This window comes from Stegostoma tigrinum, chromosome 2 (genome assembly GCF_030684315.1).
Source record: "Stegostoma tigrinum isolate sSteTig4 chromosome 2, sSteTig4.hap1, whole genome shotgun sequence".
NCBI classification, from domain to species: Eukaryota; Metazoa; Chordata; class Chondrichthyes; order Orectolobiformes; family Stegostomatidae; genus Stegostoma; species Stegostoma tigrinum.
Genome location: NC_081355.1, coordinates 38,957,036 through 39,069,483, shown reverse-complemented (window position 1 = coordinate 39,069,483; position 112,448 = coordinate 38,957,036). Strand labels below are relative to the sequence as shown.

At 41.2% G+C, this 112,448-nt stretch overlaps 1 protein-coding gene across 3 annotated transcripts; it reads right to left on the bottom strand.

The window, feature by feature from the left end:
* Positions 1-1,228: 1,228 nt before the first annotated feature.
* ranbp9 (RAN binding protein 9) lies at positions 1,229-104,027 on the bottom strand. Of its 3 annotated transcripts, none has more exons than XM_048521525.2 (15): positions 103,937-104,027; positions 103,469-103,668; positions 84,295-84,406; positions 68,732-68,784; positions 60,916-61,083; positions 52,543-52,565; positions 34,286-34,470; positions 32,868-32,980; positions 30,969-31,077; positions 30,243-30,439; positions 22,884-23,034; positions 18,743-18,864; positions 13,698-13,849; positions 6,822-6,933; positions 1,229-2,479 (listed from the first exon to the last, which is right to left on the bottom strand). In XM_048521525.2, the coding sequence occupies exons 2-15, from the start codon at positions 103,656-103,658 to the stop codon at positions 2,349-2,351; spliced, it is 1,818 nt and encodes a 605-aa protein (XP_048377482.1). In that variant the 5' UTR covers positions 103,659-103,668; positions 103,937-104,027; the 3' UTR covers positions 1,229-2,348. The 3 variants fall into 3 exon arrangements, with proteins under 3 accessions (XP_048377482.1, XP_048377491.1, XP_059509559.1); XM_048521534.2 differs by lacking the exon at positions 103,937-104,027 and adding an exon at positions 98,644-98,686 and having other exon boundaries at positions 103,469-103,550; XM_059653576.1 differs by lacking the exons at positions 1,229-2,479; positions 6,822-6,933; positions 13,698-13,849 and adding an exon at positions 14,880-14,950 and having other exon boundaries at positions 103,469-104,022.
* Positions 104,028-112,448: the final 8,421 nt, after the last annotated feature.

Genomic DNA, 112,448 nt, shown 5'->3' with positions numbered 1-112,448 from the left:
TTGTTTTCCATGGTGGTGTTTTCTGAAACATTAAGCAAATGTCCCTCAACTAAATGTGAACTTCTGACATGTCATCAAAACACTGTTCTAGAACTACAGTAGTTTATATCTTTATTACAGGTAATAACATGAAGGTGACTTTTATTTTATATTGGAGTCTACAATGGCAAATGGATCTTTCATTTAACTTCATAAGCCTTAGCAATACATTGAAGAGCCAGCCTACATTACCTTGTTCTGTAGTGTGCCTTGGATCTACAATCTTAAACCAAAGATTTAATTCCGTGCCAAATTATCATTACCATCTTCAAAATCCAGTCATACTTTTAAGAAAGTACCCAAAATCACTTTGAAGGTACAGACGGTTACTTTCCAGATGAGGTGCTGAAAAGCCGTGTTTCGTTTTGTTCCCTTTCCGAACCTACAAATGAACATTTTTGGGGACCACACAATTTTATATCCAGTAAAATATTTATGTAATAAGTTATTACTGCAAATTTTCCTGGTTTAAAAATAATGATAATCACCACAATTTTTACAATTGGTCATCAGGAATAAAGGTTCATGGAACCAGTCAAATATCATGAATTAATATACACATTACAAATAAACTTGGCATTTTTCAGAATCTCAGGATGTCCCAAAGCGTTTCACAACTAAATTATTTTGAAGTTACTTTCCTTACAAAGCAAAGTCCACAAACAGCACTGATAAATGACCAGACAATCAACTTTCAGTGGAGTTGGCTGGGCTGTAACTACAATTCTTCAATGTTGGCCAATAAAGAATTTACAATTGCACAAAGCGCTACTGGACGTAAACTGTTCCGATTGTCACCACAACATCAAAAGCAACTTCAATTGATTTGTTATGGATTAAGGCAATGTAAAAACACAAATCCTTCAAAAGGCAAATGATTTGGGAATAACAGATGGTAGGCTACAAAGCAGCCTGACCTGCTACGTACAGCTGATTTTAATAGAATGTTTAAAATGCTTGAATACTGTATTAAAGTACTTGTTTCAAAGAATATACGTTACAATAAGAAATGAAGTCTGTGATGATTGCTAAGTGAAATCAACACCTAGCCTCAAAAGGTTTTCAGCAACTTACAACTTTCTGGATGATATAGTGATGTGGTTTGCTGTGCACAATTTTTAGTAGTTTTCATTTTCAGCACGTAGACAATGCTATTCAACAAGTAAATAAACGGTACCCATTTTGATAGATTTAAATCTTTAATAGCTGATTAATTATGATTCATACATTTGTTTATTGCAGTATAGTACTCACTCAAGCACTGCTTAAAAATGCAGAGTGTACAAAGTTTAAATTAAGACATTGCAGATTTTCACTAAGTATTTGGTTTATTATAAATAATGTCATTATCACAATGTGTTGACAAGTACTTAACACTGTTATTTTACAATGGTTGAAATGATGGGTGTAGAATGTATTTCTCTGCATTTAAACAATGTTTGGAGAGAGGGCAGGGGAAACATGGAGAGCATGTGCACACAGACAACCTTGGTGAAATTAAAAGAACACTGGGACCAACACGCTGCAATCAATCACAAGCATTGAGACTGTCCATTCAACTCCTGAGTGATGAAGATTTACAATACTCATATGAAGGAAAAGAATTCACTCTCCCTCCATCCATCTATACTTAAAAGGTCTACCAAATTACTCAAGCATTTAACTTTTTTGACGTACATCAGAGGGATGGAAAACATTTTTAACCATTTTGTATTAGACATGCTCACCATTGGGGATCCACTCACACAACAGCAAATTTAAATTTTGGTTTATCACAAAAGATACATTTTAATAAAGTACAAAAAACCTAGTTTTTTGGTTTAATCTGTAACTAAATAGTTTTATTCACACATTTTCACTTTAATTTTGATTAAATCACTAACATTTTTTAGCCAATTAGTTTTTCTCCAAATATTTAAGATTGAATGACATTGTCCCATATGATAGATCGTTTATTTTAGCTGAAATCTCCTTCAGCCCATTTCAGATGAAAATCTTTTGACATGTTTGGAGGAATTAATAAGGAAGCACAGTTATGTTCCACTGAAACAAATATACATACTACACTGTTACAACTCCTCTGAACATTGCTATAAAAAAATGCAAACCATGTCAATGAACTGTGCATATAAGTTAGAAAACAGCTGGACCATGCTGTAAACTAGGAAGCAGAAGTAGAATGACATTTACAATCTGTCCCTAAAAGATCAATGGAAATTAAAAGTCAGTTTCCCTTGAGCAGACCTGGTTCTGAAAATGGTCACAATAATATTAAAGGTGCCTCTGGGAAGAGCATTACAAATGCATAGCTAGTGCAAATATTCTTCCACTGTGGCAAATGCACAAGAACCAATTCCTAATCGGGCCATCAGCTCCAAACACTTTGAAGCCTGCCCAATGGCGAGAGCAAGTGGAGGTTGCTTTGGCAGATTGTGAGACTCTGTAATAAGAAAAACAGAGTAAGTAAAATCCGAAAGAACTGCGGATGCTGTAAATCAGGAACAAAAACAAAGTTGCTGGAAAAGCTCAGCAGGTCTGACAGCATCCGTGAAGGAGAAAACAGAGTTAATGTTTCGTGTCCGGTGACCCTCGCTCAGAACTGACGGTGGCTGGGAAAATAGTTCATATGCAGAAAACAGGGAGTTGGGTGGGGTAGGTAGTAAACAATAGGATAAAGCCCAAAGAGAGAAAAAGCAACCCTTTTATCTGTCCAACTGTCTAATGATCAGACTAGAAGGGTGAATAGTTCTTTAGTGGGGACTGTCAGTGACTGTCCCCATGAACAGCTATTCACCCTTCCAGCCTGATCATTAGCAACTCCTTTGTCCAAATGTCTCTCTCTGGGCTCTATCCTATGGTTTAGTCCCTACCTCACCCACCTCCTTATTTTATGCATATAAACTGACATTTTCCCAACCACCATCAGTTCTGAGGAAGGGTCACTGGACCCGAAACGTTAAGACAAAGTGTTGTTGTGGCTTCAATATATTGTCAATTTATGGATTGGTTCTGTACATTGAAATGACCAAATACCCGTGAACGGACACTATTACACAAAATTAACATCCTGCATATAACAATTGATAAAAACTGGTTATTGTTCTTCTGATCATATAAAAAACCATTGGCCATAACATCTTATTTGTTTAAGCAATAGTCTCACTGAATGCTTTTGCATGCTTTTCCAAATGGAAGTTTATGTGACATGACCTCAATCTGCATTAGAAGCTCCAGATTCGACACCTACTCCAAGACATGACAGCAAAGTGAAAACTTAAGACCAACAGGACTTAAGTCTTCTCTAGGCTGTGTCTTCTGGTTGTAAAGCAAGAATTTTTCCAAACTGCTAACTTGACAATTAGGCACAAGTGTTTAAAGCCACTTCGCATTTCCACCCTCCTCCAATTAGCATGTTAATATTCCTCCCACAGTTTTTAAATTTCATTCAAATAATTAACATTTTTGTACAGCATTACTGTAAATTAAAGAATTCAGTGCAGGATGTTCAAAACTGGGATTTTGACAACCATGTTCATTTGGACAGATTTTCTTTTAAAGATTCAGGTCAATTTTGGAGGTTAGAACTTTTGTTTTTAAAAATGGGACTTCAACCACAGGATGGCAGCTCCATTGTTTCAGCTCTATTTCAAGATTTTCAGGATTTGAGAGGCATGATCATCCCTTTTTTCCCCCCTCCCCAAAATTGATTTCTGCATTTAGATAAATTTGTAGGTACAAGATCTGACCCACAATAACTGCAAGGTCAGGGATAATCTTTTAAAGGGTTCTAAACATACCATTAACATATAGATCGTGGAACAATACCAAAATAAATGCAAGTGTTGTTCTTACAATTATTCCAATTGGATGATCTCAGTTGATCTCAATTTACAGCATACAGCAATCAAAATGTATCTCCATTCCTATCTCAATATACAATGGACCAAATCTGTCTGGAAGTATATGTTTACCTCTAGTACTGCTACAGCATATTTGAGTCCCACAATAATTCTAATGTTGATTTTGCTGGTGCAGAATGGCAAGGGTGGTCTACAGTACTACTGAAATATTTTCTATTAACTTTCGCTGGGAAGACCAATGTTAGGAGAAAGTTCCTATAATCTTCCAGTCCCTCCACTTCATTTAACATTAATCTCTTGTATAATAAAGGAGTTGTGGGAGTTTGGAGGAAGGCAGAGGAAAGACAGTTTAAGATTATTTTGCTCAAATTTGGAACATTTGTTACTAAAGGTTCAAGATCTACAATCTGGAAACATAGGTGTTATCTCCCAGGATCAAATTTTTATTGAACCTAAATATGGATCATTGACTGAGTGCAATCCTGGTGAGGCACCTGTGGCAGTGTCTCAGCCCAGTGTCTCAGCAGTGTCCCACCCTGGCATGGTGGTATCTTCGCATGTGAGGGTCCTGCCCTGGCAATGGCCTGGTGGTACCTTGGAGAGGCAGCAGCGATGACAACACAGCCCAACCCGGGGGAGCGAACAGTGAGGGAGGTCCATCTGGTATCTGGTGACAGCAGCTAAGGTCTGAGAGGGAGACAAGCTTAGGACTCAACGACTGCTGAACGTTTAACTTAATTATTTTATTTTTCTTGTTTAAATTAAGGACTTTAATGTTAACTTATTTATTTTTCTACTTATTCTATGAAGATGATGCTTAACATTTTAACTCTTCCTTCCTACTACTTTGTACCTAAATTTTTTTTATATCTCGGTACCTTTGTACTTAAGATGGCACCATGTGTGACAATATTACACGCTCTACTTCTGTACATAAGTACACATGACAATAGCAGTTTGTGTAGCAAATCAAATCGTCAAGGACAAATATGGAATCATACTAAATAAAGACAGTACTAGGAAGAAATGTTATGCACAGTGGAAAAATCTATTTGGAATAATGTGCCTGAGTAGCAAAAGAAAGCAAACTGTTCTCAATGCTACAACGTGAAGTCGATAGACAGGTATCCATTGGCCAAATGATCTTTCCTCAACCTCAATACCCCACAGATGAAGGAAAATCAAAATTGGAAAGCTAGTGCTGGTACAGTTGGTAAGCATGGAGGTCATCTGGTTTCAACAATTTGTCTTTAGTGCAACTGGAACAAATTTCAAATCAGCACCTTAAAAGGGAAGAGGTTACAGAAGGATGGTATTTCTAACTGTGAAATGATGCAGGTATGTTGAGAAGGATGACAAGTGATAACCTTTGGCACAGTTACATTGACTGTCATTTACGACTGACAAGAGAGGTTTCAGTGGTGCAGTAGAAACAGAAACCAGGTTAGAGGAATTTAAACATTCTACAAAAGATAGGATCAGATTTGGAAGGCAACAAATACAATCGAGGACTCTGTCAAGAAAAGTGTACTTAGTTTTCAAAGACCATCTGATTGAGAGTTGGTTTCTGAAGACAGAGGTAATAGCAGATTTGAAAAGGAGGGAGAACAGCCAAAGAGAGAGTTAATCAGAAGGGAAAGTTGGCCGGTCAGACATTTAGTGGGAATGAGGTTTGGGTGGGGGGGTGGGGGGGGGGGGGGGGTGGAAATCGGTTTCACAAACAAGGGGTCAGAGTAAAAATAAAGAACAATAAAGAGAAAGACACGAGTTCAAGGCTAAAGTAACGACTGTCAACGAGAAAGTTGGTTTAGTGGGCTGGTGGAGACGACAAATGTATCAGGGTACTTAACAGGTCATTAAGATAGAACCCATCCGAAAAAGTCCCTTAATTCCTTACGAGCGCCGCTAAAAGAATTGTAGAAACAGTGGAGATTAATTTAAGATGATGGCTTCTAATAGGGAAATGATGCTTTGAATTTCAGGAGCATTCTGGAATTTATGGTTTTTGTGAACAAGAGCAGAACTAAAAATTGTGCTTTTAAGGTTCAGCCAGATCTGTAAGTGAATGGCTAAATGAGACATTTACCACATCTTTAAAAGTCTGTGTCCCTTAAGGAATGGAGAAGATGATCATGTATGGGAGGTGAGGGTCAGTGAAAACAACTAACAACTTTACTGAGAAACAGAGTATCTAAAGTTGAAGTGTGACCTCAATTCAGCAAAAGCAGTTTGTGTAGCAAATCAAAAATTTAAAATCATACTGAAATTTTATGGCACGATTTGCGACAGTATTTGTGCTCAGTATTGTAACACAAGCCTGTTAAGTATCCGATTCTGCAGTTCAAGTAATATCCGGTGCTTGAGAAGTGAGAAAAGAAAATAGAACAGGAAAGGTGTCCCAAATAGATGGTGGGAATTGCAAGTGCACATGAAGTGATCATGAATGTGTGTTTATGTGGAGAGAAAAATTTAAATAAACTAAGAGGGCAGTGAAAAGAGAACAGAGCATGAAGAGATGAAATAAAGATTGAACTCACACAGAGATATTCCCAAAAAACCTTACCTGGTTTATATGGAGTGAATCAGAAAATGAAGGATAGGGAGAGAAGTACATGGATTGGAGCCTTTGTAGATAATTGGATGTTGCTTTGTTAGGCAGCAAGTTCCAGTGAAGCCTTGGGTTGATATTTTATTCATTAACATTTGATTACAGAACTCCAGAATTTTACCACATCCAATGAACCTTGAGATTATGTCCACTTTTAGTTTGCTCAATCACTGCCTGTAGGCAGTAAACAATTCCCTCCATTTAATCACATTTTATGGACAATAGAAAAAAAAGTTAACACAAAGTACAGTTTTAGAAATGGTCACAACAAATAATTATTTAAAGTGACTTGCAAATAAACCACTTGTACTCACCTAATATAGCACTATTCAATGCAGAACACACAGGTTCTCTTTGCACTATGTCAAGTTGATATCCTACTGGACTGTTCCATGGATCAGAATAAGCAAGCAAGCTAAATGCATCCTAAAGTGTGCAAAGATATTAAAAATGTAAATAACTAAAAAATTATTTCAAATGGAAGGCATTTCAAAAGAAATTTGTCCAATTACGTTAGATTTATTTTGAAAATTATAAGCCTGAAAACAAAAATCACACTTGAGCAACACAAGCAAAAAAGGCACAAACTATGATCTTAAACTTAATACTTATGAATAATCATAACTTTTGGAATTATAAACTGTATTAATTCTGAATTCTTGGATCTGACACCATCAATATTATGGAAGCCAAGTTGACAAATGCATGATTCAAACTGTTAAAACATATGTAAAGCACTAACTGGCATAGTTCTTACACACTAAGCCTTCAATTCCAAACCCCAACAACTAAAGCTGGACACAAACTGGAACTTCTAACTGCAACAGGTGCCGAGTTTTCAGAAATAGAGATTAATTCATTTGTACATCATAAAGGCAGGACAAAGTCTTAATCCCGCACCGTACAAAGATACTTTCCTCAGGACAACAGTATAAAAGCATTGTGTTCAGTTCCTTCAGATGTCTTCACAGCTGAAAGCATACCAGCAGGCTAAGATGCAGAGATTCCAAGGTCAGGGTAAACAGTCTGTTCCAGACAGTTTTTTTGTTGTTTCGGCATTTAATAGTAAAGTTGTGCTTAAATTCAGATACTGGCTAACTGACTTAGGTTTACTCCTGCTTTTAATGGTGTGCTCTGTAGGGTTGTAGGTTTAAAATTATGTGAAACACACTGGTTATTGCATAGCTACAACATAATTAAACATTACTCAGAAGTTTCCAATTAGTTCATCTCATAGATCTTTGTAAGCCTGATCAAATTGCTACATCACAGAAGACTTCAGTTTCATCATCATCTCAGTCATCTACTTGCGTAGCTATCTGCAGAGAAAACAAAGTGCTGGATGCAGTAAAACAGGGCTATATACTGAACAAAACAGACTGAAAATACCAGAAAGAGCCCCTGTAACCAAACACATGAAAAGACCCTGCAACAACATTCAAATGCAAATGAGGACTTCATTGTTTCATTCCTTCAATTTACTGGTGGTCTTTCTAAAACGATCTTACAAGTTTTGGAAACCTCATTTTCAGGTAGCTTGCACAGCATTTTGTGCTGTCACAAATTTTCCTCTGTACAGGGTCTACTGGTGCATTTAGTTAACAATGGTTACCATATGAACCAATCAGGGAGTCTTAAAGAGACTTATCAAAATCTAGCTTATTACATGATTGTAACTTGTACAAGTTACATTGGTAATTAAGTGGACTTGATGCAATCTCTAACCTTGATATTTTTAGAATTATTACCTTACACTTCATTACCACAGCCTACTACCTGCCTCCCCAAAAAAACATTTTCTTCCTACATTTAGTATTTGTACATGTGATCTCCTAATTCTTTCAGAACACAATCTTCAGACTTGGAAAACTGCTAAGTCTTTGTTTGGAAGATAGTTGGCCCCAGTTCTGGTCTTGACCTTTGTCAGTCTGATTACTCCATCCACATCTACCTACTGATGACACTCAAGGAAGGTGCTGTTTCTTCTAAACTTGGTTGCTGATCTATTATTTCTCTGACAACGAGTGCCACAGATTCACCATCCTCTGGCTGAAGAAATTCCTTCTCATCCCAGTTCTAGATGATCATCCCTTCACCAACGTTGTGGCCTCAGTTCCTAGTCTCTTCAACTAGTGGAAACATCTTCTCCATATCCACTCTATTCAGGCCTCTTAGTGTTCTCTAAGTTTCAGTAAGAACTGCCCTCAACCATTTAAACTTCACTGTATATAGACCTAGTTTCCTCAACCACTCCTCATATGACAAGCCCTTCATCCCCTGGATCATCATAGTGAGCCTCTTTTGGATCCCCTCAAAAGGACAGCATGCCCTTCTTTGGATACGGGATTCAAAACTGCTCACAACATTCCAAAACCTCAGCAATACATCTCTGGACTTGTATTCTTGTCTTCTTGAAATGGCATACATTAGCATTCATTTCAAGAAGACTAACCCTGCATTTCCTTCCTAACTGCCAACATAACCTGCATATTAACCTTAAGAGAATCCTGAACTAGGACTCTCAAGTACGTTTGTGCTTCAGATTTCTGAAGTTTTTCCCAATTTAGAAAACAGTCTACACCTCTATTCTTCCTACAGAAGTGTATAACTTTGCACAGTATTCATTTCCAACTTCTTTGCCCATTCTCTGAGCCTCTAAGTCCTTATGCAGCATCCCTGCTTTCTCAGCATTATCTGTCACCCCAACTATGTGTCATTTCTTTTACGCTTTCATAGGTGATCTCAATAGATTCTTTGCTCTTTCTGGGTTCTGCCATGAGTTTGGAAAGCTCACAGAAAGCATCTATCAATTGCCTCATGACCAGCTGCACAACGGTTGCAAAAACAAAGTTGCTGGAAAAGCTCAGGAGGTCTGGCAGCATCTGTGAAGGAAAAAACAGAGTTAACGTTTCAGGTCCGGTGACCCTTCTTCAGCACAACGGTTGGGTGTTCTAGATCAGTCACTGCCTTGGAACTGTCTCAAGCTAAGATGGGGTGAAGATGTATGTATGCTCAAATGTGAGAAGTAATTATTGTGAATTGTGCATGAACTCTCAACAATCGTATGTCCTGTTTTACATTGTTGCTTGTAATAAAGATATTTCCTAATCAACCTGAATGGACACATTATCTCAACTTCTACAGCGAGTGAGACTTGAACCTGAGTCTCCTGGGCCAGAGGCCACAGTCATTACTACTGCACCCGAGCCCATTCCTTGTAGTATGCTTTTGACATTAAGAACTGTTCTACCTGGACCACAGTTTCAGATCTGTAGGCTGTAGCTTTATTTCTTTTAGCCACGGTACATTATCTGATAAGACAGGGTCACTTGCCTGTATCAAGCTTAAAATTAATAAGATGCCTGTTGATAAATATGTTTTGTCAAATTTCAGTCAGCTAAATCAACAAATTCTCGCAGGAATGCATGATATCTTTGCTAATGGTGGTTTGTACAAGTAGGCAAATGATATTGTGTTGCTCTGAAATTATTTCTGCACACCTTCTACTGGTGTCCTGCAGTTTTAGGATGCAGGTTTCTTTTGTCACAGCATTGCCTGTGGAGCATTTTTTTAAATTGTCATAACACTGGAGAGACTGTTAGTATCAGCTGTTTGGTTTATTGCTTGTATTGGCATGTTACAAGAGACTTTAGTGTGTTTATAATTTATAGAATGTATGGGTTCTGCTGCTGTCCTGTGGTAGAGCTGTTCTTCAGGATAGGACTGCGATTCTTCTTGGTTTCTGTTTCTAGCACAATTTCAATAGTTTCCTCCAAAAATCAAGTTCTCTTTGCACTGTAATAAATCTGAAACTTTTCAACAATTCTGTCCCAAGTGAATTCTGATTTGATAGCTTCATTGTTAATAAAATTATCCATGGATTGCTCTGGATAATGAATTCTTTAGTTAAACCTTAGTCTTTCAGGAATTTTGTTTCTTCTAAGATTAAGTAATTGTTGAAAGTTTGAAGTTCTTCAAACATGGCCATACCTCCTTTCAGATTTGGGGTGACTAATAAACTCATTAGCTGTTGGTCCTATTGAATTCAAGGGAGCGTTTATTTGTTCAGCTTATAATTTCATATTTAACTTTGAAGCAATTTATCATGTGTCAGATACATTAGGGACATTTAAGCAACTCTTGGATAGGCACATGGATGATAGTGAAATGTAGAGTATGCAGTTAAGTTTGATCTGAGAATAGGATAATAGGTTGGCACAATGCTATGGACTGAAGGGCCTGTAGTGTGCTGTACCGTTCTATGTTCTATAAGAATTACTTCCTCCAAGTCGTCCAATTTTGTGTTCAGTTTGGCTTTCTCTGATGTTGAATCTTTATGGGGTCTCTACTTATTCTGCCATGTCTTCCAATAAAGCTACTGTAAATTTCACAATGTCTAAATGCTGCTACATATCAAGTTTTAAAGCTTTTAATACTGCAGCACCCTAGCCCCAAATCATCTTCAGAGGCTAAGAATTCAGCAAATATAAACTTACTTCCTGACTCACTAAAGCCTGTCCACCATCTAAAAATCACAAAAATCAGGAATGTGATGAAATATACTCCATTTGCCTAAATAAGTGCAGCTCCAAAAACAGTCAACAAGCTTGACACCATCCACAACAAGGCAGCCCGCTTGACTGACACCATATCCATACCCTCCATCACGAATACTCAGTAGCAGCAGTGCATACTATTAATGAGGTACACTGCAGAAATTCACCAAGACCTCTCAGATGGCACTTTCCAGACCGCATGATTACTTTCAATTAGAAGGACAAGGGCAGCAAACTATGGGAATACCACCACTTGCAAGTTCCCCTCCAAGTTACTCACCATCCCAACTTTGAAATATATCACCGTTCCTTCAGTGTTGCTGGGTCAAAATCCTGGAACTTCCACGCTTGTGGATGTAGTGGTTCAAGAAGGCACCTTACTGTTACCTTCTCAAGGGCAACTAAGGATGGGCAAAATATTCTGCCCAAGCTAGTGGCATTCTCATTGCAGGAATTAAATTTTAAAAATCTCAAAAGCAGTTTTAAGCTTTCTTGAGAAGATTTCTGCTTCTGTAAAATATCAATGCTACTGTTACTTTCTTCATTTTACAAGCTTTTACACTGCAATATAGTAATGCTACATTACTTTTCTTCTTTTAGAGAGTTAAGTTCTGAATTACATTACTGCAGTTTATCATCTTTGAATAAAGGTTCCAATTCTACATTGGAGAAATGCTGCATTGCAAAGCTTTCATTTCTGCTAAATAACAATATTGTATCTTTGCTCTGTTTATTGGGGGTCTTCCTGTTTGCAATTAAAACACTGGTTTCCTGTCTTCTAAAGCCAGGGTGAGGATTTCCTGCCTTTCTACAAACAAAAGAGTTTGCCCACCTGCCACAGTCTAAAACACAATGCACACCCCACTCCATTTTTTTATTAAACATTCTGGTCACTGCTTTAGTGACTCTTCCTTCCAAAATAGTGGTTAAAATGATCAATGCCATTCTCACATTCTTAGAAGTCTTCTGTTTTCTGCTGCCAGACTATCATCTTTATCCTACAAATTGCCTTGTTTTATATTATATCTGCTTCACAACATTGGCATAGAAAGAGCACACCAAGAAGCATGGGAACATTGCCAATGATGCTCATTGCGAATGGTGAATTCTCCTTTAACTTTTAGCTTTTGTAGTTTATTACATGATAGCAACAGGGGCAATTTACTTTAGTATTTAAGTTGAAATAGCCAAAGATTAGCAGGAGACAACAATGACACTTCTGCCTCCATCAAGATGTCATGCCTGATCCTATTTTCTCCATCCATAACTATGAGAATAGATTAAGCTTAATGCAGTTGCCAACATTAATTCTTTCAGAACCATTACCTTGTCCAACAATGGTGTGAAACAATACAGGATTGCCAAATAATAAGTGAAACAGACCTGAATCCTATGCCTGCACACAGAAGCCTGTGCGCATAGTTGGACATCAAGAAACCAAAATTAATTTCGGTTCACAATGATATCAGAGAGCCCAAGCACGATTGAGAGGGTCTCAGAATGTGAGCAATACAAAAGATTCCATGCAGAAGTCTACCAAAGAACTGATTTGAAGGAGTCTAATAAAAATGCAGATAGCACAGAGGTAGCAATTCTGTTTCTCCTAATAGTGTAGTACAGATAGAATGTATGGAAAAGGATCCCAAAAAAGTAAATCAGACATGCCTCGGAGGCATTTTCAAACTGGGAAAAAAATGTCAATGGGAAGGTAAACAGATAATTGCAGTTTACTTAAATGACTTATCAAGATCTTGAAGCCATTGTTATCGAAATGGCCTGGTGTCCACCGTTTTAAAAGATTGAGTGATTCATATTAACAACATTCAGCAGTAAAATTGTTTTCCCAATTAAGTGATGAAGAAAACATCATTACTAACAATTAGCTATGTGTATGCTTCCTGAAACAATACAGATCATGCAAACTTAAAAGACGATTCTTAGTTGGTGGTGAGCAAGTGAGGGAAAGGAGAGGCAGAAAGAATTTCCATTTCAGTTATCAAGGACATTAAAAAGAAAGATTATTCAGATCATTCTGGTTGTGACAATTCTCTGGAATAGCTAATGATTTGTTCTATTTTGTTTACAATATTTATCCAGTTTCTTTAAAGCACTATGGATTATACATTCACCACTCTTTTGTCGAGGACATTCCAGTTTTCAGTAACCCTCCCCATAAAACTTTTTCTAAATCCTGTCTTTGCTCTTAATAGTTAAAAATTATGTTACGCCTTCCAGCAACTAATGATATTTGCGACCCCTACAGACAGATACGACCAAGATAATGGAATGTTTACAAATTTACATTCCTCTTGTCCAAGAAACATTTGCTGAACACTACTCATCATTTTCTGTCTTTTAGCTAACTTCCTATGGATGTTACCACATTCCCTTTAATGTTCTATGCCTTAAGAGCACAAGCAGGCATCCTACGTAGCACTGACACGTCAGCCTAGGTTAAATACTTAAATCCTGGAACACCGTTTGCATTACATTACCTAAAATGTCCGAGGAGATAAGGTTACTGCTGGAGTCAAACTGATTTGTGCTTTGCCTTCTACGAGATGAGTTCTTAAAATTAAATTTTCATTAATGTACAAATTCTATGCTAAGCCCAAATGTGTATTACTTTAGTACCTGTAACATTTTTTTATTGGCTGTGTTTTTGCCACATTCTCTTCTCAGCTGCTCACTCACGGTTTGTAGTTCACGCCCAAAATGAATCATACGTTCGATTGCTGCCTGGCTGCCACCACAAAGTTGCCGTCGCGATTGAGTCAAGTCTATTTCTGTCAAGAATCCATGAAAAAAACAAACTAATTTGTTACATTAAAACAGGATAGCAGTCAGATGAGGTATACAGTTAAAAGCAACCAGCGCACCTGAATCAGGGATTAGAGTTCTAAATTTTACTAAGCACATCAGGAACATTTGGTTGTAAAGTCTAACCATGTAAACTAAAAGCTGAAATCTTATCTATATTTGTTCTTTTACTAAATAAAAAAGTGGCAGGTTAAAAATGTAGATATCTTTTAACTTTGATCCATGTAAACTGCAGCTAATCATATGGACTTCCCTTACACACAACCTACAAAAATTGTGTCTTGGATTTTGCTTGCCATTGAATTGATAATAGGAACAGGAGTGGACCAAGATCAGGCACCCAATTAGATCATGCCGGACATGTATTTTAGCTCCACTTATCAACATTGTTAGATAGCTATGATGAAACAAAAGATCTTGGATTTGTTCTTGTCATTTTGTTTCATAATTTTAAAAAAAGATACTGTAATGAATTCTCCCTTCTACATTACTTTCATCATATTTCATTATACACAAGAGAACCAGTGTTCAAACTATTAAGCCAGAAAACACTTGTCGAGAAAAATTAAAAAGTAATGGTTTAAAAATGGAGTCTAGAATAATAAATATCATGGCTCATTTGCAGCCAAACAGAAAATTAATAAGAGTCACTGATTTATCATAGGTGATATAATTATTACAAACTAGTGAATATTTAAATAGGAATTGTAACAACTTCAAAATAAACAGATAACCAGTTCCAAATATTTAATAAACTGAAACAGCAAAGTGAAACCCCTGAAAAGCAAGAATGGACATGCATCAATACACATGTTCTTATGTACAGCATGGAACATGTAGGGACTCCAACAGATAACAGTACATTTCTTGTTTAACAGACATACAGTACCAGAGAAAACATGTTTGGCCTGAGATTGTGTACGGGGTAGGGTAGGTTAGGTTAGGTTGGGGTGGGGATCAAGACTTGAAGTGCAAGAACAAGTGGAGAGAACGGCTCGCTTCCTCTCTTCCCTACCTTATCTGTTCTTGGGTGGCCTTTTGATGCATGTAACTTCGCACAGCTGTTGCTGCCATTACAAACAAAGGCACAAATAAAGATTCTGAATGAAAAGGGGACCTAGCCATTTCAAAAAGTCAAAAACAAAAAGTGTTTGTGTAAATCAATACAAGGTCTAATATGAATTGATCTGACAACTCACAGGCAAAGGTCATAGAAATGTCTTAGATAAGCTGCAGAGCTGGGCTGAGAGGTGGCAAATTGAGTTTAATGCAGACGAGTGTGAGGTGATGCACTTTGGTAGGAGTAACCGGAAGGCAAAGTACTGGGCTAATGGTAAGATTCTTGCTAGTGTAGATGAACAGAGAGATCTCAGTGTCCATGTACACAGATCCTTGAAAGTTGCCACCCAAGTTGACAGGGCTGTTAAGAAGGCATACAGTGTTTTAGCTTTTATTAATAGAGGGATCGGAACCAAGAGGTTATACGGCAGCTGTACAAAACTCTGGTGCGGCCGCACTTGGTGTATTGTGTACAGTTCCGGTCACCGCAGTATAAGGAGGATGTGGAAGCTTTGGAAAGGGTGCAGAGGAGATTTACTAGGATGTTGCCTGGTATGGAGGGAAGGTCTTACGAGGAAAGGCTGAGGGACTTGAGGCTGTTTTCGTCAGAGAGAAGGCGGCTGAGAGGTGACTTAATTGAGACATAAGATAATCAGAGGGTTAGATAGGGTGGATAGGGAGAGCCTTTTTCCTAGGATGGTGATGGCGAGCACGAGGGGGCATAGCATTAAATTGAGGGGTGAAAGATACAGGACAGATGTCAGAGGTAGTTTCTTTACTCAGAGTAGCAAGGGTTTGGAACGCTTTGCTTGCAACGGTAGTAGATTCGCCAACTTTAAGTACATTTAAGTCGTCATTGGACAAGCATATGGACGTACATGGAAGAGTGTAGGTTAGATGGGCTTCAGATTGGTATGACAGGTCGGCACAACATCGAGGGCTGAAGGGCTTGTACTGTGCTGTAATGTTCTATGTTCTATGTCATATGACATACTGGAGAACCGGTCACGTTACTGGGGATGAGTGCATACAGCTTCAAACCAAATATGAAAACTGCCTAGTGAAGAGTTTGTGGATACAGACCACATATGTGCAAATCTTAAAGACTTGAAATACATTTCTTTTAAAAAAAAGAACTGTATCCCAGCATAAATCAACTGAGGACACATCACAACTGCCACAAATATGGCAGAGCATCAGATGATAAAACTTCAGGGATACTTTTAACCAAAAAAATGACAACGCTGCTCCACCACATCAGGTATCAATGCAGTAACAGCCTCCTATCCATATGCAAGCATTTTAAACATCAGCAGAGGTTAGTATTTTTGGAGAGAGGTGGTTCAGGCCCAGTCTACAGAACACTCCACAATCATCCCAAAACCATCCTGATTTATAAAACACTCAGCTGGAACACTGCATTGTAGGAAGACTAGGGTAACACGGTGGCTTAATAGTTAGCACTGCCGTCTCAGTGCCAGGAACCTAGGTTCGATTCCATCCTCGGGCAACTGTCTGTGTTGAGTTTGCACATTTTCCCCGTATCTGTGTGGGTTTCCTCCAGGTGCTCTGGTTTCTGCCCAAAGATGTGCAGGTTAGATGGATTGGCCATGCTAAATTGCTTGTATTCAGGGATGTGTAGATTAGGTGGGTTATTAGGGGGATACGTCTGTGTGGGATACTCTCAGGATCAGGGTGGACTTGTTGGGACGAAGAGCCTGTTTCCACGCTGTAGGGATTCTATGATCTGTGATGCGAAGGCATTAGGGATGGTGCAGAAAAAAATTCAGGAGAATTATTACAGGTATGAGGAACTTTGGTTATAAAGATAGATTCAACTGGCTGGGACTATTCTACTCTGAGAAGAAAAGGCTGAATTTGATAGAGTGAACTGGATAGAGAAAGAGAAATTATTTCCATTGGTGCAAGACCAAGAATCAGAACCCACAGATTCAAGATAAATTGATAAAAGAATCAGTGGCAATAGGAGGGGGAAAAAAACTTCCACGGATCAAATGGCAAGGATCTGGCATATGCTGAGAGAGTTTGGAGGAGGTAAATTCATTCAGTTTTCAAATTGATATTGAAAAAGGGAAATGACAGTAGATAAAATAGTCTTGCAAAGAGCCAGCACAGTCAACTGTGATTGATCTTTGCCTGCACTATTACCATTCTGTGATTCTATTCTAATGATTTGGCTAGAAATTACCTGGTACTGTGACCTTGCAGCAACCACCCTGTCCAATATAGGAAAATAACAAAATAGAGATTTCTGGATATTCCTCTCTCAACAGAAGAGAACCTTGGGAACAGTAGTGATGTAGGGAACTAACTAAACAGGAAACCAACTAATTACAAGATAATAAAATGTGAGGCTGGATGAACACAGCAGGCCAAGCAGCATCTCAGGAGCACAAAAGCTGACGTTTCGGGCTCTCTGATGAAGGGTCTAGGCCCGAAACGTCAGCTTTTGTGCTCCTGAGATGCTGCTTGGCCTGCTGTGTTCATCCAGCCTCACATTTTATTATCTTTGAATTCTCCAGCATCTGCAGTTCCCATTATCTCTGATACTATTTTAACCAACTAATTACATCCTGTTCTCAGCACCCTGGAAATAGACATACGAGCAATAAGAGGAAAAAAAAACTTTTCAGGAGATACAGGGGTAAGCAAAGACCACAGATGCTGGAAGTCAGTCGACATAATGTGGAGCTGGAGGAGCACTGCAGGTCAGACAACATCCAAGGAGCACGAAAGTTGATGTTTCAGGTAGGGACCCTTCATCAGGGCATTGGTTGATTTTCCTGCTTTTGGATGCTGTCTGATCTGCTGCGCTCCTCCAGCTCCACATTTTATCAACTCTTCAGGAGATATATCCAGGATCTCAAGTGTACTACGTGTACGGGATCACTCCGAGATAAGGAGACTTTAGAAAATTCCCTGAATGCCCAAGTTCTCAGTTTCATCATATTTCAGTAAAGTGATCGAGATACTGAAACCAAATTCAGCAATCGATTGAAACACAACCCTTTAAGAGTCCTTTTTGCGTTGATAGTGTAAGTTGTAAAACAGACTAAAGTTAAACCTTCTCCATAAAAACCAGAAGAGCTGCAGATGATGTACATCACAAACTGCTGGTAAATCTCAGTAGGTCTGACAGCGTGTGGAGAGAAATCAGAGTTAAATGTTTCTGGTCAGGTGATCCTTCCACAGTTGAAAGGAAGGGTCATCAGCCAGAAATGTTAACTCTGATTTGTCTCCAGATGGTGCCAGGTCTGCTGAGCTTTTCCTGCAATTTTTGTTTCTGTTAAACCCTCTCAAACTGGCTGCTTAGTGGTTGCTAATCCACCTCACCAAAAAACTTAAGATTGACAGTCACAGTAGCAGGGTAAAGTAGTGTGTAAAACGAAGGACAAAAGAAAACAAGCCGAGAGACTGAGGTAAAACATGTCTTTTTCTGTAAATGATATATATTTTATTGACAGAGACACGATAAGTGAAAGCATTTTACTGGCCATCTATTTCAATTTTAAAAAGTGATTTATGCTTACTCCCATCCTTGCTAGCATGTTCAGTCAGCAGTGCATTACGTGATACACAATTCATCAATGACTTCAAACAGCAAATTCAAAATAAGACAAAAAGTGCTACAATGTACAGATCAGTTAATTTGTGACAAGGGAAGGCAAACGTAACTTTCTGGATGCAACCATTATTCAGGAGAGTGTGTTCAGGCACAATATCGGCAGTCAAAATCAACAAACTGCCTTTTCTAATTTGTAGAGTTAAAGTATTCATACCCATATCAGTATCATTTTCATCCATTTCATGGTCATGCTTCGAACTGCCATTAAGGAGGCCATTGGGTGATGAGTCTGCCACCCCATTGGTGTAGTGCTCAGTCTCCATATCTACGTCGGTGCTACATAAGATTAAAAAAAAATGACAGAGTCATCATATGTACAAAGAAAATTGTGCTTGGCTTTTTAAAATATCCCCACAAACCAGTGTGAGAAGTAATCTTAAACAACATTGAAGTAACCAAACTATACTGAATTCTGTAAACTGGTTACTTCCCCACTATCCCTTTGCGGATATTTTTAGCCCCATTCTTTTATCTTCCCAACATTTGGGGACAAACAACGACAATGTTTTCATCCAGGAGCTAAAAAAAAAAAACCAACACCCAGAAAAACAACTGATTTATTCAGATTTCACTCCTTCAGGGATTCCAGCTCACACTGGAAACACACCGCACATGGCAGATACTGCTAATCTATCATGCAATATAATGGAAGGTTTGTCTTGAAAGAAAAAACAAATCTCTTCATTCGCCTCCTCCATGCACAAGGCGGCAGAAAATAATCTTTGGCATTTTAAAAATTCATTCTTATGAATATATTGCCTACCCCCAAGCAAGTTTGAGGAGCTCTATCCTGAAATGTAATCCACGTGGTCTAGATATACCCACGGCTAAGGGAGGAAGATCCAAGATTTTAATTCAACATGGGTGAAGCAATGGCAATATTGTTCAAAGTCAGGGCCCTGCAGGAGAACACAAGGGTGGTGGTGCTCCCTTGCACTTAACTGTCTCTGACCTATATGATAAGAGATCCTGGGTTCGAAAGGTGATATTAAGGAAAACGGAAATGAGTGCTGCAATGTATCTTGCAGATGGTACACATTCTGCACCACAGGTGCACAAAGTTGGTATTTCGATCACCAGTGGTGTTGTTTTGACTTGCATATCATGTTTCTTGGCTGAATTCAGAGTGCAATCAGCTAGGGATGGAGTGCCTTCCATCACATTCCTAACTTAAGACCATAAGACATAGGAGTGGAAGTAAGGCCAATCAGCCCATCAAGTCTACTCCGCCATTTAAATCATGGCTGATGGGCATTTCAACTCCACTTCCCTGCACTCTCCCCGTAGCCCTTGATTCCTTCAGAGATCAAGAATTTGTCGATCTCTGCCTTGAAGGCATCCAACGTCCCGGCTCCACTGCACTCTGTGGCAATGGCTCCACAAGCCCACCACACTCTGGCTGAAGAAATGTTGTCTCATTTCAGTTTTAAATTTACCCCCTCTAATTTTAAGGCTGTGCCCACAGGTCCTAGTCTCCCCACCTAACGGAAACAACTTCCTAGCATCCACCCCCTCTAAACCATACATTATCTGGTAAGTTTCTATTAGATCTCCCCTCAACCCTCTAAACTCTAATGAGTACAATCCCAGGATCCTTAGCTGTTCAACATACGTTAAAGCTACCATTAATGCTACCAAGGGATCATCTGTGTGAATCTCTGCTGGACACGCTCCAGGGCTAGTATGTCCTTCCTGAGGTGTGGGGCCCAAAATTGGACACAGTATTCTAAAACGGGGCCTAACTAGAGCTTTATAAAGTCGCAGAAGCACATCACTGCTTTTATATTCCAACCCTCTTGAGATAAACAACACTACATTCGCTTTCTTAATCACGGACTCTACCTGCAAGTTAACCTTTAGAGAATCCTGGACCAACACTCCCAGATCCCTTTGTACTTCTGCATTACCAATTTTCTCACCATTTCGAAAATAGTCCATGCCTGTATTCTTTTTTCCAAAAGTGCAAAAACTTACATTTACTCACATTGAATTTCATCAGCCATTTCCTGGACCACCTAAACTGTCTAACATTTCCTAAACTGTCTAAATCTTTTTGCAGCTTCCCCACCTCCCCAGTACTACCTGCCTGTCCACCTATCTCTGTATCATGGGCAAACTTCGCCAGAATGCCCCCAGTCCCTTCATCCAGATCATTAATATATAAGGTGAACAGCTGCAGCCCCAACACTGAACCCTGCGGGACACCACTCGTCACCGGTTGCCATTCCGAAAAAGAGCCTTTTATCCCAACTCTCTGCCTTCTGTCAGACAGCCAATCCTCAATCCAAGCCAGTAGCTCACCTTGCTCAGCAGCCTCCCGTGAGGCACCGTATCAAAGGCCTTTTGGAAGTCTAGATAGATAACATCTACTGGGTTTCCCTGGTCTAACATACTTGTTACCTCTTCAAAGAATTCTAACAGGTTTATCAGGCACGACCTCCCCTTACTAAATCCATGCTGACTTGTTCTAATCTGACCCTGCACTTCCAGGAATTTAGAAATCTCATCCTTGACAATGGATTCTAGAATTTTACCAACTACCGAGGTTAGGCTAATCGGCCTATAATTTTCCATCTTTTGCCTTGATCCTTTCTTAAACAAGGGGGTTACAACAGCAATTTTCCAATCATCTGGGACTTTCCCTGACTTCAGTGACTTTTGAAAGATCACGACCAAAGCCTCCGCTATTTCCTCAGCCACCTCCCTCAGAACTCTAGGATGTAGCCCATCAGGCTTTTGCCATGTACATGCAGGCAACCTTCAAGGAATCAAGAGATGACAGATTTTCTATCCTGTTTTTGTCACTAGAGTAGGCATATGGCTGGATCAGTTCAGCTTCTGGTAAATGCTAACTCCAGAATGTTGATGGTAGGGATTTCGTGGTTGTGAATGTTACTTGTCACACATCAACCCAAGCCTGATATTGCCCAGGTCTTGCTCCATGCAAACACAGAATGATTTAAAGTTTGGGTAGATGTAAATATTGAACATTGAAATCACGAGTGAACAACCCATATCTGATCTCACATTGGAGGGAAGGTCATTAACAAAGCAACTGAAGATGACTGGACCCACAATACCGCCCTGAGGAACTCCTATAGCAATGAGCGTAGACGACTGGCTGACGACAACAACCTCCTTTGTGCTCTTAAAGATTTACCAGTGGTAGTACATTCCCTTCACCCGCCACAGGGGTGAGCTGCAACTAGAATAGATGCTTGTGATGTAGCTGTATTGAAACAACTCAGCCATGGGATTAGCTAGGTCAAGAGCACATGTCTTCTGCAGTATAGCAGACATTGTCAGGGCCCACAGCCTTTACTGTATGCAATGTCTTCGGCTGGTTCTCAAAGATATGCAAACTGAATTGAACTGGCTGAACCTTGGCCTTAATGTGGGGGCCACAGGATGGATCAGCTACTCGGCACTTTGCTTTTCACTTTTTCACTTCAGCTTTTCCACTCAGCCTTGTCTTCTGCAATGATATACTAAACTCCAATATCATAGAGGCTCTGGATTTCTTTAGAGCTCCTTCCTTCATCAACTTTCAAGACTGAACATCGTAGGGCTGCAGAACTTTAATCTGACCCACTGGTCATGGGATTGCTTAGCTCTATTCACTGTTAAGCATTAATGCAGTCCTGTGTTGTAGCTTCAGTAGGTTGCCACCTCATTTTCAGCTATCCCTAGTACAATTCCTAGCTTCGCTCTGACACTCCAAACCAAATCAAGGTTTAGTCTTGGTGATACTGGAAGAGTGAGGAGTGTGCTGGACCCAAAAGTTACAGCTTGTGTACAATTCTGCTGCTGTGTTCCACAGCCTCTCAGAAAACTAGTTTTGAACTGCTAGATCTGTTCCAAATATATTTCATTTGGTGCTGTGGGAGTGCAACACAACAGGATAAGACAGTGTGTTATTAACTTTAGGATGTCTTACAGCACTAACAAAACTAACCATTAGGTACTCTACGAGAGATCATTTTCAAGTATGATTATCACCTTTGTAAGGCATTTTGTCATCCAGATGAGTTCGAAGTGCTGACATGTTTTAACAATAATCTTCAGTACTGTAACTATTAGGAAATAGTCATGTTTTAACTATGCACACCTGCCAGTAGTGATTCTAAATTATTAGAAAATATAAATGTGCTCAGAAGTAAAATATTTTGAGACTAGGGCAAGATGGAGTATGAAAAGTGTGAGCAGTTGAAGTCAACATGCTAGATTTAATACCAGGACAGCAAATATACAAGAAAAACAAATTGAAGAAAATAAAATTAAACTAAACCACTTACTTGTCTCTGCTACAGCTGTTTGATTGCTGAGATCTTGCAGCATTTAAACTATTTAGTTCGGATGTATTTAAACATGAGGCTGGGTGCTTGTGACTGCTAGATTGATGCCCTTTATTTGATATTATACCATTGCTACAATTATTTTCATAACCTGCCAAAATATGAAACATATTAACCTATAATGTGTCAGCTCAATTACTTTAATACAGAAGTATAAAAGTTGTAAAACACAATAAATGGGGAAGGCACAAGAGAAGGGCTATGCATAATTGAAAACAGCTTGAGTGACTAATTACCTTAATACCTTAGATATCTTAATACTTTAGACAAATAAAAACCACAGTATTATTTTTACACAAACACATTGTCAAAGCTTTCAAGAAATGCTTGAAAAAGCTGATGAGCAACAAAAGTTTTGATGCTTTACCGAAATCCACCATGAAATATCTTCTAGATTCTTAGAATTTAGAAGTTTTAATTTAAAGCAGATTTCAGTATGGAAACCTTCAAGTAATTGATATTATGCAAGTAACTGCCTAACTGTACAGAAGCAAAAAAAATGTTCTAGATGCTGAAAATTGGAATTAAAAGCAAAAGATGCCAGAAACACTGAACAAGTCTGACAGCATTTATGGAGACAGAAACAGGGGCACTGTTCAGATTAATGACCATCCACTGGTCCACTTGTAACATAATGAAGGAATGGCCATCCATTTGTAGAGAGAGTGCAATTTAATTGCTTTGGTGAGGGTACCCTGAACAAAAGTTGATTTCTCTAATACACAGGATTTGGTGACATTGTTGTTACATCACTGGACAGTAAACAAGCAAATCAGACTAAATGATACACACACCTGACTTCAAATCCAATCATGGTGGTCTGCAAATTTAATTTAAATAAAATAAATCTGGACTAAAAGACTAGCATGAGTACTAGTGACCATGCACCACCTCATCTGTGACAAAAATGCATCTCGTTCAGCAATGTCCTCACCTGGTCTGGCCTACATGAACTTCACATTCACACTTACATATCGCTGACTCTTAATTATCTTTTAAATTGACTACCGAGCACTGAAGAATCTCATTACCTTGTCAAGGATATTTACAGACGGGAAATAAATACTGGCTTTGGCAACAATGCCCATATTACATGACCAAATGTAATTCTAATTATTCAAATGCAGCAAACATTTTATTAACCGGCACCTATGGGAGCAAGAGTGTACTGGTTGATTAAATATTCCGGTTGATAATGTGGACCTCTTGATCAATGTAAAAACACACACCAAGTACTAGATATATAATGCAGGGGTATACTCTTAACTGTCATACTTTACTTGCAGCATAAATCACTCAAATAATGCAATACTGCCTTCAATAAAAATTTGATTTGTCAGTTAGGGAACACGTGACTGGTGAGACATGGTGGAGATCATGATGATACAATGAGCTTCTCGTGTTTCAGGTATATACTTTTTGCCCGTTTATTGAAAATGCCTCTTCACAAGGTGCCAATTAAAACAAAATTTGCTGTAGTGGTGATTTGCTGAAGGACACAGTATCAACACTGTGCATCACACGAATACCATACAACTCCAAGAACCACAAAATGTTTCAAATCAATAGGATATTGGATTAAAGTATCTCAAATTATTGGGTACAACAGACATTTAGTGTTAAAATTTCAGATTCAGGTATGCAACAGGGGCTCAAAGAATGCAAGGCCAGTAGTAAATTAGGTTTAAAAAAGATTCATACAGACTTTTAGAACATTCAGAAGATATGGCAGAAATTGTAACACTAACCCACCCATAAAATCAGCTAAAGGTGCTGCTCATGTACACTCTACAGCAATATTAAGAAAACATATGAGGTTGCTTCACATGATAACATTACATTTGTTATCCAAATGGAACCTAATGGAGAGATAACTAAGATGGCTGTGAACAGCTGGGATAATACTGAACCTGCTTTTAAAAAGACATAAGCAAGCATTTGCAATATACATAAATCCAAACATTTTCAACCCCTTGAGTTAACACATCAGCCAATGAAATGGAATTGTACAGTAGCAATAAGTAATTCTCTTGAGAGTTGTGCCCTTTTAACATATGTTCTTCTTACTATAGTTCCCTGTTACCTCACCTTTGCAAGTGGGTTTTCCTCATCCCATAATAAGACTGGAATTCCCACTGGCTGCACAAAGTTCAACGCAGAACAATTATTTTAACAGAGAACTATGGCTGTAATTAGCATTTGGCACCTCAAAAAAGGTCAAGGAAGCAAAATGAGGTGGTGGTGGTGCGAAGCAGATTCAGTGTAAAGAATGCCACTGAATTGCTAATATTAAGACAGATTTACAATTAGAGCTCTAACCATGGAAAACCATCAAAATTGCCTGAACTGCTTTGTACAAGACTTTAAGAACTCAGAGCGTGTATTTGCACAATGGGAAAAGAAGAAAGTTTCTTGGTCCATGCACATAAAACAAAGATTAAAACAAAGTACTAGAGAAACTAAGGTCTACTTATTTCTCCATAGTAGTCGCCAGTCCTGCTGAGATGTCACAACACTATTTATATTTCAGATCTCCAGCAAAAGAACATTTTTCTGAATCAAATTAAAACACAAGGTATAATTTCAAGCGAATCCCAAGCTCAAGCCTCAATCACTGAGCAAAAGCAAAATGTGAAACCGTTGGCAAACTTGTGCGAACTTGTGAAGTATTAAGTTCTGAATTAAGAACTAGGGTGTCAGCTATGGCTCAGAGATAATAGCATCATCTTGGAATCAAAGACTGCAGGCTCAAATCCATTCTATTCTGGAGTGCAAAATTTAAACCATTTTTCTAGTACAGCACAAAGGGTACACTATACCATCAGTGGTATGATTTCTCAGATGAGACATTATAAAAGGAATAAAAGTCCTACCTGTCCTCACAGACAAATATTAGTGACTTCATAACGCCTATTTCCCTAGTGTCTTGGTCAATATTTACTTCTTGTGAAACAACTAAGAACAGATCAGCTGTTTTTAAGGCCTTGCTGTGGAAAAATTAGAACAATCTTCCATTGGCTGTAAAGTGCTTTGGTGTGTCCCTTGGTTGTGAAGATGCAAAGCTATTTTTTCCTCCAACAGGAACCAATTGAGGGCTACACTCATTTTAATTTTGAAATAGCTTACAAGAAGTCAGTCATGCAATGAGCATGTGATTCTTTGATTTTTAAACTAGTGTTGAACAAAAACTGGACATACATAAAATACAGTAAATCCTCAATTCAAGTTGTGCTATTTTAAGCCTTTCCACGATAACATTGCTTATTGGGGGGGGGGGGGGGGGGGGCAGTACTGTCTGCTGTGATTTCTGTGTTTTATCATGCTTGGCTGATGTAGAGTGATGTGGATTGATCTGGGCTATTTTTGGAGAGGCCTTTCTTGCTCACTCTTTCTCTGACCCTCTTACTCACAATTCTGCTCACTTCCTTACTTAGTCTCATCACTTCTCAGCCGAGAACAGTTTAACATTAGTAATATTTGGAAAAAATCTGATACAACTTTGAGTCAAACAACGTTAAGTGTATGCATCAAGAATGTAATATTAAACCAGGAATTACTGTATGATACTTGTAACAACTGGTTGAGCAAAGTACCAAAACAAAAATGAGCAACTGTATTAATGTATATCCAGCAAGAAAGCAGAAATCCCTTTTCATATATAAATCTGTATATAGATGAACAAACAATCCAAACTGCTTTACAACCAATGAATTACTTTGGAAATGCAGTAAATTTTAGAAGAGCAGCCAAACATGAACAAGGTCTAAAAATTTGTGACCAAGAATCATGTAATTGTAGCACTTAATCAGATGTTGTGAAGTGCAAATGTTTCCAGGCCACTTCAAATAGATGGAATAAAGGCATCAGGTGTACAGAGACATTGGTTTTCACTGTTTATTTTCCATTACTGTCAAGACAGTGGGACATGCTTTGCGTAAAAACAATTACAGACCTCAACATTTCAATATTCAATTGAGTTAATATGTACAATACAGGATAAAGTTATTTACATGCAAATCAAAGGACTATAACAATGTTTCTAAGATATCTTCAGATGTGACCCCATTTTAACACCACCACCTTCTTACAGATAGGCTATTAGGAACAGGCAACAAAGGCTAGGCTTCCCACAGATGCCCGTGCACGTGGGGTGCGTTAACGGTTAGCACTACTGCCTCATGGTGCCAGGGACCCAGGTTCCATTCCACCCTCAGGCGATTGTCCGTGTAGAGTTTGAGCATCCTCCCTTTGTCTGTTTGGATTTCTGCTGGGTGCTCCAGTTTGGATCCACTGTTCAGAGATTTGCAATTTAGATGGATTGGCCATGTTAAATTGCCTATAGTGTCAGGCATGTGCAGGGTAAGTGAGCTAGCCATGAGAAACGCTGGATTACAGGGATAGAGTAGGGGGATGGGTCTGGCGGGGATCCTGTTTGAAGGGTTAATATGGACCCATTGGGCTGAATGACCCATTTCCGTTCTGTAGGGATTCTATGAGTGTCTTATAGTGAAACCATTTTTTATATATAAATATATTATATATTAAAAAAACTCAATGTGAACCCAAATGCCAGGAAAAAAAGCAAAAACAAAATTTAAAAAAAAACTTATATTTTGTTTATATATTCATTCATGGGCATCACTGACAAGCCTGTGTTTCTAGCTTTCAAACGCTCCATAATCCATAATGACAGAAGAGTCAGCCAAGATCCTCCCGCTCCACACTTGCACATTGTAGACAGCTTCTCTCTGCCACCACACAGCCCTCTTCCCAACCATCATCACCAACTTGCCCCCCCGACCATCTCTTGCATCAACCCTTCCCTCCCTTAACTCTCACCCTCCAGGCATGCATTACTTAGTTCCCCCCCGCCCCTCACTCACTCATGTCCCCTTACCCCTACCTTCAGCCTCCACTCTGATCTTCGCGCCTATCTTACTCAGTCCCCTGTCATTCATGCCATCCCTTTCTATCTGCTGATACACTCTCCTCCAATATCCCTCTGCCTAAATTTCTGTGTCTTGGCTGGAATGGAAAGCAGCAATAAATGATAATGAATCCCCAGTACCCATGCATCAATTCTTATTCTGCAATTCCACCTGGCATCCCAGCTACCAGACTGCTCATTCCAGAATTTAAATATGCCAATGTAACTGGGTCTAATAATTTTCCGGGACTAAGTGACTAATGACTCCCCAGAGACCAAAGATTCAACATCACTGACTGCCATTGAACTCTTATAATATTTGATTCAGCAGGGCAGTCTGAACTTACTGTACTGAACATAATAAAATAATCCAAAGGTACAGTTTGGGCTCCCAGTAAAAAGTTTTCCAGTCCCAGTATTTCATTTGAATTACATGCATTTCAACTGAACTATTTCAGATCATCACAAACAGATATGGACCATCAAAAAATCAGTTTTCATTGAAAATTCAGTATTTGAATTTCTGTGTTTGAATTTAGTGTTTAAGATCAAGAAGAATCAGGAAGGATGAACTTTCATATTTCTTAAGGTTAACCAGTTGTTAAATAAGGGGATTGTTGAGACAATTCGTGTTTTGGCACTTCATATACAAACAATCCTAAGTCACATCATCTTCACATATTCATAAGATGACCATCAGCAGGCCACATGGGTGTTACCAAAAAAATAAGTTCTAGGCAGTTTCAAACTAGCTCTATTAAAGCAATGGTCAGGAATATTTAATGATAGTTTCAGTTAGACACGACAGGATTGTGATTATAGCAGGGAATGCTTTTCTAAAATTAGTCAATAGAAGTATTTTGAATTGAGAATTTTCTTACGTCTGGCCTTCCTAGATGTGACAGACGTGGCTGTAAAATTTGAAATGGTTCTCAATACACAAGCTTAAGAGAGACAAAATGGCAAATGAAAAGCTACCTCAGGAAATGTTTAATATTTTGAATGCGAAGTGCCTATCAAAATTCATTAGGAATTATCAATGGAAAAGACACGATTAGGTAAAGTGGCAAAGCTGCATTGAATGTGCTGGCTAACACCCTGATCAGTGAACTCAAAGTGCTATCACTTCTCTTTGTTATAGTTTTTGTTAAATTAAAACTGCCCCTCTCGCCCCTCCCACGGATTTACCCTATGCCGCTGCTTCTTTCAGAGATGTATCTCTTATGAATGCTTTTGCAGCAGAACTGCTATGGAGTCCGCTCAGAAAACATTTAGCTGCTCTTCTGTATTCCTCTGTAGTAAGCAGAGATCTGCAAGGTAGTTTTACAGAATATATTTCATTTGCTACACTGTTTGAAGAGGAGATTCAAAATGAATAGCAGTAAATGACAGAAGAGTTCACAGTAAAAGATAGTGAACACTTTGGGGAGGGAGGGGAAAAACACCTCACTTTCAGTGGAATGAATAATAAAGTGATAAAAATCACACCTGGATAATGAAGTGCTTTCTCATAAGGCAAGGATTCACTCACTTTCCTGCAGCTTTTGCAATACAAATAATTCAAATTGTGCATAGACACAGACTCATAAGAAGCAATGACTTGAGAGTTTACAAAAATGAACTATTACTACCATGATGGAGCTCAAATATAATAACCTGGTCTGATATTCAAATATTGTTCATAAATCACAAGAAAATCTGCAATGTTCCTGTGAGTGGCTCAATAAACTATGATAGTTAATTTTCTCTGGGTTATTCAGAAAGACAGTTCATGATTCATAATCAACATTTCATTAAAACAATTTCAGTCCTTGGATTTCAAGCTTATTTCCCTTCATAACCAACACTGCTGATGCATCTTGCTGTGTATAACACATTTAACTGTTGCAGTTCTGAGAAAGAATGCTGATGAACAATTCACTTTGGTTTTAAACAAAATCCTGATTGTGTAATTGATCACACCATTTTTCATTTACTTCCAGGAAATTTGAGCTATGCCCAATACTTAGTGTCTTTCAACCTCAAAAAAAACCCATAAAGCTAGTTTTTGCATTCAACCTTTACAAAAGGTACAAAGCTCCCAAAGTACTACAAAAAGGAAGAAATTGATACATTTAATTATTTTGAGTAAATAAGTTATTTACAATTTCCATAGCACAGATTAAACAATTTATGTAAATTCTACCAGGGTCTAAGCTCCCATCTGCTACAATGTCAAGGCTAAACATAAATGGAGAGCACAATCACATGACTAGAACGTAACATGGCCTTATTTCAATCTTTATCAAGAAAACACTGCAATATTTGTTTTGTAATAGCGAATAATATAGAAAAATTTACCACTGCATGCTAATTCCCTCCAAGCCATTTACCTGTAAAGTGACTGTGTGCACCATTTCCTTTACATGCTGCTAGAACATGGATATTGCTCCCATGGTTGGGACTCATGCTGGGACTGCTGAAGGTTCTAGGGCTGGCTGGGTAGCTGTCTTGTGACTTTGGACTTCGGCCTCCTAAACATCGCACTTCACTATCTGTCCCATTTACCATTTCTATAAATTGGCGGACTCTGGATAAATTACAAAACAAACATTTCTCATTCTCCATTCTCTAAAAGCTCCAATCTATAGTTTACCAGAATGGTTCAAACAATAGCTTTGGTTGAGTTGATATAGTAAGCTTGGCACCTGAAATACATTGTTTTTAGGGATAAAATGGAACATATACAACATGTTAAGTTTTAGCATTTACCTCTTTAACACTCATCTTTAACCCAGATTCCAGTAACTAATAAAAACTGACACAAAATTGGTCATATGCAGCAATCCTTATCAAAAAAGCCACATTGGAAAAAAAAAGCAGAATGAAAATTTCATGCAGTACAAATAAACAAACACAGTCATGTTACAAGATAACAAAGTGTGGAGCTGGATGAACACAGCAGAGCTCTCTGATGAAGGGTCTAGGCCTGAAACGTCAGCTTTTGTGCTCCTGAGATGCTGCTTGGCCTGCTGTGTTCATCCAGCTCCACACTGTTATCTTGGATTCTCCAGTATCTGCAGTTCCCATTATCACAGTCATGTTACAATGTTGCTTACTTTAACATAAAAAGGAGGTTAGTTTTTCTTTCAAGTAGACCTGGATAGAGTTGCTGTGTTGTTTCAATTGCTTCTCCCATTCTTCCAGCTAGTACCAGTTTCTGAATTCCTAAAACAGTAAAAAAGGTACATTCACTGTAGCTACTCTCAGCAAGAGAGTGGAATATAGAATAAATAATCTATAAAAACTTTTCAGACCTGCATATTATGGTTCTGTTGGTAATAATTAAGAGAAACATCAAACCTGAAATCAGATTGTGTTAGAAAATCAGATCAGCATCAACCACTTATTATTTTTGTGTAACTTAATATTTCAGGTTTCCTTCCCCTTATCAAGTCATGGGTTTGATACATGGTAAAACAAGGTGGAGTTAATATATTTTCTATCCTCATGAACATAGCTGATACCTTTCCACAGCTGTGTTTCCTCATATTATATCACAAGACTAAGATCTTGAACTCAATTAATATTTTGCAAATTCATGTTTCTACGCTAACATATTGCTACTGAAAGCATGGACACAATTTTAGATTCACAAGTGTTTCATTCAGACATTTCAGTCTTTAGACTTCAAACTTATTATCCTTCAAGCAACATTCATGACTAAGTGCTGATGTATCCGAGGTCTGTACTACAGTCAAACGTTTCCTGTTGCAGTTCTAAGCAAGAATGTCATTGACTAATTTGCTTCAGTCTTCAACAAAACATGATTCTGTAACTGATCCAACTTTAGAACTTTGGAAATGTATTTCCTGCACACTTTAGCTATGTCTAATATTTATAATCTTTCATTCTCAAGGAAACTACATGCCTATCAACAAGCTTGAAATTTTACACAAGGAGAATGTGCCCAAGTAGTGCAGCAGGAAGAAACAGTGCAGTAACTACATTGATCTACATGAGCCATTTGCAACAGAAGTTTAAAAAAAAACTTATGTTTGTAAATTGCACTCGGGTCTGAGTTCCAATTTCTCCCATTTGCTACTGGCTTGGCTGCACAAAACATTTTGAAACAATATTACGTGAAAATTATTGCTCTAATTCTTTCTTGAAGTATCAAATATACCATTGAAACAGTATACAACAAACCAAATATACTCATGCTCTAAGTTAACTTGCTTCAGCATCAAGACAAATATCTCCAATTGGATTACAACTTGAATTATGACAAGGTCAACTGGTGATTTTCAGCGATGGTCAGCAAGAACTAAAATCTGCTGTTCCTAAATATACACCCATTTAAGGTTTCATCATATATAACTATGTTTGTATCAATAAAAATCTATCCATCATTTCTCAGAACATCTGCTAAGCTACCTGACAGTTATCTGTATGTTTTCACTCTCTCACATGCTCATCACCAAGCCACAAAACTTGGCATTGTCATAGAATCATTGATCATAGAATCCCTTGAGTGTGGTAACAGGCCTTCAGCCCAACTAGTCCACACCATCCCTTCGAACAGCATCCCACCCCGACTCATTCCCCTACCCCTGCATTTCCACATGGCTAACCCACCCTACCTAAACATCCCTGGACACTACGGGCAATTTAGCATGGCCAATCCACCTAGCCTGTACATCTTTAGAATGTGGGAGGAAACTGGAGCACCCGGAGGAAACGCACACAGACACTGGGAGAATATGCAAACTCCACACAGCCGTTCAAGGGTGGAATCAAATCCAGGTCCCCAGTACTGTGAGGCAGCAGTGCTAACCACCGATCCACCATGCCGCCCTTCTTCTGCGAACATTATTTTTTAAAATGTACCACCTTTATCTTTTGGGGATTAATATGTATAAATTCAGAAAGGAATAGGAGATTTCTTAAAAAAAAACCATTTTTTTGAAAAAAAATGTCACCGAATAGAATCAAGCTACTGTTCAATTTACACTCACTCTGTCTATTTTTAATGGATGCTAGTTCCTCCTGGAAAGCTTGCCCTGTGGACCTGGCAAAGGCTTCAGCTGTGGCACAGTAACCATGATGCACTAAGTAAGATGAAACCATTCTAGAAATTGAATTTTAAAAAAAAGTTACACGGTCAGCAGTATTTCACAATGACGTACTGTAATTTCTAGAAAAACTCTTTTGTAAATACGATTACACCAGGCTGCATATAGGCAACAACATGAAATGCTTACCAAACTCAATGGAAACAGTTTTGCAAATATGAACACTGTTTTCCCCATTAATTTCAACACTCAGGTGACATGTTTTGCAGTGTTATGACATTTGTAAATATATTTGCAGGCACAGTATTTACATCCAAGCATACTTATGCACAAACATGTCCCACAGAACAAGATGTTTGTCTTCAAAATTGCATTAAATATACACATCAATAAACTGGTACTTAATTCATTAAATTGATGGGTTATTTACATCAAAAATGTGTCCTGTTATGTTCTTCTTCCTGTTCAAGCACTTGGTTAAAAAAAAAATGCACAAGTTAAATCAGAAAAACATCTAATCAACCAAATAATATGTGGTTGGCCTTAGACGTGTGTGGGGGAGGGGGGGGGGTCTGAGACAGTCCACATGTACTGGATACAGACAGTAGGAGTGATGGTGCGATATGAGACAAAAAAATGGGTACATGTGCGAGAAACAAAAAGGGCACTCAAGGGGAAAATGGAGGAAGGGAGCTTGAGTAGACTATGGGAAGAAAATTTATTACATTAAAACAACAAGAAATACATGTAAAGTGAACTAGAGGCTAAATAGGTAACTAAGACCATCCTTTAATGAAACTTGCACGCCAAACTTTTGAGCCCATGCAACAGCAAAGCACTGAGCTATTCTTAGTTGAAATCAAAACAATCTTTGAGGCTTGGAAAACCTTGGAGTGGGAAGAGAGAAAGAAAACAAGAGAAAAAGAAAGATTCTTTTGGATAGGAGAGGAGGAAGGTTTCTCACAATTTCAAACTAATTACCTGCTCCTTGCCCCAGAAATATAGTTTTATTATAGATTGATACATATAGGACTACTTTGCTTGCTGTGGTCCATTGCCAGGTCAGTTCATGTCTCTTATTAGAATAGCATTAAGAGGATACATTCAAAAGTAGGGCAAAATTATCAAGGTTTAAGAGTGTAGCATTCAGTTGAACAATTTTCTCCAGTACACGGATCAGATTCGTTATAGTGAACAGAAAGTACTGAAACATCAGTACGTACTTTGTAGCATTTAACATTGAGAAATACAGGCTGTATTTAATAGCTGCAAGAAGAAAGCCAAGTCACAGGAAAGAAAATGCCTTTCAATATTTTTAAATGAAAAATGCTACTGTAGGTAACAGTCTATGTATCACCTACTTTTGAATCATTGTCTGCCATTCCCCTTCTCGATCTCCTACCGGGAATCTTTCAATCTGGGTCTGAATTTTGGATCTCCATTCTCGCATGTAGTCCTCTATATCGAATACAAATGGATGCTGTCCAAAATTAGCATCTATCACCTCCCCTGGTGTCTGCAGTCCAACAGTGGGATATAAATTTGGCTGAACAAGGAAAATAAAATAAAATCACTTTGCAAGCTTTAGACTCTTCAAGCAGTTCAGCACTGTTCTAGTAGACAACCTTCTTACCAAAGGTTTGCAGCTGAAAATAGCTTCAAAAAGAAAAAAAAATTACTACTACAGAGATTTACCCTCAAAAACCAAATTTTCAAACTTCTGCCTCCTGTGAGTGTCAACAAGTGTGAAACAACATTTCCTCCTACTACCTCACCCAAACTTTTATCTCATTTACATTATTTAAGAATATAGTACAATTTCAGAATACCCATGTAATAAACACACGCACATCAGGAGTGTGTATGGGGTTCTCCATGAGGAACTTGTAAAATCATTTGTCAAATTCACACCAAAACATCAAAGTATCAAGCCTAAGGATACACACAATGATTTGTAAAATATACCTTCCTATTTTTGAGTGCAGAAGACACGCTTACAGGAAAAATCAGAGACGCTGACTTCAAAGAAAAGGAATGAAAAATTAACAGAAAACAGAAGAGGATTGATGGGGGCAGAGCAGTGGATGCCATTTGGATAGACTTCCCTTAGGCATTCGACAAGATTCATCATGGTAGAGTGGTTAGCAAGATCACATGGAATACAGGGGGGAATTAGCCATTTCTATACAGAACCGGCTTGTAGTGGAGGGCTGCTTTTCAAACTGGAGGCCTGTGACCAGCAGTGTGCCACAGAGATCAGTGCTAGGTCGACCGCTTTTTGTCATTTTCATAAATGATTTGGATGTGAACACAGAAGGTATCATTATTAAGTATGCAGAAGTCACCAAAATTGAACGTATAGTGGACTGAAGGTACAACGGGATCTTGATCAGATGGGCCGAGTGGCAGTTGGATTTCAACTTAGATTGATGTGAGGCATTGCATTTTGGAAAGGCAAATCAAGGCAAGTCTTATACACTTAATGGGAAGGACCTGGGGAATATCAAACATGATTGCATTCAAAAATACTGAGGTCAAGTGACATGTATGAAGAGAGAAAAACCGTTGATGCTTCAGATCAATAACCTTCCAGCTGAAACTATTTTCCGACATTCCTTGCTTTCCTTAGAGCCATTAATAGGGGAAATTATAATGGGAAACAAAGAAATAGGAGAAGAATTGAGCACAAAATTTGGACCTGTCTTCACAAAAGAGGATACAAAGTTCTCTAACATTTGTGAGAAATTCTAAGTCTAGTCAGTCAGAGGGAACAATTGGGGTCAAAGTGTGACAAATTTGATAATCTACATCCCAAAGTAGTAAAGGAAGAGTCCCTGGGAATACAAGATGTGTTGGTGGTCATCTTCCAAAATTTTATACACTTTGGAGCATATCCTATCAATTACAGGGTGGCAAACGTAACCCCACTACTTTAAAACAAAAAGGAGAGAAAAAAAATAGAAAATCACAAACAAGTTAATCGAACATACATAGTAGGGAAAATGCTACAGTCTGTATAATAAGATGTGATAATAGAACACCTGTAAAGCAATAACAAGATTAGGTAGATAGTAGGAACTGCTGATGCTGGAGAATCGGAGATAACACTGTGAAGCTGGATGAATTTAGCAACCCAAGCAGCATCAGGACAGCAGGAAAGCTGACGTTTTGGGCCTGCTGTGTTAATCCAGCTTCACACCGTGTTATCACAGGATTAGGTAGTTTATGAAAGGGAAATCATGCTTTACTAATCAACAAGAGTTTTTCTGAGGATGTAATAAGTAGAATAGAAACGAGTGGATAAGGTATTTTGGATTTCATGAAGACTTTTGACAAGGTCCCACATAAGTTAGTGGGCAAAATTGAAGCACTGTGTTTGAGTGTAATATACTGGCATGGATTGAGACTTGAGCAAACAAGAAAAAAAGTGGCAAGGAATGACCTGGTCAAGTCTTCTAAGAATCTTGTGTGTTGCCTCTCATTCTTCTATATTCCAATTAGTACAGGCCCAATCTATTTAACCTCTCCTCATAAGACAGGTCACGTACACCCGGTATTAAGTTAGTGAACCCCTTTTTTGGATTGAAGTGGTCATTATAAATGAATGGACAAAACCATTGTAAATGGATTTCAATGTAGGCAAATGTGGAATTATACATCTTAGATCTAAGGAAATAGACTAGGGGTCTTTCTAGACGATGAAAAGGTATGTAGAGAGCACAAAGATTGCAAGATTGAGTGTAATAGATCATACAGCACTAAATTAAAAGAAATCCTAAGCCGAGGCCAAAAGAGGTCTTAATTATTTTTTCTAACTTGGGTGCTGGTGAGGGTTTCTCTATTAGATTTTACTCTTAGTTCTGTGAAATGATAGTTCAATATAGAGGCACGATAGGGTAACTCAGACTCATGAAACACCTATCCACTTCTATGTGGGAGCTTTTGGGTGCATTTCATGTCCTGGGCAACCACATGTACAGGGATTATCAAGGAGGGGCCCAACTTGTGTGGCAGAATTTGCAGTGAATCTGTAAGTTTAGAACTGCATGTATAACATATTTCTGGAAGTTGTCATCCCATAGTGAAGAAATAGGTGCCTCAATTGGGCATGGAGTACACAGTCCCTGTGTGTACTTCCCACCATATTGATTCCTGAATACTGATAGCAGTGATGATTCCTCTGCAGAGTGTAACCACTGCAAGATTCAAAGGTCTAAGGTTGACTTAACTGCTAGGTATGGGGAGTGGCAGGGAAGGAGGAGGATCAGGAAAACATTTATGATTAGTTCAATAGTTTACCAACAGGTTGAGGGGTGTGTGTGTCCAAGTCACTGCCAGTGACATTGGCAGAAAGAGGGACAAGATACTAAAGGCAAATTTTAGGAAGCAATAAAATAGACCAATAAAGGTAGAACTTCAAGGATTCAATTTCACTTCAATGGATTCAGTTCAATGATTCTATGATTCCTTAAAAATCTCTGAAATGTTCCTGGTGCCACGTTCTAGTAAATATGAAAGCAGACAGTTGCAAAAAAAAAAATGGAAATATTGTACAGGAGGTATGGTGCATAGATTCCTGGGACTTGGACTGAATCAAGGGAGTGAAACCAACACAAGGGAGCTAGGAATAATACCTTTAGATCATAGATCATAGAATCCCTAAAGTGGGGAAACAGCTCCTCAGCCCAACTAGTCCAGACCGAACCTCAGAGCATCCCACCCAGACCCAGCCTAATCTACACATTCCTGAACATTACGGGCAATTTAGCATGGCTGATCCACCTAGCCTGCACATCTTTGGACTGTGGAGGAAACAGTCGCCCAAGAGTGGAGTCGAACCTGGGTTCCTGGTATTGAGAGGCAGCAGCGCTACCCACTGAGCCACCATGCTGCCTTTTGTTAGAAGCTCTCTGTTATTCGAGATGACAAACTACTTTAGCAGGAGCATCGAGCAAGAAATTAACGAGAAAGACAAAAATGGTGTAAGAAGAGTTGGACGATACATCTTAAAACAGGGTTTTCCAAACTCTGGACAGCAAATCAAATTATGTTAGCTCTTTGCCAGGCCGTTTAGGTTGAAATTATAATCAGGCTGACACTTTGAACGCCTCAACGTCCCTCCAAAAGCAAAGTGTCCGGGTCAACCTCAGCAAATTATGGAAGCTTCATCCAGATGTTTCAATCTATGAAGTATCAAAATAAGATCACAGCTGAACAAAGTTTGAGAAACTATTTTGTGCTCTAGTGCAATCTAAGTTATTAAGTGAAACTTAACAGGGAATAATACATAGAATTTAACATTCGTTTGAGAGAGATGAACTTATGTCAGAAGGAGAAAGGCAAGCAGGAGGCTAGAAGAACACAGCAAGCCAGGCAGCACCTGGTGGAAAGGAGAAGTCACCGTTTTGGGTATTACCCTTCAAGGCTGGATGGGGTTTAGGGGCAGCTCAATGTTAAGTCCTCCATTCTGCAGGATGCCCAGGGTGGCCATGGGCCACAGCAAAAACACCTCTCCCTCATCTGTCCACTCCTACAATACAGCCTACTCCTCCATCTTTCCTCCCTCCTCTGACACCCCTTCCCCACCCAATCATCTATACCACTCCCCTCCCACTCTCCTTTTCCTCCCACTACCACTTAGTCTCATCCGAACCATACTAGGGCCAACCCTTGCCTATCACATGCTTATTGCCGTTCCTCTCCTTTCAGCCTCCGTGAAACCCAAAACTCCATCCCTGAACCTCGTCACATATTCACCATCCCCCCCGCCGATCTCATACTGTGGCCAAATTGTCTTTAGTAAAGGGCTCACATTTGTGCCCCTCCATCCCCATCTCTGAGTTCACGCCCACCATTATGTGGAGCTCTTCATCAGATGTCTCCATCTCAATGCTTTCTTCTTCAATAAAGACTCCCAACCATGCTCTGGGGATCCATTCTTCTGCCTCCAACCTTCTTCTTCCTCTTTAACACCCACTCCCTGCCTCTAACCCACCCTGGGCCTCTTTGTTGACTGCCAATGTGACATAAATCACCTCAATTTCTCAACACTCCTCACCCACTCCAACCTCACCACCTCCGAATGCGTGGCGCTCCACTCTTTGTACCAATTCCTACTTCATTATCAAACCCACTGACAAAGGCAGGACAGTGGTAGTCTGGAGGATGGATCTCTGTCACAGAGGCCAAACGCTAACTCTCCAACACCAGGTCGGGCTTACCCTTTGACCATGACCCCACCTGACCCATCAAGCCACTGTCTTCCCCCACTGTCCATGATTTTACCACTCCGTGATCTGTACTCCACCGCGTCCAAATTATAGTACCTCAGACCCGCACTGCCCAATTCTACCTGCTCCACAAGCCCAACCACCTTGGCTGGCCCATCGTCTCCGCACACTTCTGCTCCACCGAACTCACCTCTTCCGACCTCAACTCCATTCTCTCCCCCTTGGTCCAGGACACATATCACACCTTCCACCTCATCGAAAACTTCCAGTTTCCTGGTGCTTCAACTTTACTATGGACACACAATCCCTATACACACACGTCTAGATATCACAAGGATGGCCTGCAGGCCCTCAGTTTTTTCTCCTTGCCAACAGGCCTATCCAGTACACCTCCCCACCATACCACCGCTCCCCCCCCCAACCAAAACCCTCCTCCATCTCACCAAATTAGTCCTCACTCTCCAAATCATTTCCTTCAATTTGTTCCACTTTCTCCAAATCCAAGGGGTAGCTACGGGCACTTGCGTGGACCCCAATTACGCCTGCCTGTGTCAGTTAGGTCCAACACTCCCTCTTCAGCACATACACCGGTACTATCCCCCAACTCTTCTGCTGTTACTTCAATGACTGCATTGGTGCTGCATCCCACACTCAGGCTTATCTGGAGCAGTTCAACTCCGCTAACAACTTCCAGCCTGCCTTCAAATTCACTTGGTTTACCTCAGACACCTCCCTCCTTTTTCTGGTCCTCTCCATTTCCATTTCTGGCAACAATTTACAGACCGACATTTACTATAAACTCACATATTCCCATAGCTACACGAACTACCACTCCTCCCACCCTGTATCCTGCAAAACATCATCCTGTTTTCCCAACTCCTCTGTCACATCTGCTCTGACAAGGAGACAATCTACTCCCAAGCATCCCAGATGTCCTTCTGTTTCAAACAACATTCTTTCCCCGCCTGTCATCCAGGCATCCCTCTACCACTCCACAGCTCTAAACCTACATCATGTCCAATCTAATCGACTGCATCTGGTGCTGCTGATGTAGTCTTCTTCACATTAGTGAGACCAAATATAGACTAGGTGACCATTTCGCTGAACATCTTTGCCTGGCCCAAAATAGCCAGCCTAACCACCTGGCCAACTCCCATTTCAACACCCCACTCCCCCTCAGACACGTCCATCCTCAGCCTTCTCCCGTGTCAGTGAGTAAGATCGCAAATTTGAGGAATACCTTATCATCTGCCTGGGTGCCCTACAGCCCGGAGGACTTAATGGCGTTCTCAGATTTCAAATACCCTTCCCAAACATCCCCTGGCTCCATTTCTGGCCCCAGCTCCTCCCTTTGATTCCACCTACCAACATTATTCATCCCTCCAACCGACCAACCAGGTCATACCTATTACCTTTATCCACCTACCACCACCATTCCGCTGCCCTCCCACATCCCCCCCATCTGCAGCTCCCCCTATCTCCACATCCAGTCTTGAAGAAAGGTAATAGCTGAAATGTTCACTTTTCGAGGGGCTGCCTGGCGTGGTGTGTTCTTTCAACTTCTGTTTGTCTGCCTTGGATTCCAGCATTTGCACTTTTTTTTTGTCTCTAACCTCATGTCAGAAGGAACTTAAGTCTTAAATAAGGGTAATTACAAAGTACTGAGGTCAAAGCTGCCTGCAGTGGACTGGGAAGAGAATTTGGCAGCGAAGACAGTCGAGGAACCCAGACATGTAACAAAATACTTCACAGCTTACAGCAATGATGTATTCCTGTGAGAAAGATAGATTCTAGGAAGGGGACAAGCCATCCATTAACTAGGGAAGCTAGGGATAGCATTAACTTGAAAAGGTAAAAAACACTCAATGTAGCGAAGACTGGTGATAATCCAGAGGAGCAAAGTTTTAAAAACCAACCAAAAAAACCCCCAAAAAGACAGAAAAAAAACTTTGAGGGTAAATTTGCAATCAATATCAAAACAGACAACAATATATAAAAAAGTAAAGAGAAGCCAACGTGAACAGTGGGCCCCTTAGAGAATGAGGATGGGAAAATAATAGGGGACAAGAAAATGGCAGAGAAGTTGAATAAATACTTACATGTCTTCACCGTAGAAGACATTAATAGAATTCCAACTTTACTAAATACTCTGAGAGGAAATAAATAACTAAGTATCTTCTAAAGAAAAAATTGCTAGTGATCCCCATGGGTCTAATACTGATAAGTCCCTACAACCTGATGGAATGCATTTTAAGAGATGGAAGTAAGTAGTTACAGTAATAGAAGATGCACCTTTGGTTCTGGAAAAGAACCAGAGTATTGGAAAATTGCCAAATGTAGCATTGGAAAAGGTGCAGAGGAGATTTACCAGAATGTTGCCTGGTCTGGAGTGAAGGCCTTATGAAGAAAGGCTGAGGGACTTGGGTCTGTTCTCATTGGAGACAAGGCAGCTAAGAGGGGATTTAATCGAGACATACAAGATGATCAGAGGATTAGATAGAGTGGACTGAGAGAGTCTTTTTCCTTGGATAAGCATATGGATGATGATGGGATAGCGTAGGGGGAGGGGCTTAGATTAGCTCACAGGTCGGCACAACAGAGGGCCAAAGGGCCTGTTTCTGCGCTGTATTGTTCTATGTGACACTCTTGTTTAAAAAGATAACATTAAACAGGTAACATATGGCCAGTTAGCTTCATGTCTGTTATTGGAAGAATGTCAGTCTCTCAAAGGATGTAATAGCAAAGTATTGACAAATAGATAACAATCAAGCAGAGTCAGTCTGGCTTCACATAGGGGAAATTACACCAGACAAATTTACCATAATTCTTTGAGGTGGTAACAAGCAGGATAGATAAAGGGGAAGCAGAGAAAGATATTGGGGTAGATGAAGTCTTTTTTAAAAATGGCTATGCGGGTGTACCCAGCGCAGTTTTGCCCAGTGACAGGCTCTTTAGCTTTTACTTTAAAACCCTGGCAAGTTGTGTGTTCAGGAATACTTTCATAGTACCAATTTCTTGAATGGGTCCTGGGCAAATGACTTCAGCTTTGTGTTTATGTTTGGTCAATGCAAGAGAAATATACAGATTATGAAGTAGAAAACATCTGTCTCCCCTCTCAGTGAAGAAGCAAAATAACATTTGAAGCAGCTAGCTACACACTCTCCCTCTTTTTTTTTCCACTCCTTCTTGAAAGGGAAAACCACCTTCTGAGAAGGGTACATCTCCAAGATTCCGAATTACTGCACCTTATTTCCTCCTCAAAAATTCAAAAGGAATTGGAAGGTAACTAAAGATGCTTGTAAGCTAGACACGTGGCAGAACCTATTCAACTGAGCTCTTTTAATACTTCTACACCCATAATTTGTGCATCATCTCTTTGCTTATTTGTATATGAACAGCAAGTTTTTTTTAAAGAGAGTAGAATTTAAGTTGAGTTATAAGTTAGTAAACTCGGTTTTTTCTTTAAAATGACGACAGAAAAATGATCAGTTAGCAATAAGCAGCTGTTTTCTTATTAAGTACGATTTGAGGAGTGCTTTGTTTTAACTAGTTTGTCAGTGTGGTTAAGGGGGGACTTTAGATGATTTGTGAAAAGTCTGCCAACAGTGGAGCTGAATTTCCCATGCATTACCCTTGTGATTTTCTTTTTTTAAAAAAGAACCATTCACGGGATGTGGACATCGCTGGCTAGGCCTGCAATGGCAGTTAGACCCATTGCTGTGGGTCTGGAGTCACATGTGGTCCAGTTCAGGGAAGGAAAGGACACTGGTGAACCACAGAAGTTTCTCCAACAATGGATTCATGATTAGGCTTTTAATTCCAGATTTTTATTGAATTCAAAATTCTACCATCTTCTCTAGAGGGATTCGAACTTGGATCCGCAGAACATTATCTGGATTATCTCTGGATTAACAGTCCAGCAACAATACCATCATCTCCTGTAGTTATGACATACTTAAAACTATCAGTATTATACTGCCTTTTTTCTACTGCCTTTTCTCTCCTGCAGAGACGGTCGTGATTAGTAGACTACTACTGGGTATCTTGGTCCTTGTCTGAAGTCTAGGCTAAGGAAGCATGAAACCTGATTTACAACATCAAACCTTGAAAAATGCAGATCAGACACTGCCAAGTAACCTCTTAGAACAAGGACTGAGCAAACCCATTCCCCCAGCAGTTAAGCAGCTGTAATCACTTCTCAAAATAATCCCTGGGACTGCTTTAGCCTCTTGAAGCCTTGTTCTGTATTCTTGTTTTCATTGAAAAGTTCCAGGAAATCCTTCGATTCAAATTTAAAATGAAACATCAATTTCAGTTTTGGTCTAAATTAAGCAATTAAAATGCAAACTGATATTGCATCTCTTGCAACAAGTTACGTTCTCATACAGCCTAATTTACTGCAGTTGGGGAGTGGTGGTGTTGAGAAGGAGGCAACTTGGATACAGCTGCCTGCCACATCAAACAGAAATTTCTTTTAATTCCTCCATTTTTCCCAAACCTACATGCACCTATGCATTAAATTCCAGCTCAAAACATTTTCTTTATTAAGAATTGTGGGGAATAAAAAACTGCTAGACCCTATGTTTTCATTGCCCAATGCATTTAAAATAGAACTGGGTATATTGGAATATCAATGGCCTATTCTATTTCTTTTTCTTAAATATAGTAGTCAGTTATAACTGGTCAATGAATTTGTACAATTAAAACAGTGTACTTCCTGTTTACTGGGAGGACAAGACAAAATTATTTTGTGGCGCTGTACATAAATAGTTAAAAGGTACACGATGTTGATAAAGGTAGGTGGGAAGGTAACTTATGAGGACACAGATGCAAAGGGATATAGATCAGTCAGGTGACAGGACAAGAAAAAGTGTTACATGTAGTATAATGTAGGGAAGCATGAAAACAGGCATTTTTGTAGGAAAAATAGAACTTTTTTAAAAAATGGACTAGTTGCTAGTGAATATTTGTAGTCAGAGGATTTGGGTGCCCTTGCAAATGAAACAAAGTTCACATGTAAGTAAATCAAGCTGTAGAGAGAGACTAATGTTGCGTTAGTATTAATTACAAGAGGATTTGAGTCTATGAGTCTTGCAGTCATTATACAGAGCTTCAGTAAGGCCACACGTAAAGGACTGGAAAGATTTTGGTGTTTCCGCTCAAGGAAGGGATACAGACACTTAAGGGGACAGAAGACTCACTAGATCGATTCCTGGCTCTCCTACAAAAGGTCAGAAAGAAGTGAAATTAATATACAGTAAGGTCATGGCTGAGCTAAGTGGTGAGGCAAACTCACACATATTTTTAGGAGGACTGGACAAATACTTCAGCAAACTTAAGAAAAGTGAAGCATTAGACTAATGGTTAGATTTACTCAAAACAGATGGGAAAAGCTCACATGCAAATTAGTCTATGATTCTACAACACAGTTTCCAAAAAAAGAAATTGACCAACATGCATGTGCCCTACTATATGCTGCTCTTCATCAGCCCAGGGAATAGAAAAGAACCTTGGGTGCTTTGCCCAACATGCATGTTGAAAAAGTTGAAACACTGATATTCAAACACTCAAGCGACAAGAAACAGTGCCCCTCTATTAAATAGCACTGCGCCTACTGGGGTACCAATGTGGTTATGGCTGTGGGAAATCAGACAGCGCAAAGATACTATCACAATTGCAGAGTCAGAAAGAGAAAACAACTCTGAAAATTCTTAAAGGTGAGGGGTCCAGATCAGATTCCAGAAATCGCTTCCAGTCCACCAAAGAAAGTAATGCAACACTGCTGTCTTTCCTCTTCATTCACTGCTAGAGGTTTGAAGTATAAAAATAAGGAATTCTTACAACCTAGAGTTGCTGGGGAGACTGCTCCTGCAGTAGTGTACACTCCAGGTCCTTGTATTTAAAAAAGATATACTGGCATTGAAGGCAGTTCAAAGTAAATTTACTAGACCGATCCCTGGGATGAACAGGGTTGACTTATAGAGAACAGCTAGGCAGTTTAGGCCTTTATTCATGAGAATTTAGAAGAATGAGGATTATGTTACTGAAGCATACAAGTTCTGAGGGATGTTGACAAGGTGTATAGTCAGAAGTCTACAGCACAGAAAAAGGCCCTTCTACCCATCAAGTCTACGCTGGATAAAACTACCTAAATACTCTAATCCCATTTTCCAGCACTTGGCCAACAGCTTTGTATGGCTTGGCCTCAAGTGTGCATCTGAATAATTCTTCAACATTGAGGGTTTCTGCCTCCACCACTTTTACAGGCATTCAGTTCCAAATTCCTACCAACTTCTAGATTTAAAAATTTCATCTCCTCTAAACCTCCTGCCTCCAGTCACTGATCCTTCCACCAAACAAAGGTTCTTTTCTGCCCACCCTGTCAATGCCCCTCAATCATGTCCCCATTTGGTCCTTTCTGCTCCAAGGAAAACAACTCCAGTCCATCCAATCTCTTCATTAAAATGCTCCAGCACAGGCAACATCCATTGCACCCTCTCCAGCGCAATCACATCCCTCCCATAAAATGGATTCCAGGACTGCAGACAATATTCTAGCTTGGGCCCAACCAACATGTTTTAATGATCTAAACATCGGAAGAGGAGTCAGCTATTCAACCCCTCAAGCCTGTTCTGCCATTCAATGAGATCATGGCTAACTTGTGGCATAGTTCCACATCCGTTAATAACTTTGCTTAACAAAACGTTATACCAAAATTTGAGGTGAACACTAATCCAGCGTCTACTACCATTTGTGGAGGACAGTTCCGAGCATCTAATACCCTTTGTGTATTGAATTGCTTTCTAACCTCTCTCGAGTGGTCAGCACTAATTGTCAGGCTATGCCCCCTAGTTCCAAAATACCCAACAGAAATTGCTCATCCTTATCTACCCTGCTTTTCCTGTTAATATCTTGAAGTCTTCAATCAGATTACCCCTTCTAAAGAAAATAGGTCAAATTTGTAAAATCTCTCCTCAAGACCTAACCTCAAGTCAAGTATCAATCCTATAAACCTATTTATACTCCCTCCAAGGCTAATACATCCTTAAGCCAATATATCCTTCCTAAGGTGTGGAGCCCAGAGCTGCCTACAGTAGTCCAAGTAGAATCTAACCAGGAATTTCCATAACAGCTTAACCTACCCTCTCAAATTCTACGTCAAGGCTAATAGTGACAAGTACCCAATATGCCTTCTTAACCACTTTATCCACGTAAGCCACTACTTTAAAGGACTGGTGGACACGCACACCAAGATCTCTTTAATGTTCAATGCATCCCAGAAAGTTTCTTCTAATTGACTTGTGGGATGTAGTTGTTGCTGGCTAGCCAACCTTAATTGCTGGTCACGAGTTGACCTTGATACAGTGGGGATAAGTTGCCTTAATGAAGTGCTGCAGTCCATGCGCTATAGGTGGACCCTCAATACCCTTAGGGTGGGAATTCTCAGATTTTAACCCAACAACATTGGAGAATAGAAATATACTTCTACGACAAGATAGTGAACGGCTTGGAGGGAAACTTACTGGTGATAGTGTACTTGTTCTTTGAGATGGACGTGGTTGTGGGACTTGGAACGTGTTGTGTAAGGATCACTGGCAAATTTCGACAGCGTATCTTATGGATAGTACACATAACTGCTACTGAAAATCACTGGTGGAGGGCGTTGATGCTTTTGGATGGTGGTGCTTTATCTTGGATGGTGTCAAGATTGAGTGTTGTTGGAGTTGTTGTTGTTGGAGTTGTACTTGTACTCATCCAGGCAACTGGGGAAGCAGCTGATCACACTCCTGAAAGTCAGATGGGGAGTTACTCTCTATAGCAATCTGTGCCTCTGGCCTACTCTTGTAGTCACTGTATTTATATGGAGAGTCCAGTTGAATTTCTGGTCAATGGTAACCCCAGGATATTGATAGTGGGGGATTCAATGAATGTCAAGGGACAGTGGTTGTATTCTCTCTTATTGGAGATTTCATTGCCTGCACTTGTGTGGCATGAATGTTACTCACCACTTGTCAGCCCAAGCTTGGACACTATCAAGGTTTTATTGCACTTCAAAACGGGCTGCTTCAGTATCTGGGAGTTGCGAATGGTGCTGAACACTGCTCAATCAAATCGATAAACATCCACCACTTCTGACCTTATAATGGAGGGAAGGTCATTGATAAGGCAGCTGAAGATGATTAGGTTCATGCCAGTACCCTGAGGACCTGCTGTAGATGTGTCCTAGAGCGAAGAGGATGGACTCCAGTGACCACAACTGATTACAGTTTTGCTGGGGTTCCTTGATGCCATATTGTCAAATGCGACCTTAGTGTCATTTACAGTTTCTGTCAACTTACCTTTTATCATGTACACCCTTGTTTTGTTTGTCCAACCCAAATGCATCACCTCACACTTACCTGGATTCAATTCCATTTCGCGCAGATCAGCTCATCTGACCAACCCATCTATATCCTCCTGTAATCTGAAGGATATTTACAACCCCACTAAATATCATATCGTCTGCAAACACAGATCAGCCATCCTACATTCAAGTCTAAATCGTATATACACAAATAGCAAGAGCCCAAATACTGATCCCTATGGAACCCATTAGACACAGACTTCCAGCCACTTGACCATCATCCTCTGCTTCGAGCCATGAGCCAAAGATGTATCAAATTTGCCAAGCTTCCTTAGATATCATGGGCCCTTACCCTCACTATCAGTCTCCCACTTTGGACCTCAAAAGTAGATCACGTTATGCATTACCCCCATCTACGTACCTGACCAGCTCTTCAACCAGCTTGGTCACACATGACCTTAACACAATGCTAACTACTCTAGAATAATCATGGCCTCTCCAAATACAGATTAACTTTACCTCTCAGATTTGCTTTCCAAAAGTTTCACAACCTGAAGTTAGACAGGCTGACCTGTAGCTTCCTGGTTTATTTCTTGCTCCCTCCTTGAATGGACCCCTCCCTCTCGTGGTCAGGAAGGTATTTGAAATTATTGCCAACACCCTTGCTAGTTCCACTCTCTTTACTCAACAGCCGAGGACACCAAAAATCGTAAGTACAACAAACTCACTGGCCCCTGCCACCCACAAGAGGATTCCTGCACCTCCCAAATCCCTAGCCTGTCCATGCCCCTCCCCCATTGACCACGAGGACACAGCCGGTGACCCCACCGACGACGTCACATCCGGCACCGCCGGGCACACCACTTCCAGGGCCACAGATGCGACCGCAGCTGCAGTCACCGCCTCCACTTACAGTTGCAACAACACTCACACCACCCTCACCGCTGCTGCTGCCGCCCACGGTCGACACCGACGGAACCCCGCCCACAGCCGACAACCTCATTGCTCCGCTCACAACCTCCAAAGCCAGCAACCCCAGAGGAGACAGCCACACTGAGCCCTGCCGAATCTTCACCATCCCCCCCAGATCTCCCACTGATTGAGGACCAACAGTCAGTCCTAAGCAAGGGGCTCACCTTTGTCCCTCTACAACCACACATCAACGAATACCAGTCACATTTGGACATACAGCAGTTCTTCCGCAGCCTTCGCCTCCACGCTTACTTCCTCAACCGGGAACCTAACCCTCCCTCCACTGACCCCTTCACCCGCTTCCAACACAAATCCTCCTCCTGGACACCACCCCCAGGCCTCCTACCCTCCCTCGACCTCTTCATCTCCAACTACTGTCGAGACATTAACCGCCTCAACCTCTCCACCCCTCTCACCCACCCCAACCCCTCCCCTGCAGAATAGGCAGCCCTCCGCTCCAACCCCAACCTCACCATCAAACCCGCAGACAAGGCAGGCGCAGTGGTAGTATGGTGCACTGACCTCTACATCGATGAGGCCAAACGCCAGCTCTCCGACACCTCCTCCTACCGCCCCCTTGATCATGACCCCACTCCCGAGCACCAAACCATCACCTCCAAAACCACTCATGACCTCATCACCTCAGGGGACATCCCACCCACAGCCTCCAACCTCATTATTCCCCAACCCCACACGGCCCATTTCGATCTCCTTCCCAAAATTCACAAACCTGCCTGCCATGGTTGACCCATTGGGGCAGGAACAGGCTGAGACATCAAACTCATCTCCAACTATCTGGACTCCATTTTCTCCCCTTTGGCCCAGGAACTCCCTACCCACGTCCATGACACCACCCACGCCCTCCACCTCCTCCAGGACTTCCAATTCCCTGGCCCCCCAACACCTCATTTTCACATTGGACGTCCAGTCCCTATACACCTGTATTCCGCATGCAGATGGCCTCAAGGCCCTCCGCTTCTTCCTGTCCCGCAGGCCCAACCAGTCCCCCTCCACTGACACCCTCATCCACCTAGCCGAACTCGTCCTCACCCTCAACAACTTCTCTTTCAATTCCTCCAACTTCCTACAGACGGGGGGGGGGGGGAGGAGGAGAGAAGAGAGGGAGAGGTGGAGAGGTGGGGCCATGGGCACCCGCATGGGGCCCCAGCTATGCCTGCCGCTTTTGTAGGTTATGTGGAACAGTCCCTCATCCGCACCTACACAGGCCCCAAACCCTACCCTCTTCCTCCGTTACATTGATGACTGTATCGGCGCTGCCTCTTGCTCCCCAGAGGAGCTCGAACAGTTCATCCACTTCACCAACACCTTCCACCCCAACCTCAAGTTCACCTGGGCCATCGCCAACACATCCCTCACCTTCCTGGGCCTCTCAGTCTCCATCTCAGGCAACCAGCTTGTAACTGATGTCCATTTCAGGCCCACCAACTCCCACAGCTACCTAGAATACACCTCCACCCAACCACCCTCCTGCAAAAATTCCATCCCCTATTCCCAATTCCTCCACCTCCGCTGCATCTGCTCCCACGATGAGGCATTCCACTCCTGCACATCCCAGATGTCCAAGTTCTTCCAGGACCGCAACTTCCCCCCCCACAGTGGTCGAGAACGCCCTTGACCGTGTCTCCCACATTTCCCGCAACACATCCCTCACACCCCGCCCCCGCCACAACCGCCCCAAGAGGATCCCCCTCGTTCTCACACACCACCCCACCAACCTCCGGATACAACGCATCATCCTCCAACACTTCCGCCATCTACAATCCGACGACACCACCCAAGACATTTTTCCATCCCCACCCCTGTCTGCTTTCCGGAGAGACCACTCTCTCCGTGACTCCCTTGTTCGCTCCACACTGCACTCCAACCCCACCACACCCGGCACCTTCCCCTGCAACTGCAGGAAGTGCTACACTTGCCCCCACGCTTCCTCCCTCACCCCTATCCCAGGCCCCAAGATGGCTTTCCATATTAAGCAGAGGTTCACGTGCACATCTGCCAATGTGGTATACTGTATCCATTGTACCTGGCGTAGCTTCCTCTACACTGGGGAAACCAAGCGGAGGTTTGGGGACCGCTTTGCAGAACACCTCCGCTTGGTTCGCAATACACAACTGCACCTCCCAGTCGCAAACCATTTCAACTCCCCCTCCCATTCTTTAGATGACATGTCCATCATGGTCCTCCTGCAGTGCCACAATGATGCCACCCGAAGGTTGCAGGAACAGCAACTCATTCCGTTTGGGAACCCTGCAGCCCAATGGTATCAATGTGGACTTCACCAGCTTCAAAATCTCCCCTTCCCCCACCGCATCCCAAAACCAGCCCAGTTCGTCCCCTCCAACCACTGCATCACACAATCAGCCCAGCCTGTCTCTGCCTCCCTAACCTGTTCTTCCTCTCACCCATCCCTTCCTCCCACCCCAAGCCGCACCTCCATTTCCTACCTACTAACCTCATCCCACCTCTTTGACCTGTCCGTCTTCCCTGGACTGACCTATCCCCTCCCTACCTCCTCACCTGTACTCCCCTCTCCACCTATCTTCTTTTCTCTCCATCTTCGGTCCGCCTCCCCCTCTCTCCCTATTTATTCCAGAACCCTCACCCCATCCCCCTCTCTGATGAAGGGTCCAGGCACGAAACGTCAGCTTTTGTGCTCCTGAGATGCTGCTTGGCCTGTGTTCATCCAGCTTCACACTTTATTATCTCGGACACATTCCACCTGGCTTTGGAGGTTTGTCTAGTTTTAAGCCTGCCAGATGACTCAGAATGTCCTCTGTCTTTGCTAATGTCTTTAGTTGCATCAGTCTTTCTCCCTGGTTCCTACAACCAAACCATCTCTCTCACAAGTGAGCCATGACACAAAGTATTCCTTTAGAATGCTACCAAATTGCTCTGGTGCCATGCACAAAATACCAATGTGGTCATTGATGTGTCCTAGTCTTTCCAAAGTTATCATTTTATCCTTAGTGTATTTGTAAAATAACTTAGGATTCTCCTTCATATTACTTGCCATTATTCTTTCATGCCCCTTGCACATTCTGTACCTCTATGGCTTCTGCTGTTTTGAGCCCTCAGTATCTGCCATATGCCTCCTTTTTTCTTCTTTATCCAATCATGTCGCTTGATATCCAAGGTTCACAGGATTTATTAGTCTCCAACCTATCTTTATTAGATGATACTGGCTCTACTCTCCTTACTTCCTTCTTGAATGTACACCACGTTGAGTGACATTTTCATCCATTTGGAGGAAGTCGGAGGCGGGGGGGGAGAAAACAGGTTTACAGATTAAGGAGTCACGCATTTTAAAACTGAGATGTGAAGGAACTCAAGCAGAGGTCTTGTATTGAAATTGCTGTTCTACATCATTAACACATTATGGAGTGAACGTGATAGCTACAGGATAATGTAGATCACTATGACTTCTCTGCAAGAGCCTTAAATGCCTATCTCAAGTGGGGTAATTGTCTGCCTGCCCACCCATTTCCATCAGAATGATAATCAAAAATAAAGTAACAGACTCAGAAGACATGTTACATTGTGATGACAATTTGAAGCCACATTTGCACAAGATAAACTAATTAATTTAGTGGCTACAATATTTGAAATGCAAGTCAAACTAAACAGTCAGTTTTAACAGGAAGCTGACAAGCTTATAAAAATTAGGCGGAGGAATTCTTCTGTCACAGTGGTAGTGTCCCTACCTGTGAGCTAGAAGGCCTGGGTTCAAGTCACACATGCTTCAAGGATGTGTCATGTCTGACAGACTGAATAATTTTAGAGAGATAGTTTTATTCAGTCACTCATGCTCAAATTTTGTTTAAAAAAGACAACAGCACATAGATAAATCAAAATGAACTGCTGGAAATACGAGGTTAGTCAGCATCTGCATAGAAGAAATTAAGCATTAATATTTCAGGTTACTAATCTGAAACATTAACTCTGTTCTGATCTCCAAGTGTTTCCAGCATTTATATATATTTTGGATTTCTAGTATCTACAGTATTTTGTATAAATAAAAGCTTTGGAAAGTATTGTAAAAGATTTGTCTTACCGGTAAATCCGTAAAAGCAATACCTGTAGAAAAAGAAAATATCAGCATGTAACTAAAATTCGACCTAATTTCTTCCTAGTTTTCTATGCAACCCATCAAATACTAGTAAGGGGTAAAGGAAAACAAATAAACAAATAAGAATGTTGTATGACTCTTATTTTCACTCAGCTTTCACGTGCTTTGTTAAACACAGCTCTGTGTCACTTTAGGCAACTCAATGTGAAGTGAAGCAAAAGGATAATATCAATCCAGCAATATTAACAGCAGCCTGTTACAACATGTTAGAAGATAAAATACTTCAAAAACAATACCGAAGGATATTTGTCATACATATTCAATTTTTAGTCAAAAAGTAGGATGCTGATTTTGACATACATAACATTGAGATGGTGAATTCACCCCTTCCCTTCACTTTGCTAATGAAGTTGCCACAGAAATTGTTCCTGCTAATGATGTAACAAAATATTTTTATTAAACATTTATAAATTACATATTTTCTATTGAGACAGTCATTAACTCCTGTAAACTCTAAAATTTGTCAAATTCCAAAATAAAATGCCTCAAAAATTTATACAATTTCATTTAATTCTTTCACAGTACAAAAAGTACTATTTAGGTGCAGATCATGCAAACAATGTTAAATTCAATTTTAGAAAAACACTCTTTGCCTTCAAAACAGAGTAACTCATTACAAATCAGCTTCTTGAATAGTATCATGGATCATCAGCATCATTCACATCATTCATTTCACAAATAATCATCTGTGACATCAAGAGCACTGGATATCTACATGTCACGATCTAACAATCATATTCTTTGATTTCACGCCAACCAGCCTCTACAAACAGCTTCAGTGCCTATATGCCATCACTGTTGGAATGTCTTCACTCCTGCAACTATCGTTATTCCACTCTTTTTAAAAAAAATTGTTGAGACAGCCAATGATTGAACAAGGCTAATTAGGCCAGTGGGAATCGCTGTGATGTAACTTTTGCGATATCAAAATGTAAACTGAAAAAGTTGCAAATGAGGAGACTTTTCAAAAAGTTAGAACTCTCTCTGCTCCTGGATAAAGACAATATTACTCTAGGGGGATGTGACAGCCTAGTGGCAGTGGTAGTGTCACTAGGTAAGTCATCCAGGGACCCAGGAAATATGCTGGATATCAGTGGTTGAATCCCATTACAACAGATGGAAGAGTTTGAACTAAATAAAAAAGAAACTGGAATTCAAAGTCTAATTTGACAATAAAACTTTTGCCAGTTGTTGTAAATACTCACATAGTTCACTAACATCCCTTTAAGGAAGGAAATCTGTTGTCATTACTGGTACAGTTTTGCATCTGGCTCCAGAACCACTGCAAAATGGATGACCCTTAACTGCCCTCCAAAATGGTATAACCAAGTCATTCAATTGCATCAACTACTACAAGTTCAAAAGAAATGAACGAAACCAAATGGACCACCTTGATAGACCATCGACTTTGGCACTAAGGACCAAGAAACAACAATGACAAACACAACTCTGTCAACCCTGCAATATCCTCAATACAAATGCCTGGGGCTGGTCCAAAACTTGCAGTGGTCTCACAGACTAGTCAAGTAAAAGCCTGTCAGCACGTATAAGGTATGATTTTTGGTCCTGCCAATATCCCACACACCATCACCACCCCTAGATTTGACCTATCACATAGGCAGGACAGACCCAGTGGTGGTGACAACAAAACAATACACAGGTGTAATGCAGTCACCCTGCAAATCCTCAATAATGATACTAGATTCTGTGAAATCTTAAGGCATCAAGTCAAACATGGGCAAGGAAATCTCCAGCTGATACAAACAAACAATGTTGGAGAAACTCAGTAGGTCCAGATGCATCTGTAAACAGAAAAAGAGACTTAACATTTGAAGTTTAATATGGCTTTTCTTCAAATCTGAAAGATGTTGGAAAATAGGCTCTTTTATACTTCTGACAGTAGCACAGCAAGAGGAAGCGACCAGATGGTGTAAAGTGGGAAATTTCAATGTCCAACATCAACATCAACTTGGCAGCAGCACTACTGACACATCTGGTCGATTCCAAAAGACATTGCTGCTAGACTGGGTCTGTTACAGATGGCAACGGAACCAGAAGCAAAAAACAGTCTTGGTCACATCGTCACCAATCTACCTGCTTCAGATGCATCTGTTCATGACATAATCAAAAAGCATAACCGACTCTCAAACTCTAGAAATGAAGTCTCTTCTTCATACTGAGTACACCCTTATGTTGTGTGGCACTGTCACCACTATAAATGGGAAAGACTTCAAACAGATCCAGAAACTCACGACTGGGCATCCATGAAGACTGTGGGGCATCAACGGCAGCAAAATTGTACTTAAACACAACCTGCAATCCAATGTCAAGGCACATCCCCACTCTACAATTGTCATCACTCAGTGTGCAGGAAAGCATGCCAGGAGCAGCACCAAGCTTACCTTGGCATATCCATCAACTTGAAGCTACAAAACAGGATTACTTGCATGCCAGAAAAATGTAACAGCAAGTTATAGACAGACCTAAGCTTTTCCACAACCAAAGGATTAGATTGGAGTTCTCAAGTTGGGAGAAGTGATGAACAACTAAACACTTTACTGGAGGTGGTGACTCTGCAGTTATCTCTAATCATGGAAGAGACCAACACTCAACACAAAAAGAGAAAGCCAAAATATCTGCATCAATTTTCAGTCAGAGGTGCCATGGATGCCCAACTCGCCCTTCTGGGGAAGTCACCAGCATCACAGACGTCAGCTTTCAGCCAATCGACTCACTTCACATCATATCAAGAAACAGCTGGAGACACTGTATGTAGGAAAGACGATGGGTCGTGACAACATTCTGGCAATACAGTACTAAAGACTTGTGCTCCAGAGTTTAGAGGACCCTCAGCCAAGATGTTTCAGTAAAGCTACAACACTGGCACCTACCCAGCAATGTCAAAAATCGCCAAGTACATCCTGCACATAGACAGCTGACTAAATCCAATCATGCCATTCACTGTCCCATGGGTCTACTCTCAATCGTGCATAAAGCAAAGTAACTGTGAAACAAAGGGGTTCATTCAAAGAACAGATGGTTCAGGTAAGCTAAGGTATATTTCTTAAGATGGGAATGTAATTCTTACAAAACCAGGGCTCCTTGGATGAGAAAAGAATGCAGAAATTAACATACGAAAAGAAAAAAAGCATACTTAACAAGATGTGAAGCAAAAAATATATACTTGAGAACCAAGAAGTGAAGAAGCAAATAGGAATTATGAGAAAAAAAAATGGCAGCTAACATAAAGTCGAATCCCAAGGTCTTTTATAGGCATAGAAATAGTAAAAGCAGCAGGGTCAATTCGAAACAAAAAAAAAGGAAACTCGCACACAGAAGCAGGGAACGTAGCTCACATCTTAAATTAATGCTTTGTATCTGTCTTTGCAAGATGATGCTGCTGCACGGGCCACACTGACAACAGAAAATTCATTGGTGACATAAGAAAAATGGTGGATTGATTAAGAGGAGTCAGCATGAATTTCTTGAGGCTCAACGATCAAAGCACGAGAGGGGCATAGCAACATGGGTATAATGGAGTGATAAGGAACAGAATAAATGATCAACAGGCATTTTAGGGGTGGAGGCCGATTTATAGTGGATATCCCTAAGGGTTGGCATTGGGACCTTTGCTTTTCCATAAATATTACAAATTTGGCAGGCAGGGAACAACTTCAAAGTTTGCAAATGACACTAAACTTGGAAAATTCTAAGAGGATGGCAGCATAGAACTCCAAAAAGACACTATGAACACAGCAGGCCAGGCAGCATTCGAAGAGCAGGAAAGCTGATGTTTTGGGTCAGGAACCTCCTTCAGAAAATGGGGCTCTGGGATAAAGAGAGAGATGGGGTGAAGGGGAGGGGGTTGGTGATAGCGAGAAAGTAACAGTGGGGATTGGTCAGTGAGATGGGATGACCAGATAGGTGGGAGAGATGACAGCCAAGTTAAGGAGGTGGGGGGGGGGGTGGAGATTTTGAAGCTTGTAAAGGCCACATTGAGACCATTGGGTTGTAGGCTTCCAAGGCGGAATATGCGGTGCTGTTCCTCCAGTTTTCGGGTGGCATCATTGTGACACTGGAGGAGGCCCAGAATGGGCACGTCGCCCAGGGTGTGGCAGGAGGAGTTGAAGTGGCCTCGCGACTGGAGGTGTTGTCATTTGTCACGAACCAATCATAGGCGCTCTGCAAAGCGGTCTCCGAGCCTTCACTTGGTCTCCCTGAAGTGAAGGAGGCCACATTGGGAACAGCGGATACAATACACCACATCAGCAGATGCTCCACCTCCCAGTCGCAAACCACTTCAACTCCCCCTCCAACTCCCTGGATAACATGTCCATCCTGGGCCTCCTCCAGGGTCACAATGATGCCACCTGGAAACTGGAAGAACAGCACCTCATATTCCGCCTTGGAAGCCGACAACCCAACGGTCTCAACGTAGACTTTACTGGCTTCAAAATCTCCCCACCCCGACCTCATTCCAAGACCAGCACCCGCCACCCCCTCTCATTCCCACCTCCTTGATCTGTCTGTCTTCTCTCCAACCTATCTGGTCTTCCTACCTCACTGACCACTTGCTATCACTGACCCCCTCCTCTATTTATTCCAGAGCCCCCTTTCCCCTCCCCCATTTCTGAAGAACAGTCTAGGCCTGAAACATCAGCTTTCCTGCTCCTCTGATGCTGCTTGGCCTGCTGTGTTCATCCAGCTCTACACCTTGTTAGCTAATAAAACAGTGTGCTCAGCTAAGTTAACAAGGGTACAGGGTACAAAAAGAAATGATGTTGACTTTGGAGAAGACGCTTGTTAGACCTCAGCTGGAGTATCGTGTACAGTCACAATCTCCACACAAAATGGAGCGGTGTGAATTCAGAGAGCGTCTGAAAGTAACTTACATGAAAGGCTCAAGGAACACAAACCTTTGGTTATGAGCACAAATTGTAGAAAGTAGGGGTGTTCACTTCGGAGAAAAAAAAGTAACAGCTGTTTCCAAAATTATAAACAGGCTAGATAAAACAAATAAAGGAGAAGCTGTTACTGCTTGTAAAAGGAATAAGAAAGAGGGCATAGACTTCAAGTGATGTGCAAAAGTAGCAAAGGGGATGTAAGAAAAACACTGCAAGTAGTTCAGGTTATGCAAAGCATGGCCTGGAAGTGTATCAAAGGCAGGTTCGATTGAAGTATTCAAGAGGGAGATGGATGATTATTTGGATGGAATGAGTGTGCAAGAGTATGGGGAAGGAAAAAAAGCAAGAGATTGGCATTAAGTACGGATGCTCGTTTGAAGAGCAAGTACAGGCACAGTGGGCCGAAAAGCCTCCTTCTGTGCCATAACTGTTCCGTAATTCTGTGAAAACAACATGGAACAAGACTCACTGCCTCCAAGATGCTTTCCAATAGCCCTTCTTTCCAATCTAGCATAATTGTGACATCTAAGGTAAATTAACTTTAGAACTGATACAAGGTCAAAATAATTTTTGTTCAAAAACATCACGAGATTAGGTAAATTCCTTCAAGCAATGCCCACAGCTCATGCAGTTACTACATTACTAGGTTCTAGCGGAACTCGTCCTCACCCTCAACAACTCCTCTTTCGATTCCTCCCACTTCCTACAGACAAAGGGGGTGGCTATGGGCACCCGCATGGGCCCAAGCTATGCCTGCCTCTTTGTAGGTTACGTGGGGCAGTCCCTCTTCCACACCTACACTGGCCCTAAACCCCACCTCTTCCTCCATTAATTGACGACTGTATCAGCGCCGCCTCCTGCTCCCTAGAGGAGCTGGAAGAGTTCATCCACTTCAACACCTTCCACCCGAATCTCACGTTCACCTGGGCCATCTCCAACACATCCCTCACCTTCCTGGACTCTCAGTCTCCATCTCAGGCAACCAGCTAGAAACCAATGTCCATTTCAAACCCACTGACTCCTACAGCTACTTAGAACACACCTCTTCCCACTCACGTTCCTGCAAAAATTCCATCCCCTATTCCCAATTCTTTCGACTCCACCGCATCTGCTCCCAAGATGAGGCATTCCACTCCCATACATCCCAAGTGTCTCGTTACTCAAGGACCGCAACTTCCACATCCCCCACCCCGCAGTGGCCAAGAACGCCCTTGATTGTGTCTCTCGCATTTCCCACAACTCACCCCTGACCCCCCACCCTCGCAATAACTGCCCCAAAACAGAATTCCCCCAGTCCTCACATACCACCCCGCCAACTTCCAGATACAACGCATCATCCTCCAACACTTCTGCCATCTACAATCCGACCCCACCACTAAAGACATTTTCCCAACCCCACTCTTGTCTGCCTTCCGGAGAGACCACTCTCTCCGTGACTCCCTTGTCCGCTCCACACTCCCCTCCAACCACTCCACACTCCCCTCCATCCACACCACACCCGGCACTTTCCCCTGCAACCGCAGGAAGTGCTACACTTGCCACCACACCTCCCCCTCACCCCCATCCCAGGCCCCAAATGACTTTCCACATCAGGCAGATGTTCACCTGCACATCTGCCAATGTGGTATACTGCATCTGCTGTACCCGTTGTGGCTTCCTCTACATTGGGGAAACCAAGCGGAGGCTTGGGAACCGCTTTGCAGAATGCCTACGCTTGGTTCACAATAAACTGCACCTCCCAGTCGCAGACCATTTCAACTCCCCCTCCCATTTGTCAGATGACATGTCCATCATGGACCTCCTGCAGTGCCACAATGATGCCACCCGCAGGTCGCAGGAACAGCAACTCATGTTCCGCTTGGGAATCCTGCAGCCCAATGGTATCAGTGTGAATTTCACAAGCTTCAAAATCTCCCCTCCTCCCACTGTATCCCAAAACCAGCCCAGCTCATCGCCATCTCCATAACCTGTTCTTCCTCTCACCTATCCCCTCCTCCCACCTCAAGCCGCACCTCCATTTCCCACCTACTAACTTCATCCCGCCCCCTTAACCCGTCTATCCTCCCTGGACCGACCTATCCCCTCCCTACCTCCCCACCTATCTTATCCTCTATCCATCTTCGGTCCTCCTCCCCCTCTCTATTTCAGAATCCTCTCCCCATCCCCCTTTTCTGATGAAGGGTCTATGCCCGAAACGTCAGCTTTTGTGCTCCTAAGATGCTGCTTGGCCTGCTGTGTTCATCCAGCTCCACACTTTGTTATCTCGGATTCTCCAGCATCTGCAGTTCCCATTATCTCTCATTTTGAACTCTTCCCCATTTCACAGTGAGCTAATCTCAAATGATTTTTGTTTCAGCTAGAATGAAAACAGCCTTCAGAGCCAAGTTTTACGTAATGTACAAGTAATAAGAACCTGTAAAATAGCTTTGCCAATCTCTCATGACACACTACATTCAGCCAAATAATTTTGAAAACAAGATACATTGAGAATCCAAAGTCTTCATCTTTGACCATCTGATATTTATGTTTCATCTACCATCAATTATCTCTCTTCTTTCAAAAGAAAAGATCGGCAGCTAAGAATTTGATAAACAAAAAAGTTATGCAACAGATTTCATGCCACAATTGTGTATGACTATGATGTGATCAAATAAGGAGGAAGTTCACCACTTCAAATCAAATCAACAACTTCCACAACTTGGGACTAACAGGAAAGCTGAAAATAACTAAAACACAAACTTGTCTCTTCATGTATGTTTCCACACTATTCAGCTATGAATTACTGTTCTTTACTATTTTTCTGTAAGACAATAACTGGTATTTCCATAGCACTCAAGTGCAGAAACATCATTCAGCATTCTAAAAGGTGATGAGCGAAAGCAAGTGCAAGGATAGGACAGAGGTCTAATGTGGAATAAAAGCATTTTTAAAAATCAACCTGTTCAGACATGAACGTGGATCTTTGGCCCAAAGATAGGGAGGGACACGATCACTGCACCACAAGATATTTTTTAAAAAAACATTGCCTCTAACGATAATATCAAAGAATTGAACAAGGAAGCATTTAACCAGACACCAATTTTCTTCAGGACTGACAACCAGCCATTGAGAAAGGGCTCAAAGTGGAGGAAAGTAGTCAAGCATAAAGGAAGGCACAGTCTTTTCATTACGCCAACAGAACCACACGATCACATTTTTAAAACCGAAATACTACGGTCAAAATACTACTTTCGAACATTACTGAAACTCTTATGACCTAGAATCAATATTGATTCTTGAACTCATACTCCTAAATTGCATTTAAAGAGCAAAAAATGAGAACAAATACAAATGACTTCAACTTACAAATGTTCAAAACTTCAAACAGACTAGCTTCATTCTTGTAAACACATACCTAAACTGTGACCATTCTTTGTGTAGAAACAGGTATTATTGATCAGATTTACACAGCATCCAATTACATCGCCAGTTGTAAACGTTGGTCCATAAGGTTGTCCAGTTCCAGAGGAACAGAATGAATGGCCATCATCTCCATGGTAACCATATGAGTGCTTATCCCAGCCTAAAACAAAAACATTCCACATATCATACATGGACCAACATAATGAACACGATTATGCAATATAGACTTTTAAACAAGGCTGCTTCAAACAGATGAGTGAATAAATAGGCTATTGGACTCAACTTATGTTAATTAACTTAAAATACAGTTCTTCCCATTGAGGACAACTTGCTTCCTCTCTGCAACTTCCCACTCCACTCCAAATGCTCAGTGATCAATATAATTCAGAAGTCAAGACATTAATAACATGAAATAAAAGTTGTGCAAAAATATTTTAAAATAATCCATGAAACGTATTAATCTATCTCCCCTGGCAATCTATCTCAAGGTAGAACAACAATGTAGTTTTCAGGGGCATCTACCTAACTGAACCTGCAGTATGACCACCCTCCTGAAGCTACTATCCATTACATTCTCTGCCTCCTATAAGCTTCTCAGTACTTCCAATTAATGCTCCAATAGATCCACATAATGAGAAGAGCTGTGGCCACACTCCTTACAAACAGTCATTAGAGCCAACAACTGCTCCCATGAGTAGGAAAGTTTTGGAGGAATATGGGTCAAAAGCAGGCAAGTGGGACTAGTTTAGTTTTGGAACATGGTTGGCGTGGACTAGTTGGACTGAAGAGTCTGTTTCCATGCTGTATGGCTCAGACTCTAAAATCTCCAACATCTGACAGGAGCAGCATAAAACTCCACTGACTGCCATCTTCACAGGTTTTAACAACTAGCAGACTTGGGGGTCAAAAAAAAGTCTTACTTTGTGCTTATCTTGTTGCTGCTCAACCTCCGTAACAAAGCCTGGTATTCACCTAGGCCCACTCTTAGATCTAACCAGCAGCACCTTAACCATAATGCAACCTTTTGCAAAAATGGCTAGAACATGACAGCAATGCCTCTCCCCCTCACTAACCTAAACTCCTACACTTCTTTCCCCTGAACATCAGAGGCTGAGGGGTAACTCAGATTTCTATCATGGGAGACCATAAACAACGTGAACAACCAAAGTAGGGCAGTCCAAAACCAGACACAGCATAGGTTTATGGTGATGAGTAAAGATTTAAAAGGGACCTGAAGGGCAATCTTTTCCACACAGAGGGTCGTGCATATTTAGAACCAGCTGCCAGAGCAAGTGGCAGAGGCAAGTACAAATACATTTAAAAAACATTTGGACAGGTATGTGGGTAGGAAAGGTATAGTGGATATGGGCCTAAAAGCAAACAAATGGGACTGTTCAGTTTGAAAAATTGAGTACATAGACGAGTTGAGTGAAGGCTCTGCTTCTGTGCTGTATGGCTATAAAAGGTGACTGAGGTAGTAAAGACAGGAATGTCTATGGTTGTTGTTCATATGGACTGCCAGACGGAATTTGGTTAAGTCCTACATAAAAGATCATGAACCAAGGTAGTAGCCAATGGAATTGACAGCAATTATTAGGGTGACTGGGAAACTGGTTGATTGACAAGCAACAGGAATTAAGGATATTAGACAGATACTTAAATTGGCAAGATGTGACCAGTGGTGTCTCACAAAGGCCTTCAATTATTCACATTTATTAATGACTTGAATGACTGTGTCATTATCCAATTTTGCTGATGCCACAAAATTAAGTGGCATCGTAGACACAGTCTATAATAACAATATCAAAGAGATATTGATAGGCCAAGGGAATGTGCAAAATTGCAGCACAATGTAAGCAAGTGAGAGATTATCCATGTTGGTCCAAAACAAAGATAGATCATGGTACTTCCCAGATGGCACAAAATTAAGTACAGTGGCTGCCCAAAGAGATTTGGGAGTTCAGGTTAATATAATTTTTAAGTATGCTACAAGTAATCAAGAAAGCCAATGGAATTCTGGCCTTTGCATCTGGAGGACAGGAGTATAAAGATGCAATTGCACCTCTGCTAAACAAAATACTGGTTCGAGCCCACTTAGCATACCGTGATCAGATCTGGACAATACACCTTAGCCAGGATGTAGAAGGCTGGGAGGGAGTACAATGTAGGCTTACAAGAATGATTAAATAAAAGAACTGTGGATGCTACAAATCTAAAGTAAAAACAAATTGCTTGTCAATCTGTGCAGGTCTAGCCGCATCTGTGGAGAGAAATCAGTGTTAACATTTCCGGTCCAGTGACCCGTTCTCTCCAAATGCTGCCACACTTGGTGAGAATAGAACACCGAACATAGAACAGTATAGTACAGGCCCTTCGACCCAGAATGTTGTGCCGAACTAAGATCAAACTACCCTGCATACCCTACATTGTACTATCATCCATGTCCTATCCAACAGTCGCTTAAACATCTCTTATGTATCTGACTCCATCACCACTGCTGGCAGCGCATTCCACTCGCTCACCACTGTGTAAAGAACCCACCTCTAAACATGTCCCCTATACCTTTTTCCAATCACCTTAAAATTATGCCCCCTTGTAATAGTCATTTCCGCCAGAGGAAAAAGTCTCTGGCTATCTACTCTGTCTGTGCCCATCATCTTTCCTCCACCCACCACCCCCCCCCATATCAAATCGCCACTCATCTTTCTTCACTCCAATGAGAAAAGTCCTAGCTCCCTCAACCTTTCCTCATGAGACCTGACCTCCAGTCCAGGCAGCATCATCGTAAATCTCCTCTGCACCCTCTTTAAAGATTCCACATCCTTCCTATAATGAGGCAACCGGAGCAGAACACAATATTCCAAGTATGGTCTAACCAAGGTTTTACAGAGCTGCAGCATAACCTCACGGCTCTTGAACTTATCTCCCCTGCCAATGAAAACCAACACATCATATGCCCTTTTTTTTTAAAGCAACCCTATCAACTTGGGTAGCAACTTTGAGGGATCTATGGACGTGGATCCCAAGATCGTCCTGCTCCTCCACACTGCCAAGAATTCTGCCATTAACACTATTCTGCGTTCAAATTCAACCTTCCAAAATGAATCACTTCACACTTTTCTGAATTGAATTCCATCTGCTACTTCTTTGCCCAGCTCTGCATCCTGTCAATGTCCCATTGCAACGTACAACAGTCCTCTACGCTATCCACAACTCCACAAATCTTTGTCATTGGTAAAGTTAATAGCCCACCCTCCACTTCCTCATCCAAGTCATTTAATGACGATCACAAAGACCAGATGTCCCAGAACAAATCCTTGCCGAGCACCACTGGTCACCGTGCTTCTGGCTGAATACTTTCCATCTACTATCACCTTCTGTCTTCTACTGGACAGCCAAATTTCCCTGAATCCCAAGTCTCCTTACTTTTTGAATGAGCCTATCATGGGGAGCTAATCAAATGCCTTGCTAAAATCCATATACCACTACCACTGCCACTGCCACTGCTCTACCTTCAATGTGTTTGGTCACATCTTCAAAGAGTTCAATAACGCTTGAGGCATGACCTGGCCCTCGCAAAGCCATGCTGACTATTTCTAATCAAACAGTGTTTATGATCATTTGGAAAAATACAATCTCTCAGGCCTCTCCAATAATTTGCCCACCACAGAAGACAGACTGACTGGTCTGTAATTCCCACGATTATCCCTACTCCAGCAATTGTCCAGCAATTTCTGTTCTTGTTACAAGAATGATACCTGGACTTGAGAGGTTAAACTACGAGGAGAGATTATACAAATTAGGCCTGTTTTTTCTAGATTTTAGAAGATTATGGTGTGATCTAGTCAAAGTCTTCAAAATAATAACAGGAAAGGACATGTTAGAAAAAGATTAAATATTTCCACTGATTAGGGATTCTAGAGCTAGGGTGCAGTTTATCAGGATGAGAGTGTCACTAGCTAGGCAGCATTTATTACCCATCCCTAATTGCCCAGAGGGCAGTTAACAGTCAACCACATTGTTGTGGACCTGGAGTCACATATAGGCCAGACCAGGTAAGGATGGCAGTTTCCTTCCCTGAAGGACATGAGTGAACCTGATGGGTTTTTCTGACAATCAGCAGAGGATTCATGGTCATCATTAGATTCTTAATTCCAGATGTTTATATTGAATTCAAATTCCACCATCTGCTGTGGCAGGATTCAAACTCACGTCCCCAGAACATGATCTGGGTCTCTAGATTAACTGTCCAGCAATAATACCACTAGGCCATTGCCTCCCCATGATTAGGGCCAGCCTGTTTAAGAGAGATGTTAGGAAGCACTTCTTGGCAGAAAGGGTGGCAAAGACTTGGAACACGCTTTCACGAACAGCAGTGGATACTAGATCAGTTGTTAATCAGGACAGAACAGATTTATAAAGTTAGGCACAGATCAGCTATGATCTTACTGAATGGCTGAACACACCTGAAAGGCTGAATGGGACTCCTCTTCCTTTGTTCCATGAATGTTTGTATCACCTGCAAACCTACTGATCAACTCTCCCACATTCAAGTTTAAACCACTTTTACATACCAACAACTGCAAAAATCCCCTTGCAGAATGCCACTGGAAACAGACCTTCATGGAAAAACACCCCTCAGCCATTACTCTGTTCCTGTCACTCAGCCAATTGTGTATCTAATTGGTCAATTTTTCCTTGGAACCCAAGGGCTTTTACCTATGCCATCTACCATGGGGGACCTTCTCAGAAACCTTGCTGAAGTCTAAGTAGACTACATTAAAAGCATTGCCTCATCTACAAATCTAGTCACTAATTCAAAAAAAAAATCAAGTTAGTCAGACATGATATCCTTTAATGAAACCATGCTGATCGTTCGATTAATCCCTGCCTCTCCAAATGCAGATGAATTCTGTCCTTCAGAATTGCTTCCATAGCTCCCCTATCACTAAAGTTAAACTAACCAGCCTTGTTCTCTTCTTGAGCAAGGGGACCTCACTTGTTGACCTCCAGAGAGGAAACAAAGTGTTTGCAAACACCCTGATTATTCCCTCCCTTGTCTCACTCAACAACCTACGGTATATTTCATCTGGCCCTGGAAATTTATCTATTTAAGCCTGCCAGACCACTCAGAACTTCCTCTCTACCGATGTTAACGTCTTTAATTGTATCACAGACCCTCTCATCCAGGGGCATCCAATGTTTTAAGCCCTTGCTATATGCCATAAGCCTCTTAAATGATCACTGCATATCCCTTGATATCTAGCATCCATTGGATTGGATGGTCCCACCCTCTTTCTTTATTGGAGGAGGTTGGCACTGTAGCCTCCATACTTATTTCTTGAATACAACCCATTGCTCCAAGGTAGACTACCTAAAAGTATCTGCTCCCAGTCCATTTTGGCCAAATCATATCTGACCTTGTTAACATCAGCTTTCCCCCAATCTAATACTTCGATTTCAGACTCTTCATTGTTCTTTCTCCACAACATCTAGAATCAAGCAGCATTACAATCATACTCTGAAACGTTCCTCCAACTGATACTTCAACCACTTGACTAGCTTTGTAGCCTAAGAATTAAGCCCAGGACTGAAACTTTTGAAGCCTATGTCAATGGACTTAGAAATGAATTCAGGACAGCTTTTTAAAATTCTGCTCCCTCCAAACCTTTCACATAATGACTACCTAGCTAATGTTGTAGAATCTGAAATCCCTTATCATTTTTATGTTTTCGTGAAATCCGCCTACAGATCTGCTCATTTATTTCGGTCATAGCATTAGGGGCCTCTCACATGCTGCGATTACTCCTTTTTGGTTTTTAAGTTATATCTACAAGGCTTCATTTGAGGCGGCTTCAAGAGGTCACTCCTCCTTACTGCTATAATAGATTCCCTATCAAAATTGTGACACTTGCTCCTTTATTTAACCTATTTTCTTGTTTCATCTGAAGACCCCGTATCCTGAAAATTGAGCTCTCTATCTAGTTTCAGCGACAATGATACCATATCCCCGTATTTTAATTTGTGTCCCCAACTCAACTGCCCTGACCAGAGATAGTAGGAACTGCAGATGCTAGAGAATCCGAGACAAGGTGTAGAGCTGGATGAACACAGCAGGCCAAGCAGCATCAGGGGAGCAGGAAGGCTGACGTTTCAGGCCTAGACCCTTCTTCAGAATGCAGGAGGGAAAGGGGTTTCTGAAATAAATAGAGAGGGAGGGGGAGGCGGACAGAAGATGGATCGAAAAGAAGATAGCTGTCGCCTCTCCACCTAGGTCAAAAGAAGCTGGGAAGGAGCAAGTAAAGGTGAGTGTAGGTGGGGAGTTGGGGAGGAGAAAGGTCAGACCAGGGAGGACAGACAGGTCAAGGGGGCAGGATGAGATTAGTAGGTAGGACGAACCCTGGAGCCCAAGGGTATCAATGTGGACTTCACAAGCTTCAAAATCTCCCCTCTCCCGCCAACACCCCAGCTCATCCCCTCCTCCCACTCAAGCCCCACCCCCATCTCCTAGCTACCAGCCTCATCCCACTCCCTTGACCTGTCCGTCCTCCCTGGACTGACCTATCTCCTCCCCAACTCCCCACATACACTCACCTTCACTGGCTCCATTCTCGCCTCTTTGACCTGTCTGTCTCCTCTCCACCTGTCTTCTCCTCTATCCATCTTCTGTCCACCTCCCCCTCTCTCCCTATTGATTTCAGAACCCCCTTCCCCTCCCCCATTTCTGAAGGGTCTTGGCCCGAAACGTCAGCCTTCCTGTTCCTCTGATGTTGCTTGGCCTGCTGTCATCCAGCTCTACACCTTGTTATGCCCTAATCAGACTCCTCTTATTAAAATAAAGATCATCCAAACTTGCTAAACTTCCTTGCACCTTAACTGGTTTATACGATCTATGCTGTCCTCACTTGCTACAGTTTCTAACTGTCGCAATTCATCTTTCCCTGCTGAACGTTCTCAATGTCCAGGGAAGCAACACCCCATCCTACAGTCTTTTACAGCCACAGAAATACCTGTCATCTCCCCTAACAATTGAATCCCCTAGTACTATAGCCTGGCCATTCTTTCCCTCTTCTCTTGCACACCAGACACAGTGCAATGAGGCCGGCTGCCACCGCTTTTCCCTCCAAGTCCATCTCCCAAAATAGAATACCTGTTAGAAAGCAGGTGACCACAACGGACTCCTGCACTGGCTGCCTTCCTCTATTCTATCTGGTAGAATTTTTTAAAAATTTAATTCAAGTTGTACCATCTGCCAGTGTTCAAACCTAGGTCCCCAGAATATTACAGAGGTCTTTGTGTTTATAATCTAGTCATAGACCACACAGCCATTATCTCCGCATTAACTCCCTCCTTATCTTCTTCCCCTTGGGCATTCTTAAAATTTAAGTTTTCATTCCAAGAGGGTCACATGTAACTAATTTCATTAGGTTTATTAGGCAACCAGCTACTTCTGGTGACTTATCCTTGGAGTGATTCCTGTACTTCAAAAAGTTTTAGTGGGATAGACACAGGAATTAGGTTACCTGACGTTAATAATTAAAACCTTTATCATCTCCCACTTGTGCTGAAATTCAAAGTCAAGGTCAGTGTCCCTGAGGTCTACACTGACTTAGTAGACTTGACTAGTCTCAAGACTAAAACAAAACAGATGGTCAGAACTGATGAAGCAATAAATCAGACTATATCAGAAACATCCTTCCAGTTGCACTTTTTCAGATGCTGACAAGCTGCAAATGTTTCAGGTTCCAGAGTTACAATGGTTTATATATCATGGCTGTTTAGAAGACAACCTGAAAACAAGCACCTACCTGGCAATCTGTTCATGTTGACACCTTGAGCAGAAAGGCCAATGCCCATGTACCTGTAACAACAGAGCTCTTAATTTTTTCAGTGAATTAGATTTAGGCAATTATTCTGCTGCACAACATTTTTAGGCAAGAGGATAATTACATAAAAACCTGAGATGACCCCAATACTTATAAATTTAACTTACAATATACTGCTACTGGCAGCCAATCTTGGCACCATACAATAGTATTAGTGCAACAAGCTGTGGAATCATTCCTCAAGAGGCATGCCACTAGAAGCATGAGCACCATGACAGCAAGACAGATAGCCATTGTATTTTATAGCTACCCATTTTCACATTCATAACGTTGTGGACTTTCCATCGTCAATTGCAAAGTTTGCATTCAAAAACTAACTGAAAAGATACATAGTTGAAAGTTCAATCTACTCACACCTAGAACAGATGCTCTAGCATCTAACTGAATGCAAAGACATGCACAACTGCCACTAGAGATGACATCGTTTGATGATTTTCTACACAGACCAGTGTGTTTTTTTTATATAGAAACCGTCTCTTACGGGACACTGAATTCTCTGGCTAGGCCAGCATTTATTGCCATTCAGAAGGTGGTGGAGAGCTGTCTTCTTGAACCACTGCAATCTATGTGCTGTGGGTTAACCCATAATGTCATCAGGTAGGAAATTCAAGAATTTGGTCCAACAACACTGAACTAACGGCGATACAATTTGAAGTCAGAATGGTGAGTGGCTTTGTGGATACATAAAAGATGGCAGCGTTTACATGTTTCTGTTGCACTTGTCCTTCTAATTGGTAGTAGTTGAGGGTTGGAAGGTGCTGTTTAAGGAGTCTTAAGGAATTTCTGCACTGCATCTTGTAAATGGTACACAATTTTGTGACTGAGTGTCAGTGGTGGGAATGAATGAATGTTTCTGGATGAGGTGCTGATCAAGGAGGCTGCTTTGTCCTGGATCAAGTCAAGCTTGTTGGACCTGCACCCATCTAGGCAAGTGAGTTGTGTTCCATCACACTCCCGTGAGACCTACAGCACATGAGAGCAGTGTGGGAGGAGAAGGAACGCACAGGACTACACATCTAGGACAAAAATGTAGTGGTCACAGAAGACTCAACATCAGAAAATAGAAAGCTTTTTGTAAAGTAAATTATAAACAAGTTCTATGTGGTCTATTGCCTTCCTGGTACATGACATCATGGAGGGGATGCAGAACAGTTTACAGGGAAATAAACAAGAGAGACAACTAAAAGTTATGGTCCACATGGGAATGAAAGACACAGAAGGAAGAGAGATTGAGGTCATGCTCAGTTGAAATTAAAGAGCGGGTTCAAACAGGAATAATTGTTCGGTGACACCCAAAATTAGAGCCCCTGATGACAAGTAGATTAAAATAAGCCATAAAATGAAATTGATAAATAAACTGCATAATACCTTAGGGAATCTCCCTGAGGACAGGAAGTAGCAAAGGAGATCTAATAGGAATGAGGAGCTGGGAGAAGGAGTATAGGTCAGCAGCTCTCACAGGGTACAGGGAACTCAGTAGTCTCTTTTAAAAGCAAAAATCATAAAAATAATAATGAAAAAAAGTCAAATCATTTCAGCCCCAAAAAGCAGATCTACCCATGCTGCCACAAAACATGATTGCTGTACTAAAAATGAATATTTTGCATCTTTTTCAAGAGGAGCATGCTGCCAATATCACAGAAGAAAAGTGGCAACTGAGAAAGTCAACAGGATAAAAACAAGAAGGTACTGAAAAGGGTGGAAATAATGCCAGAGGACTACAAATATTACATCACTGGTTGGAATACAGAGAAGGACAAAATGAGAACTATAGGTTAGTCATGGGGAAACTTGAAAAGACAGTAATCCCAGATACAGAAAGATAGTCATAAATATAAAAACAGATATTAAGTATTTCTATAGATATTTAAAAAGGATGTGTTAACAAAGTAAACACTGGTCCGATAGTGTGTGTCCAGGGAACAAATAATAGAAAATAAGCAGACAATAGTGAATTGACTGTAGTATTTTGCATCATCTTCACTGTAGAACATACAAGATAGATCCCAAATACAGCTGCAATTTAGGAACTTGAAAGGATAGAGAAACTAAAGAAAATTGCAACTAATGATATTGAGTAAATTGTTGGAGCTACGGACTGACAAGTCTCTGGGTCCTGAGGAACTTCATCCCAAGGTCTTTAGTGAAGTGGCGAATGAGGGAATTAATGCATTGGCTCCAATATTCCAAAATTAGGTTCCTTAGAAGAGCACATCCTGGACCTCAGAATAGGTTACATTAGACTTGGCATTGTGAAACGAGATAACCTTCACTGAGGTCAGTAATGCTGAGGGCGAGGAGACCAGATCCAAGGCAAACATTTTTATACTTGCACTTACTTAAGTTTAAGAGCATGAAAGCAGAGTTTGTTAAACTAAACTGACAAATTATACAATGGGATAGGTTAACAAAGATGCAGCTGTAGACATTTGAATAGATATATTCAGAGAAGATAGATAAATTCCACAGGGATGATCTACAGCTAACTGAAAAGTTAGTGTCACACTTAAAGAAAAAGCATATAATTATGCAAAGATGGATGGCAGGTCAGAGTATTGGATAGGAGACATAGATCAGCAAAGAATTGCTGGAAGATTAATAAGGAGTAAAACTGGAGAGTATGAGGCAAAAGTTCATTAGAAACATAGAAAGAGTAAAACTGATATACACATTTAAAAGAGGAAACAAAAAAAAAAGGAAGTGCAATTCCAAAGAATTAACAGTGGAAATTAAGGATATGGAAGAATCTGAAGAGAAATGACTAGTGAGAAAGTTGAAGCGTTCCAATTTTCTAAAACTGCCTAGATTTGGAGGTTGCATTAGATTGGAAAGTAACGAATATGATCTTAAAAAAAAAAGGAGGGACACAGAAAGCAGGAATATACAGGTCTGTTCATTTAACTCAGAGAAAGGTGTTAGAAGCTATTATTAACGATGTCATAGCAAAGTATTTAGAAAAATTCATCTGGTAAAGTCAATGTGGTTTTGTGAAAAGGAAATCATGCTTAACCAACTTAACAGAGTTCCTTCCAGAAGTAAATGCAGGATGGCTGTAGAAATTGAGGTTTTGTTTAAGAATAAGGAAGCAAGCAGGCGTCACGCACAGACAGATAGCAGGGATAAATTGAATCCATAGAAGAGTATAAAGGCAGCAGGAGGATGTTCAAGAGGAAAACCAGGAGGGCAAAAAAGGGGACACAAGACAGCTTTGGCAAATAGGTTTAAAGAGAATCTAAAGGAATTCTACAAATAAATTAAGGACAAAAGGGTAACAAGGGAGAGAATAGGGCTCCTTAAAGGTCAGCAAGGCCATCTGTGTGTGGAACTGCAGGTGTTGGGGGAGATACTAAATGAGTACTTTGCATTAGTGTTTAGTCTGCAGAAAGATATGGAAGATAGAGAACGTGGGGAAATAAATAGTGACATCTTCAAAAACGTCCATATTACAGGGGGATGGGCACCAAAATTGTAGTTAGAGTACAGAAAAGGTTGAGAGTAGGGAGGTCCGAAATAAACTTTCAGGGATGCAAGATGGCACCGGCAAGCAAGAAGTTGGTTTAAAGTGTGTCTACTTCAACGCCAGGAACGTCCGGAATAAGGTGGGTGAACTAGCAGCATGGATTAGTACCTGGGACTTCGATGTTGTGGCCATTTCGGAGACATGGATAGAACCGGGACAGGAATGGTTGTTGCAGGTTCCAGGATTTAGATGTTTCAGTAAGAACAGAGATGATGGTAAGGGGGGGGGGGGGGGGGGGGACGAGGAAGGGAGGGAGGGAGGAGTGGCATTGTTGGTCAAGGACAGTATTACAGTTGCAGAAAAGATGTTTGGGGACTCGTCAACTGAGGTAGTATAGGTGGAGGTTAGAAACAGGAACAGGAAAGGAGAGGTCACCCTGTTGGGAGTTTTCTATAGGCCTCCGAATAGTTCCAGAGATGTAGAGGAAAGGATAGCAAAGATGATTCTCGATAGGAGTGAGAGACACAGGGAAGGTGGTCATGGGGGACTTCAACTTTCCAAATATTGACTGAGAACACTATAGTTAGAGTACTATAGATGGGTCAGTTTTTGTCCAGTGTGTGCAGGAGGACTTCCTAACACAGTATGTAGACAGGCCAACAAGGGGCGAAGCCACATTAGATTTGGTACTGGGTAACGAGCCCAGCCAAGTGTTAGATTTGGAAGTAGGTGAGCACTTTGGTGATAGCAATCACAATTCTGTTATGTTTACTTTAGTGATGGAAAGGGATAGGTGTATACCACTGGGCAAGAGTTATTGCTGAGGGAAAGGCAATTACGATGAGATTAGGTAAGATTTAGGGAGCACAGGATGGGCACATTAGAAATGTGGAGCTTATTCAAGGAAAGCTCCTCTGTGTCCTAGGTAAGTATGTACCTGTCAGGCAGGGAGGAAGCTGTAGAGCGCAGGAGCCATGGTTTACGAAGGAAGTGGAATCTCTGGTCAAGAGGAAGGCGGCGGCTTATGTTAGGATGAGATGTGAAGGCTCAGTTAGGGCGCTTGAGGGCTATGAGGTAGCCAGGAAAGACCTAAAGAAAGAGCTCAGAGGAGCCGGGGGAGACATGAGAAGTTGTTGGCAGATAGGATCAGGGTAAACCCTAAGGCTTTCTATAGGTATTTAAGGAATAAAAGAATAGCGAGAGTAAGATCAGGGCCAATCAAGGATAGTAGTGGGAAGTTGTGTGTGGAGTCAGAAAAGATAGGGGAAGCACTAAATGAATATTTTTCAACAGTATTCACTCTAGAAAACGACAACGTTGTCGAGGAGAATACCGAGACACAGGCTACTAGACTAGGTGGGATTGAGGTTCACAAGGAAGAGGTATTAGAAATCCTACAGAGTGTGAAGATAGGCAAGTCCCCTGGGCCGGATGGGATTTATGCTAGGATCCTCTGGGAAGCCAGGGAGGCGATTGCCGAGTCTTTGGCATTGATCTTTAACTCATCATTGTCTACAGGAATAGTGCCAGATGACTGGAGGATAGCAAATGTGGTTCCCTTGTTCAAGAAGGGGAGTAGAGACAACCCTGGTAATTATAGACCAGGGAGCCTTACCTCAGTTGTTGGTAAAGTGTTGGAAAAGGTTATAAGGGATAGGATTTATAATCATCTAGAAAAGAATAAACTGATTAGAGACAATCAGCACGGTTTTGTGAAGGGAAGGTCGTGCCTCACAAACCTTATTGAGTTCTTTGAGAAGGTGACCAAACAGGTAGATGAGTAAACCGGTTGATGTGGTGTATATGGATTTCAGCAAGGCGTTCGATAAGGTTCCCCACAGTAGGCTATTGTACAAAATGCGGAGGAATGGAATTGTGGGAGATATAGCAGTTTGGATCGGAAATTGGCTTGCTGAAAGAAGACAGAGGGTGGTATTTGATGGGAAATGTTCATCCCGGAGACCAGTTACTAGTGGTGTGCCGCAAGGGTCGGTGTTGGGTCCACTGCTGTTTGTCATTTTTATAAATGACCTGGACGAGGGCGTAGAAGGACGGGTTAGTAAATTTGCAGACGACACTAAGGTCGGTGGAGTTGTGGATAGTGATGAAGGATGCTGTAGGTTGCAGAGAGGCATAGATAAGCTGCAGAGCTGGGCTGAGAGGTGGCAAATGGAGTTTAATGCGGACAAGTGTGAGGTGATGCACTTTGGTAGGAGTAACCGGAATGCAAAGTACTGGGCTATTGGTAAGATTCTTGCTAGTGTAGATGAGCAGAGAGATCTCTGTGTCCATGTACGCAGATCCTTTGAAGTTGCCACCCAGGTTGACAGGGCTGTTAAGGCGGCATACAGTGTTTTCGCTTTTATTAATAGAGGGATCGAGTTCCGGAACCAAGAGTAGTAAAGGAATGGAACGCTTTGCCTGCAACGGTAGTAGATTTGCCAACTTTAAGTACATTTCAGTCATCATTGGACAAGCACATGGACGTACGTGGAATAGTGTAGGTTAGATAGGCTTCAGATTGGTATGACAGGTCGGCACAACATCGAGGGCCGAAAGACCTATACTGTGGTTCTATGTTCTATGTTCTTTCTATGTTCTATGTTCTAGATGTCTTAAAATGCACAAAGGTGAATAAATTTCTGGGACCTGATCAGGTGTACCCTACAATCAGTGGGAAGATAAGGAAGTGATTGCTGGGCCCCTTGCTGAGATATTTGTATCTCGGGTGAGGTGCCCGAAGACTAGAGGTCAGTTAACATGATGCCCCTATTTAAGAAAAGGCAGTAAGGAAAAGCCAGGAAGCTGCAGACCAGTCAGCCTGGCATCAGTGGTGAGCAAGTTGCTGGAGAGAATCCAGATACACAGAATTTACATGTATTTGGAAAAGGCAAGAGCTGATTAGGGATAGTCAACATGGCTTTGCGTATGGGAAGGACTGTCTCACCAACTTGATTGAGTTTTTGAAGAAGTAATGAAGAGGGCTGAGCAGTGGACATAGTCTATATAGTCATCAATAAAGCGTTTGACTAGGTTCCTTGTGGTAGACTGGTTAGCAAGGTTACATTATGTGGAATAGAAACAGACCTAGCTATTTGGATACAGAACTGGCTTGAAGGTAGGAGAGAGTGGTCACGGAGGCCTGCTTTTCAGACTGGAGGCCTTTGACCAGCAGTGTGCCACAGGGACTGGTGCTATGTCCACTGCTTTTTGTCATTTATACAAATGATTTAGATGCGAACATAGTGGGTATGGTTAGTAAGTTTGCACCAAATTGCAGGTGTAGTGGGCAGTGAAGGAGGTTACCTCAGTACAACAGGATCTTGATCAGATGGGCCAATGCACCAAGGAGTGGCAGACGGAGTTTAATTTAAATAAACGTGAGATACTGCATTTTGGAAAGGCAAATCAGGGCAAGGCCTATACACTTGACGGGAAGGTCCTGGGGAGTGCAGGTTCTTAGTTTCTTAAAAGTGGAGTCCCAAGTAGATTGGATAGTGAAGATGGTACTTGGTTTGCATGCCTTTATTGGTCGGTGCATTGAGCATAGGAGTTGGGAGGTGATGTTGTGGCTGTACAGGATATTGGTTAGGCCACCTTTGGAATACTGCGTGCAATTCTGGTCTCCCTACTAGAGGAAGGATGTTGTGAAACTTGAAAGGGTTCAGAAAAGATTTAAAGGATGTTGCCAGGATTAGCAAGTTTGAAGTACAAGGAGGGGCTAAATAGGCTGGAGCTGTTTTCCCTAGAGCGTAGAGGCCAAGGGGTGACCTTACAGAGGTTTATAAATCATGAGGGGTATGGATCAGGTGACTAGCCAAGGTCTTTTCCTGGGTTAGTGGAGCTCAAACCTAGAGGGCAGAGGTTTAAAGGTAAGTGGAAAGATTTAAAAGGAACCTCAGGGGCAACTTTTTCCACACAGAGGATGGTGTGTATATGGAATGAGCTGCCAGAGGAAATGTTGGAGGCTGGTACAATTGTAAGATTTAAAAAGGCATCAGGATGGGTAAGTGAACAGGAAGGGATGAGGGGGATATGGGTCAAATGCTGGCAAATGGAACTGGATTAATTCAGGATCTCAAGTCGGCATGACTGAAGCATCTATTTCCATGCTGTACAGGTCTGAGTCTAAATAATATATACTGTGGTTAAAAGGGGAACATATGGATGTACCATACTTAGATTTCCCAGGACATGCGGCTGCCATGCGAAGTTATTGCAGAAAATAAAAACTTATGGTGTGTGTTTTTTTTTGGGGCAAGGTTGGTAGGTTTAACAAGACGACATGGATAGAAATTTGGCTAGTTAACAGGAATGGAGTAGAAATAAATGCAAGATAACACAAGCTGATTGCCAAGGGGGATCAATATTGGGCTCAACTATTTACAACTTAAATTAGTGACCTAGATGAAGGATCAAAGGTGAGGTTGTTAAATTTGTTGACAAATATAGGTAGGAAACTAGTTTGTTAACAGGATGTACGGAGGCTACAGAAGAGATAGCGATGGGTTAAAGAAATGTGCAAAAATCTGGAAAATGGAATACAATGTGGGAAAACACAAAATTGCTCATTTTGGTAGGCAAAACTCTGAAACAGAGGGATCTGGATTGTCTTCATATATGAATCACCAAAGTACGCAAGTACAAGTAATTAGAAAAGCTAAGACAATGTCATCATTTGTCACACAGGGAAGTGAATACAAAAGTAGGAGGTTATGCTTCAGTCATCCAGGGCTCTGGTGAGACCACAGCTGAAGTGCCATATTAGTGTCTTTATTTAAGAACGGACAGTAATGCACTGGCAGCAATTCAGAGAAGGTTGACAAAACTAACACCTGGAATGAGTAGATTGCCTGACGAAGAAAAAGCAAAGAGGTTAGGTTTTTGTACCGAAGAGTTTAGAACAGCAAGAGGCAACTTGACTGAAACAGAAGATTCTGAAGGAATTTGACAGAGTAGAAGTGGAAAGGATGTCTGGTCAGAGGAACTAGGGATCACTGTTCAAAAAGAAGGGATTGTCCATTTAAAACAGAAATGAGGACATTTTATCCTGCCTCAGGGGACCAGGCATCTATAGAACTCTTCCACAAGATACAGCCGAAGCAGTCTTTAAATAACAAAGGCAGAAGTGGACAGATTCTTGGTCAAAATGGTGAAAGAGGTAATTGAATTTACAATCAGATCAGACATGATCCCATTAAATGGTGGAACAGAGGCGTGAAGGGTCAAATAGCCTATTCCCACTCCTAGCTTGTACGTTCATGTGCACATAAAATGAAGAGGCGTTTGATGCTGGGAAGATTTTTTTTAAAAGAAATTCAGTATGCATACAATTAAAAGAAAATTGTATTCAACCAACCTCATGGAGTTATTTGGTAATGGAGAAATTGAATAAAAAGTAGTATAGTTAAATGTACATACGAGATTACAATAAAAGCGATGGATAAAATGCTAGAGTACCTAATAGACTTGCCTGCAAAAATCAAAGCTTAATTGAATAAATGAGGCAGTATTGATGCTGGTGAGGAATTGGCTGAGAAACAGAAAGCAAATAGTGGTGAACAACTGTTCATAAGACAGGAGACGTGTGCACTGGTGTTGACACCGGCATTGTTATTTGGAACACTGTTTATTTGATATCATCGACAAATGAATGGACGTACAGGGCATCATTTTTAAACTTTCACATCAAGAACTAAACTTGGCATTTACACAGTTAGATAGGAAGAATGAAGTACTGATAGGTAAATTTCATTAAAACGTACTATTTTAAACATGGTGCCATGAGAAAGACAAAAAACAAGCGTTACCTACACATTCAAAACAAAAAAAGGTGGCAGGACAAGTTGAGAAGGCTAATTTAAATAAAGAACCTGAAGGATCCTTGGCTTTATTAAAATCCATGGAATAGAAAAGCAAGAAAAACAAAAAACTTTGTACTGCACTGATTGGGTCTCATGTGAACTACTGTGTCGGAAGATATCAAAGCTTGGGAGAGGGTGCAGAAGAGATTTTCTAGAATGGCACCAGAAATGAAGGAAGTGAATTATGTGGAGATACAGTGAAGAACTGTTTTTCAAAGAATAGAGAAGATTAAGAAAGTGGTGTTCAATATCATGAATAACTTTAGAGAAAATTAAGAAAAAATGCTTCTAGTTGCAGAATGATCATAGGGACACAACAGAAACAGATACAAGATATTTGTCACTTCTTTGATTTGCACAGTACGTTATGACTTGGAATGCATTTGGGTGTAGTATATTTCGATTTTTAGACAGCTTTTGATTAAGTCCCACACAGGTGGTTGTGGGATTAGGAAGTATCTATTTCTCATTTGCAGGGTGGCAAACAGAGATTAGTTGGGTACCACAAGGATTATGCTTGGGCCTTAGCTATTCACTATCAATAATTTGGATTTCAGGACCGAAGTAACATTTCCAATGTTGCTGATGACAGAAAACTAGGCAAGAGTTGACGTTAAGAGAGAATGCAAAGACACTTCAAGGGGACCTGGCCAGGCTAAACGAGTGGGCAACAAAACAAAAATGACTGATAGGGAACAATGTGGAGAAACAGGAGGTTTCCACTGTGGTGGGAGAACAGAAATGCAGAGTATTTCTTTAATGGGGAGAGGCTGGGAAGTAAATGCTCTTCATGAGACACAAAACAACACTAGAAGGGACAGAATCTCAGAATAAGGGCAGACCATTTAGGACTAGAAAGAGGAGCAAACTCCTCACTCACTTGGTGACGACTCTTTGGAATTTCCTGTCCCAGAGGGCTGTGGAAACTCAGTCATTGCATTGAATCAAGGCTGATAGATATCCAGACATTTAGATATTAAAAACAAAGACATATTGGAATAATTCAGGAAGATGGTGTTCAAGTAGGAGATCAGCCATGATCTAATTGACTAGCAGAGTGGGCTTAAAGAGCTGAATAACCCAGTCCCAGTCTTATTTGCGTTTTTATGATCTTACCTTCTTATCTTTCCAAACTTGTTTTGATACACTAAGGATTGCCCCTTTCTCTGCTTTTTTTTAAAAATAGGGAAGCCAACACCACTGAAATGTACTGAACATAATTAACAAAGAAAAATCAATCTTTGGAGTACAGGGAGAGTTTCAAATGCTATCAAAACTTTCTCTTACATACAATTGGCATTCTAGCCTGGTACTTAATTCTCCGAACACTGGACTTCGGTATAAATGTCAGCTATTAAATTTCATTGACAAAAGATGTTCAATCAGTAGTTCATCTTTATCAGAAACTAATACAATATTTACAGTTTTACTTGATACAAAAATTCTTCAAGTTGGTCAAAATAACAACTGAATTATATATTTTGCATTTAGAGCCTGCAGAGGAACATTTAAATCTTAATGGTGGAGATCAAAATCAACGTCAAACATGGGAACAGGAGTAGGCTATTCAGTGGCCTATGGATGGTTTTCTACATCGCAGGGCCACAGTAATTTAAGAATGAAATGCAGCACCAACCTTAAGATTGGGGCTGGGAATTCTGTGATAACTCACTTCCTAACTTCCAAAAGTCTTCCAAACGCCCGAAAGGCACAAGTCAGGAGCCTTGGGCGACTGTGTGTGGAGTTTGCACATTCTCCCCGTGTCCGCATGGGTTTCCTCCAGGTGCTCCGGTTTCCTCCCACGTTCCAAAGATGCGCAGTCCAGGTGGATCGGCCATTCTAAATTGCCCATAGTGTTCAGGGGTGTGTGGGTTATAGGGGGATGGGTCTGGGTGGGATGCTGCAAGGGGCGGTGTGGACTTGTTGGGCCAAAGGGCTTGTTTCCACACTGTAGGGAATCTAATCTAAATGATGGAATTCTCATCATTTGGCCTGCACGAGCATAGCTTGAGAAACACTCAAGAAATTCAAAACCACTCAAATCAAAGCAGCCCACTTGATCAATACCCATCCATCTCCTTAAGCATTATTTCCATTCAAAGTACAGCAACAGTAACACATTGGACCTAGAAGATGTACTGCATGATTCATCAATGCTTTTTAGACAGCATCTTCCTGACCCAAGGTTGTCTCTGTCTATAGAACTAGGGCAGCAGAAAACAACAAGGACCAACATCCTCTACAGGCCTACTACCAAGACATATACATTCCTGACTTGGAACAAAGGCACTATTCCTTTATCACAGAGTGAAAATTCTGAAACTTCCTTCCTAACAATACCACGGGTATACCTACACCAGGCAGACTGCAATCAAGGTGGTCACTCACCAGCACATTAAAAGGTCAATTAAGGATGGACAACAATTGCTGGCCTTGCCAATGATATCCCTATCCCACAAAGATAGCAAGGGTAGGAAGAAGCACACAAAGGGGAGGATGAGACGACCACGGCGGACAAGGGATGTCAGGGACGGCGCAAAAGAGAAACCATACAATGAGGTGGAGATTCATAGGAAGCCAGAGAACTGGGAAGCCTTTAAAAGCTAGCCAGAGGACAACTGAAAAAGCAGTAAGAGGTAGGAAGATGACTCATGAGCATAAGCTAGCTAGCAACACAGAAGAACAATGGAAGAGCTTCTTTTAGAGATATCTAAAAGAGAAGATAAAGCAAGAGTGGGCTTGACACCTCTGAAAAATTGGACTGGAGAAGCATTAATGGGGAACAAAGAAATGACACAGATGCTGGACAACTGAAAGAGATGTGGATAAATCATATGATGGACTACACACCAGAGTTCTGAAGGAGCTAAGGAGACTGTAGATGCATTGGTGGTGAGCCTTCACGAATCACTGGGGCCACGGAAGGTCCCAGAGGTAGAGGTAGCGCAATGGCTCAGTGGTTAGCATTGCAGCTTCCTTGGGCCCAATTACAACTGCTTGTGTGGAGATTGCACATTCTCCCAGTGCCTGCATGGGGTTCCTCCAGGAGCTTCCATTGCCTCCCACAGTCTAAAGATGTGTAGGTTTGGGGGATTGGCCATGCAAAATACAGGGTTACATATAGGGTGGAGGAGCAGTGGCGGGTCTGGGAGAATGTTATTTGGAAAGGCAGTGTGGAGTCGTTGAGGTGAATGAACAGCTTCTGCTCCACAGGTATTATGAAAATGGCTGATATCACACCCGTTTAAGGAGGGAGGTAAAAGCCAGGAAACTGTCAGCCGATTAGCCTGACCTTGATCATTGGTAAGATGTTAGAGTACGCTTTAAGGATGAGACTGCAGTGTACTTGGAAACACATGGTAAAATAGGGCTGCATCAGTATGGTTTCATCAAGGGGTGATCTGAAAGATCTGTTAGAATTCTTTGAGGAGGTAATGAGCAAGTTAGACAAAGGAGAGTAAGTGGATGTGATCTATTTCCATCTCCACAAAGCCTTTGAGAAGATGCCACACAGGGGGCTGCTAAACAAGATAAGAAGCCGCGCTGTTGAGGCCAAGGTACTAGCATAGATAGAGCTCTGGCTGACTGGACAGAAGGGGTCATTTTTAGAATTGCAGCTGGTGACGAGAGAAGTTCCATAGGAGTCTGAGTTGGCATCATAATTATTCACATTATACATTAAAGGTCTGGATGAAGGAACTGAGGGCATTGTTGCTAACTTTGCGGATGACAAAGACGGGTAGACAGACAGGTAGTGTCAAAAAAGCACAGTGGCTGCAAAAGGACTCGGACAGGCTAGGAGAGTTGACAAAGAAATGGCAAATGGAATCCAACGTGTGAAAGTGGGAGATTGTGTACTTTGGTAGGAAGAATAGAGACATTTTCTTAACAGGATGAGACTTCAGAAATCTGAAGTACAAAGGGGATTGTGGGGGGCCCTAGTTCAAGATTCTCTGAGTTTTAACATGCAGGTTCAGCTAGTGTTTAGGAAGGCAAATGCATATTTGCATTCATTTCAAAATGACTGGAATACAAGACCAACGTTGTACTGCTGAGATCGTATAAAGCCCTAGTGAGACCACATTTATAATACTGAGCAGTTTTGAGCTCCATAATTAAGGGCATGCTAGCAATGGAGGGAGTCCAAAGGAAGTTGGCAAGACTTGTCACTGAGTTGAGGACTCTGTCTGTACTTGACAGAGTTTAGACGGACAAGGGGGGAACCCGATTAGAGTGGACATGGCGGGGGGGATGTTTCCACTGGTTTGAGAGACTAGGCCTGAGGGCACAGCCTCAGAAGGAAGGGATGACTCTTTAGAACTGAGATGAGGAGAAATTTCTTCAACCAGAGGCTGGTTAATATGTGGAACTCATTAGCGCAAAAGGCACTGTGGAGGTCAAGTCATTGAATGCATTTAAGACAGAGATGGAAAGGTTTTTGTTTGGTAAGGGGATCAAGGACTATGGGGAAAAGATAGGAGAATAGAGTTGAGAAATACATCAGTCATGATCCAACGGCACAGCAGGCTTGGTGGACCAAATCACCTAATTCTGCTCCCATATCTTATGGGTTTTAAAAAAAAGAGGTAATGAGATAAGGCAGGATCTTGCACAGTAAGAACTTGGAATTCAATATTCACTCCATTGATGACTGGGAGGTGTTCAAAACATAAAATATATGCATGACTCTGACCTGCCTTTGTGACAGACATCAAGATGTTTAGGATAGGCAGGATGCCAAATCAACATGTAAATCGGGATTCCATAGTTCAACTGGGAGCCCAATTCAAAATGTAGTTCCACTGCCCAGTTTCGCAACAGTCAAGAAACTAGCAAGTGAAACAAGAAACCTTCAGCTCCAAGATAGGTGACTCTTTCAGTAAAGTTGTGGGTCAAGAGGAGAAGTGCACACTCACCAAGCCACACAAGAGTCAAAGTTTTCCAGCACTGAACTCCAGCTACTTCCTACCCAGCCTTAATTGATGTCCTCTCTCCTCATCTGCAGCCACCCATCTCACACCCAAGCAAGGTCACTAGGGCAACCCTCATGATCCTGAACAGCAGCCTCTGGTCATTGTGTTTCTTATCACTCACAGAAAGGTTATTTGTGAAGCCAGCTGCTGTCCTGAAAGCAGACCCACAAGATATTTGAAGGCTGTTGCACACAACTTTGGTTGGACTTTTCCGCTGCTTGTCTCACTTACAGCGTACTCAATTCCACATTAATATCTGGGTGTCTGAAGGCTTCATAAAAGCTGCGCAAGGGGTAAAAGGAGACACTACGTAGTGGAGAGAAGGTGAAATCATCTTCACTCATCAAGATGATCATGAACAGCAGGTGGTTTTAGCAGAGGCGAGTGATGTCTGAGTCTTCGATGTAAACCATCAAAACAAGTTTGGATCAGATGCGGTACTATCTACACCCACTGGACTGGGTGGTGGTGATGCATGGAGAAGGTGGGCATCATAATGGAAGCAGCTGAAATAGGGGTGTGCAAAGGTTTGAATGGGGACAAAGTAGAAATGAGGGAGTAGTTGAGTAGATTGACAGCAGTAGTATCACCAGGATTGGAGACTAGAGACTAAACAATGAAGAATACGAAAACATAGTTCTAAAGTGACTCATAAGGCAGAAACAATGTCTTCCAGGAACAAACAATGTCATACCTCAATAATGCAATGGTCATATTTGTTGGTCAAGAGAGATGGAAACAGCTAGTCGCTGGACCTTGTATTTAAGAATCACAGAACGCTTTTTAGAAAGTAGCTAGGGTTCTCTCCTTTTGCATCTTAACATTGCCCTCTTAATATTACCCAAACAGATTAACCGATCATGGTTTCATTTATTGTTTGTAGGTTCTTCCTATGCATACAAGGCTTGGAACATGTGCTTCCATAACAAGTGATTGTACTGTAGAAGTAATACAACGGATGCGTTAAGGCACCTATATAGGTTCTTCTGAGAATTGGCAGCTGTTGCTGGCTTACCAGCCAAAAGGTAAACAGGTCATTTTCATTTATCAAAATGACATCTTTAAAAAGTACTCAACTGTCCCCACAAATTAATCTTAGCATTTAGCCTTCTAGAACACTGCATTGTTAAAATGGCTTGATTTAATGTTATAAACAGAATCAAAGCACAGCAGTTCATTCACACTTACCCATCTCGTCCTTTACTGACTATCTTCACCTCAAAGTAGTAAATCCCACAAGCAGCAGGTATAGGATACATTGCTCGAACTGAAGCCGCATCTTTTGGTGTTTTACCATGACCTTAAGGTATAAAATTTAGGTAAAAATTGAGCCTGTAACATTTGCTTAAAATGGGAGATATTACAGAAAGCTCATCATTCAGCACAAATTAAAACAATGGAAATCTACAGGGAATGTTCTTCAAGGGGATTGTGTGTTACAGGTAACTGTCCTTTAATTAGGCCGAAGGAAGTGAAGCATTAAATATGGAAAAATAAACTCAATCAGGATCCAAAAAGCCACCTAGAAAAACAATTTAAATTCAATTTTGAAGTTTGAAATCAGCAGTTAGAAGCAGGGTAGTGTAGGAATTTTCGTAGGGAGAAAATTAATGAAAGCCTTGTGGCAAAAAGGCTAAGCAAAGGTAGATTCTAGGTTGACAACATAAGTTTACTGCCTTCTTCATTTATTATCTTTTGAATTACAACTTGAAATTACTATTTCTAAAAACCTGTTAAGTATTATCTAGAAACTAACAGCAAATGCTAGAGAAACTCAGCAGGTCTGGCAGCATCTGTGAAGAGAAGAACAGAGTTACTAGTTTGGACTAGTGAGACTCTTCTTCAGAACTGAAAAGGGGTTGGAAAATAGAACATAGAACATTACAGCACAGTACAGGCCCTTCGGCCCTCGATGTTGTGCCAACCTGTCATACCGATCTCAAGCCCATCTAACCTACACTCTTCCATGTACGTCCAAATGCTTATCCAATGACGACTTAAACGTACCTAAAGTTGGCGAATCTACGACCATTGCAGGCAAAGCGTTCCATTCCCTTACTTCTCCAAGTAAAGAAACTACCTCTAACATCTGTCCTATATCTTTCACCTCTCAATTTAAAGCTATGCCCCCTCGTGCTCGCCATCAGCATCCTAGGAAAAAGGCTCTCCCTATCCACCCTATCTAACCCTCTGATTATTTTATATGTTTCAATTAAGTCACCTCTCAACCATCTGCTCTCTAATGAAAACAGCCTCAAGTCCCTCAGCCTTTCCTTGTAAGACCTTCCCTCCATACCAGGCAACATCCTAGTAAAATCTCCTCTGCACCCTTTCCAAAGCTTCCACATCCTTCTTCTTATAATGCAGTGACCAGAACTGTACACAATACTCCAAGTGCGGCCGCACCAGAGTTTTGTAAAGCTTCACCATAACCTCTTGGTTCCAGAACTCGATCCCTCTATTAATGAAAGCTAAAACACTGTATGCCGCCTTAACAGCTCTGTCAACCTGGGTGGCAACTTTCAAGGATCTATGTACATGGACACCGAGATCTCTCTGCTTATCTACACTACTAAGAATCTTACCATGAGCCCAGTACTTTGCCTTCCGGTTACTCCTACCAAAGTGCATCACCTCACACTTGTCTGCATTAAACTCCATTTGCCACCCTCAGCCCAGCTCTGCAGCTTATCTATGTCTCTCTGCAACCTACAGCATCCTTCGTCACTATCCACAACTCCACCGACCTTAGTGTCGTCTGCAAATTTACTAACCCATAATTCTACGCCCTCATCCAGGTCATTTATAAAAATGACAAACAGCAGTGAACCCAACACTGACCCTTGCGGTACACCAAAAGTAACTGGTCTCCAGGATGAAATAGGTTCTGATTTATACTTCTGACAGAGGCAAAGGAGCAGATGGTGTAAAGGGCCAGTACAAAAGACACCAAACATATCTTATCTTTGCCTGCCCACTGCCATTAGCATTCCACACGGACTGTTCCATTCATGACACCCTAGTGTGCTCCATCACTCAAAACGCTTCCTCATTCCTCCATTGCACCTTCCCATTCAATTGCAGAAGGTGGAGGTGTAGTGTGTCAAAGTTTGCAGATAAAGCTAAGATGAGTGGTATAGCACAGATGACTCTGAAAGTTTGCAAAGGGATATGTATAGTTTGAGTGGGCAAAGGTCTGGCAAATGGAGTACAATTTTGATAAATGTGAGGTTACCCATTTTGGTAGAAATAAAAATAAATATTACTTGAACAGTAAAAAAATTGCAGCATGCTGCTGTACAGAGGGACCTAGGTGTCTTTGTGCATGAATCGTTTGCAGGTGCAACAGATAATTAAGAGGGCATACAGAATTTTGTCTTTCAGTGCTAGAGGAATTGAGTTTGAAAGCAGGGAGGCTGTGTTTCAACTGTATTGGGTGCTGGTGAGGCCACACCTGGAGTACTGGGTGCAGTTTTGGTCTCCTTGAGAAAGGATTCAGTAGCACTGAAGGGGGCACAGAGGAGATCCACTCTGTTTACTCTGGAATTGACGGGGTTGACCTATGGAGACAGACTGAGTAGACTGGGACTCCATTCATTGAAATTTAGAATAGGGGGAGGAGGAAAGAGGGATGGGGAGGACACAAGGATCTTATAGAAACATGAAACAATGAAAGGGAACAGATAAGATAGAAGCAGGAAGGCTATGGTGAGAGGGTGGGTCAGTGGAACTTAGGCCAACAAAAGATCAACCATGATGTTAACATACGGCAGAGCAGGCTCAAGGGGCCAGATGGCCTACTCCTGCTCCTGGTTTTTATGTTCTTTTATAACATTTGCCCATTCATCTCCTCCCTCCTCACTATCCAAATCCCTAAAAATACACCTTCCTGGTGAAGGAGCATTTCACTTGTCCTTCCTTCAATTTAGACTACTGCATTCACTGTTCACAATGCAGTCTCCTTTAGCTTGGCAAGAGCAAGTGCTGACTGGTTTTGCACTATACCATTTTGTCCTTAGGAATGATCCTAATCTCCCAGTTGTTTTCTATCTAATAAACTAATGAACTACCTGCTCTCACACTAATATTTCTGTCCTGGGCTAATGCAATGTTCCAAAGAAGCACAACACAAGCTCATGGAACAATACCTAATTTTCCACTTTGGTACAACTTTCAAGGCCTCAATAACTTTAAGAACTGACCACATTATATCTTTCCTGTTTTTCCTCCATTCTCTCTCTCTCCACAACTGTTTGCATTTTGTTTAGTAGAAAGGGCCAATTCTCTTCCATTCATACCATATATCACACTTTTTTAATTCTCTTATTTTCTTGCCCCACTTTTAACAGCTGTTTTGTCTTTTGCACTGGGCCTCTATACCATCTGCCATCTTGCTCCTCCTCTGCCTGTCAAAAGTATGAAGACAAACTTATTTTCGAACACCTTTCAGTTCTTATCGTCATACCAGACTGAAAACATTATCTGTTTCTATCTCCAGATGCTGCCAGAGCAGTTGAGATTTTCCAGCATGTTCTTTGCAGCAGATTTCCAGCATCTTTTGCTTTTTCAAAAAGTTTTGAGTAATATCTTCTCTTATTTTCTACAAATGGTAAACTTCAGATATTTTAATGACAACTTAACTATTTAACAAGTGTTGAGAAAGATAAATACCAATTACTGGTATGAACAAAACAAATACTTCAAAATCAATACTGTTACTTCCCCAGCTAGACTAGTTTAAACCCAACTATGAGTGGTCAAGCAGATCAAAGACAACTAAAATCAACCAACTCCAAAAGTATCAAGATTAAATGAAATGTAGAATGAAACTGAAAAACAAAGATTTAAAAAGGTCATCCCACTGAAGGGTGCAGAACTATTTCTTAGCATCTTGCATTTGTTAATTTGAAAATCAATGTGTTGAGAATTTACAAGCAAGTTCTTCGGTTTGTACTCAAGTCACAACATAAACCAGACAGTATCCAGCTGCACAAGTCCTCTCAGATATATTTACACTAAATGGACAACCCCAATAAGCAACAGAAAAGATTTTGTATCTTTATAAATAAGGTCTAAACTCAAAACTGAAAATATTTTCACCTGGATAAATACCTATGCACACTGACAATTTTTATTCAGCACCAATAGTAAATGTTGTTGGCAGATAATCTTTTAAAAAGATGTGCAAGCAAGAGCTTAGGCATCTGTAAAAATAATATCAGCACTATGTTAACTAGCTGAAAATGTATTTGGTGAAAACAGAAACAAACAGCCAAAGACCAGAGAGAGCTCAAAGTTGGAATTCTCACTGAATGCTTCCCAATATCGGGCATTTTTCTACACAATGAGCAATTCTACACTATCTTGGTCCATTCAGGAAGCTTACATCTTGAAGTAGAAGGCCGTACAGGAATTCAGGTTCCACTATGATTGTGGGCATGTAACTTAGGTTCAAAGTTCAGGAAATACTGAAGGAATGCTGCCTTGTTGTAAATCTATGCAAGAGGTCCACTTCTTCTACTGATATCATGGAAAGTTTTTAAGCTGCCTCAGGTCCATATCTCATCTATAACCATGCCCATAACACAAATCAGATCATGTAATTATTTTGATTCCATTTTGTTTTCGGATCTGGCTGTGCATAAATGGACGGTGCATTTGCTATGTTTTAAACCAATCTAAAACACCTTCAACAGGACATTGAGGATAGAAATTCCCCTCGAGCCTAGGTTATTCCATCTTCCATTTCAATACACCTACAACATTGGCATCTTTCTGACAGTGTGGTAAATTGCGGTGAATGTTCTGTTCACAAAAAGCAGGATAAAATCTAACCCTGGCAATTACTGCCTTATCAGTCTCCTCTGGTCATTAGTGAAGCAGTGGAAGGGGTCATCAACTGTACTATGAAATAGCACTTGCTCAGCAATAACCTGCTCTGTGATGCCTCGTTTGAGTTCCACCAGGGCCACTCAACTCCTGACCAGATTACAGCCTTCGTTCAAACACAAATAAGAGTTAAACAGCATAGGAAAGTAGACAGAGTGACTGTCCTTGAAATCAAGGCCACATTTGACCAAGTGTGACATTAAGGAGCTCTAGCAAAACTAGAGTCAACAGTAATCAAGGAAAACTCTCCACTGGTTACAGTCATGCCTTGCATAAAGGAAGACGGGGGTTGTGATTTTTGGAAGTCAGTCATGTCGGGAGTTCCTGCCATGTATCGTACTCAGCCAAATTATCTTCAGTTTCTGCTCAATTCACCTGCTTTCTGGCACAGAAGTCAGCAATGGCAATGTTCACTGATGATTACGGAACACTCAAGAAACTCCTCAGAGACCAAAGTCCATTATCAAATGTAGTGGGATCCAGACAAGGGCTGACAAATGGAGTGTAATATTTGAGGCACACCATTGCCGGTCAATAGGTATCTCCAAACAAGAATATAGCTACTGTCCCTCGACATTCAGTGGCATTTTTATCATGGAATTCCAACTATCATCTTGAAGGTTACTAAAAACCAGAAACTGAACTAGACAAGCAATACTAGTACAGTGGCTAGAACAGCAAGTCAGAGGCTGAGAATCCTTCAACCATTAACTCATCTCCTGACTAACTCCCGGACCTCACACACACTCAATGAAGTGTAGATAAGGAATGTGATGAAATACTTCACACTTGCTTGGACAAGTACAGTTCAAGCATCACGCCAGAAACATTACACTATTCAAGACAACACAGCCCACTTGATTGGCACCACATTCACATACAGGGAAAAAAAAAAAGTGAACTTGGGACCATAATCAGATTAGTCATTACCTTACTGAATGATGGAACAGGCCTGAAGGGTAAAATAGTCTACGCCTACGTTCAGAGATAGTAGAAACTGCAGATGCTGGAGAATCTGAGGTAACAAGGTGTAGAGCTGGATGAATGCAGCAGGCCAAGCAGCATCAGAGGAGCAGGAAAGCTGACGTTTCGGGTCTGGACCCTTCTGATGCCTGCTGCATTCATCCAGCTCTACACCTTGTTATTTTGGGTCTGGACCCTTCTTCAGAAGTGGGGAGGGCAAGAGGATTCTGAAATAAATAGAGAGAGGCAGATGGAAATGGATAAAGGAGCAGATAGTGGAGAGGAGACAGACAGGTCAAAGAGGCAGGGAGGGAGCCAGTAAAGGCGAGTGTAGGTGGGGAGTTAGGATGGAGACAGGTCAATCCAGACAGGATGAGGCTGGTAGGTAGAAGGTCGGGTGGGGCTGGAGGTGGGAGGAGTATCTGCTATAAAGTTTGTACAGGAAAGGTCACTTTGGATTAATACAGCACCTTTCAGTGCACAAACTGGTCTGCAGCTGAGTCATGGAGCTGTACAGCATGGGAAAAAAGACCCTTTGGGCCAACCCGTCCATGCCGACAAGATATCCTAAGTTAATCTAGCCAGCCATTTGGCCCATATCCCTGTAAACCCTACCTATTCATATATCCAAGTATTTTTGATTTGGCAATTATTAGCCAGGCAATCACAACACCCAAAGTGCACAAAGCCAGTTACCACAAACCAGAAAGGAGATTTATAACCAATGCATTTTTGGTGATAGTTGTCAGAGGATTGTTGACCAGGTTGTGGAGAATTTCCTGCTGATCTCTGAATACTGCCACAGATTATTTCCAAGGATGTGGGTATTAGAGGAATGGTCATTGATGAAGTAGCCAAAAACAACTGAGTTTAGAACATTAACTCGAGGAACCCCTGCAGCAGTGCACCGGAGTTAAACGACTGGTCTTGAACAACCACCATCATCCTTTGTGCTCTCCAATCAGTGGAGAGCTCCCATGAGCTCCTCAGATTCCGAATGACATTAATTTTGCAACTTTCCAAGTCTACACAAGATCAAACAAAGCCTTGATGTGAAGGGAAGACATGTTCATATCACCTGGAATGCGGTTGGACACCAAATGGTCCTGGTGGAACTCAAACTGAATACTGGTGAGCAGTTATCTCTCTCTCATGAGACAGCAACCCTACGGTCCACTTGGGCAAAGGCAACTTTACTTTTCATAAAATCAAATGCCTGTCTGGCTTCCTCATAAATGTGTTGATGCAACTCACTTCAGGCACTCCCCATAGTAGCAAATTTCAAGTTCTCATAACTCCAAGGGGAAACATTTTTTCCTAAAATTCCTTATTTGGATTTCCCTTTTTTTAAAAAGAAAGGAAACATTGGTAGCCTTTATGTTCCTTCTCACTTACAGTGCAGAGAGACTGTTTTTTAAAAGCCTCTATTTATTTGGTCTCATTCAGACTGCTTCCCCAAACCACAGTCCCCTCCACAGCCCGCACCCCCCAACCCTGCCTTCACTACCAAAACAAAAATGACAGTCATAATGCTTTCCTTACATGGATACCCACACATTTTTGCTATTATCCTTTCAAGGCTTCTCTGCAACTCTAAGACTTCTACATCCAGTTCAATTCAGACGCTGGCTGAAGTTTTCACAAAGGACCCTCATTCTTAGCTCTTCCCCTCACTTGAGTGTGGCCCTCAATTCACCTAGTCAGTCACTCTCTAATGGCAGCACAATCCATGGTCTGATAGAAATAAGGCAACTTTACTTTTTTAAAACTTTAATTTTTTTAAAAGATAAAAATCATAGCCACAGCATGTGGTACCCTTAGTGTGGTTTAACCAAGATGAGATAGAGACTTAGCATAACTTCCCTACTTTTCAATTATATCCCTTGAGAAATAAAGTCCAGTGCTTTGTCTGATTTCTTTTTTTAAAATAGCATTGCTAACCTGTGGTCCAACTTGTCGTGATGATGTATTGGTAATTCAAGATTCATTTGCTCCTCTATCTTTTATTTGGAAATATGAAGGTCTAAATGGGACAATCTCTTCATCCTTCTTACCAAAATGTGCTGGCTCACATTTATCTTTGCTGAAAATTATTTGCCCATTCTACATATTTAAAGGGTCCAATACAACTCTAAAGCTGAGTGAACCTCCTTGAACAATCATCTTAATCCATTTAAATTCTGTAAAAGCACACTAAACTGTAAAATGTTCTTTTAAAGGAACAATGTTCTGCAAATTTCCCTGACTACTCTTCTAGATAAACTTACTACTGTGAAATTTATACTCCAGTTATGTGGGGGTCTTTCAAACTAATGAATTCATTCAGCAGCAGTAATTCAAGTCGTGGTAAAGAGAGGGGAAAATTAAACAATTCTCAATGCAATTAATGTTAATAAATTCATACAGTTCAAAAAGACATTTTATTCATGGTGAAAATAATGTTTAAAACACTGCAAATATAACAGGCTTGTTCAAAATGGGATGCAAGGACAATACCTGCAAATACAGGCCAGTTTAGTCTGTGGTGGGAAAGCTATTCAAAAAGATGACTGGGGCACAATTTAGCAGACACTTAGACAAATCCAGCGTATTTAAGGAAATCCAGCATAATTGTTCATGGCAATTAAATTCAGTTAATTTGAGTCGTTTGATGAGATAAAGGGTTGATGAAGGTAACAGAATTGATACGCTGTACATGGACTTCCAAAAGGTGTTTGCTAAAGTGCTGCATAACAGTCTTGTTGGCAAAGTTGAAATCTCAAGTAAAGTGACATTGTTAATGGACTTGAAGTTGGCTAAGTGTGAGGAAACAGTGAAAAGCGAAATGGTGATTTTTTTTAAAAAATGTGGCGCCAAGTACAGAGGGGCTTTTCGGGGTTCACAAACTAAGGAAGGAAAGAAAAGATCAGGAGAGGATTGAATAGGCTGGAATGTGCAGGCATGTAGCACGTTAAGTTTAATGAAGTCTGAACTGATACATTTTGATTGCAGCAAGGAAAGGCAACATCAAGTGAAGGCAGCTACTCTAAAAAGGGGATGGAGGTGCAAAGAACCATGCAGGAATGTGTGAACAAATCATTTAAAATGGCTAACAAAGCAATAAATAATGCATGAAAAGGATCCTGGTTTTATTGAGAGTTTAATATGTCAAATTCTGGGCCCCACACTTCAGGAAAGATATCAAGACAATGAATAGTGTGCAGGGAAGATGCACTGAAATGATTCCAGAGATGACAGACTTCAGTTGGATTGATTGGTGAAGCTGGAATTGTTCTTCTTGAGAAGGATCAGAGAACATTTGTTCAAAATCAGGAGGGATTGGACAACGACAAGTAAGGTGAGGTTACGTTCTGGAATTCACGGTTTCAGTGTATGATGGGGGCACGGTACAACTGTTGTTTCAAAGGGAATTTGGTAATTGTCTGAAGATTAAAAATCAACATTGCATGGTTGTGTGGAAAAGGCAGGCAAAGATAGGCAAAAAGCCAAATGGTCTTGTTTTCTGTTAAATGCAGCTAACACTAGAGAATCTTAGAATATCTCACAAAGCAAAAACTGAAAAGATTAGATGCTATAAAATCAGGAACAAAAACATAAGTTGCTGGAAAAGCTCAGCAGGTCTGGTAGAATTGTGGAGAAGGGTCGCCAGACCCAAAATGCTAACTGATTTTTTCTTCACAAATCCAACAAATTCTTGATTTTTTGAGATACAAAACACTAAGGATCCAAAATCCTACATTCCTCCAGCAATACATGATTTCAAAATTCAGTTTCAGTAAGTCTACAAAAAAAGGAGTGTTAGTTGTTTCCTTCTCAGTTCAGAAACAAGAAATCACCGAGGATAATTTTATTAAATTACTAATGGGTGTGCATGGGATCAAGGATAGAACGATGTTAAAGTTCTTACAAGTGCACCTAATGGCCAGCTTTTACTCTTGTGGAACATATCAACTGAGCCTTCAATAAGTAACATTAAACCATTGTAATAGGAAGGTATCAATCACTAAGTTCTGAATAGAAAGCTTCATTTATAATCATGGGGCCTAGAGCTTAAAGTACCTTAAAAATTCAGTTCTGCAGGCCTCTCATTTCCAAATGGCATTGTAGAAATGATGGCCTGGTGATAATTCAGTGAAAACGTAATCCAGAGGACCAGGCTAATGTCATGGGGCCAGGCATTCAAATCCTTTCATGGTGGTTTGTGGAATTTACATTCAATTAATAATCTGGAATTGTAAGGCAATCTCAGTAATGACAACTGTCATAGATTGCTGTAAAAACCCATCTGGTTCACCAATTACTTTTACACAAGAAAATCGGAAATCCTTACTAAGACAGTCCTCCATGCAATTCCAACACTAACACGGCTATCTCTTAACTGTCCCCTGAAATGACTAAGCACGCAGCTTGGTTCAAGATTGATCAAGGGCGATCAACAAAAGCTTGCCTTGACAGCAACACATCCCATGAAAACAAAGAGATAGAGGGGCCCATTTCCACCCTTAGCAAAGCACAAGAGACAGTGAGAACTGCAGATGCTGGACTCAGAGATAACAGTGTGGAGCGGAGGAACACAGCAGGCCAGGCAGCATCAGAGCAGCAGGAAAGTTGATGTTTCGGGTCGAAACCCTTCTTCAGAAACGTGGGAGGGTGAAGGGAGCTCAGAAGTAGAGAGGAGGGGTGGAGGTGGGGAAGGTAGGTGGGATGGTGATAGGTGAGTGCAGGTAGGGAGTGGTGGGGATTTGTCAGTGAGGTGGGAGGGTTGGATAAGTGGGAAAGATGATGGACAGGTTGCGTCAGGTCAAGGAGGCAGGGATGAGAGAAAGGGTTTGACATGGGATGAGGCCAGGGGTGGGGAGATTTTCAAAACTGGTGAAATCCACGTTTGGACAGTTAGACTGAAGGCTCCCAAGGCGGAATGAGATGTTGCTCCTCCAGTTTGCAGGTAGCATTCTCGTAACACTGGAGGCGGCCCACTGTGGACATGTTATCAAGTCGCGGGGGGGGGGGGGGGGGGGGGGGGGGGGGGGGTGGGTTGAAATGGTTCGCGACCGGAAGGTGTTGTCATTTGTCACATAGAATGCAGATGCTCCACAAAACGGACTCAGAGGAGGCCACGTAGAGGCGGCCACAGCGGGAGCAGCAGATGCAGTAGACCAGGTTGACAAGATGCAGGTGAACCCCTGTCTAATGTGGAAGGTTTGTATTGTGCCTTAAGGTGAGGGGGGAAGATATAGGGGCAGGTGTAGCACTTCCTGCAGTTGTAGGGAAAGGCACCTGGAGTGGTGGGATTGGTGGGGAGTGAGGAGAAGACAAGGGAGTCGTGGAGAAAGCAGTCTCTACATAAGGCAGATAGAGGCTGGATTGCGGAAGTGGTGGAGAATGTTGCATTGGATGCAGAGGTTGGTGGGTTAATATGGGAGGACAAGGGGAATTCTGTCTTTATTTCTATTGGGGCAAGGGGTTATGAGGGCAGAGGTCCAGGAAACACAGGAGATGCCGTTGGGGTTGTTAACATTTATTTGGGAAATTAGAGATAATGGGAACTGCAGATGCTGGAGATTCCAAGATGATAAAATGTGAGGCTGGATGAACACAGCAGGCCAAGCAGCATCTCAGGAGCACAAAAGCTGACGTTTCGGGCCTATCTGATGAAGGGTCTAGGCCCGAAACGTCAGCTTTTGTGCTCCTGAGATGCTGCTTGGCCTGCTGTGTTCATCCAGCCTCACATTTTATCATTTGGGAAATTAGAGCAAGATTAAAGACAGACTTCAACTGTAAACTTAATGGTAGCCACTAAGGGAAAGAAACCCAAAATGATTATATAGTAAGAGGGAGTAGGAGGTGATGTAATTACAAAGATCTATTGCTGCATGGAATAATAAGTCTAAAGAGTGATCCAGACGATAAAAGCAGTGGCAGCAGATGCAACACAATTGAGGGAAATTATTTTAAAAGGCAAATTATTACGTCTATTACAGATTCTAGCACTCCATCCAAAATTATTCTATTCCCAATGTGTTAGGAGATAAATTTATTCAACTGCAGGGTTACAGATTAGTAGAGACTCTTCTCTTAGAATTTGGTTGCTGAAAAAGGAAATTTGCAGTTGATATGTAATTAGACTACAATAACAAGAACCATACATTCAGTTTTACTGTCAAAAAACTACTTCCACTCTGTTCTCCATCCTACCTATTTTACCAATCCCTACCATCTTTATTTTTAATGGTGGAAAGTGTACCCACCATAATTTGTGCATGAAGTTGACACATTAAGGTAAAGACTAAAAAAATTTAATGACAGACAATTTCCTCTAAAACACTGCTATTTAACGTAATAAATGCCTGAGAAATATTCATTTCAATATAAAACGAAACCAATTTTTCAAAGAAAAATGATGCACAATGCAGGTTTTCACAATTGATTTTGTCTTTTCATACGCAAATCAAAAATAGAAAATACAAAAGAAAACCCTGATAAAATGATTCAAAACATCAAAATAATACAAAAATACCATCCATAGGATGTAACATGATCGGACATAAAGACAATGTACGAATGGGAGAATCTAGAGGGCGCAATTCAAAAATAGGGAGTCGCTCATTTAAAGATGAAGGCAAGGAGGAATTTCTTCTGTGGGGAGTTAGTCTTTCGAATTGTGTTCCAAAGATAATTCTGCAGGCTGGAAAACTGAATATATTCAACCCAGATTTACATTTCAAATCTACAGCAAACAGCCAAGTTCAGGCCACAACATGGTCTTGTTGCATGGTGGTGCAGGCTAAGATCTTAATGATCTAATAATGACTTGGACGAGGGGATTGAAGGATGGGTCAGCAAGTTTGCAGACGACACAAAGGTCGGAGGTGTCGTTGACAGTGTAGAGGGCTGTTGTAGGCTGCAGCGGGACATTGACAGGATGCAGAGATGGGCTGAGAGGTGGCAGATGGAGTTCAACCTGGATAAATGCGAGGTGATGCATTTTGGAAGGTCGAATTTGAAAGCTGAGTACAGGATTAAGGATAGGATTCTTGGCAGCGTGGAGGAACAGAGGGATCTTGGTGTGCAGATACATAGATCCCTTAAAATGGCCACCCAAGTGGACAGGGTTGTTAAGAAAGCATATGGTGTTTTGGCTTTCATTAACAGGGGGATTGAGTTTAAGAGTCGTGAGATCTTGTTGCAGCTCTATAAAACTTTGGTTAGACCGCACTTGGAATACTGCGTCCAGTTCTGGGCGCCCTATTATAGGAAAGATGTGGATGCTTTGGAGAGGGTTCAGAGGAGGTTTACCAGGATGCTGCCTGGACTGGAGGGCTTATCTTATGAAGAGAGGTTGACTGAGCTCGGTCTCTTTTCATTGGAGAAAAGGAGGAGGAGAGGGGACCTAATTGAGGTATACAAGATAATGAGAGGCATAGATAGAGTTGATAGCCAGAGACTATTTCCCAGGGCAGAAATGGCTAGCACGAGGGGTCATAGTTTTAAGCTGGTTGGTGGAAAGTATAGAGGGGATGTCAGAGGCAGGTTCTTTACGCAGAGAGTTGTGAGAGCATGGAATGCGTTGCCAGCAGCAGTTGTGGAAGCAAGGTCATTGGGGTCATTTAAGAGACTGCTGGACATGTATATGGTCACAGAAATTTGAGGGTGCATACATGAGGATCAATGGTCGGCACAACATTGTGGGCTGAAGGGCCTGTTCTGTGCTGTACTGTTCTATGTTCTATGTTCTAAAACATGTATAGCACAGTACAAACAAAGCTATAGCCTAACAGTTCTAGTGAAAAGGTCCTTAACCTGAAATAATGTTTCTTTCTACACAGATGCTGCCTGATCTTGAGTATGCCCAGCATTTTCCATTTTTATTTCAGTTTTCCAGTATCTGTTGTATTTTGCTTTCATATTAGTAGATAATAGTTTTGGCAGAAGTGTAGAAATTGTGTGAAATACACAAGGGTTCATTGGGTTTTAATACTTACATTTGGATGTTCCATCATTCCAATTACCTTAATGGATTACAGGCCTACTAAGACAAATCAGTCTGCATTTCTATTAAAATCAGCACAAATCAATGTTAAATGATCTTAGATATCACAAATAAAACCATGATAATTGGAGATGCAACATGTGAAAGATTTTTTTGTTGCAGCAAACCTAAATCAAATTTTCCATATGTAACAGTGCAAAAATACACACTCATTGCTTGCAACATCCATGATAGTTTCCTTAATTCTTTATTAGATGAGTGTGCCTGGCTAGGCCAACATTTATTGCCCATTTAACATGCCTACTTCTTTCTCTTTCTAACCTTAAACCTGACTCCATTGTGCCATTTAATGAAATGCATCGGTGTTTGGTGCAATTCCAAGGGTTAGTGCATGCTATCCATGAAGTCTTGCCATGAGCCAATGAATAATAACAATTTAATAAAAGTAAAAAACCTCAATATTCTAAACAGATAGAAATTGACACTAGAATTTACTTTCTTCCAAAAATTACATTAATGAACTTCAGTTGATCCACAGAATTACATAGGTCAATCCTGTTCAATAAATGGGTTACTGGAACCACTCGTATGTAATTCACTACAATTGTTACTAGGGGCCCAGACAATTCTACAAGTTAAAAAAAAACACAGACATCCCAAATACAAAAACACTTTTTTCAGGACTCCTTTCTTACCTAGAATGCAAGAGGCCCAACCAGACAGGATTCACTGCTAGATCTAGTAATTGGAAATGAACCAGAGCAGATAAGAAAAGTAAGTATGGGGGAGCATCTAGGCAATAGTGATTATAACAAGTTTAAATTAATGATTGAGAAAACATAAGTAATAAAAAGACCACAACAGCACATAGGGAAAACAAACAGGTAGTTATTGGGTGACATGAATAGATCTGAAGAAATTAATCTCAGGGAGAGGAAAAAAATAAACAGCAGGTTGGGAAATGGTCAGAAAATGAAATCTACTTTAATTTAGGGAAATATATTCAGTTAATAAACAAGAATGAAGTAATCAATAATGAAATACTGTAGATGAGTAAAAAGTTAAGGATTATGGTCAAATTGAAGAAAAAACAAAGTTGGTAACTAAAAAGGACGACAAAAGTGAATTGATAGGCTAGCTTTTTAAATATTGTGGGAAGCAAAAATGATACAAATTAAACTTTCAAGTAACAACAAAAAGGATTTTCAGAACTAAAAAAATTCAGGATAGGGATTCAGCAAAGGAAGGTAAACTCAAGTAATTACAGCAAACTGTAGAAACATTGAATAGTGACTCTGCTTCATTATTTACTAAGGAGACCAAACGTGGATAACACATTAGAACAGCCAAAGACTACGAAAATATTTAAGACAGCAAATGATCTGAGGGGGTAAGCAGAAGATATATAATAAACTTATCAAATGTAGCAAAGATTAAACCTTTTCTTGACTGAATTGAATTCATTCATATTTAAAGAAATCACAAGGGATAGAAGTAATATTACATGCATGTATAAAAAAGCATTACAATTGGGAATTATGCTAGAGGGATGATGAACAGCTAACAATATTATGTTCAAAGGAAGGAGACAGAACATGTCCAAAGAAAAATAAATTAGTTAGTTGAATGTCAATGATAAGAAAAACAAGACAAGAGAGTCTTTATTCAAAGAGATAGCAAAAAAAAAATCACTAGCTGAAAATATAAAGAGTAGCTAGCTTAGATTTTAAAGGGGAAGGACAATGTCTAACCAAGCTTACTAAATTCTTTGAAGTAACAGCAAGACCAGACAAAGATAATATCAAATACAACATATTTAAACTTTGAAACAGATGCTCAAAGATGTACAGTTTAGGTGGACTGGCCATGTTAAACTGCCCTATAGTGTCCAGGGATTTACAGGCTTGGGGGAGGGTGGCTATAGTAAATACGGGGTTATGTGGTTTGGTGGGGGGGACAATCTGGGTGAGATGCTCTTCAGAGATTCAGCACAGACCTGATGGGCCAAGTGGCTTCTCTGCACTGTAGAAATTCTAGAGATCTTTAATAACATATCACAAAATTAACCGATGACTTAGGTCAGAGTTAAGTAGCAGGATGAATAGAAAATTGGTTCCAAAATAAAATAATAAGGCTTTAAGGGCAGCTACATAGACTGGCAAAGGTAGGAAATGATGTTCCAGAAACAAAGTGAATGAATGACGGGATAATCTATTTTGTCATTTATTTAAGAAAGAACTGCTGACCTGGATATACGCCCAGATGGTACTGGACCAGATATACACCAGAAGATACGCATTGGGACTACTGCAAAGCTCCTGATATACTGACTCTGCAGGAATTGTCCAAGAAGTTGGAATTTCCAATCTTGTCCAGCATCTGGGACACTCCAAAAAGGTCCCCAACTCTGAGTTAAAAGTCAGAGACTTTGGAGGGCTCCAGATTACTTATCTTAACATTCAGCCAGGGAAAGCTAGAGGAAATCAAACCTGCAAGGACTTCTCAATCATTCACATTGGCCCTGCACTCCCCCTACCACTCAGCACCATCTCTCACTGTCTTCTACATACCTGGACTTGTCTCTCCACTCCGATCCAACGTCCTCAATCTATACTAGCCTGGCCTAACTCAACCCCTCTCCAGCCTGTCACCCCATCCTGACAAGATCCATTCTGACATTCCCCAATCGCGTTCCCCACAACTATCTGCCCGGCATCTACTTGTACCCACTTATCACCCTCTCCCATTTACACAATCACTTTTTTTTTTAAGATCAATTGTCAATAGCTGCTGGACATTTATATCTTGGAATACAGCAGTTCATGTCAAAAAGGAGCGGAGTTTCTATGCTAATCCACTTTGTTACTACCTGCGCGAATTCCTGTACTGTATTAAGATGCTCTAGATGGGAAGGCTCCTGGCCAGAGGTTTGCATGGTGAAGTCTTTCGAAGGCAAGTTCATTCTTCTCTCGTCCAATGACAGTTGGACAAAAAGTTTCCAACACTGTTGGGAGATCTAGGTCCACATTGTTGCCTCAACAAATCACACCTGTTATTTTATTATCTGGCACTTTTAAGGGTTAAATGACAAATCGCTGCAAGCAGTCACTAGTTCAGGAAACATCTGTTTAAAAAAGTTGAAATTTCAAGTATAGACTCTTTATTCACAGAAAGGCCACATTTCTAAAATGTTACTAATCTAATGTTTGAAATTTCAAGTTGTATGAATTCTCAAATACTCGCTGACCTGTAAGTGAAAATGCCAGAAACAGAGTCCAACATCTGCAAATTTTTGACACTGGAGGCATATTAAGTCATATAGGGTCTAACTTTATGTTGTTTTATCCAACTGACTGCCTGCGGATAATTAATTTCATGGATACTGCATGGGCGAGGCGTCAACTTGGTTTTAGTTGAATTCTGAAGGTTGAGAATTCAAACCTCATTCAGGGACTTGAGCACAAAAGCTAGCTGTGACTTCAGTGTGCTCTCAAGGCTTTATCAGAAGTCCTGCACTTTGAATGAAAGCAAGATTTGATCATGTCCCAATAGTTCAAGCAGAAGTTAAAGATTCCTGGTATTATTTGTAGATGAGTAGATTTACCTAGAGTGCAAAACCAAAGAATGAGGGTTGAACAAAATGCAGCTAATCTTTAGATTTTCATTTCCAAAATTTAAGTTCAATCACTGCAAAACACAAACAATTGACGTAACCTAGCGAGAAGGTCTGAAGGTACCTTCAACATTAAGCAGAGACAATGCCAAGACTTACAAAAACATTATTGTAGAGTGGTCACTGAGGAGCAATAGATACAGTACTCTACTGTCTAAATAATTTACTTGAAAAACAACTGCAGTCATGCTTTGGTGTCATTCTGCAGAATGGAACATTTTGCATTAAATGACATCACTGAGTAATGATACCTCAAATGAAAAGCACAGATAATATTACCCTGACATCTGAGTACACAGGGGAGAGGAGGCTGCATGACATTTGTAAAGAAACAGTTTAGCAGGATAAATAAAGGAAACTACAGCGTTAAGGTTATTTTAACAATAATTTGAGTTTGTAAACTTAACAGATTAAGAAAGTAAGTATAAAGTTACCCAGGATTCACAGACAAAAACTGTGATATATGATCAAAGAATTCAAAGCAGTGATTGGATTTGTTAATATATTAAAGAAAATTATTGATTTGTTACCAGCTTCAGTTTTGCACTGTAACAAGTCCACTTCAAACATAATGAACAAAAATATCCAAAATTATAGTTGTAAAATTCTTGGCTCCAAGCCAGTTCATCCATTCTATATTATTTGGAGATACACCCTGACATGAAATTAATATTTAGAAGCTGTGTTCTGAAATAATCTGCTTCTAACTTTTTTCTCTTTCTTCTCAGTTTTCAACCTACCCTTGCTTTTGGATCCTTCGACAAAGAAAACAGAAATTCAATGGGGTTTGCAATGCAAGGTTCCCAAGAACTCAGCCCACTGCCCAATCTCCTCTTACTCAGGACACAAACAAACATTTTCAATGGGAATCAGTCACTCATTCTATTCAAACCGAATTAAAACTTAGGTCATTCTCTAGTCCTCATTTTTGAAAAGATGGGAAAAGGTCACATTGCAACTCGTTGCAATCCATTGCTCTTCCTTAACAGTCGATACTGATTTGTTTTTGCTGGTTGGAGGCTAAAGGGCTTCATTTTGTTTTTTTTAAAACTAAAGTTGCCAGTTGTTCACATAATGTATCGTTTATATATTGAATGTTATAGACACTTGCAAAACAGTCCCTCTACCACACATTGGATTTATTACAATCCATGTCCGTTTTAGAAGTATCTTACACACATACTCTCAATAATAGTTAACTGGTGACCCAAAATTCACAATCATTGACTAGTTAGGGTCATGTCTATCTCTATGGAGATCTTTCGTGAACTAGCTTTGTTTTCTACTTACGTGTATTTTTAAAATGTTAGATAAGTTTTAAGATCAGATCTTTCTCTACCGCGAGGGCTCTTTCACACTCAATTAAAAGCAAATATTTCAACTGTATTTAATTCTGTTGATAGTATTCAACAAATAATCTCAACAGGCCATGGCCCAGATGTCATTTATGGACATAGTGCTCAAGGCCCGTCACCACCGCGCCCGCCACACCGCTCGCCCCACCCCCAACTCCCCAACTCATTTCCTCACTGTGTACGGAAGTGTATGTTCCAAACTGTGGTGTACAAGTCTTGGCCTGTTCACAGTCGGTGCATGTAATCAGTCTTGGCACTCATCTTATTCCAGATAGTTCTATGTGACTAATGTGGCTATATGACACCCCTGTATAGGTATTTGGTGGGATTCGGTGGCCTCTCGTATCAGTGTTAACTGTTGCTATGTAAGGCCAGGGGCCTGGTAGTCGGTGCCTATAAACTGTAGCTGCCATCCACCCTCTTTGCCTTTTCTTTAGCTGGGCTCAGTACCAGTGTCAAGACGTCCCTGGGTGCCAGGGGCCATCCGCTTACCTTTATAATGGACCCGCAGGTTGTTCTGAGACAGGCCGATGTAGCTGTACTTATCCTTTGGGCTCCAGCATCTCGGCAGCGGCGACTCCTGCTCGTTGACAGCGGGGTAGAGCCGCTTGAAGCGGTCGGTGAGCTCCTTCTCTTGAAGGTTGAGTGCCGACTCTCCGTGCGCCGCCGACAGCCCAGCCATGGGTGCGGATCTGTGAAGGACGGGAGGAGGGGTTAGGCCAAACCCGGAGCCTGAGCTCTGGGTGGATGTATAATGGGCCGGAGACGGTCTGGATCAGGCTCCGAGCCCCGGATGACGAGACTTGGAAACCCGGAACGGCGACCGATGCCGTCTCCCTTCCACGGCCGCGCCTTATGAGCCCTCAGCCCGTTCGTTCACTGAGAGCCCGACCGACCGACAGCCAGCCTGCCTCCCTCCACCCGGTCCGTCCCCGTCCCCAACTCCAGCTCCAACCCAACTCAGTCGCTGCTGCATCCGAATCTGACTGAGTGACTCTCTTCTATGTCCGCCTGTCTCCGCTCACTGACAGGCCGCCGCTGCCCAACCCGCTCCTCATTGGCCACCCACGCTAAACCATCGCGGCTGGGGGGCGGGGCTAAGCTCGGGGCAGGGGAAATGCTGCAGAGAGGCTAACTTCCTATGAGGGGGGTCTCCGGAGGGAGGCGAGTAAGGAATGAATGCAATAGACAGGGTGAGGGAGTGAAGCAATGCAGAATTGGAGAGGTGGGGATAAGGGGTGAGGAGGGATTAAATGGCAAAACATTCCACAATAATGGGTAAAGAAGCAAAAGATGTGTACAGACGAGTTGTGCATGGCTGAACATCAGAGTGGAAAGTGAAGGAATAAAACAGATATACATCAGTTGGAAAAAAGAAGCACTGACCATCATCTAAACATAAGAGTTAACAAGGTGTAGAGCTGGATGAACACAGCAGCCTCGAGCAGGAAAGATAACGTTTCGCTTTCGTGCTCTTCTGATGCTGCTTTAGACTACTGTGTTCGTCCAGCTCCACACCTTGTCACCTCAGATTCTCCAGCATCGGTAGTTCCTACTTTCTCTGAATCGATCATCATCCAAATTTGTGCTCAGAAGGCTGTAAACTGCCAAGTCCAGAAATGTGGTGTTGTTTGAGCTTACATTGAATTTAATTAATATGCTATGGCTGCCCAGAGACAGGAAAGTCAAGATGGTCAGAATTTGGAAAATTGAAATGGCAAACGACACAAAGATCATTGTTATGCTTGGAGCAGAGTTGTAATAGGAATTAGGATAAGAGTGAGATCAGGTATGCAAGATAAAGGCTTGGATAGCAGCACTGCTGGAGGGGTATCTGCAGTAATTAACAGCATTTTTTCTGAGACCCAAGAGATTGGAGATTCATTGACACCACTTGAGATGGTGGTGTCTGCTTTTGCTGTGTTTCAAAAAGAAATAAAATAATGTCTATTTTGGACCTTCAAAGATCATAGTACATTACAGAGCACTTTATAACATAGTTTAAGAATACTTGAAATGTCTGTAGAGTCACAGAGGCATGCAGCATAGAAACAGGCCCTTAAGCCCACCATCTCTGAGTCATAGGGTCATTGGGTACACAGCACGGAAACAGACCCTTCAGTCCAATTTGTCCATGCCAAACAGATTTCCCAAATTAAGCATTTGTCTGTGTTTTACCCACATTTCTCTAAACCTTTCCTTTTTGTCTACCTGTCCAAATGTCTTTTAAATGTTATAACTGTACCTGCATGAACCACTTCACCAGACAGTTCATTCACATATGAACCACCCTCTGTGTGAAAAAGTTGCTCCTCATGTACCTTTTAAATCTTTTTCCTCTCACCTTAAACTTACGCCCCCTAGTTTTTAATTCCCCTCATCTAGGGAAAAGGCCTTGATTATTATTTCATCAACCTCTAAGGTCATCCCCCAACTTCCTACACTCTTAGGAAAAAAAGTCTCAGCCTATCCAGCCTCTTGTAATAACTCAAACTCTCCTGTCCTGGTAACAACCTGGTAAATCTTTTTTGCACCCTTTCCAATTTAATAATATCCTTACTATACTAGGGCCACTAGAACTGTACACAGTACTCCAAAAGTGGCCTCACCAATGTCTTGTACAGGTGCAACACGACAACTCCTGTACCAAATGCTCTGACTAATTAAGACAAGCATGCCAAATGCCTTCCTCACCATGCTGTCTACCCATGATGCCAATTTCAAAGAACTGTGTACCTGAACCCTTAGGTCTCTCTATTTGCAACAAAAACAACTTGGCCTCATTTATATTTAGTTGGTGAAAGTTCTGGCTGGTCTCACACTTGACACTGAGCAACTAGATTGCATGGCAACTAGTGTTTGAGTTGGAATTTAGTATTACTTTCTCTGCTGTGGCAAATTTTACACTTTTTAAAATTCATTTGTGGGATGTGGATGTCACTGCCTGGACAGCATTTATTGTCCATCCCTAGTTGCACTCGAGAAGGCAGTGGTAAGCAGCTTCTTGAACTAGTCCAATATACTTGCTGTGGGTTGAACTACAATGCTATTGGGGAAGGAATTTCAGGGGTTTGACCCAGAGATAATGAAGGAATAGTAAAATATTTCCATGTCAGGATGGGGAGTGGTCTGGAGGGGACCTTGAAGTTGATGGTGTTCCCACATATCTGCTACCTTGTCCTTCTAGATGGAAGTGGTCATCTGAGGATTTTTGGTGAATTCCACATATCACATATCATTCATCACTCCAAGCATTATATAAAACAGGTAATAAAATTCTAGAATATGCATCTTATTTTACTCTTAAAACAAGCACTTCAGGAGATTGAATTATCACATAACAGCACAATCAGTGGGACTTTGTTAACCTCTTTCTAGGTCTAGAGATGGTTGATAAATGGCCGCTTGAATTTGATTGTACTTTGCCAAGTGGAAAAAATGTGCAAGTGCTTTTTGAAATTTGTGATTTATGAAAAGCAAAATGGAACAGTTACTAATGACCACTACCGTCCATTGACAATGAAATTAATGACCATTGATTTTTTTTTGGTGTTGGTTGACAGAAAACTTTGTCAAGGCATCGGGAGAATTCCCTACTCTTCAGTGCCATGGTTTCTTGAAATGACTTGCAGGACACGCAAATAAAACCTTTATTTTAGATTTCAAATGGATGGCAAAGGTGAACGCATCAGAGCATTCATACTACACTGGAGCATCAGCCCACATCATGCATTCTAGACCTGGTTCAGGAACCCTCTAGATCAGAGGTGAGGCTACCAATTAGAGCTGTTTTCATCCTAGCAGTATTTTATTCTGGGTTTCCACAACCAACAGTTGGCTCTTTTCATTTAGATTGTTGAATTAAATTATTCACTCCAGTGGGAAATTGAATTCTAGTTTGAAGAGATAAAAAGAGCTGTATTTAACTCTATAAATATTGGAAGTGAGCTTGGATTTGGTTAAGAAATGTTAATGATGCAAGTAATTTAGCTGAAGCTCCAGCAGCCTATAGCATAGCTTGACCTGTAGAATTCTTTTTTGCCAGCAGTTGCAAAATAAAAGCGAATCAATTCAGTTTTAAAATTGGTTAAACAAATCCTAATCCTTGAAAAATTGGAATTTTGTTGGCAACTCTATGCTGACCAACAAACACCAAACTACATTAATTCCATTTACATTTGCTGTTAAAATGCATGAAATGGGCAATCAACTTGCACACAGTAAGCTCCCAGTAGCAATGTGATAACAACCAGTTAATCTGCTTTGTAAAACAAAAGCAAAATACAGCCTGATACCAAAAATCTGAAATAATACAAAAAAAAGACCTGGAGCTATAAAGCAGGTTAGGAAGCGTCCCATTGGAAAAACAAGGCTGGTGTTTTAGGTTGAGATGATCATTCATAAAACTGAAAAAATTTTGTTGATCAAGGGATAAGTAGGATTAATCTTCTACTCTTCCATTGAGTGCTTGTCTTCTGGCTGTTTTTACCAGTCTATTTCAAGTCAGTCACATTTCTAATGTTCATAATACTGACTTCATTCTAAATAAAACTGGCATGATTAGATGAAAGTACTGCTAACAAGGCCGTCTTTCTTAAAATGACTTACTCAATGGGTCATGTCCAATAGGTGACACAATACATATTTCAATGAATACATATTTTCATTTTTATTTCACAAATCATATCATTATCAGTAATGATTTCTTCTATGTTACAATATCACATTATATCCGGAACGCCTACTCGGAAGAATTAGGAGTTGGCATAAGGTGTGGAGGCAACATAGAATGTGAGTTGTGAGGGCCTGTGGTAGCAGTGGGAGTTAAGCAGAACAACTTGTGCACATCTTTCAGTATTCTGCTACTAAATGGTGTGTTTGTGTGCAGGTACTGCCCTTTGAAGCACACTCCTAATCAATAACAGTCAATTTAAAAATGAGCAGTTTGGTGCAGTTACATCATTGTTAGACCACTGATCATTGGCTCAATCACTGAGGTTGTTACTACAAAACTGATAGGGCTGCTACCAACATAAATGGAGATTTCTAGACTGAAACACTGATCTCAGTAGTCAAGTAGGCCAGCATTCACTGCTCCAATTATTATGTCAAAACCAACAATGACCAGAATTTTCACTGAAAACCAATAACTTCTATTGAATATCATGGGGTTTCCCAATTATTGTCATGTACTCAAATACAGAAGTATTGGAATACAGTAAAAAGTGTACAAAGTCACCCTTCTCTGGCACAATCCGACATACAAAACCTCAAATTTAAAACAAAACTAAGAGGCAAAAAACAGAATTTTTAAAAAAGCAGAAATACAAAAAAAAAACAGGAGCCAAGAAAGTAATATGAAGCATCCAGATCTAAAAGTCTTATCTCCATAAGGCAGTCTTTTTCCCCGTAAGTGGGCCTCCCTCCCCAAAGCCTCAAGTCTCAGTGCCATTGCTTCCTCAGGCTCTCAGAACTCTCTCCCACTGCCACCACTGGCCATCAGAACAAGTTCCTTATGTTGCCTCCACTCGTTATGCCAGTTCCTAATTCTTCTGAGTAGACCTTCATGATTTAATGTGATATTGTAACATAGCAGAAACCCGTTTGTGAAATAAAAATGAATTATACAGTAAAATATATACTATGGTCACCCATGAGACTTGCCCATTGAGTAGTCACTTTCACAAAGATAATGTACCTGAAAAGGTGCAATCTTGTTAACTGTACTTTCACCTAATCATCCCAGTTTTGAAATCTGTTAAGAAATCTGTGATTAATGTTACTGTTATTGCTTTGTACTCAAAATTACAGACATACCTTATTATTAAGTAGTATTAAAAAAAACTTATGTTTCCCAAAAATGTTTCATGGCTGCTACTCTAAAATATTTTATTACAAGTCTCAATATTTCAGTTTCACCCCATGCATTATGAATTATTTCAGCGATTCAATCATACACTTGTAAGTATAGGTTAATGAGCTGCACTTAATCATGTGTTATTGTTTAATTCTTCCTCAGATATGCTGTAAATATGTTTGGACATGGTTTAGTTATTAGCAGAGAAGTCCATATGATCTTTTCAACAATCCTCCATCAAAAGTCATCTATTTTCAGCACAGTAAAGTCAATGTCCACATATAAATCTAGTAATGAGCTCTTGCTTGCTGATGTTCTGGCAGCTTCAAGTCACTAATTTAGATACCTTACCTTTGTTGGAACTAAAAGCATGTCAGGTTCTGAAACAGGTCAATGGGGGTGTTAAACTTGTGTAAGTGATGAGATGGATGAGAGGAAATTATGAATTATTGAAGGCTAAGGAAGTGAGATGTATTTTTTTCTCAGAGTAGACAGCATTACAGATACATTGGAAGTGTATAAACAGAAGCAAATGACAATGTTTTGGATTTCAACCTAGATATTTTCTGGGGTTCAGCATCTTTATGTGGATTTGGCAAACACCACAATCTGGAGAAGATCCTAACCTACTGAATACCCACATTGAAAGTATATGAGACCTAGAACTTATCATATGATTCTCCTCCCAAAAAGATGGATTCACGCTCAAAAGCAACAGATTTTATACAGTAAGACAAGTTAATGAATCATAACATTACTCTCCCCAATAAACAAAATAATAAATCTCAATTTCACATTCTCTTGCTCTCTAGAATTTGAATTAAAGCTAAATTTTTATACAAAAGCAAAATACTGCTACAAATCTGAAATAAAAACAGAAAACATTGGAAATACTCAGGAAGTCTGGGAGTATCTGTGGAGACAGGAACAGAATGAATATTTTAGGGCCACCTTTCATTAGAATTCAAAATATTATGATTAGCCATGTTCATATCCTGTGAAACAAACTAAAGATTAAAGCTGCAATTGGCACTTCCAGTGAAGAGAGAACACCTTTTTGGCAGTTTGAAAATGGCAGGAGCTAGGTTTGGCCAAGTGAGAAAATGAAGTCAAACTCAATATTTGGTTGAAATAAAAGCAAGATCTTGCAGATAACGGAAATCTGAAATGGACTGGACATCCATGGTAAAGATGAGGTGTTGGGGACCAACCTCATCATAAAACCTGCGGACAAGGAAGGCGCAGTTGTACTAACGTACTAACATAGAACATTACAGCACAGTACAAGCCCTTCGGCCCTCGATGTTGTGCCGACCTGTCATACCGATCTCAAGCCCATCTAACCTACACTATTCCACGTACGTCCATATGCTTATCCAATGATGACTTAAATGTAGCTAAAGTTGGCGAATCTACTACCATTGCAGGCAAAGCGTTCCATTCCCTTACTACGCTCTGAGTAAAGAAACCACCTCTGACATCTGTCCTATATCTTTCACCCCTCCATTTAAAGCTATGCCCCCTCGTACTCGCCGTCACCCTCCTAGGAAAAAGGCTCTCCCTATCCACCCTATCTAACCCTCTGATTATTTTATATGTTTCAATTAAGTCACCTCTCAACCTTCTTCTCTCTAACGAAAACAGCCTCAAGTCCCTCAGCCTTTCCTCGTAAGACCTTCCCTCCATACCAGGCAACATCCTAGTAAATCTCCTCTGCACCCTTTCCAAAGCTTCCACATTCTTCTTATAACGTGGTGACCAGAACTGTATGCAATACTCCAAGTGCGGTGCACCAGAGTGTTGTACAGCTGCAGCATAACCTCTACATCACTGAGGCCAGGCACCAACTCTCCGACACCTACTCCTGCTGCCTCCTTGATCATGACCCCACACCTGACCACCAAACCATCATCTCCCAAACCATTCACAGCCTCATCACCTCAGGTGACCTCCCACCCACAGCCTCCAACCACATCGTTCCCCAACCTGGCACCACCTGCTTCTATCTCCTTCCCAAAATCCACAAACCTGACTGCCCTGGTTGACCCATTGTCTCCGCCTGCCCCTGCCCCACCGAACTTATCTCCACCAATCTTGATTCCATTTTCTCCCTGTTGGTCCAGGAACTCCCTACCTACGTCCGTAATACCACCCACACCCTCCACCTCCTCCAGAACTTCCAATTCCTTGGTCCCCAACACCTCACTTTTACCACAGACATCCAGTCCCTATACACCTGCATTCCCCATACAGATGGCCTAAAGGCCCTCCGCTTTTTCCTGTCCCGCAGGCCCAACCAGGCTCCCTCCACTGACACCCTCATTTGCTTAGCTGAACTTGTCCTCACCCTCAACAATTTCACTTTCAATCCCTCCCACTTCCTACAAAGGGGGTGGCCATGGGTACCTGCATGGGCCCAAGCTATGCCTGCCTCTTTGTAGGTTACATGGAACGATCCCTCTTCCATATCTACACTGGCCCTAAACCCCACCTCTTTCTCTGTTACATTGATGACTGTATTGGTGCCGGCTTGTGCTTCCACGAGGAGCTCTCTGGACCTCTCTGTCTCCATCTCTGGCAACCACCTAGAAAGTGATATCCATTTCAAGCCCACTGACTCCCACAGCTACCTAGAATACACCTCCTCCCACCCACCTTCCTGCAAAAATGCCATCCCCATTCCTAATTCCTTCGCCTCTGCTGCATCTGCTCCCAGGATGAGGCATTCCAGTCCCATACATCTCAGATGTCCTCATTTTTCAAGGACCGCAACTTCTCTCCCTCAGTAGTTCAGAACTCCCTCAACCGTGTCTCCCGCATTTCCTGCAACTCATCGCTCACACCCGTCCCCACTATAACAACCAAAACAGAATCCCCCTCATCCTCACGTACCACCCAACCAACCTCCGGATGTAACGCATCATCCTCCGCCACTTCCAGCATCTGCAATCCGAACCCATCACCAAAGACATTTTTCCCTCCCCACCCTTAACTACTTTCCGGAGGGACCACTCTTTTCATGACTCCCTTGCCTGCTCCACATTCCCCTCTGTCCCCACAACACCCGGCACTTTTCCCTGCAACCGCAGGAAGTGATACACCTGCCTGTACACCTCATCCCCTCCCGCTTCCCAGGCCCCAAGAAGACTTTCCACATCAACCAAGATGTTCACCTGCACATCTGCTAACGTGGTATACTGCAATCACTGTTGTGGCCTCTCTACGTCGGGGATACCAAGCGGAGGCTTGGCGACTGCTTTGCAGAACGCCTATGCTCAGTTCACACTAAACAACTGCACCTTCTGAACGTTGCAGGCACAGCAACTCATATTCCGCTTGGGAACACTGCAGCCCAATGGAATCAATGTGGATTTCACAAGCTTCAAAATCTCCCCTACCCTACCGTATCTCAAAACCAGCCCAGCTTATCCCCTCCTCCCGAACCTGTCCTCCCTCCCACCTATCCCCTCCTCCTACCTCAAGCCCCACCCCAATCTCCTACCTACTAACCTCAACCTGTCACCCCCCAAACTGTCCGTCCTCTCTGGACTGACCTATCTCCTCCCTATCTCCCCACCTACACTCACCTTTACTGGCTCCATCCCTGCCTCTTTG

Excerpts from the sequence above, each read along its gene's own strand:
- ranbp9 (XM_048521525.2), bottom strand. The coding sequence starts at position 103,658 with ATGGCTGGGCTGTCGGCGGCGCACGGAGAGTCGGCACTCAACCTTCAA. Across the intron at positions 68,785-84,294 it reads GTCAGTAAAGGACGAGATGG|GTACATGGGCATTGGCCTTT; the intron begins GTAAGTGTGAAT and ends CTGTTGTTACAG. Across the intron at positions 6,934-13,697 it reads CCAATAAAAAAATGTTACAG|GATGCATTTAGCTTGCTTGC; the intron begins GTACTAAAGTAA and ends TGCACACTTTAG.